The following is a 118,301-nucleotide window of genomic DNA, read 5'->3' on the forward strand; positions in this document are numbered from 1 at the left end:
ATTTATTAGGCACCTAGTATTAAACCATTCTTGCCTTGTTGAAGACAGTTATTCAGATCTACTTGGGGTTTTCAATGGAATGCTATACAGCAGCAAAAAAAAAAAAGAGGGAATTCCTATCTTTTGCGAGGGCCCGGATAGAACTAGAGACTATTATGCTAAGTGAAATAAGCCAGTCAATGAGAGACAAGTACCATATGATCTCACTTATAAGTGGAATCAATGAACAAAATAAACGAATGACCAAAATAGAATCAGCGGCACAGAAACATGGAACAGACTTACAGTTGTAAGAGAGGAGAGGGATGTGGGGATTGACTGAAGGGTGAAGGGATTAGTCAAAGAACATATATATGTGGGGACTGACTGTGGGAATGGGGAGCAAGCTGGGTGGAGGGGGACTACAGGAGAAAAATGAGGACAACTGTTATAGCATAAACAATAAAATATGACTCAGAAGCGGTCACTGAGCAGATCGGACTTGTCTTGTTCACGCATCTCGCTCTGTTTCCTCCGCAACCATATCTGAGATTGAGAAACTCAGTATATCGAAATCGAAGAAGACAGAAACGCAAGAGAGAAATCCACTGCTTTCCAAAGAAACAATTGAACAAGAGAAGCAAGCAGGTGAGTCCTAATGAGGCCCGCACCGCCAATACGCACTGTACATTCCACAAGCTTTGTTTTCTTACTTTACTACTTTCAGCTTTGTAATATGCAAAGGGGTTGGATCAGCTGAAATGACTGCTGCCGCTTTTTGCACCAGAGAACTACTGGCAATGAAGGCTGCACCTGCCTCCCCCGCCTGCCTGTCGGACTGACAGGGAAGGGAAAGAACTTGCCTGTTGGTGAAGGAAGAACCTACGTGGGGCGACAGCGAAATCTAGAGTAAAAATCAAGCTGTTTCAAGGTGCCCTGCAGGCTGTACAATGCGGTTTAATCGGAGTGCCATTATTTTTGTTAAAATGATTTTAATTTTCACACTGCACAATTTTTAATATGCAAGTAGTTTTAAAACCTCAAGAAAACATTTTTTAAAATATACTTGTGGTTTTAAGTGAATTTAATTCCCAACACATCCCTTCTTTACTCTTCTTTGAAGCCTTTTTTATGTGAAATATTTTATATATACATAAATGTTTAGTTTAATAAAGTATTATAAAATAAATATCCATGTAACCAGCATTAAATGTCAGGGAATAAAATCTCGAAAGCACTCTCCCTCAAAACTCGAATGCTGCCTGCCAGAGCTGACCATTATCCTAACTTTATGATACTCACTACTTAGCTTTTTTTCACAGTTTTCTCCACTAACAATGCATCCATGAACATAACAGTTTAATTTTGCCTGTTTAAAATTTTTATACACAAAATCATACAATGTGTATTTTGGATTTTTTTTTTAACTCATTATGTATTTTTAAGATGCCTCTGTGTCATGTCATGTGACCACACTTCACTCATCTACACCATGTGGAGTAGGCCAGTGAATGGAACACCACGACGGAATGAACCACCCTATCGTTATTTCCAGTTTGGGTGAACATAAGCACCCACTTTTTTAGGGTAAATATCTAAAAGTGAAATCACTGAATTGTAGGATTCACATATCCTAGCTACTGTAAAACCGTTTTTCCAAAGTGGTTGTACCACTCCACACTTCCACATGCCGCTGAGGGTCCTTGCTTCGTCCCGCCCTCCCCAACTCTGGCCGCCCGGGTACTCTGTGCCCACCTGGTGAGTATGGAGTCATATCCACTGTGGTTTTAATGTGTCCTCTTCTGGTTGTTAATGGATTAAGCACCTTTTTAATCAATAACAAATATTTATTGGCCATTTAAGTTTGGTTTCATTTTTATTTATTTTTACTGAATTTATTGAGGTGACATTGGTTAATAAAATTACATAGGTTTCAAGTGTGCATTTCTATATTTCAGCACCTGTACAGTGCATTGCGTGTTCACAGCCCAAGTCAAGTCTCCTTCCATCACCGTTCATCTCCCGTTTCCTCTCTGCTACCTCCCCCTCCCCCTTTCATGTGGATTTCTTTTGTGAAAATCCTGTTCAAGTCCTTTGCCCTTTCTTTCACTGCATTCATTTCCTTGATTTGGAGTTCTTCACCTATTCTTGGCAATATATGTTGCAAATACCTTCTCCCACTCGATGGCCTGCCCTTCCTTGCTTTCCAACTTTGGGAAGTCGGGGCGGCCCGACGGCCACCTCACCGGAGGGCTCTGCGGGCCCGGGGACTGGCCTGCCGCCCCCATCACCACTGTGCCCACCTTGTCCGCTAGGGCAGGAGGTGTCACCTCCCGGCTGCCCACGGCGGGGCCAGGCCGGCGTCGCGGGGGCCTCGGTCTCCAGGGCAGCGCTGGGCGACGCGGGCCGGCAGGACGGGGCGGCGCCCGGCGGGAGAGGGCGGGGCGGCGGCGGCCGGGGAGCCGCGGGGCCGTGCGGCGAGGAGCGCCGGGCAGGTAACGGGCGGTTGCAGCCGGAAGGGGTGGGCGGTGCGTCCCGGGGGAGGGGGACGGGATCGCGACCCGGGAGAATTCAGCCGAGCCGCCCGGACAGCACACGGAGCAGGGCAGGAGGCGCTCACCGTGGCCGCAGCCGGAACGAGGGCCCAGGGCCTGGGGGGCGGCGGCGGCCGCGGGCCGGCATCGGAACCGGCTTCGGTGCCCGGCTCCCGGAGCGCCCTGTCCTCGGCTAAGACCGGCCCAGGGCACCCGCCGACCCAGCACGTACGGGGTCCCAAACCGCCCTCGCTGCCCCGTGCTGGCCGCCAGGGAGGCGGTAAAAGGGGACAACAAGTCCAGACGCGCCTGCGGGGACTTCTGGCCTGTTCCGACACAGGGCAACTTTTTCTCTCGCGCTCCTCTCGGTGAGCGCAAGCGGGGCTCCTTCTCACCCACGGCACGAAAGTCGTGCCTCGCGGTGCCAGTGGACCCGGCCCACGGTGTCCCTGTGGGTCTGTTCGCTGAGGTCGGTTTGCTGCTCTGGGTCAGAAATGTCGCGGGCTGCTGCTGGGCCGCTAGGGAGCCGCTCGCACTCAGCCGCGCTGCGGCGCCACCTGCCCTGGGCGCCGCCCGGCCGGCCCTGCGGCGTTCGGCTTTGCTCTCCTCTCGCCCTCACAAGCTTCCTTGGTCTGTGGACAAAAGAAGTGTTTCTTTTACGGACCTTTTTTCTAGATTAACTCCCGAGACACACTATCTCATTTAAGAAAAGAAGTCGGAGACGGAGTAACTTCATGAAGGAGCATTTCTGAATTGAAATACAGTGACTGTTGTAAGCTTTTTCTTTAAGACCCCAAGTGCAGTGACTTGAAGTCTTGCACTAAAACTAATGTTTTAAACGTTCAGTGACTTGATGGATTTGCCGGTCTGTAAAAATATCCTAAAAGCAACAGTTCATCAGCTTGCCAATATTTAATACAGTAGAATGGAATACGTGCACTTTTAAAATGAGACAACACCGCAAACCAGTCTGTACACTCAGACAATAATATTTCAATATGAATGTTACCTTTTGTCTGTTTTGTTTGTGAGGTGCTTTCCTCCAAGGAATTGGTGATGTCCCTTGGGGACGTTAGCAACAAAATCAACATAAGGGATGCTAGGAATAGGAATAAGGTCATGTTGTTTACTTAAAATTAGGATCTAGCAAAAAACACAAAAGCAAATCCTTTAAAGAAAATTTTACATAATCTCTGATGTTGAAGGTTTCTGTTATCTGACCTACAGGAAAAGAAATGGCATGAGGGCAGTGTGCTAGAAGACAGAGCAAGGAGAAATGCTAGGTAGAGACGAGAGGGAGCACAAGCCAGGAACATCATCTCCTTTCAATCTGCTGTGAACACAGAACACCCTTTCCATAAACCGCCTCATGGGTCCTCACTACAGCCTTTGAGATGGGGAGAGCCCACTTGGAATGATGCTCTTAAGTGGGTTAGAAGAGATCCCAGCTGTTAACTCAGGCCAATCTCCCAACACTCCCCAGGACAGCATTTCTTTCAGGTAGGCGGATATCCGGCCTCTGCTATTAATTGCTCAGCAGTATTCACAAGGTGGCCAGATCTTTTGTTGAACAGTTTATATATATATACTGCATTGAGATTGATCTCCCTGTAGCAACCCCCTAAATTACACATTGCAATCTAGTAGCAACTTGAATATCAAGAAGTCTCCCACATGATGAAGCCAGCCAATCTAGGTCTAGGAACCAAACAGCCTCCCTCTTTACAGCTCTGACTGGAAACCACACCCTTGCTCTCTCTACCTTCCTTTGCTTTCCACAAGGGAGACCATGAACCTGATTTACTCTATCCACAAATACAACTGAACCATGTGGCATATTTGTACCGTGCCCTGGGTATTTGAAATAAAGCCGTCAAGGTCCTGTCCATAATTACCACTTGGCTTGTCTAGGCTTGTCACAGGCCCCTGGAAGCTGGAAAAAGAATGTGCTTCAGCCATTTGATTCCCTCAGTGAAGCTGCCCTTGATTGCTCAGGCTGGTTAGAAGCTCTTCGGCTCGTGTTCCTCTAGAGAGGAAACACAATAATATTTCCAATAGACCTTCCTCACACACACGAAAAGGTACACACACAGCCTGCAGATAATCTAACAAAGTTTCTGTCCTCATTTAAATTTCTGACTAACATAAATATATATATATATACTTTTTAGGTAATGCTTCTGTGAGCCACAACTTTAAATATTCAGCCAACTGCTCCTATCAACAAAAGTATCCCTGTTAATTTTTGTATTTTTTCAAGATGAGTCACAGTAAATTAATTCCCAAGCTCTCTATTCAATCTCCTGTCTATCATGCCAATTTAGAAGTTCAGTCCACCAAGTTATCATTTAAGAAAGAAGACTTACATCTGATTTCAAAAGACTCCCTGGAAGCTGATTCAGAAAGCCTCAGTCAAGAGATGTATTCTCAATCTGAACTTGAAGACAGAATCCAGGACAATATGGACACGGACAGCTTAGAGGAGGAGAGCCATCCACAGGACAGCCTGAGTGAGGTAGAAGAGGAAGCAAGCCGAAAAGCAGCTCAGGTGGCCAGCAAGGACAGTCTCCATACCCAGGACAGTGGCACAAAAACCAGGTAAGGAACTGGCTTGTGTAAGATTACAGTGGTTTCTGAAATGTTAAATAATTACTGTCACCGTCCCAGGTGAGGGTAAGACCAGCCCCCCCCCCCCCCCCCCCCCGCCAATAATGAGCCTGTAACATGTGTGAGATAGGTCTCCACGCATCTAATGGCAACTTGGAGCTGGGCTTTTGGCCGCATTCACCGTTTTTATTAAAAAATATGCAAAAGACAAGGAGGTACTTGCTTTTCTTATGCTCCTTATACCCTGGCCATAGTCCAATTGCCTCCATTGCAGGGGCCTCACCTTGGAGAATCCAGGAAGGCTGGTATAGGAAAGGGCCACAACCTGGAGTCAGGTGGTCTTGATTCACTCCAGGCACTGCTGTTCAGTGTATGATTTAGAGTAAGTCACTTAACTCTTTTGCATCTCACTTTTTCTCACCTGTTAAATAAACCAGCCTTTCTTCCGGGACTGCTATAAATGTCAGTAAAGTACATTCTGAGGTTATGCACCTCCCCCAGGGCTTATATAATCATTTAAAGATTCAACTGCTAACAATCAGGGTTTTTTTAATCCTCACCTGAGGACATTTTTTCATTGCTGAGACAGAGAGACAGAGAGACAGACAGAGACAGAGATAGAGACAGAAAAGAAAGAAAGAAACATCAATTGGTTGCCTCCTATATGCGCCCAGATCAGGAATTGAACCCACAACCTGTCTATGTGTGCTGAGCAGGAATTGAACTGCGATCTTTTCAGTCTACAGGACGATGCTCCAACCAACTGAGCCACCGAGCCAGGGCTCTAATAATCAGTACTAATGAGGCATTAACTTTATGCTATGAACTACCAAAAACTAGAAGAAAAAAAAGTGCAATATTATTCATAGTTTTAATGAAAATGTAAATATGATAGAATATAGAAGTTAAGAGCTATTGATTAAAAAGAGGTTTTAGTGTGGTGGTGAAGTACATAGAGTCTGAAATAGACCATGAGGTTCAGATTTTCCCACTTACTATCTGCATGACCTTGGCCAAATCCACTTAATCTCTCTGTGCCTCAGTTTCCTCATCAGTAACAATGGGATAATAATGGTTGCCTTACATAGTAATTATGATACTAAAATAAATTAATATATATAAAATATATAAAGTACTGAGAACAGGGACTATGTTATATATGTGTTAGATTTATTTATTTTTAATTAGGGGCAAAATATATTAAGGAAAGTTTATTGGAAATCCTAGAACTTGGGCAGGTAGGGTTTTGGAAACAAGGTAAACTTGGGGGGGGGACAGAATTAGAGTGATGTGTGTGGCATAGTAAGGAACTCCACTTGATGGCAGAGTTTCTGTTCTCAGTATAGGGAAGGTGCACTGAGTAGGGGCCTGATTATAGAGGCCATGCTGGAACAAAACCAGCTCATACTCTGATAGGGCACTGAACACAGAGTTCAAATGACTCGGCCAGGAATATGGTCACAGCGAGGGCTCTTTTGGAGGACAGATTTGAGCCTGGTCCTGAGTCTTTTTTTCCCCCCTTTCTTCCTTCCATCCTTCTTTCTTTCACTGGGAATATTGAGTTGAATCAAGCTCATAGGGGAATCTCAAAGTACAGTACAAGGTATAAATGCTGTCAATAAGGTGCAGCACCAGTGCTGAGGACTACAGGGGCTCAGGAAGGCCTCAGGCAGCCAGCCACACCTGACGACTGGGGGATCTGCCAGGAGGAGGGAGTGCAGGTTCCTGGGGAGGGCAGGAGGTAAAACAATGTTTTTGTTGTTGTTTTTGTTTGTTTTCTTAATTATATTTTATTGATTATGCTATTGCAGTTATCCCAATTTTTCCCCCTTCACCCTACTCCACCCTGCACCCCCCCGCACTCCCTCAGGCAATCCCTACACCATTGTTGATGTCCATGGGTCATACGTATAAGTTCTCTGTCTACTCCATTTCCTATACTGTACTTTACATCCCCATGGCTATTCTGTAACTACCCTTTTGTACTGCATAATCCCCTCTTCACCCATTCCTCCACACTCCCCTCCCATCTGATAGATATGTATTTATTGCCATTTTATTGTCCATAATTTTGATCTTCTGTTTCTTAAATAAGTCCCTTTAACATTTCATGTAATGATTTGGTGATGATGAGCTCCTTTAGTTTCCTCTTGTCTGGGAAGCTCTTTATCTGCCCTTCAGTGCCAAATGATAGCTTTGCTGGGTAGAGCAATCTTAGCTGTAAGTCCCTTCTTTTCATGACTTTGAATATTTCTTGTCAATCCATTCTAGCCTGCAAAGTTTCTTTTGAGAAATCAGCTGATAGTCTTATGGGAACTCCTCTGTAGGTAACTAACTGCTTTTCTCTTGCTGCTTTTAAGATTCTCTCTTTATCTTTAACCTTTGGCATTTTAATTATGATGTGTCTTAGAGTGGACCTCTTTGCATCCATCTTGTTTGAGACTCTGTGCTTCCTGGATTTGCATGTCTATTTCCTTCACCAAATTAGGGAAGTTTTCTTTCATTATTTTTCAAACAGATTTCCAATTTCTTGCTCTTTCTCTTCTCCTTGTAGCACCTCTTGAAGTTGTCCCAAAGACTGCTTACACTATCCACTTTTTTTTGGATTCTTTTTTCTTCTTCTTGTTCTGATGGCTTGTTTTTTTCCTTCCCTATGTTCCGAATCATTGATTTGGTTCTCGGTTTCATTCACTCTCCTGTTGTTTCCCTGTAAATTGTTCTTCATTTCAATTAGTGTATCCTTTGTTTCTGACTGGATCTTTTTTATGCTATTGAGGTCCTCACTAAGTTCCTTGAGCATCCTTATAACCAGTGTTTTGAACTCTATATCTGATAGATTGCTTATCTCCCCTTTATTTAGTTCTTTTTCTGAAGTGTTGCTCTGTTCTTTCATTTGGACCATATTTCTTTGTCTCCTCATTTTGTCAGCCTTCCTGTGTTTGTTTCTATGTATTAAGCAGAGCTGCTATGACTCCCTGTTCTGGTAGTGTGGTCTAATGTAGTAGGTGTCCTCTAGGGTCCAGTGGTACAGCCTCCTCCATCACCGAAGGTGGGTACTCAGGGCGCGCCTTTTGATTGCTGTTGGCAGGTCAATGGGAGGGATTTACCCAGGCCAGTCAGCTTCAAGGATTGGCTGTGACCACTGATCACCAACCCCCACCCTCTATGGACGATCAGTTGTGCAGGGCAAGGTGGCTGTTGCTGTCTACTGGGTGTGTTGGCCCTAGGATTTCCCAAGTGGTGCAGGCCAATATAAGCCCCGACTTGTGATTTGCGGGGGGTCACCCTGCCTGAGCTATAAAGCAATCTGAGATGGCTGCTACTTGTGCTGGTCTTGGATATTCCCAGGCAATGCCAAACTGTGAATCTACTCTGGCTGCTGCTAGTGCCAGTCCTGTGGCCACTTAGTAAGAGGTACAGGGGCTGAGGGCTGACTGGGCCGGCTCTTTCTTGTTTGAGAGGATTTAGGAAGTTGTGAAATATTAGCCAAGACCAGCCAATCATATAGAACAGTCTCTGTTAACAACATGAGTGGGCCTGTATTTTGGGTGGGACAGAGTCTCAGGGGATCTCCAGAGTGGGGCAAACAGTGTTAGCCAAATTGATGGAGTCTCAGATATGGCACCTGCCTGTTGCCTGTATGGGTGGAGAGTTTGAAAAAGGGACAATGGCCTCTGCCGTCCTTCCTGTCTGGAACTAACCTGTACCCCTGCTCTCATCTTGATGCCAGAGACTTCAATTCCTCCCTGTGTGCCATTGGTGCCTTTCAAGCTGCTAACTCAGTGCTGGAGCTCAGAGGGAGTGAGTCTCTGTGTGGGTTCTATTAGGGGAACTTCTTGGGACTCCAGAAGTTTCTTCTTCCAGCTCAGTTCCTGCTGGTTTTTGCAGCCAGAAGTTACGGCGACTTATCTTCCTGGCACTGGAACCCTGGGCTGGGGGCCTGGTGTGGGATTGGGACTCCTCCCCCTGAGATATCTTTCCAGAATTTTTATCCACCACATGTGGATGTGGAACCAGCCTTTTTCGCGTCTGCACCCCTCCTACCAGTCTGGATGGGTATGGTTTCTTTAATTCCATAGTTGTCAGACTTTAATTCAACTCAATTTCTGACAGTTCTGAGTAATGGTTGTTCTATAATTTAGTTGTAATTTTATGTGGTTGTGTGAGGAGGTGAGCCATGTGTACCTATGCTGCCATCTTGGCCAGAAGTCCCCAGCAATGTTTAAGGAACATTTCTGCAAGCTGGCACATTTTGAATTAGAAGATAAACACACAAGGGACAAAGAGACTGCCAATGGTCAAGTCCCAACAACAACAATAACTGTTAATAGTAATTATATATCTTTTTTAAGCCCATCTGTAATTTCACTTAATTCTTCATTGTCATCCTGCAAGAAAGTGCAGTTACATATCCCCATTTTACATATAAGGAAAATGGAGCTGACAGAAGTGAAGTTACTAGCCTAATGTCAGTGCTGTGAGGGGATATTTGTTGTTTTGTTATTAATGTTGTTTTCCTTTTTAATTTTGACAGGATTCTAATCTACAGAACAGTACAGAGAGAAATGCATATAACCCTATTACCGTACTTGTTTCAGATGTATATATTTTGAAGACAAAATGTTACAGATAAAGTTTTCTTGTTCCCTGTCTCAAATCCATTGCTCTGTTTTCCTCCTCAGAGATGACTAATACATAATCCTTCTTAGCAGTCTTTTATTCATTTTGTCATGGGTAATTTATAATTAGTGCAGGTTTTGTATATAAAAATGGAAGAACTGACAGAACTCGGTGACAGGTTAGGAATGATGACTGAAGGAGAAGGGGAGAAGCCAGAGATGACTTTAAAGTTCTAATAACAATAGTGGGCATTTATGGCATGCTCATCATGGGTCCATCCCTGGGCTAAACACTTTACATGTGTTACCTCATTTAATCTATTGCAGTTCCAGTAGATGGAGACTATAATGATCTCATTTTAAAGGCTGTAGATGAGGCTTGAAAAGCCATTTATTACATCTAGTGAGTGGTGGAGCAAGACACTCAGGCAGCCTGACTCTGCTTTAAACCATGTTTTTCTTACAGCTCTAACCTAAGGGAGTCAGTCTCCTGGTGATAAACAGTAGCAGTTTTGTTTACAGAAATGGGGGCATCAGAAAGGAAAGCTCTTTGGCAATGCATAGGTATTTTTTTTTAAGTATATTTTATTGATTATGTTGTTAAAATAGTTCCAATTTTTCCCCTTTGCTCCCCTCTGCCCAGTACCCCTCTTCCCCCAGCAATCCCACCCCACTTAGTTCATGTCCATAGGTCATGCATGTAAGTTCCTTGACTTCACCCTTTCCTATATTATTTTTTAAATTAATCAATTAATTTTTTATAACAATAAAAAATAACAATCCCCTCCTCTCAGACTTTAGACCCTTTATAATCTTATAAAGGACAATGGGTGAAGGTCTCGTGCTCCTCTAGCTGCTTCAAGCTAGACACAGTCATCATCCTACCTACCCTTGAGTCCAGAAATGCCTAATAAGAGTGGGTGTGTGGAGGGGAGAGTGGCCTTCACACATGGGGAAGGATCTTGTTGATTCCTGGTCAGTTTGCTGTCCCCGGACAACAGCGTGCTTGGTTTAACAGGCTGGCATCCTTGTTGTATTCTGGGGGCAACAGATTTGGCAACAGGGTTAAAAGGCATCATTCAATCCATAACCACTAGATGACAAAAGGCAGGGATTAATTTTTCAATGTCCCACATTAGGATAAGAAATAGCTTCTTTGGCACGTCACAGCTGTCCAAAGCCCTTTTGCCCACTATACTTAGTTGAGGCTGAGGGGAATATTTTAGGTTTCCCCCCTCTCGGACCTCTGGCCCTTTCTGTCTAAGCCATTAGAATAGAAGAGAGAAACCAGTTTTAAAGTGAAGCCCACAGACCACCCTATGCTTCACCAACCCATCCACTTAGTTCAGCCAAAACTTTGGGTCTCAGGAGGCAGCAATGCAGACAGGATTAAGTGAGGCCTATACATACAGATTTCAGTCAGGAAATGAGATCATAGGCTTATGCCCTATGAAAACAGAACACACATGTTAATTTATGCAACATAAACCACAAACCAGTCTCTAAATCTGCAAGACTGTCTTATTGGGAAGACATCCAGTTGCAAGGCATTTGACTCTCTTCTTGCCTATAAATTAAGCATCTTTGATGATATCACAGACCTAGTTTACCTCTCAAATGAAAACAAACTTTAAATGAGGATAAACTTTAAAAACAGTTAGCTGCACTACTTTATAATCTACCACTGAGCATTGTGATTTTCCTTGGATCCCGATTTTTCTCCTTAAGATTACCCTCCTTGTCATTGAAGGGACCACATTATGTCCAGTTTTAATTTATCCTGTTCGTTTGCATAAACACAACAAGAGCAGCAAATGATCACATATGATCTTTACATCTCTTTCACTGGAACTTACACAAGGAACCTTTAGGGTGACCTTCAGTTTGCCCTTCAGGGCACAGGAGCTGAGCCACATACCTGACATTCAGCCTTGCCTGTAAACACCTGTCTTTTCCAAGTCCTTCAGGTTTTCCATTGTGCCTTAAGGTCCCTTCTAGCCATCTTTCAGGAAAGCAATCTTCATTCCTTCCCTGGAAAGATTGCTGTGGACTGCACAACCCACCAAGGTACCAGGCCTTTTTTTCCCGTGGGCTTTTATTACCTTTGAAAATTAATCCCAGAGCTTTTTGGTAACAACCAGAGCCCAACCATATGTCCTTTAGGCATGACATTCCAATCAAAGTCATGGTCAGCAAAACTTCTATTAACAACTGGTTTTATTAGTTTTATGCAAAGAATCTTATGTCATTACTTACTTCTTCAGAATGCCAAATTCTGGAGGAATCAGGCAGGGAGAAAAATATACAGTGTGAAGGGAAATCCTGTCCTTCTAATATTCACTAAAATTGCATTTTTATACTTTACATTTTCTTTTGTTCACTTTCCTACATGTGAGGTGTTTTTTTAGGGGGTGTTTGCTGGCTCCTTTATTAATTTATTTTGTTTTCATTTTTTTCCCCCACTAAAAATTTTTGTTTGTTTTTCTGTTACAGTTGTCCCACTTTTTTCCCTATTGCTTCAGTGCACCCTGCCTACCTCGTGCCCACAGTCAGTCCCCACCCAGTTGTCCATGTCCATGGGTCATTTATACTTGTTCTTTGACTAGACCCCTCCCCTTCTTACCCCCTTCTCTCCCTCCCACCTCCCCCCTTGTTACTGTTAGTCTACTCCTTGTTTACATGCTTCTGGTTCTATTTTTCTTATTTGTTTGTGTTGTTCATTAGTCTCCTGTATTAGGTGATATCATATGGTATTTGTCTTTCATTGCCTGGCTTATTTCACTAAGCATAATTCTCTCTAGTTCCATCCATGTTCTTGTAAATTGTAGAAGTTCCTTCTTTCTTTCTGCTACATAGCATTCCATTGTGTAAATGTACCACATTTTTTTTATCCACTCATCTACAGATGGGCACTTAGGCTGTTTCCAGCACTTGGCTATTGTAAATAGTGCTGCTATGAACATAGGGGTGCATAGGTTCTTTTGAATTTGTGTTTCAGGATTCTTCAGATATAATCCTAGCAATGGAATAGCTGGTTCAAAAGGCAGTTCCATTTTTAATTTTTTGAGGAAATTCCATGCTGTTTTCCATAGTGGCTGCACCACTCTGCATTCCCACCAACAGTGCATGAGGGTTCCCTTTTCTCCACATCCTCACCAGCACTTGTTTGTTGATTTGTTGATGATGGCCATTCTGACTGGTGTAAAGTGGTATCTCGTTGTGGTGTTTATTTGCATCTCTCTGATGGCTACTGATGTTGAGCATTCTTTCATATGTCTATGGACCCTCTGTGTATCCTCCTTGGAGGAGTGTTTGTTCAGGTCCTTTGCCCATTTTTTAATTGGGTTCTCTGTCTTGGTGTTGAGTCGTATAAGTTCTTTATATATTTTGGAGATCAATCCCTTGTCTGAGCTATTATTGGCAAACATATTTTCCCATATGGTTGGTTCCCTTTTCATCTTGCTGATGTTTTCTTTTGCTGAGCAGAAACTCTTTAGTTTGATGTAGTCCCATTTGTTTACTCTTTCCTTTATTTCCCTTGCCTTAGGAGATATATCAGTGAAAATATTGCTACGTGGGATATCTGAAATTTTCCTGCCTATGTTTTCTTCTAGGATTTTTATGGTGTCATGGCTTACATTTAAGTCTTTGATCCATCTTGAGTGTATTCTGGTGTATGGTGTGAGCTGGTGGTCTAGTTTCTTTTTTTTGCATTGTCCCTGTCCAGTTCCCCAGCACCATTTGTTGAAGAGGCTCTTTTCACTCCATTTTGTGTTCCTTCCCCCTTTGTCAAATATTAGGTGACCATATAGGCCTGGGTTTATTTCTGGGCTCTCTACTCTGTTCCATTGATCTATATGTCTGTTCTTATGCCAGTACCAGACTGTTTTGATTACCGTGGCCTTGTAGTATAGTTTGGTATCAGATAGTGTGATTCCTCCTACTGTGTTCTTCTTTCTCAAGATTGCTGTGGCTATTCGGGGTCTTTTTTGGTTCCATATAAATTTTTGAAGTATTCTGGGTCTGCGAAATATGTCATTGGTATTTTAATAGGGATTGCATTGAATCTATAAATTGCTTTGGGTAGTATGGACATTTTAATGATGTTGATTCTTCCCATCCATGAACATGGTATGTGCTTCCATTTATTTGTATCTTCCTTAATTTCTTTCTTCAGTGTTATGTAGTTTTCTGAGTATAGGTCTTGTACCTACTTGGTTAAGTTTAGTCCTAGATACTTTATTTTTCTTGTTGCTATAGTAAATGGGATTTTTTTTCTAGTTTCTATCTCTGATATTTTATTGTTGATGTACAGAAATGCCTTCGATTTCTGAATATTGATTTTGTACCCTGCTATTTTGCCAAATTCACTTATTAGGTCTAGTTCTTTCATGGAGTCTATAGGGTTTTCTGTGTACACTATCATGTAGTCTGCAAATAATGACAGTTTTACTTCTCTTTTCAGAGAAGGAAAACTCTGACTCCAAAAAACCTCCGCTGCCTTGCGGCATACCTCTTCAGGGGAAAGGCTAGGGGAGTAAACCCCGACAGAAAATCCGGAGCCGGAGTCCCTAAGGCGGTTTGACGTTGTAGTCAACACCAGCAACTCCTGCGGCGCACCTGAAGCCAAGCTGTATTGACTCCGTCTTTCCCTTGGACCCTTCAGCTGCGAAGAGAGGGGGGGGTCTGCTGCATGGGCAACAGCAGACCCTCCATATCACCCTGCCCAGGCTCTGTAGCTTCAGCTTCACTGGAGAGGACACTCCAGCGTCATCGCAAGATGTCGATTCAACACGGGAGGAGACAGATACCGTGTCACTCCCGAGTTGGACTGCACAGCCATTCTTGGCGGTGCAGATAGACTCTTAAGAAGCTACACCATCGTCTCTCGAGACGGACGGCTGCCGACGACTTCCTCTTTTCCAATTTGGATGCCTTTTATTTCTCTCTCTTGTCTGATTGCTGTGGCTAGAACTTCCAAGACTATGTTGAATAGGCGTGGGGAGAGTGGACATCCTTGTCTTTTTCCTGACCTCAGGGGGAAAGCTTTCAGTTTTTGCCTATTGAGTATGATGTTGGCTTCAGGTTTTTCCCTTTATTATGTTGAGGTATGCTCCCTCTATTCCCACTTTGCTGAGTGTTTTCATCATAAATGGATGTTGTACTTTATCAAATGCTTTTTCAGCATCTATCGATATGATCATGTGGGTTTTGTCTTTCATTTTGTTTATGTGGTATATTACGTTTATTGATTTGCAAATATTAAGTCATCCTTGCATCCCTGGGATGAATCACACTTGATCGTGATGTATGATCTTTCTAATGTGTTGTTGGATCCTGTTTGCCAATATTTTGTTGAGAATTTTAGCATATATGTTCATCAGTGATATTGACTTGTAGTTTTCTTTCATTGTGTCTTGACCTGGTTTTGGAATTAGAGTAATATTGGCTTCATAGAAGGAGTTTGGGAGTCTTCCCTCTTCTTGGATTTTTTTGGAATAGTCTGAGGAGGATAGGAGTTAGTGTTTTGTAAAATTCACCTGTGAAGCCATCCGATCCAGGGCTTTTGTGTGCTGGGAGTTTTTTTTCATCACTGCTTCAATTTCACTAGTTGTTATTGGTTTATTCAGGCTTTCTGCTTCTTCTTGATTCAGTTTTGGAAGATTATATATTTCCAGAGATTTGTCCATTTCACCAGGTTGTCAAATTTCTTGGCAGATAGTTGTTTTAGTAATTTCTTAAAATCCTTTGTATTTAATTCATTTACATTTAAGGTTATTATCGATAGGTACTTATTCATTGTCATTTTCACCCTTTGTACTTGTGATCCTCTCTGTCTCTCTCTGTTTCTTCATCTTCTTAAAGAAGACTTTAGCATCTCTTGCAATGCTGGTTTGGTGGAGATGTATTCTTTTAGCCTTGTTTTGTCTGGGAAACTCCTATTTCACCTTCCATTTTGAATGAGAGCCTCGATGGATAGAGTATTCTTGGTTGTAGGCCTTTGTTTTTCATTGCTTGGAATATTTTTTGCCATTCCCTTCTGGCTTGTAGTGTTTCTGTTTAGAAATCTGATGATAGCCTTATTGGAGCTCCCTTGTATGTTATTAGCTGTTTCTCTCTTGCTGCTTTTAGGATTCTCTCTTTGTCTTTCAGTGTTGCCATTTTAATTATGATGTGTCTTAAAGTGGGCCTGTTGGGGTTCCTGGACTTGTGTGATTTTTTCTCTCATCAAGTTAGGGAAATTTTCTGTCATTACTTCTTCAAACAGGTTTTCTATCCCTTGCTTCTCTTCTTCTCCTTCTGGAATTTCTATGATACGGATATTATTACATTTCATGTTGTCCTGCAGCTGTCTTAGAACCTCTTCATTCTTGTTCAGTCTTTTTTCATTTTGTTGCACTGTCTGGGAATTGTTTTCTACATTGTCCTCGAGCTCGCTGATCTGATCTTCTGCTTCCTCTAGTCTGCGTTTAATTCCTTCTACTGTGTTCTTCAATTCAGAAATTGTATTCTTTATTTCCTCCTGGCTCTTATTGATAACTTCTATGTCTTTTTTCATGCTGGTGTAATTCTCAGTAATTTCCTTGTAGCTTCCCTGGAGTTCTTTGTAGCTTCCCTGGAGTTCTTCGTAGTTTTCTCTGAGCTCGCTGAGCTCATTGAGCTTCTCTATAATCCATGTTTTGAATTCCATGTTGTATAGTTTGCTTTCCTCTATTTCATTTAGCCCTCTTTCTGGGGATTCCTCCTTCTTTTCAATGGGGGGTTGTTTCCCCGTCTCCCCATTTTTGTGACTCTTCTTGTTTGTTGCTGCTTCTTAGATTGATCTGCACTTCCTGGATCTGCCCCTGGTGGTGTCAGATTGTGTACCAGTCTGGGCCTAGGCAGCCTGTTGGAGACAACCAGAGATCTACTGCCTTTGTCTGTCGCCTTTAGTTGTTAATCTGTTCAATCTGTGTGTCTCTGATCAGCCATCAGGCTTAAGCACCGAGGGTGGGGCAGATTAGTTCCTGCAGGGCCGGGCTTTTGCTTCCCCTCAGGCTGATGCCACTTGGAGGGGAATGGTCTGCCTGCAGTACTGGGGTGAGTCAGCACTGGGACCCAGTCGGCTGCTCCCTCAGTTCTCTCCTCAAAGCTACCGCCCCAAATTCTCCCCAAAGCGTCCCTAGTCCTCTCTGTCTTCTCTCTGCTTGATCTCAGGGTAAGTGGGTGCCAAAATATTTTTGTACGTGATCCACTTAAGAGCTCCTTTTCTCCAGCTGTTTTTCTCAGGTCGGCAAAAAACCCTGTGGCTTTTCACAGCTGGATGCTATTTTACTTTCTGCTCTGTTGCTTTGGGCTGGGAAGCCCAGCTGGGGGTTTAGACCCTGCCCTTCTCAGAGGGAACCCCCGGCTGCTGAGCTGTTTCTTAGTCCCTTCAGCTGCCACCTGTGGGAGCCTAGCCAGCACTTCCGCGTCTCCACACTCCCTACCGGTCACATCGTGATGAAGCAGCCTTTTCTGTCTCTCCGTGGTTAAAAGACTTCTCTCCAGCTAGTGTTCAGTTGGTTATTCCTGATGATTTCTCCACAATTAAGTTGTAAGTCCAGACTGTTCCTGGGAGGAGGTTAGTGAAGCTTCCACTTACTCCTCTGCCATCTTGGATCCTCTCCGTAGATGTTCTTGTCTGTACTTTTAAGATGAAAAAACCAAGGCAAGGATTTATTAAGTGACCTCATTTCCCCAGTGTTGAGTTTTTCCTTTGAGTCGATGTTCAGGGACCCAACTTTAACCTTGCTCTTCACCCAAAGACAATGTAAATGCCATTAAACATATTTAAAAATAAAGAATAATCCTTACAAAAATAAAAATTATGGTTAGGGCCTTGGCCTTCTGCTTCAGAGATCCTTAAATAATGTTATTATTTTTTGATAAATAATAAATGTTTAATGATAGATTATAATCCTCAGGGTTAGAACAGGTTATACATTGATCATTAGGAGGACAGTTCTCCACTACAAGGGACACAGAACTGAAGCATTCAGCTAAATAATGCCTCAGAAAAAATAGCCATGTGCGTGTTTAGTTATCGGCCCCTTTCTCTGCCTCACTTAGGTCTTGAGAGCTTGCCTGGGTGTGCTGTTGCTTGGATTGATCTCAGACTCTCAATATAAAATTCAAGTATGCTTTCATTTCTGTAAGGGAGATGGCATTCTGGGAACTGTAGTTCAAAAAGCTAGTTAATGTTTTGCCCTAAAGCCAAGGAAAATCTCCTTCTTCTTGGTTCTATAAACAACATTTTTAAAAGCTGCCTGACAAATCCCTTGAGCCTTGCTCTTGTGTTCTGATGTCACTAGAACCTCCTCCAAGCAATTACTCCTTGTATCTCACCAAAGCCAAGCCACAGTTCAACGTACATGATAACCCCTCAACGTTATTCCAGAACTAGCCTTACGACCCTCAGTGCTCATGGAGAAAGAGATCAGTGTCACTCCTTAGAGCATTAGAAATGACCTCTTCAGTCCCAGGGCCTTCTGAAACCTTCTCTGTTTTTAAAAAATCGGAGAGCAGCCCTGGCTGGTGTGGCTTAGTGGATCGAGTGCCGGATTGTGAACTGAAGGGTCACTGGTTTGGTTCCCAGCCAGGGCACATGCCTGTGTTGCAGGCCAGGCCCTTGGTTGAGGGTGTGCAAGAAGCAGCCGATTGATATTTCTCTCTCACATCGATGTTTCTCTCCCTCTATTTCTCCCTCCCTTCTCCCCTCTCTGAAAATAAACAAATAATCTTTTTAACTTTTATTTTTAATTAAAAAATCAAAGAGCAGCAGTACAGTACTTAGTATATGTGTTTATATGTGTATGTAGTCTTGTTTACAGGAATACTCAAGTAAAATTAGCTCCCGTTTGTACAACTATTTGCTTTATATATATTATGTCATTTACCTTACAGGAGCCTCTTAGATAGGCATCATTATCCCCACTTTGCAGGTAAGGAACTGATGCTTTGGCAGCTGAGTACGTGTCGTTATTAAGAGGGAGAGCCTGAGCCTCTAGTTATAAGTATCTAGATAGGTGATCAAGGCTAATCTGATCAAAGATTCAATTTTACTATTTAACAATTTTACTATCTAACAAATATTAGCAATATAAACTATTTTAATATGGTCTAAGCTGAGGCCAGAGTACAGACGCATGTAAAATTATAAATGTTATTAAAGTCTCCCTGATATGTGAAGGATTCTGTGTCCTCAGAACAAATGAACGTTCATTGTATCTTACTTCAGGCAGCAGGGTCGTCATAGCTGACACTCCTCACACCTCTCCTGGGAGACAGAACTGTCTCCATTCACCCAGGGCTGCAGGTGTCTTCCTCGTAGCACCTGGGAACCATGGCCTTTGCCAGGGATACCATATTCTGTCTTATAAACTGCCTTGTGCCAGAAATTACAGGCGGGAGATAGGCACCATGAGGAATTATAAATTAAATGGAATAGCCAGAATTGTATGAAAGTAAGAAAGGGACTCAGTAATAATAACCTGCATTTTTTTTATTGTTTTGTGGCAGTATATAATTTTCCCACACAAATGCTTCCATATGTATTGTTTCAGATTAAAAATACAAGAATCAGCTGAAGTATTGAGTGATGGTTTCTCGGACTTAAATAGCAGTACTGGGTAACCAAAATGAATAGTGGGTAGAGACCAAAACTCAGCATTCTCCTTACCCCTCAAATTTCTCAGACTGCTTTGTACAACACATGGAAATATTTAAGCTGAGGATACACTACTTTCTCTCACAGGTGTAGAGATTTTTTATTTTTTACTGGTGGGAAGTATAAAAACAATACTTAAGGCTAGGTCTGATATTCTAGGATTATTAAGAACATCTGAGAGTTTCACAAGTCAACTTTCATTTCTTTTGGTTTCTAGCAATATTCGTCCATGTTGATTTCTTTTGTCTTTAGGATAGATTGCTATCGAATACATTACCCTACATAGCTTGTTTAAGGGGTTTCACACAGTAATGGAGAGATAGCTGCTAGCATTGTAGTCATTTCAGATCACACAGGAATAGTGTATCAGAGACGTGACTTATTGTGAGAGGTATTAGTCATTTCTGTTTTGTGTCCATTTGTTCCCGTTCTGCATTCCTCAGAGCAGGTGTGGAGCCAGCGTAACAGATGAGCAGTCAGGGGGTGGGGGTGATTAGAGAGTATGCCAGGGCAGGAATTGTTCTATTAAGGGCAGAGTCCTACCAGAAATGCTACAGCCTTGGGGACTTCTCGGGTTTATTGCCTTCGGAGAATGACTGGTTCCTTTCTTGCTTCTTTCAAAACAGGGGTACATCACTACATTAAAATAAGTAAATAACTAGTGAGTTTGAAACCTTACAAAGTGTAATTTAAATTTATATCTCCTGCAAGCATGAGTTCATCAGGAGGACTGAGAAGATAGTTACCAAGTTCTGAAAGGGCAGTTTAATTCACGACCTTTACTGTTTCCATTTACTTCCACTCTGTGACAAGTTTGAAAATAGAGAAAGCTTTGATAACTATAATTTGTACTGTATTGAATTTAAAAGAAATGCTTTCCCCAACGCCTACTGTAGATTGCCAAGTTTCACATGATAGGCCCGATCCAATTACTAAAACAGTGGGGCTTCAGAGCCATTGGGCTCTTGAAGTTCAGCCTGTTCCCCTAACTGTACAGAAGAGGAACCTGGTGTCCAGTGTAGCAGTTCACCAGCTTAGTCGGTGGCAAAATCTGGCCTAGAACCCATGTGTCAAGACTGTCCATTGCTTTTCCCATGAAATCGCAGCTACCTGGAAACTCCAGTGCTGTTGACATCTGGCATTTCAAATACAAGAAATTCTATCTAAAGACGCAGAAATTTTATAAGTCTGGGTCCCTGACTCTTTGCCTTTGTTTCTAGAAAATGAAAAGGACAACAAAGCCGCCCTGCTCTGGCACGAGCATTGTAAACCCTCACTGAATGCAGGGACGTGCGTTTTTAGATACTGTGTCACACAGCATTTCCTTTGTGAGGACACAGTGTTTGTTGCACAAAAGATAAACTTAATAGCGTTGAGGTACTAGAATTTTACATTGCAATCACTAATATGCCCTCTTTAGACCATTTATTTTCACTTAACACACAGGTTGTCCTTGAAGCAAGACTGTTACTAACAAGTCTATTAATTTGGGACAAATATCTGGTTATTTTGCAGCCTTAAATTTGTTGTCAAAGAAAAGAAGGGATTTTAGTTGGAATTATCCAAATGATGTAATTGCTGTAAATACAATTCACTAGATAACAACCCAGCCCCTCCAGTCTAGTGTGTTTCTGTAGACAGTCTTGGGTCTTCAGTTCATTAAACCATCTTTTTTTCTATTGAAATGTTCAATTGTTTTTGGCAGAATAAATGCCTGCCAATGAAATTTTCTGGTTTGTAAATGTCTCTCCCAGAGCATTCCAGTGTAATTGAGGAACCATTTTATTTCATAATTGCAGAAGTGATTTTTTAATCATTTGGGTTTTTTTTCATCTGATTTACTTAAAAGCTGTTGATAAAAGATTAAGAAGAGCATAGAATTCAGAAATCCTTGGAAACAGCTGTCAATTTTATAGTTCTTAAAGAGACATTAAAAACTTTACACTTAAATAAAGATTGCATTTGCTGTTCATATGCATGAAAGATTTAATGGCATATAAATTGGCAATAATTGTTCTATTTAAAAGGATTACATTAAACCTAAATCGATAATAACATGTGCAGTTTCAATTTAACCAGCTACTTTAAATAAAGTAGCAAACAAATAACTGCTAAATGATTAATAGCAATGCTTTTATTCACCTTCTCAACAGGCAAAATGGCCAGTTATTGAAAATTTTATTATGTGCGCAAAGGATGTTAATTGTACTGGAAACAAGCTCTAATTTTAGTAATTTTTTTGACTGAATACTAGACTGAATATGAGGCTTTTCATTAAATGGAGATTTTATTTTGTTTTGTTTGAAGTTGTCACAGTCATTAATCAGATATGGTCCATTAAAGCCGGCAAGTATCATGGCATATGCATGAGACCCTGCCCTTCCTCCCTGCATCCATTTCTAACCTGGGCATCTGAAGAGGAGACCTGGCATCTGCTGTCTGAACGCTAACAAAAGAGTGTCGGACTCACTGTCGGTGTAATGTTTCTATCAAATGCAGAGGAAAAGAGGTGTATGTTTTGTGCGAAGATGATCACTGATGAAGGAGCACTTCACACTCGTTTTGTCCCAGTGTGTTGACCTGGACCGCAAAACACAATTGAGACTCTCAGCACCCAAGCTCAGTACAATGGGGTTCTTCAATATAGTATTCTATTTCCACCATTAGATTTGTTTCTATAAAGTGTTACAGCTTTCCATACTCATGATTTGGCAAAACATAACCTCCCATTTGTTCCAACAATATGATTTCCATCTAGGAAGGGAAGAGGGGATATTTTAAGATAGTATTACAGGTGTAAATGGTGAAGTGTAATTAATGCTCCTTTAAGAGCCACATTTTCAGATCCTATCTTGTATATATTATTAGAGTGTCTCTTCAAACTATTAGTTCAAAAACTCTTTTCTTAGCCAAAGCCGTTCATTTTGTCTGATTTGTTTCAAAACCCTCTGTAATTTCTAGGTTTCACTTTAAATGTCAGTCTTGCTTCTGTGGCCATTTAAGAATGAAAATTTGCTGGTATGGCTCAGTTGGTTTGGAGCATTGCCCCATAGACTGAAAGGTCATGGGTTCAGTATCCGGTCAGGGCACATACCCAGACTGTGGTTTTGAACCCTGATCAGGGCACCCATGGGAGGGAACAAATTGCTGTTTCTCTCTCACATCAATGATTTTTTTCTTTTTCCCTCTTTCCCCCTTCTTCTCTCACTGGGAAAAAAAAAATGTCCTTGGGTGAGGATTAAAAAAACGGAAATTTGTTGAGGCTAGAAATTGCAGCTGTTTCTGAAGGCCTAACGTAATTGGCTTCTCCCAGTTTTATCTTCCTCATCATTTTTCAGCAGTTCTTAAAATATTTCATCATGTAGAGACACTGTCATTTCTTTTTTTCTTTTTAATATTATTCCTTTGTTTATTTATTTTTAGAGAGAGGGGAAAGGAGAAAGAGAGGGAGAGAAACATCACTGTGTGGTTGCCTCTCACTTGCGCCCCGAACTGGGGACCTGGAGACACTGTCATTTTTTAATCTCATTTCCTAAATCATAGTTTTGACAGATTTGTCCATGACATTTAAGTCGTGTTAAACATTGGATTTTAAAAGATCTGTTAATTTTTTCAGGCCTCTAAGGTGCCACTTAGTACATCACAAGACAACCTTATACCCTGGAAATAACTTAAGCTCTGGGGAGGAAGAACCCCTGGAGATCCATCAGCAGGAACCACAATACATAGAAATGTTACCTCATGGCAACTGAAGGAAACACACAGAGCAAGCCACGACCAGTGAGAGCTCACTGAAATGTGCTCATAGCCCGCCCTTACTGGGTCCTTACTCTGTGTTGAGGACAGAGTCCTAAGCTTTTATGTATTTACAAATTTGCTTAATCCTCTCACCCACACTATGAGGTGAGGTACTATTATAAAACATACCGTTTTATTGATAAGGAAGCTGAGGCACAGAGAAGTTAACTAACTAGCCCATGCTCACACAGTAACTGGTAGCACCAGGAACTGAGTGCAGGCAGGCAGATCCCAGGACCCTTATCCTTAGACACTCTGCTGTACCATTTCTCAGAACCAAAATACTCCATATGGTTACTTGGAGAAGTGAAGCACCACAGAACTTCCATGTGACTGAGGAAAAATCTACAACCATGACTGTAGACCCTATGCCATTATTAGCTGTGCTGATTAGATATGATGGCCAATCTGAGTGCCAGATTTTTTATGATATTACTGCACAGATGGAAGTCAGCAATCCATTTCCTTCAGTCATTGGAAATCAACTTTTTTTTTTTAGTAGTAGACATTCCTTAGTTATTGAATCTTACGTAAGTTTATTAAAGGATCATAGAACAATAGAGTTGGAAAGGATTTTGCAATATATTCTAGCAACTGAATCTGGAAATAAGTTAACATCTTCAGTGATAAACGAAGCTATGTCCTCCTATTTTAAATACCCATAATATTCTACAACTCTACCTATCCAATTTGTTACTTGATTATTACAGTTGCTATAAAAAGCCTGTTTTCCTCACTAGCAGGTAAGACCCATCAGCCTGCTTCTGTTTTGCTCACCACTCTGTCTTCAGTGCCTGGTACCTGCGGAGCTGCTCACTATATATTTGTTGACTGACCAACTGACTAATCGGCTCACTAACATACATGAGGCAGGCCCTGTGACAGTGCATGCTTCACTGCCACTTTTGGGGATAGCTGCATGATAAAGGGCCACCCAATGGACAGGAGCCAGGTCCTGGGACAGACTGCCAGGTCTATATCCTGGTGCCTCCACTTGTTCGCTCTATGACCTTGTTAAAATTACGTGACTCTCCAAGCCTCAGTTTATTCATCTACTAAATGGGCATAATAATAGTACCTCCTGCCCTGGCTGGTGTGGCTCAGTGGACTGAGCGCCAGCCTGCAAACCAAAGGATCACCGGTTCAATTCCCAGTCAGGGCACATGCCTGGGTTACAGGCCAGGTCCCCAGTTGGGGGCGCATGAGAAGCAACCACACACTGATGTTTCTCTCCCTCTCTTTCTCCTTTCCTTACCTTCTCTCTAAAAATAAATAAATAAAATCTTTAAAAAATACCTCCTCATAGGATTGTTCTAGAAAAACACTAGAGATCTGCCCTAAGTATTCCCTAGATAAGCACCTACATCCTACTCCATGACTAAGTAGCAGAACAGTGATCCCCATGATACATGTCACTTTGAAAGGTTGCCAGCCCCTGCTTTAAACAGTGCAAAGGACTACCTGTCCTAAGAGTTTCCAACCTCCCCCCAAAAAAACCCTTATCACCTCTGTAGATAATTCCTTTCAAAAAACTCATCATTTTCGCTATCCAAAAGTATTCGTGTTACTATGTCTTTGCTCTCTAATTAAATTGTTTTTGCTAATAAAATTCAAACTATTAAAAATTTTGTTAAGCCAAGCTCCTTCACAGCGTTTACAAAGCCCTTCAGTATATTACCTCTCCTTAATTCTGAGCTCTGCCTCTCAGCCTTTTCTCCTCCCACCCTCTGTTTTATCCATACAGACTTTGTTCTTGAAAAGGACAGTGTTTTCTTCCCCTCCGTTCTTTTTTCCATTTTGTTCACTTCCTGCCCTTCTTAGCCTTAGGCCTCAACTTACCCTGACCTTGCAAGATGGAATGGATGTCCCTCCTGAGTTCTGACTGCCTGGCTTGTTCCTTATCTGCATGCCCCTTGGGGCTGTGAGGCCGAGGCTGTACTCCTCCAGCTTGTAGGCACTCAGTAAATACCTGTCCAATGTATGTGTGAGCACATGGATGAGGAAAGTAAAATTCTGTCGAGTCAAGCAAGTTCACTCTTTCAACGTACCATGGATGTGGTGAAGTGGCACCTTTCTTCAATAAAAAAGGCCTTATATCTTTGCTTGCTTGAAGCTATAATTGAGGCAGTCCCTACCTTTTTTTCCCACCTAAACAACCACGCTGAAACCTTGCATGTAACCAAGTGCAAGATAAGCCCTAAAATCAGTCACTAATTTGGTCCAATGCAAGAAGCTTTTCTTCATGTTTATATTCTAACTTACTACTATTGGTTTTTTAAAAATAAATATATAATTCTACATTTGTGTTGACTAGAGTTTTTAGAGACTCGGTTATTTACTTAAGAAACATTTACTGACTGTTCTGTCTACAGCAGAGTACTAGGTGAGGGAAGGAAGAGTAACCCTCAGCCCCTGATGCCCACAGGTGAGGAGAAAGGGTCCCCACAGTGAAAAGTGAAATAAGCACAAAGGCAGAACACTAATTCAGCTATTATGTCCCATTTTGGTCCTTAGGCAATCCTGAGAAATAAATAGAATAAATATAATTTGTCCCCATTTACAGCTGAGAGAGACTGGCTCAGAGGTGACACGATGTGCTGGCTGATGCTCAGGCAGTTAGTGACAGACCCAGAACTTAAGCCCAGGTCTGTCCAGTCCCAAGTTGTTCTGCAAACATTCAAGGCCAGGCAGGTTCAATCGGGATTTGGGCAAGCAGAAGAAAATAGGTGGAACAGTGGGGATATCTGACATGCCGTTACTCGGGGTACTGGGACAATGGCGTTTGCGCTTGCTCGCCCCTACCAGCAGGGTCCCACCCTCCCTATCCACTATGCATAGACAAAGCTGGCTGCTTGCCGAAATATGACATCCTTGGTTACATAACGGCAAGTGATCTGCGCATGCGAGTCTCTAACTGATCTCTAAGCTACTCGTGCCCAGACATCCGGGTGCGGGAGCCTGACTGACTCTCTTTTCCCTACACAAGTCTGGTATGCCCTGCTGGACCACTCCATGCCCCTAACACACACCCGGTGACCCTCAGGACAGGCAACAGGCAGGGCCAAACAGTACGGTGAGTTCACGTGATGGCACATCAAGCAGGGGAAGCCTTATGGAAGCCCCAGAGACTGCTGGCGTTGTGGTGCATAGGGCGTGGTGATCCACGTAATCTGATGTCCAGTTTCCTGATAGCTGAGGACCGTCTTTATCCAAGCATTTTGCTGGAGGAGGATATCATTTCTCTCCCCTGATGGCAAAGGAAGAACTGCCTATTCCAAAAAGTTTTCCATTTCAATATGTGAACTAAAAAATTCACAATGACAATTTAGCAAAAAATGGGAAGTTTTGGCTTTTTCTCCAGTTTGTGCTTTACATCAAATCAAAGAAATCTAGGTTCACGTTAAGAAGAGTAAATTAGCATCAGGTGCACCATTGGTTTGTTTACCCAGCATAAAAGTATGGGCTCTGTAAACGGGAATATCAAATAACATAAAAAACCTAGCTGATTTACATTTCCTTTTTGAGTAGAGGATTGCATCTGCTGAAGTCAAGGGAGGAAAATCTCTCCCATTTTGCTTTTGAAGATCAAAGGGGCCCATTAAATATGCTATATTACCAGCATTTTTTTTTTTTTTTTTTTTTTTTTTTTTTTTGGTTAACATTAGAAGGTGCTTTACAAATTGAGACTACCATGGGGAAAAGAGAGGATGTTACTTGGGGTCAAGTTCATTTCCCTCAGCTGGGACCATTGGTTTAGCCTTTTATTCAAGCAGGGCTGTCCTACAGCTCAAAGTACACGCTGGCCTGCCAACTGAACTCTTTGTGCAGAGACCTGAGCCACTTTCTGATTCTAAATCTCAGGTATTGTTCTGTAGTACATTTGATAAAACCGAGAAACACAAAATGAACTGAAAAGTAAAATCACTGAAAAGGAGGATGAGCCTGTGTAGGAATTCAGTTGGGATAAATCTTGCTTTCCCCCTGAGGGGGAGTAGACTGAGACAAATGTCCAGGTGATGGTCGCATTTTCCTTCTCAGATAAATAGCCACATGTGTATATGACCAATAAAGTGTGAAGTGAATCTTATCTTCACCAGCTGAAATATTTACAGTGTGCATAAGTAATACCGTTCCTAGAACCACAGTCATTGACAGTTTATCGTTAGACACATTTGTTTTTCAGTTTTCTGGCATTCAGAAATTAACTGTCCCCTGTTTCTAGTCCCTATTTTAATAAACTCAAGTAATTAAGACCTTTTAATTCTATGGGTAGTCTGCAGGCCTAATTTGAAAATGCCTAAGATATGTCTTTAACATGTCAATAGTAAAAGGAAAATTTATAGAAACAAGATTGATATTGATTTCTAATAAAAATGACCAACTAAATAGAGTAAGTTTATCTTAAGTACTTGACATTTTTTTTCTGCTCTGGGCAGCCAACAGCCAAAAAAAGACAACTACTCAGATCTCCGCTATGACCCAGACTGGAAGAAGAAGAGAGAAGAAGGGCAGTTGTTGAGTGTGGAAGCTTCGCCAGAGTCTCTGGACAGTTCCACAGAAAGTCTGACTTTGGGTCCACTCTACCCTTCCAGGGAGACTTCAGTAGAACTCTCAGGGGGGAAGGGCAAACAGAAAAAGAGCCGACAGAGCCAAGCCTCCTTACTTGGTAGTGAATTTTTGAGCCCAAGCTATGAGGGTGGTGCACGTCCCAGCAAGTCATTATCAGAGTTGAGCAACACTGATCTGGCAGAGAAGTCCAGCAGCCTCTCTCAGTATCTGAAGAGTTCAAGTTCACATAATGAGGTTTTCTTGTCAAGACCACGTGGCCCTCGGCAAAGGAAGTCCAAACAATATTTTGTGGAAAAAAACAAGCTGACTTTGGGATTACCTGCCCCTAAAATGGACTCTTACCTTCAGCTTCACAATAGAAAAAAAGAGGAAACTCACATAGAACAGGTATGTAGCAGCTACTTAAAAATGTTACTAGAGCACCCTCCCTCCTGGGAGCACACCTGTGTTTTTCCCATTCCTCCCCACTGCGTGTTACCTTTACCTTCTCTCTCCTAAGCTCCAAGTGCCCCTTCTTTGGACTCTGTAGTTTGTTTCCTGATCCCATTTCCTCTACCACTTACTTCTGCCTTTGTGACTTTCTAAATAAACTTTCTCTTGTAGTTTGAGTCTTGGCTCTGAATTCTTTCCAGGCCAGAACTCAAATTATAAAGAAAGAAAGAAAAAAAAAAAAAAGTCACCTGAAGCACCAAACTGGAACTTGTCTTTGTTTGAAATGGCTGGATATCGCTTCTTTAAGATAGTGATGACATTTTTAACACCTGGCTAAGTAAACCAAATGCCTTAGACCTTGCCCCTCTTTGAAGAATGAAGGGAATTTTTCTGTAAATTCCTAAGAGCAAAATAAAAGTCATAAATAGTTTATAGTTCTGTAATTGCTATAATTCAATTATTATCTCTAAAATGTTTTCGTTCAAGGAATTACATAATTTTTTTAAACCACACACTCCAGTAGATAAAATACAGGACTGAAGGTTTGATTCCCTGTGTCCGTTGCCTTTTTAGCACTGGTTTTCAACCTTATTAATTGCCCCATACACATTGGAAATGAAAGGACACTTTCAATAACAACGACTCACATACAGAAGTGATTCTCAATCAGATTCTGTATACTTATTGGCTGGCAGTGGGAGGAGGAGGGCAGATACAACATGTTTGTTTGTTTTTTAAAATTCCAACTATTCTATTAGCTTCCCAACTCCCACTGATAATCGCTACACCATCCTTTATTGTCCTATCCTGATTAAACCTTAGTCTCTCCATCTATAAAATTAGAATAATAAATGTCCTCCCTTTCTCATCTAACCATTTTGAAGGTAAATTCTCTCCCAGATGATGGATTCAAAACCTATCGAAGCCAGTAAACTTAGTTCTATTTCATGGGTGCACATATAGATCATATCAACCCGCTGCCTAATGAATATATCTGTGGACACAAGAAGAGAGTGTGGTTGAATCAGAGTACCCACCACCCTTATTGGGGAAACAGCTTGAGATTCATCATCTACTATTGTGGGGTCAATAATAGAAAGAGACGTCATAACATTAAATGGGGTTTCCCCTGGACCTATTCCAAATCTAAATTGGCTGGAGCCTATTTTAACCTGTATTTTCTGATGGAACAAGAGAGATGGGGTGAACATTTGTGATTATTTTCTTGACTTAGAAACTCCTTTTAGAAGGAGCATCTTTCCACTTGCTGATGGCATTCTGCCCAATTCATGACCTGCTTAATAAAGCCAATTAGATATTCAAATTAAAAAAAGAAAAAGAAACTTCTTTTATAGTCTTAAAGAATTATGTCACATTCTTGCTTTTCTAACTAATAATAAAACAAAGGAGTGGGTTTCATATATTTAGCTGAATTATCAAAATAAATATTTAGCTGATTACAAGCAGAGTTTTCAACATTTTGACCCAGTTTTAGATGTTTAATGTACTTTTTTGTTCCATAAAACTGATATGAAATTTTGAATTTTGATTGCTTGTGTAAAATTATAAATAAATTCATAATAAATACGTTTTCATTATTTTAAAATTCATTGTCAAAAGAAGCCAATATAAAAGGAGAGGCAAATAGGCTAAAATAGTTATATTTCTAATAATAAAAGAAAATATTTAATATAAACTTTTATTGCTGATTTCTTGATTGTTAATTTTCAATAGTTATAATTTAATTTACTAAGTCTTATTGGGTTAAGTTGATTGTCAGTGATTCCATAACATAATTTTCATTATGCCAAGGAGGAGACTTTAAAGCATTTCAGGCTTCAATCTTTAAGCTCATGAATATTCTTTGACCATTGACCCTATCCATTGCTTTCTCCAGGTTCAAAGATCTAAGGGCTGATTGCTAATTGTATTCAAAATTGTTTCATAACCATTTCTAACATACATTTTCTTCTTTTTCTATTCTTTTGAAAAGGATAAACATTAGTTGGGCCTAACAATGATATAATGATATGTGTAACTTTTTAAACTACATTATAGCCAGTAGCATGGAATATATTACTTTTAAATAATGATTTATTTAAGAAATATGTAGCCTTACGTGCCCATGAAGATTATATATCCTCCTATGGGCAGGAACTATGATTTGAACTTATTTTTAATCTGCATAGGAACTAGCCTCACATGCTGCAAGGACTCAGTAAATATATGGGAATTGAAAAATACATCTCTTCCATTATATCCCAACCTTATTCTTTTTAGTATGACTTGATGTTTACGTGGGGAAAAAGTTATTCCTAGAGCAGTGGTTTGAAATCCTGGCTGGATATTGGAATCTCCTGAGACACTAAATGTTTAAAAAAGTGATTCTCAGCTTCACCCAGACCAATTTACATCTCTGAATGAGAACTTGAGCATCAGGATTTTTTAAAGACCCTCAGGTGTCTCTGGTGAGAAGAAGCTTTGTTCAAAACAGAGCAGAGGTCTTACCCTTGACTTCACGTTGGAATCACCTGGAAAAGTTTTAAAATGCTGACTCCTTGGTGTGAAGTCCTGAAATTCTCATTTATCTTATTTGGGGTGCCCCATAAGCATGGAGAGTTTTCAGAGCTGGCCAACAATGATCACTGGGCCGGACAGTGGTTCTTAATCATTAGCATGCATAAGCATCTGAGGGCTTGGTAAGCCAGATTGCTGGACTGAACCCAAGGACTTCTGCTTCAGCAGATGTAGGGTTGGGCCCAAGAACCCGAATTTCCTTCATGGTTGCAGATGATGCTCCTTCTGCTATCTGGTCCACACTTTGAGAACTATTGATCTTTTGCTTCTCAAGCTTTAAGGTGCTTATGAACTACCTTGGGATCTTGTGAAAATATTGACTTTGATCCAGTAGGTCTGGGGTGAGACAAGAGCGTGCGTTTCTAACAAGCCCCAGGCGATGCCCTGCTAGTCCACGGAACACACTTTGAATAGCAAGGGCTAGAGTGTAAAAAACGTAAAGCATTTACCAGAAATCTAAAGCCAAAGTGGGGTAATTCAGTACCCACAAAGCATTGGTGATTTGTGTAGTTGTTAGGAGTATTCCTTTGATTGGGGGCTAGGAGGTTTGAAGTTAGGGTGGCAGGTTTGGAGTCTATTGTTTTAGATTAAGCAGCATCCTTCTGGAAGTTTTTCATATTTGAACATCTGTTTTCTCCTTCTAATTTCTTTGAAAGAGATGACAAATGTCTTACAGTTAGGAACATCAAGAGGGTTAATAACATCTATTGTTAAATGAATGAATAAATAAATCTCAATTACCATTACACACAACCAAGAAGACTCAGCTTTTTAATGTTTTGTTTTCTTTTGTTTTGTTTTTTTGCAGGCAGCCATGCCCCTTCCTAAATACCTTAAGACCTTTAAGTAGTGTATTGTATTTAGAAAGATTTGAAAGTGACTGTAAGAAGTTTACAACATCCCAATAAAACTGTCAATTGTTTTCTGAAAACAAAACTTGAAAAGCTGATTATGAAGTTCATATGAAAAAATGGCATGAAGAATAAAGACAGCTCTGGATATTAAAAGTTATGAGACAATATAGCCCTACTAATAGTATAATATATTGTAAAGCCTCAATAATTAAATATTGCGGTAATATTTAATGCATATACTGATAGAAAAATGGAAGAGCAGAATATAAAGTCTAGAAATAGAACCAAATTACATATATGAACATGTAAGATCTACAATTAAGAGTTGATGAAGGCAATAACCCAAATCAGTGAGGAAATCAAGGGTTGTTCAATGAAACAACTGGATAAGGCACCTACGGAAAAATAAAGTTGGGTCCGTACCTCATATCATACGACAAGATAAATTCTAAATGGGTCAAATATGTAATTTTAAAAATTAAACCATAAAAATTATTAAAAACAGGAGAATTATCCCATAGTTGAAATTATTTAAAATCTATAGACAATTTATAACTTTGACTACATAAATATCAAAAACTGCTACAGGAAGAAAGCATTTGAAAGTCAAAATAAAAAGAACAAACCAGGGAAAATATTTCTAATTTATACCACAGGCAGTACACTAATATCTTAAATACCTAAAGAGCTCCTATAAATCCATAAGAAAAAGACCAGTGCTCCAATATAAAAACAAAATAAAAGGTAATTCATAGAAAAGTTAATACATATGTCTATTAAGTATATAAAAGATATTCAACCTCAGTTATTTTAAGAGAAATGAAAATTAATACCACATTGGGATTCTATTTTTTACCTACAATTAAATCAACAAAATTTCCCAAGTTTGATGAACCTATAGGCAAAAAAGTACAATCAAGCTGGTGAGAATAAATTAGTATACCAGTATGGGGGAAATTTTGTTAATATCTATTTAACATATAAATACATACACTCCTTGAGAAAAGAAAGTGTAATGGCTAAGAGTACAAGCTTTGGAGACAGGTGGGTTGTCACTAATACTGCTAGCTGCGTGACCTTGGGCAGGCTGTTACAGTTCTCGGTGCTTCAGTTTCGTCATCTTCTTATTTCGTATGTTTTATTGATTATTCTGTTACAGTTGTCCCAATTTCTTTTCCCTTTGCTCCCCTCCACCCAGCACGCCCCTCCCTCCAGCATCCCACCCCCCTTAGTTCATGTCCATGGGTTGTGCACATAAGTTCTTTGACTTTATTGGTTACTTATGTTCCTTTCCTGTACTATTCTTAATATCCCCCTCTCTATTCTTCACCCTCCTACTATGCTTCTTAATCCCTGCACCATTTCCCTCCATCTCCCCCTCCCCCTCTCAGCCGCCACCCCTCCACATGCTCCCCCTACCTATGATTCTGTTCCCACTCTGGTTGTCTGCTTAGTTTGTTTTTGTTTATATTTTTTAGATTCTGTTGGTAGTTGCGATTTGTTGTCATTTTAATGTTCATAGTTTTTTATCTTCTTTTTCTTAAATAAGTCCCTTTGACATTTCATGTAATAAGGGCTTGGTGATGATGAACTCCTTTAGCTTCACCTTGTCTGGGAAACACTTTATCTGTCCTCCCATTCTAAATGATAGCTTTGCTGGATAGAGTAATCTTGGTTGTATGTCCTTGCCTCTCATCACTTTGAATATTTCCTGCCAATCCCTTCTTGTCTGCAAAGTTTCTTGTGAGAAATCAGCTGATAGTCTTACAGGTACCCTTTTAGGTAACTCTCTGCTTTTCTCTTGCTGTTTTTAAGATTCTCTCTTTATCCTTAACCTTTAGCATTTTAATAATGATGTATCTTGGTGTGGTTCTCTTTGGGTCTAGTTTGGGACTCTCTGTGTTCCTGAACCTGTATGTCTATTTCCTTCACCAAATTTGGAAAGTTTTCCTTCATTATTTTTTCACATAATTTTTCAATTTTTTGCTCTTCCTCTTCTCCTTCTGCTACTCCTATGATTCAGATATTGGCATTTTTGAAGTTATCCCAGAAATTCCTAAGCCTCTCCTCATTTTTTTCAATATTTATGTCCTCATTCTGTACTGGTTGACTGTTTATTTCTTCCTTGTTACCATTTGTTGATTTGAACTGTGGTTTCCTTTCCTTCACCACTAGTTTCATGTGGATTTTCCTTCATTTCACTTAGTATAGCCTTCATTTCTTCCCTGCCATGCCTAATTTTTTCTGTCAAGTCTGTGAGCATCATTATCACCAGTGCTTTGAACTGTATGTCTATTAAGTTGGCTATCTGCTCATCGCTCAGTTCTCCCACCAGAACCTTGATCTGCCCCACTATTGGGCCATACCTCTCTGTCTCCTCATCCTGACAGCTTTCTGTGTTTGCCTCTGTGCCTTAGATAGAGCTTTCACACCTGTTACATTGTAAGGGGCTGAGCCTTAGGTATTTGTCAGTGCTGGTGAGCTGTTTCACCACGTTGTGGCACTGTATGTGGGAGAGGGGTCTGAGATGGGACAGTGCCGCTTGCCCCCAACTCACCCCTTTTCCGGGCACTTCTCCCCCTTCCCATACTAAACAAGCTGCCTCTGTCAAGAGACCAGCAATTTCTTCTTCTGTTCCAATCCCCCACTGGTTTTCACAGTCAGAAGCACTGTGGCTCTATTTTTCCTGGCACTGGAATGGTGAGCTGCGCAATCTCGTCTGGGGCTGGGATCAGTCTAGTTCAGGGCTGGGATTGCTTCCCAGGTTTAAAATGCTTGGCCGCACTTTTCACCGTGGCTACAGTCCCTGTGCTGCTGCCATCAGTGCTGCCACCAGCTACCACTGCTGCTAGCCACACTGCCAGCTGCCATTGCCAAGTGCCACTCCCACAACCACTGCCACATCACCACACCTCGTTTTCTCTGTCCCAGCTCCACCCCTTCTAACTGTCTGGCTGAATATTTCTTCTTTATTTCTTTGTTTGTTGAACTTCCACAGAGTTAGATTTTTGGGATCTTCTGGATTTTTTTAGTTTTGAATTGGTTGTAAATTCTTTCTTAGTTGTGAGGAAGACACAACATGTCCACCTACGCCTCCGTCTTTGCCCTGAATCCAGTTTTCTCATCTTTAAAATGGAGATAATAATAACTCCCTCCTCATATGATTATTAAGAAAGTTGAATAAATGGGTTAATATGTGTAGAATGTATAGATCAATGCTTATAGCAAGCACTAAATAAAGGTTAGCTATTATTATTTTTGTTCAACCCAATACATTCCATGCCTAGGAATTTATCTTCGGTGTATGTGTGCAGTTTTGAAATAAGTCCTGTATAAGATCACTTATTTCATCCTTTTTTATAATAACAAAAGATTGGAAATCACCCAAATGTCTATCATTTGGGGAGTACTTAAGTAAATTATAGTATATCCAAACAACAGAGTACAACTGTGGCTGCTTAAAAAATGAGGATGCCCTGGCCAAGTGGCTCGGTTGAAACATTGTCCCATACCCAAAGGGTTGCGGGTTCAATTCTGGTCAGGAAGCATAACAGGGTTGAGGGTTTGATCCCTATCAGGGCGCATTTGGGAGGTAACCAGTCAATGTTTCCCTCCCCTTTTCCCTCTCCCTCTCAATCTCGCTCTCCCTTCCTCTCTGCCTAAAAGAATCAGTGAACATATCCTGAAGGTGAGGATTTTAAAAAATGAGGATGATCTTTATGAACTGTTACGGACAATTTACCAGGATTTATTATTAAGAGAGAAAAGTATAAAATAGTGTATACAGTGTAAAAACGTGGGGAAGAATAAATATATCTATATATCGGATTTACTTGGCATACATAAAAAACATTGGAAGGATACACAGATGGTTAATTGTACAGGGTGGAGAGGAACAGACAGGAGTGCAACTGTGCATCTGATAGTTTTGAGAGCTCTTAGTTTAGAAGCATGCCTATGTGTTTACAGTACACAGCATTTTGTAGGACCTCTTATAACTTCACACCCCCTGATTGCTCAGTCACCAAAATTGCATTTTTTAAAAAAATTTTTAATGTATTTTATTGATTATATTTTTACAATAATTCTAGTTTTCTCCCCTTTACTCCCCTCCCCCCAGCATCTCCCTCCCCCAGCAATACCCCCCCAAGTCCACACTCCTGGTTCGTGAAAAATAACTATCCCTCCCTCTCAGATATTAAGACCCTTTGTAATCTTGTAAAGGACAATGGGCGAAGGTCTCAAGCTCCTCTAGCTGCTTCAAGCTGGACACGGTCGTCATCCTACCTACCCTTGGGTCCAGAAAACCCTAATAATAGTGGGGGTGTGGAGGGGAGGGTGGCCTTCCCACATGGGGAAGGATCGTGCAGACTCCAGGTCGGTTGGCTGTCTCCGGACAACGGCGTGCTTGGTTTAACAGGCTGGTGTCCTTGTTGTGTTCTGGGGGCAACAGATTTGGTGAAAAGGGTTAAAAGGCATCATTCAATCCATAACTACTAGGTGACAAAAGGCAGGGATTAATTTTTCAGTATCCCACATTAGGGAAAAGAAGGGCTTCTTTGGAGGAAGGTGTGCTAGGCACCTCTCACCTGTCCAAAACCCTTTTGCCCATTATACTTAGTTTGGGCTGAGGGAAATAGTTTAGGTTTCCCCCCTCTCAGACCTCTGGGCCCTTTCTGTCCAAGCCATTAGGATAGAAGAGAGAAACCAGTTTTAAAGTGAAGCCCACAGACCACCCCATTCTTCACCAACCCAGCCATTTAGATCAGCCAAACTGTTGAGTCTCAGGAGGCAGCAATGCAGAGAGGATTAAGTGAGGCTTATGCATACAGACAATCACTCAGGTAATGTGGTCATAGGCTTATGCCCTTTGAAAACAGAAAACACATGTTAATTTATGTAACATAACCCACAAACAAGTCTCTAAATCTGTCAGATTGTCTTATTGGGAAGACATCCAGTTGCAAGGCACTTGACATTCTACTTGCCTGCAATTTGAATATCTTTGATGATATCACAGACATGGTTTAATTTTCAAGTGAAACCATTTTTTAAATGAGAAGAAACTTTTAAGACTGTTAGTTGCCCTCATTTTTAGTCTACTACTGATCATTGTGATTTTCCTTGCATAATGATTTTTCTCCCTAAGATTATCCTCCTTGTCTTTAAAGGGACTACATTAAGTCCATTTTTAATTTATCCTGTTCATTTGCATAAACATAACAAGAGCAGCAAATGATCACTTATGATCTTTAGTTCTGCTTTGCTGGAACTTACGCAAGGAACATTTAGGGTGACCCTCAGTCTGCTCTTCATGGCACAGAAGTTGAGCCACATACCTGGCATTTATCCTTGCCTGTACACACTTGTCCTTTCCAAGTCTTTCTGGTTTTTCATTGTGCCTTATGGTCCCTTCCAGCCATCTTTCAGGAAAACAACCTTCGTTCCTTCCCTGGAAAGATTGCTGTGGACCACACAACCAACCATGGTAACAGGCCTTTTATCTCGCGGGCTTTTATTACCTTTGAAAGTCATTCCCAGTTCCTCAGGGCTTTTTGGTAACAACCTGAGCCCAAGTATGTCTCCTTTAGGCTTGACATTCCAGTCAAAGACTTGGTCAACAAGACCTCTAATAACAACTGGTCATATTAGTTCTATGCAAAGAAACTTATGTCATTACTTACTTGTTTAGAATGCCAAACTCTGGAGGGATCAAATAGGGAGAAAAATATACAACGTGAAGGAAAATCTTTGTCCTAATATTCACTGAACTGGCATTTCCATTCTTCATATTTTCATTTTCCCCCCACTAAAAAAAAATTTTTTTTGTTTGTTTTTCTATTACAGTTGTCTCACTTTTTCCCCCTCTTGCTTCCCTGCTCCCTGCCCCTACCTTCCCTCGCATTCAGTCCCCGGTCAGTTGCCCATGTCCGTGGGTCGTTTATACATGTTTTTTGACTTGACCCTTCCCCTTCTTACCCTCTTCTGTCCCTCCCACCTCCCCCCCTGCTACTGTTAGTCTACTTCTTGTTTACATAACTCTGGTTCAACTTTGCTCATTTGTTTGTGTTGTTCATTAGTTTCCTGTAATAGGTGACAGCATAAGGTATTTTTCTTTCGTTGCCTGGCTTATTTCGCTAAGCATAATTCTCTCTAGTTCCATCCATGTTGTTGCAAATGGTAGAAGTTCCTTCTTTCTTTCTGCTACATAGAACTCCATTGTATAAATGTACCACAGTTTTTTGATCCACTCATCTACAGATGGACATTTAGGTTGTTTCCAGCACTTGGCTATTGTGAATAGTGCTGCTATGAACATTGGAGTGCACAGGTCCTTTTGAATTGGTGTTTCAGGATTTTTCGGATATAATTCTAGCAATGGAATTGCTGGTTCAAAAGGCAGTTCCATTTTTAGTTTTTTGAGGAAATTCCAAACTGTTTTCCATAGTGGCTGCACCAGTCTGCATTCCCACCAGCAATGCACCAGGGTTCCCGTTTCTCCACATCCTCTCCAGCACAAGTTGTTTGTTGATTTGTTGATGATGGCCATTCTGACAGGTGTAAGGTGGTATCTCATTGTGGTTTTTATTTGCATCTCTCTGATGGCTAGTGATGTTGAGCATACTTTCATATGTCTATGGGCCCTCTGTATGTCTTCTTTGGAGAAGTGTTTGTTCAGGTCCTTTGCCCATTTTTTAATTGGGTTGTCTGTCTTGGTGTTGAGTCATATGAGTTCTTTATATATTTTGGAGATCAATCCCTTGTCTGAGATATCATTGGCGAATATATTTTCCCATATGGTTGGTTTCCTTTGCATCTTGCTGATGTTTTCTTTAGCTGAGCAGAAACTCTTTAGTTTGATGTAGTCCCATTTGTTTATTCTTTCCTTTATTTCCCTTGCCTTAGGAGATATATCAGTGAAAATGTTGCTACGTGGGATATCTGAAATTTTCCTGCCTATTTTTTCCTCTAGGACTTTTATGGTATCACGGCTTACATTTAAGTCTTTGATCCATTTTGAGTTTATTCTGGTGTATGGTGTAAGTTGGTGGTCTAGTTTTATTTTTTTGCATGTCCCTGTCCAGTTCTCCCAACACCATTTGTTGAAGAGGCTCTTTTCACTCCATTTGATGTTCTTTCCCCCTTTGTCAAATATTAGTTGACCATATGAACCTGGGTTTATTTCTGGGCTCTCTATTCTGTCCCATTGATCTATATGTCTGTTTTTATGCCAGTACCAGACTGTTTTGATTACTGTGGCCTTGTAGTATAGTTTGATATCAGGTATTGTGATTCCTCCTACTGTGTTCTTCCTCAAAATTGCTGTGGCTATTCGGGGTCTTTTTTGGTTCCATATAAATTTTTGAAGTATTTGTTCTAGGTCTGTGAAATATGTTGCTGGTATTTTAATAGGGATTGCATTGAATCTATAAATTGCTTCGGGTAGTATGGACATTTTAATGATGTTGATTCTTCCCATCCATGAGCATGGTATATACTTCCATTTATTTGTATCTTTTTAAATTTCTTCAGTGTTATGTAGTTTTCTGAGTACAGGTCTTTTACCTCCTTGGTTAAGTTTATTCATAGGTATTTTATTTTTCTTGTTGCTATGGTAAATTGAATTTTTCTTTCAGTTTCTATCTCTGATATTTTATTGTTGGTGTACAGAAATGCCTTTGATTTCTTAATATTGACTTTGTATCCTGCTATTTTGCCGAATTCATTTATTAGGTTGAGTAGTTTTTTTGTGGAGTCTATAGGGTTTTCTATGTACACTATCATGTCATCTGCAAATAATGACAGTTTTACTTCCTCTTTTCCAAGTTGGATGCCTTTTATTTCTCTTTCTTGTCTGATTGCTGTGGCTAGAACTTCCAAGACTATGTTGAATAGGAGTGGAGAGAGCGGACATCCTTGTCTTGTTCCTGATCTCAGGGGGAATGCTCTCAGTTTTTGCCCATTGAGTATGATGTTGGCTTCAGGTTTCTTATATATGGCCTTTATTATGTTGAGGTATGCTCCCTCTATTCCCATTTTGCTGAGAGTTTTTATCATAAATGGGTGTTGTACTTTATCAAATGCTTTTTCTGCATCTATTGATATGATCATGTGGTTTTTGTCTTTCATTTTGTTTATGTGGTGTATTACATTTATTGATTTGCGAATATTAAACCATCCTTGCATCCCTGGGATGAATCCTACTTGATTGTGGTGTATGATCTTTCTAATGTGTGGCTGGATCCAGTTTGCCAATATTTTGTTGAGGATTTTAGCATCTATGTTCATCAGCGATATTGGCCTGTAGTTTTCTTTCTTCCTTGTGTCTTGACCTGGTTTTGGAATTAGGGTTATACTGGCTTCATAGAACGAGTTTGGGAGTCTTCCCTCTTCTTGTATCTTTTGGAATAGTCTGAGGAGGATAGGAGTTAGTTTTTTCCTAAATGTTTTGTAGAATTCACTTGTGAAGCCATCCGGTCCAGGGCTTTTGTGTGCTGGGAGTTTTTTGATTACTGCTTCAATTTCACTAGCTGTTATTGGTCTATTCAGACTTTCTGCTTCTTCTTGATTCAGTTTGGGAAGACTATAGGTTTCCAGGAATTTGTCCATTTCCTCTAGGTTGTCAAATTTCTTGCCATACAGTTGTTCGTAATAATTTCTTATAATCCTTTGTATTTCTGTTGTATCAGTTGTGATTTCTCCTCTTTCGTTTCTGATTTTATTTATTTGGGTCCTCTCTCTTTTTTCTTGATGAGCCTGGTTAAAAGCTTGTCAATTTTGTTTATCTTTTCAAAGAACCAGCTCCTACTTTTGTTGATCTTTTGAATTGTTAGTTTAGACTCTATGTCATTTAATTGTGCTCTGATCTTGATGATTTCCTTCCTTCTACTTGATCTGGGCTTTGCTTGTTGTTCTTCCTCTAGTTCTTGTAGCTGTAGGGTTAAATTTTTTATTAGAGATTCTTCTGGCTTTTTTAGGTAGGCCTGTATTGCTATGAACTTTCCTCTTAGGACTGCTTTCGCTGTATCCCATAGGTTTTGGGTTGTTGTGTGTTCATTATCATTAGTTTCCAGAAACTTTTTGATTTCTTCCTTGATGTCATTGTTAACCCATTCATTATTTAATACCATGTTATTCATTCTCCATGAGTTTGAATGTTTTTGAGTTTTTTCCTGGAGGTTGATTTCCAATTTTAAGCCATTGTGATCTGAGAAGATGCTTGATATAATTTCAATTTTCTTGAATTTGTTAAGGCTTGTTTTGTGTCCTACCATGTGGTCTATCTTTGAAAATGTTCCATGTGCACTTGAGAAGTATGTATATTTTGCTTCTTTGGGGTGAAAACTTCTATATATATCGACTAAGTCCATTTGATCTAGAGTGTTGTTCAGTGCCTCAATATCTTTGGTGTTTCTTTGCTTCGAAGATCTGTCCAGTGTTGACAATGGGGTGTTAAAGTCCCCTACTATGAGTGTGTTGCTGTCTATATCTTTCTTGGAGTCTTTCAAAATTTTCCTTATATATTTGGGTGCTCCTAAGTTGGGTGCATATATATTTATAAGGGTTATATCTTCTTGATGGATTTTTCCCTTAAGTATTATGAAATGCCCTTCTTTGTCTCTTTTTATGGACTTTGCTGTGAAATCTGTTTTGTCTGATATAAGTATTGCTACCCCGACTTTTTTTTCATGTCCATTTGCTTGAAATACTTTTTTCCATCCCTTTACTTTCAGTCTGTGTAGACCTTTTGTTCTAAGGTGGGTCTCTTGTAGACAGCATATATGTGGGTCATTCTTTCTAATCCATTCAGCTACCCTATGTCTTTTAATTGGAGCATTTAATCCATTTACATTTAAGGTTATTACCGATAAGTACTTATTCATTGTCATTTTTCCCCTTTGTACTCGTGTTCTTCTCTGTCTCTCTCTGTTTCTTTATCTTCTTAAAGCAGACCCTTTAGCATCTCTTGCATTGCTGGTTTGGTGGAGATGTATTCTTTTAGCCTTCTTTTGTCTTGGAAGCTCCTTATTTCACCCTCCATTTTGAATGAGAGCTTTGCTGGGTATAGTATTCTAGGTTGTAGGCCTTTGTTTTTCATTGCTTGGAATATTTTTTGCCATTCCCTTCTGGCTTGTAGTGTTTCTGCTGAGAAATCTGATGATAGCCTTATTGGAGCTCCCTTGTATGTTATTAGTTGTTTCTCTCTTGCTGCTTTTAGGATTCTCTCTTTGTCTTTGAATGTTGCCATTTTAATTATGATGTGTCTTGAGGTGGGCCTGTTGGGGTTTATCTTCATTGGGACTCTCTGTGCTTCCTGGATTTGCGTGACTCTTTCTCTCCTCATGTGAGGGAAGTTTTCTGTCATTAGTTTTTCAAAGAGGTTTTCTATCCCTTGCTCTTCTTCTTCTCCTTCTGGAATTCCTATGATACGGATATTATTACATTTCATGTTGTCCTGCAGCTGTCTTAGAACCTCTTCAGTCTCGTTCAGTCTTTTTTCATTTTGTTGCATTGTCTGGGTGTTTTTGTGTACGTTGTCCTCCAGCTTGCTGATCCGATCTTCTGCTTCCTCTAGCCTGCTTTTAATTCCTTCTACTGTGTTCTTCAATTCAGAGATCGTATTCTTCATTTCCTCCTGGCTCTTATTGATAGCTTCTATGTCCTTTTTCATGCTCGTGTAATTCTCTGTGAGTTCCTTGTAGTTTTTCTGGAGTTCCTTGTAGTTTCCGCTGAGCTCATTCAGCTTCTCCATAATCCATGTTTTGAATTCTGTATCTGATATTTTGCTCCCCTCTATTTCATTTAGCACTCTCTCTGGGGAGTCTACCTTTCCTTTTGATGGGGGATTGTTTCTCCATCTCCCCATTTTTGTGATTCCTATTGTTTGTTGGTGCTTTCTTAGAATGATCTGCTCTTCCTGGATCTGCCTCTGGTAGTGTCAGTTCATGTACCAGACTGGCCCTAGGCAGCCTATTGGAGACTTCCAGTGATCTACTGCCTTTGTCTGTCTTCTTTAGTTGTTAATCTACTCAATCTGTGATTAGCCATCAGGCTTAAGGACCGTGGGTGTGGCAGCTTAATTCCTGTAGGCAGGGCTTTTATTTCCCCTTAGTCTGACGCCACTTGGAGGGGAATGGTCTGTCTGCTGTACCTGGGCTGAGTCAGCACTGGCTGGGCCTGGGAGGAGGTTAGTGTAGCTTCCACTTACTCCTCCGCCCTCTTGGATCTCCGTCTGTGTTGTCCTTGATGTTATTTCTTTAATCTGTCGGGTTGTATTTCAGCTACTCTTTGGTGGGTCTTTTTCTCTGGTTAGTTGATTGAGAGTCACTCTGCCCACCTTGTCTTGAGATCTTTTGTGGAGGTGCTGCTAAAACCTAATCACACAACCCAGGCAAGAAACCCACACCCTCCAATATCTCCCCCAACTACAGTCTCGCTATAGGCTGCAAATGAGCCCGTATTAATATACTTGTGGAGATATTGGGACTCTTATTTCATAGGAGAAACAGATAAGAGTTGTTTTAAATGAAGGAAGGGTAATTTTTGAGCTGGAAGTTGATAGAGTAATAATATTAGCAATTGGGATCAAGGTTATGTAAGACAGCAATTAACATTTACACTGTATGTTTGAAAAGGAGGAGAGGGTTACAGTATGGAGTGAGAAAGTGGAAGTGTATAGTATTAGGATTATATAATCTGTATATGCTATATGATTAGCGTGGGAGGAAGGATAGACACAACAGACATCCAGGCAGACAGACAGCCAGAAATTGAAAGAGAGGGCTGAGGAGGTTAGAAGGTAGGAAACAGATTGAGAAAGAATTTTTCAAGAATAAAAATACAGAGTAGAAAATAGCAAGGCAGGAAGGGAGAGAGGAAAGAGAGAGAGAAAGTAGAGAAGAGAAGGGTAGGAGAGAGAACGCAAGAAGAAGGGGAGGAAGAAGAGGGGGGACTGGATTAAAATTCTTTTAAATTATATATTATAAAAAATGATTAGGAGATTAAAACATGATATAAAATTGCAAGATAGAGATAAAGAGAGAATATATAAAGAGAGGAATATGAGATAGGAAAGCAAGAGGATGTGGGAGGAAAAGAGCTCAGAGGAGGGAAGGAAATCAGGAGGAAGAGGAGATACTGGAGAGGGAAAGATTGAAATTGAAGAGTTGACAAAAGATAGAATGAAGGAGAGAAATACAAGAGAGAGAGAAAGAAGTGAGGGGATGGGGTGGGAAGAGAGAAGGGGTAAGAATGGGAGGGTGAAGGGAGAGGGGGATAGATTAGAATTATAATTTGAATATTAACAGATTAGAATATAAAGTGGAATAGGGAGAGAAAGAAAGAGAGAGAGAATATTTATAGGGAGAGAAGGAAAATAAGGGCAAGAGATGAAAGAAAAACGAATGTAGACTGAAGGGGGACAAAATAAAGAAAGAAATTTAATAAAATTGAAGGTGCTTAGTGCAGAGAAAGGAGAGAGAGAGAAAGAGAGATAACTTAAAATTATAAAATTAACTGAGAATAGGATGCAGGGGAGAATGCTAAGGGGAGAGAAGGGAGGGAAGAGGAGGGGAGAAAAGGAGAGAGAATAAGAAAGGACGGGGGGGCAGTTAGAGAAATAAAAGAATGAGAGGATTTTAACTCATTTCAACTTTTAGGCACAGTCTCTGGGTATTTTTGGTTTGTTTGTTTTTTTGTTTTTCCTTGCTTCCTTCCTGAGTCTGCTCCTATTCAAAATTCCATGAGTTTCAAATATTTTCTGGTTGGTTGGCTGGCTGTAGGAGGGTTCTGCTTGATTCTGGGGTTCCTAGTCTTTTTTTCGTGGGCCCAGCGCCACTCTGCTGTGAGCTGCGTTCAGTTGTCCCCTCCTGAGGCGTCCTCAGCCCTCCTCAGGCTTGTCCAGCTACTTCTTCCCCCGTTGGTCCAGCCTGTGCCTGCCAGCAATCCCCGCCCTGCCTCCAGTCCTGTCTCTATTCCCAGGCTACAGCTTCTGCTCGCTTCCCTGTCTATATGCCTGCGCACCCCACCTCTCTCCCTGTCTCAGACCGTCCCTTTGTTCCGCAGGACTCTGGCACAGTCGGTCAAAGCGCCGGGCCCAGTGGCCCTTTCCTGCCCAGGGCCTCTCCCCTAGTCTGGAGCTCTGCAGCGGCTTTCCTGCGTGGGCTCTTCTCCTTGCCCCAAAACTGTCTCTATCCCGAGCTACCGCTTCCGCTGGCTTCCCTGTCTATCGGCCTGCGCGCTCTATCTCCCTCCCCGCCCCAGCACCGTCCCTTTGTTCTGCAGGATTCTAGTGTGGTCGGTCAGCGCAGTGCTCTCCTACCCCGGGGCTCTCCCCCAGCCTGGAGCTCCGAAGCAGCCCTTCCCTGTGGGCCCCTCTCCCCGCCCTAAAACCGTCTCCACTCCAGAATCACCGCCTCCGCTCTCTTCCCTACTTACACGCCCTGCGCGTCCTATTTCTCTTCTTGCATTTTTTTTTTTAATTTTTAAAATTCACAATCTTTTGGCCATTTTTCATAGATCTGTCAATTGTACACTAAAATGTACTGGAAAAGTCACCTTTGAATATACTGTAAGATTTTAGTCACATGATGCATGAAGCCAGGAACTGAATAAAAATGGACACACACTAGAGGGCACCTAAGTATCACATTTGGAAAAAACTTTGCTGGTGAATGCTCAGTGCTTACTTTGATTCATGATCTGTTCAGTAGTTAGGAGGATTTGTCTGAAATTCATTAGAATTTGAGTCAACTTATGATTTATCATTAAAGGAAATCATGTCTTGAAAAATGAGCTACCTTTCTCTTCTATCTTGATTTGAATGTTCCTTTGAAGACTGGTGACGATGAAATTTAGTACTAGCTCTGAAAAGAGCGTTAAGTGCTTTATGCATGTTATTCTTCTCCTTCCCTGTAATTTCTTGGAGAGAAATTACAGATGCTTTACATATGGGATATAGAAAGGTTATTTAACTACCTAGAGTCTTCAAGACAATATAAAGCCATGTAGAGAATCCACTTCCCATTCTCAGGATCAACACACCTTTGTGGCTGTTGCTGAGCCAGCGGGTCGGTCAGCCAACAAACGTTTCTTGAGCAACAACCTTGTGCAGGTGTACAAAGCCCCTGTCTGGAAGGAGCTAACCTTCTTGTCACGTGACAAGGCCAAAAGTGTAACATGTAGCAAAATAATTTCAGATACCTCAGAGGAGGCTGAATAACTTTATTTCATAAAGGAATGGGGGGTTGTAGCTGGGAAAGGGCTCTCGAGGCGATACCATTTGAGCTGATGCGTGAGTGGACCAGAGAAGAGAAGACTGTGAGGGCAGGCTCTGGGGGACAGCTTTGGCTCACGCCAGCTTCCGTGGCAGCCTTCTCTCAGAGAGGGTGACATAATGTAACAGGAGAAAAATGAAACCCAAGCAAAACCCCGTTTTGGGAGTCAGCCATGGATTAAATCCTGGCTTTTCGGCATACTAGGAGGTAGCACTTTCTAGATACAGCAGTCCCTCTCTATATCGCGGTTCACTTATCGTGGCCTCACTGTATCGTGGGATTTTTAAAAATATTATATTGAATTATTTATCGTGGATTTTTCGCTATATCGCAGGATTTTGCGGTACTGTAGACATATGTTGTTAAAGTTACATAGGTTTAAGGGCGTAGAATATGTTTAAGAACATAGTAGTGTTTATAAAAGTGTGGCAAAGGTTAATAAGGGAGTGGAAAAGGTTAATAAGGGACTGGGAATGGTTTATTAATGTGTGGGAAGGATTTATAAAGCCTTAAAATATATATAAATACTAAAATAAATGTAAGGTTCCTACTTCGTGGATTTTCACCTTTCGCGGGGGGTTTAGAACATAATACCCACAATAAGTGAAGGAATACTGTACTTCAACAAGTGACTCTTTAAACCTTATCTGCTTCATCTTTTATATGGGGTCGATTTCTGCCTTGGAGGCCAGTCGAAGATTTATACGAAGCCACTAGTGCACGGTGGACACTCAGTAAAGGGAAGCTGTTATTGCCACTGGGCAAGGAAAGGCACCCACTCAGGGAATAGGCCCTTCTAACCAGATTTTTGTTCAGGCTATGGTGCCTCAAAGTGAAAGGGATATGACTTCAGGTAGAAAAAGAACAGAGCGTAGCCAAAAGGATAGCACCCAAATGGTCTGGTGGCCCATTTCATTCTATGGTGTGACTTCCAAAACACCGTCCATGGAGGTCATACACCTAGTCACACCTCACGCTTGCCACGCCGTCTCTCAGAGTGGTACACGAGGCCCTCCATGGCCGTGACCTTCCTGCTGCTTCAGCCTCACCCTGTGTCGCATCCCACCCCATGCACCCCCTGGGCCTCTTCATGCTGATGGACTGACCACCCTTCCCTGTCTTGTTTGCTTGGGAAAACCTTACCCTCCTTGACGTTCAGCTTGAAGGCTTCTCTGCCTCTATGGAAACTCTCTAAATGTCCTCCCTCCCACTACCCGCCTCATCTCTGAACAGCTACCACGTTGCACTGTTTTGTTCGTGTGTCTGTCTGTCTTCATGTGGCTCTGAGCTCCGTAAGAGCATGCGCTGACATCTCTGAATTCCCAGAGCTTGGCGTACAGTCAGCACTGTCTATTTTTGACACAGGGATGCAATTTTCATTTTGGGGGGTAGTGGCTCAGAATTTTATTATTTTAAAAGTGAAAAATAAGAAAAACTAACTGGAGTTTGTGCTGTTGACTTAAATACTGGAATTTGTCTCCAAAAGACCTGATTTGAGCCCTGTTATTATTGAAGCAATTTATTACCTTTAGTAAATCACACAATTTTGCTGGGCTTATTTTTCTCCATCAGAGTGAGGTCACAGATGTTTGCCCTCTAACACAGACCCAGGATTACTGGGATGACCATACAAGATACTATATGTGAAAACTTGGTATAATCATATAGCTGTATGTAAAGGTCACATTTATTACTGAACATTCAGTTTAAATTTAGTTTCCTATTGGATAAGATCGATATCAAGTGATAAATTGCTCTTCTTTTCTATAGTTTTGAATATAGTGAAACTTTTAGTTGTCTATAAAATTAAGCTTTACCTTTATTTAGATTATGATTTTCTAATTATATTGGTTAGAAACATAGAATTCCTTTTTATAGAATTCTCCCAGTTGGCTGGTGTTTTTGAGTCCCACCTCTCCTATTATACTTGTAAAAATTGTTCTACAGGGTGAGTACTCTGTGTACGTTTATTGAGTCTTAGTTTTTTTTTTAAATTTTGCCCTGTGCAACTACCACAAGAGCACTTACTTATGACAGCATAATTTAAATTGAACTTTATGGAATTTTCAATACAAGGCATCTTTCTTCTATGCACTGTTCAGCTCCTAGTTGCCCAACTACTGATTCGCATGATCTATAAAGTGATACTTCATTAATTTGACATTACTGATGAGGGAGCTGTGAAAAGAAGACTTTGCACATAAGTAAAGCTTGCCCTTTTGAAAATTAGAACACCAACATAATTAATCATTTCTAAGGATAGTTTTCAAACATGTGTCCGTGTGCCTGATAAATCTGCATCATTTTGCCCAGGTTATATTGCACTGTTGTGTAATAAGGCCAGGAGCAAGGGCGGTGGGCATCAATCACTCTTGGCCTCCTTATTCAACACGCTCGAGTGCTATCAGTCTGGCATCACTTTTGCTGATGTTAGTGAATCTGCCCTTCAGCAGCTTCTGGCCAAGTGGGAAGCAGACATGTAAACGGTCAGTACCAAGGGATAATGGCTACACTGGAGACGTGTAGGGTCCCGGGTGAGCCCACAGGAAAGAGTGCCTGTGCCTGTCAGGGGAAGTCAGAGAGGCCTTTGCAGGAAGGGTTTCACTGAACTGATTCTTTAAAAGAAGCAGAGGAAGCAGGTGCAGGTGGACAGCAAAAGTATTGCAAGCACAGGGGACATAACAATGGTATAAAGCATGGATGGGTGCTGTTTAAATTAATCACAGAAGCCTGCTGGTATATAGGAACCTCCGTGGCACTAGTTAGGAACTGGTAGCCCATTAATCAAACAAAGTATTTAAAGCAGAATGAGAAGCAATAACTATATAATTCACAGCATAAAATACACCTGTTATTTGCCATTTTTTTCCCTGAGGAGCCAAGGCCTTTCCCTGTAGGTGCATAGTCTACTGATTGGAGTCTTGCGTTGTCTTCCTCACATCTGATTTCTGCTACTGATTTCTTGAAAGGAAAGTAAAAAAAAGCCTTTAGAAACAATCTAAGAACATAATCTTGACCGATTTTGTGAATGTTTCTGCTAATCCTTTACAGTTTTTTCCTCAACATGTTACTTTGCCATTTGCTTTTATGTGGTCATTCTAAATTAGTTAACTTTGATTTTATGAAAATAATTCTATCTGCACTCAGATTTCACCATAGGATCTAATCTTTAAATAAATTCCATAACTTTAATGCTTTCAATAGGAACAAACAGGTTTGGGAACAAATATAAAAGACTCTTGGTAAACATACAAATTAACTAGTGAAAACAGAAGTATGAAGGCATATTTATGAGCAGCTGACCTGCCATGAGCATTCAGCTGTGGGCATTATTTAGGACATCTTAAAGGGAGACTGGAAAGTATTGCTTAATCCAGTAAATTACTGAAGAAGAAGGTGGCACAGTATTGTGCTGTGTGTGACTAGAAGGGAGGCTGGGTATTTAAGCTAGAGAAATTGTCAGGTGCCTTTCACATAGGCCCTTATGTATGTCATTTTAAAGCAGGGACTCTCAGAATGTGGTCCCCAAACCAGTAGTAGCAGCACGTGGGAACTCATTAAAATTGCAGAGTCTTGGCCCCATTCAGATCTCCTGAATCATAAACTCTAAAGTGAGGCTTTTTAATCTGTGTTTTATAAATTAAAAGAGTTTCCCTTAGGATCAGCAATAGGACAAGGATGTCCACTTCTATCACTCTTATTCAACTAGTATTGGAAGTCCTAGCCGTAGCAATCAGACAAGAAGAAGAAATAAAAGGCTTCCAGATTGGAGAGGAAGGGGTAAAACTATCATTATTTGCAGATGACATGATACCAAATAAAGAGAACCCTAAAGATTCCACCAAAAAATACTAGAACTGAAATTGGTACATTTTTATACACCAATAATAAACTATCAGTAAGGGAAACAAGAAGACAATCTCATCTACACCTACATAAAAAAATACCTAGGAATAAATTTAACCAAGGATATAAAAGCCTTACTCAGGAAATTATAAGACACTGAAGAAAGAAATTGAAGAAGGTACAAGTAAATGGAGCATATACTGTGCTCATGGATAGGAAGAATTAACATACTTAAAATGCCCATACTACCCAAAGCAATCTATAGATTCAATACAATTTCTATCAAAATAGCAATGGCATACTTCACAGAACTAGAACAAAACTCCAGATACTTACATGGAACCTTAAAAGACTGAATAGCCCCAGCAATCTTGAGAAAGAAGAACAAAGTTGAAGGTATCATGCTACCTGATATCAAACCATACTACAGGGCTATAGTAATTAAAACAGCATGGTACTGGCCTAAAAACAGACATAGATCAATGTAACAAAATAGAGAACCCACAAATAAACCCACACCTAAATGGTCTATTGATATTTGACAAAGGAGGCAAGAACATACAATAAGGTAAAGACAATCTATGCAATAAATAGTGTTGGGAAAATTGGACAGATACATGCAAAAAAATAAAACTAGACCACCTTATTATACCATATACAAGAATAAACTCAAAATTATTAAAGACTTAAATGTAAGACTCAAAACCATAAAAGTCCTAGAAGAAAATATAGACAGTAAAATCTGACACCTTTTAGTAGTATTGTTTCTGATATATCACTTCAGGCAAGGAAACGAAAGAAAAAATAAGCAAATGTAACTACATCAAACTAAAAAGTTTTTGCATAGCAAAGGAAAAAATAAGACGAAAGGACAACCTGCTGATTGGGAGAACATATTTGCCAATAATATATTCAATAAGGGGTTACTATCCAAAATTTATAAAAACCTTATACAACTCAACATCAAGGAACAATCCAATTTAAAAAATGGGCAAAATACCTGAATAGACACTTCTTCAAAAAGGACATACAGATGTCTTATTAGACGTATGAAAAGATGCTCAAAGACACTAATCATCAGAGAAATGCCAATTAAAACCACCATGAGATATCACCTCCCACCTGTCAGAATGGTTGTCAACAATAAATCAACCAACAAGTGTTGGCATGGATGTGGAGAAAAGGGAATCCTCATTTGCTGGTGGGAATGCAGGTTGGTGCAGCCACTGTGGAAAACAGTATGGAGGTTCCTCAAAAAGTTAAAATGGAACTGTCCATGACCCAATGATCCCAATTCTGGGTTTACATCCAAAGAAACCCAAGACACTAATTTGAAAAGATATATGCATCACTATGTTCATTGCAGCATTATTTACAATAGCCAAGATATGGAAGTAGCCCAAGTGCCCATCAATAGATAAGTGGATAAAGAAGATGTGGTGCATATGTACAATGGAACATGACTCAGGCATAAAAAAAAAAAATTAAACTATACATTATCATTTTCAACAGCATGGATTGACTCAGAGGGGAAATAAGTCAGAGAAAGACAAATGCCATACGATTTCCCTTATATATGAGATCCAAAGAACAAAATAAATGATCCAACAAAATTGAAACAGACCCATAGATACAGAGAACAGACTAATGGTTCCCACATGGGAAGGGGGCCTGAGGGATGAGTGAAAAAGGAGAAGGGATTAAGAAGCACAAATTGGCAGTCACAGAACAGTCACGAGGATGTAATGTCCAGAGCAGGGAATAGAGTAAATAGTCGTCGTCGTCGTCGTCGGCAGCCGTCCGTCTCGAGAGACGATGGTGTAGCTTCTTAAGAGTCTATCTGCACCGCCGAGAATGGCTGTGCAGTCCAACTCGGGAGTGACACGGTATATGTCTCCTCCCGTGTTGAATCGACATCTTGCGATGACGCTGGAGTGTCCTCTCCAGTGAAGCTGAAGCTACAGAGCCTGGGCAGGGTGATATGGAGGATCTGCTGTTGCCCATGCAGCAGACCCCCCCTCTCTTCGCAGCTGAAGGATCCAAGGGAAAGACGGAGTTGATACAGCTTGGCTTCAGGTGCGCCGCAGGAGTTGCCGGTGTTGACTACAACGTCAAACCGCCTTAGGGACTCCGGCTCCGGATTTTCTGTCGGGGTTTACTCCCTTAGCCTTTCCCCTGAAGAGGTATGCCTCAAGGCAGCGGAGGTTTTTTGGAATCAGAGTTTTCCTTCTCTGATGTGCCCTGACTGGAAGATCGAACCAGCGACACTTAGCTCGCAGGCCGACGCTCAATCCACTGAGCCAAACCAGCCAGGGTTAATAGAGTAAATAACATTGCACTAAATATATACAGTGCTAGGTGGGTACTGGAAATATCAGGGGAACACTTTGTAAAATATATGGTTGTCCAACCACTATGCTGTACATCTGAAACTAACACAAAATAATACTGAATGTAATAAAAAAAATGTTTCAACAAGTCCTCCAGTAATTTTGATATGTTCTCAAGCTTTAGAACCACAAGATGCCTGAGGTAGGCCTTTTCTCTACAAGATATGGAATCACACTGAAGGGTTTTAGTAATGAAGCAGTTTGAATACTGTGACCATCCAGAGGCCACACTCAGATAGTCTTCATTGCTAAGCCGCCTTCATAAAGGTTACACAAGACATTCCTAAAAATCTTTCACATTTTTGAAAGTGATTAATTTCTTCACCATTTGCATATATTTATTAGGAGTTTATTACATGTCAGGCATTGTTCTAGCATATATTGTTAGGATAAATCATTGAACAAAAGAGACAAAAACCCCAGGCTAGCCTATTAGGAGTGGCCAATAGATAAAATATTAATATGTATATTAGTATGTGATGTAAGTGCTAAGGAAAGAAATGAAGCAGAGCAGAGGGATAAGGAGTGTTGGGCCAAGGGAAATACCGATTTTAAATAGGTCACAAAGGCGGTGAGAGAGCACTCCATGCCAATAGTTGAGGAAGGAATGCTGTGTAAAAGGGAACAGCAGATATGCAGCACTGAAGGGCCAGGAGCCCAGTGACCAAGGGAAGGAAATGGAAGATGAGGTCCTAGTTTCCACCTTATTTGTTGACAGTTGGCTTCCTGGCTTTAATATCAACCACAAATCTAGCCAGAGAAACAAGTGGGGACCCCAAAAGACCCAGAACTTATTTATAAAGAATTGTGTATTTATTCTTACATGTTTAAACTTCAGTTACCTTCAAAGTACTCCCCATTTGATGCAATACACCTATCGAGACATTTTCCCACTGCTCAAAACAGTCTCTGAACTCATCAATTTTGATGCCTTTTAGTTCTTTTGCTGTTTTTTGTTTCACTCCTTTCACATGGGCAAATGTTTCCCTTTGAGGACTTTTTTAACTAGGGAAACAAAAAAGTCGCTTGAGGTGAGATTCGGTGAATATGGAGGGTGGGGCATGGGGAATCATGCCGCTTTTGGTCAAAAACTGCTGAACACTGAGTGGTGTGGGCAGGGCAGGTGCCCTTGTAAATCATGCATCATGAAATGGGCAAACACATTGAAAGAGTCTTCAAAAAAAATTCACCGAAGCTGAACACAGCCTCTCACAACAACACCAGCTGGTGCACTGATACAGATGGGTTCCTAGAACACTCACCTAGCAGGGGAAGCCTACAAGGGGTGCACCCTCCAGAAGATAATTCCAGGTTCTTTTGGGTCCCTCTTCATGTATGTATTCTGATGTGAATGGAGAGTTCGATGAGCAATACACACTGATGTTTTTTCACTCGATGATATTCATCAAGCACATATGTGCCAGGCAGTGTAGGGCCGCATGTAGCTTATTTGAGGAGCAGGCCTGGAGCTGCACAGCACGCAGTCCTGCACAGAACCCATTCTGTTGCTGCTTCTGGGACTTACAGCCCAGAAGGAAAACAAACATAACTACCAGGCTGATACTTGGTGCCAAAGGGGAAGTACGAAGTACTAAGGATACATGCTCAGGTGCATCTATTTTAACCTCTGGGGTGTCCCGGAAGGCTTCCTGGAGGAAATTAAATTTCGACCAGACCTGGAACAGTAAACGGGATTGGTCAGTGTAAATGCAGTGAGAAGGCATCTTCACAAAGAATGGGCAGTGCGCAGACACAGAGATAAGAGATAACAGTGCATGTGGCCAGCCAGCAGCACCAAAATGAAGTGAAGAGGGGGTCCAGGCTGAAGAGCAGAGGATGCAGGCTCTTATAAACTTGGGGTGGGGGCTTATACATTTTTCAAGATTGCGGCAGTGGGAAGCACTGAGCTGTTTTTAAGTAGGTGACTGGCATGATTAGTGTTAGGGTTGTAAAACTGGAGTCTCTTATATGGAAAACGAATGTAAAAATAATATATCCAAAGGTTTCACTGTCATCTAATTTTTATTGAGCACATATCTACTAAATGCATTATGAAGTGTTCTATAGGAATGGAGAAAGCGGACAAGAGCAGAGCCAAGTGATTTCATGTGCTTTGTCTACATAGCTGAGTAATTCAAATGGCTGTGCTCAGTGCCCACCTGGGAGCCTTGCAGTGCTACACTGCTTGTCCTGTGCCTCAGCCTCCCCTGCTGGCTGTTCACAAACAGGTGGTAGCAGTGCTGATGCCAAGGGCACAAACCAGCGCAGCAAAGTGTATTAGAAACAGGACAGGGAATTAGTACTGCAGCTCCCTCGTTAGCCAAGTTAACACAGAAATGCACCCCGAGTCCAGGGATTGTGACTTGAGGAATCAGACTAAATAACAGATATGTTGGAATCATGGTAAGCAAAGACCACATTTTGAAAATCAGAATCTGGCCTGTTTTTATTTGGAAATGTGATAGTTGCTAGCACCATCAAGGAATGCGAATAATAAGGAACCTAGTAAACTAATACGAGGCTCCTCAAAGATCTGAACATAATGTCAGCGATTAAGAAAAACAAACAAACAAACAAAAATATAAAGGAAAAGGGACCGAAACCTGCAACGATGGCAGACCTTAACGGCAATATGCTACTGAAACACGTTTCAGTGTGTGTCTCTGCGGATACACGAATCCGCGTGTCGCGCTTGGTAAAGCACCACCTTTTCTGTGTGGCGCTGACTCCCTAAGAACCCGATGAGCTCCTTTGAGGGAGCAGCAGCAGCCCAACCTAGCTCAGCTGCGCTCGGTCTGCGTTGCCTTCCTACCTACAAACCCTCACTTCAAAGCAAGGAACATAATGTACAATTTTTTAATGGCTCTAGACCCAGGCACTCAGGCTCCCTGCTCTGTGCCTTCCCTCGGTGTAAACACCTAATCAAGATTGCCTGCGCTTCCACAATAGCAGCCAAATGCAATTCGAGAACCACAAGCCTTTGAAGTCCTCCCAGCAAAGGCCGGTTTTCTAGTCTGGGATAATGACAGGCCATGATTGCTGTCTTTGTTGTATCTTTTCAGCAGAGAAGCAATTATAGGCCCCAATTTAACAGAATAGACATTACACAGCTTATGATGCTCAAAATGCAATTTCATTTGATCATTTTCTCAATTTGATTGGTATTAATAGAATGGTCCACACACACACACACACGAAATAGCTGGCAGAGGTTGTGTCCCGTTCCACTTTCAAAGAGATAATGTAGAAGTATGCTTTATTTGCCCAGCGACTCTCTCTGGGGTGATTCAGACACTGAGTTCCAGCAAAACAGCCTGGGATGGAAATATCCTACATCCAACGTTCTCTGGGGAAGGAAACATAAGACAATGTACTTTTAACTTGTAAATGTTTTACCAAAGCTATATAATAGATCCCATCATTGTCAATCAACATCACCAGTGAAAAACTGAACTAACTAGACCAAGTTCCCTAGGCAACAGCCGGGGAATAAAACTGCCCCGTGGCAGGTCTAAGAATAAGCCCAACTTTTCTCCTAGGTTCCTGGTAACGGCTCATCCCAGAAAGCACATATTTGAGGTTTGAATAAGGATTATTTCCTTGTCTCCTTAGAGAGCCTATTTAGATTTGCTCACACTCTTAGCCTTCATTTCTCCTCAAGGACAGAGTTGATTTTTCTTTTAAGTGAGCTGTTTAATGGCAATGAAAGATTGAAACCTTGGTGATAACGATGACAAAGTTGTAAAGCCTAATACTATATTTTTTAACGGGAGAAGAAAATTTTATATATATATATATAATTTTTTAGAGGGGGGAGGAAGGGAGGGAGAAAGAGAGGGAGAGATACATCAATCAGTTGCCTCTCGCATTCACCCTGACCGAGACTGAACCTGCAACCCAGGCACGTGCCCTGACTGGGAATCGAACTGGCAACCTTTTGCTTTGTGGGACGGCATCCAGTCCACGCCAATCAGGGCACCTGTTACTTTTTATACTCATCTAATGTTTCTTGAACCAGTACTATGAGAGGGACCAAGAGATGGAAACATGAGAAATGGTTTCTAACCTTGAGCAGCAGCATTTATAGTTCTAAACTCTCCATTTCAGCATGAATTTAACTATTTCATGGTATTGTGACGTTTCCCACTTGGAGAGTAGGTAACCATTCAAAACCTGTTGCTTACATCCATTTGTAATTAGAAAAACTCCATCATCAAATAGTACTGGTAGTAGCAGTGAAAACTCAAGCATGAAGAAGTTTTATTTTTATTTTTTCCCCATTTTCAGATTAACCTTTAAGTATCTAAACTTCCACGCCACCTATTTGCCACACACACACATACACACCCAGTGATTGTGACAAGCAGACATTCAAGTAGAGAAGGTTTCATTCAAAATAAAAGAAACAAACGGTTTTCTTTGTTGTGCCAGAGAAGTTACATTGAATGGCAAGGAATGAGGTAATCTTCCTTGTCAACTGCTTACTTATTACTTAATATTTAATAAATATCTTTCTCCTTTTCATATTGAATACTAGACTGCATAGCATGAAGTGAAAGGGAGCAGTAGAGAACTTGAACACAAACATGCAGAGTCTCAATTCCATGCTTTACCAGGGGAAATTTAACAAAACAAGTATTAAGAGCTGGATCTCAATTTTGCAGTCAATCACACTAGAAGGAGCCCCAGCCAAGGGACCCATCCCAGGATGAAGGGCACAGAAATCTCGAGACTCTTCCTCCAAATCAGAGCGGGCTTAGGAAAGACACTGTGGTCAGCTTCTCATAGCCGCAGGCTGTTTTCTGAAAGAGAGATTGACTTATTCCATGTGCTTCCAGAGGGCAGAGGGATAGAAACGAAAGGAAGACATTTCTGCTCTTGTAAGGAAGAGCTTTTATAGCATTTAGGTTGCTCAGTGATGGAACTGTATGTTCATCATCCATGAAACAGAGAGGAAGAAATTTGACGTTTCACTCCACAGGATGCTTGAGAGGACCAGGTCTCCCACAGAAAGGGAGTCCTCGCACGCCCCCTCATTCCTTTTTCCTCCTTTGTTCACAGAAGCCCCTGAGCCCCACACTAATGCTGACACACAGGCAACTTCTGCCAGGAGAGGGGCCTGCGTTTGGGCAGCGAGTGGATGAACAAATACCAGGCGTGGCATGGACGTACCACAGGCTGGACTAGGTTACCTCCGGAACCCCTTCCAGTACTGAGATTGTATAACTTGAGCTTTACTTTCTGAAATGCTACCTGATGGCTGGAATTCTGCATAGGACAGAGACACTCTAATTTTTTTATTTACAGCAAGCTAATGGATACTGGTAGTGAAAGACCTAATCCCATGAATACTTTGGAGACCTAAATTTGATGTAGCTGCTTCTATTAGTGGTTCCCAAACTGGGGGGAGGGTGGGGATTAAAGTATGTTGATATTTGGGGCCACCCCTAGAGCTTCTAATTTAATTGGCCTGGGATGGGACAGCATTGATATTTTTGAAAAGCTTCCTAGATTATTCTAATATCTTACTAAAGTTGAAGACCACTGATCTACATCATTCAAATTCACTAAGTGCCAAACGAAAAATTCTGCAGGTCAAAGGTGATATTCCTAATAAGCGACTTAGTTTAGCAAAACTGTTCAATGTACAGGCTCTAGAGCACATACACTGCCTGGCTCCACTACTTACTAGCTGTTGATTCCTCTCTGTCCCTCAGTTTACTCATTTTCAAAAGGGGATGATAACAGTACATACCCGATAAGGTTGTGTGAGGATTAACTGATCCATGCTAAGTGCCTGGGACAGCTCCTGGCACTGTGAGCATTCGCTGTACATTATATACCATTGTTATTTCTATTGCTGTTGTTATTATCTTGCAGAGTAGTGTTATCTCATTATACCATTTTGTTTGGCATGCTCAAATATCAGTTGCAGCATCTGGCCCACATACCTGTTGTAAAATTGGGTCCCCTGAGTATGTAGAGCATTTACGGTAATTAGTAGTGTGACCTCAAAGCACCAATTCTAAGATCATGCCTGAAAGAGAAAACATTGTTTATTCCCATTTTCTTTGGGAACAATCTAGGTCCCTGAGGCCTCACATGAACCCTTGAAATGAATGGAAACCGAAACCCAGGCCTTTCTAGAGACTGGAGCCCCGTGGCTCTACGGCTTACCCGAATCCAGTAAACCTGCTGTTGTTCACCCTTTCAGATGCCCTCCCCAGGCAGAGGAACTGGCCAGATGTCTGCTCAACTCACCCACGAGAGGGGAAATGTGGCCTTCGAGCCCGAAAACAACTGGCACCAAAGAGCCCAGCAGCTAAAGGTTACTTGTGGGATTGAACTTTAAAGGTGTTTCAAGGGTTACTGCAGAATATAAGCAATGTTTGTGGCTCACTTCTTATCACTTAAGGATTTATTCCTATGCCTGAGAATAGTTACCCCTCCCATGGGCAAGACTGGATTCTGCCCAGATTGGCCATGGCTTGCTCAGCCAGCCAACCCGGCCCATTTTTCCAAAGGTTCTAATTCCTAGAGGAAAGTCATCATCTCACTCTGAACATTCAGAGTTATAACCCCTTTGAGAAGAAAGGCATGGAGAAAATGCAGTGGGGAAAATCGCAGTTCCAAAAAATTGTCCAATTCTGTGTGTCCCTAAACTGTTCCCTTTGGGAATTGGCAGTTCTGTCCAGCCCCTAGAGCAGGACCATGACCCCAGACATGAGCCTGGAGCCTCCCTGAAGCCTCCTTTGCATAATGGGAACGCCTACTCACCAATCATTGAGCACAGTGGCATCCTTTTTTGGCCATGAGTTTACTACTTTGAAATCATATTGTGTTTTGGGGAAGAATTTTGTGAAAATGTCCCCACTGACTTTTTCTGGAAGAATCAGGCAAAGCAGCAGCAGCTGACTTCTTGAGCCAGTGTCTGGGGTTGTGTGGAGCAGTCACTTGCAGACCAGGGGTTATGCCTGCTTACGAAGGAACAGTCCCTGTAAAATCACCCAGGCTTTTAACTGGCAGCATCAAACTATGTACAGTGGTGGAAGTAATAATAGACACAATAAAGCTCATTCCAGTTTCAGAGGAGCTGGAAGAGAGGGACTGCCCAAGTCCTCTCTCCTCCCCAGTGGCCTCTAGACCATTCTCATTTTTATTTGTAATGTAATTTGTGTTTGTAAATTACGGTTGACATCCAATATTATATCAGTTTCAAGTGTACAACATAGTCATTAGAAATTTGTATAACTTATGAAGTGATCACCCCAATAAGTCTAGTACCCATCTGACACCATACATAGTCATTACAATATTATTGACTACATTCCCCATGCTGTGCTTTACATCCCCATGACTGTTCTGTAACTACCAATCTGTACTTCTTAATCCCTCACCTTTTTCACTCATCCCCCCAACCCCCCTCCCACTTGGCAACCATCCGAATGTTCTCTATGACTTTATTTCTGTTTTTCTTGTTCATTTATTTTGTTTTTTAGATTCCAAATATAAATGAAATCATGATATTTGTCTTTGACTTATTTAACTTGGCATGATACTGTAGGTCCATTCATGCTATTGCAGATGACAAGACTTCATTCTTTTTATTGCTGAGTAATATTCCATTATGTAAACGAGTATATCTGAAAAATACTGAAACAGTTGATTTGAAAGAGTATATGCACCCCTGTGTTCACTGCAGCACTATTTACAATCACCAAGATATGGAAGCAGCCCAATTGCCCATCAGTGGATGAGTGCATAAAAAAACTGTAATACGTTTACACAATGGAAAAAAGAAGGAAATCTTATGTTTTGCAACAGCATGGATGAACCTGCAGAGCATTATGCTAAGTGAAATAAGCCAGTCAGAGAATGACATATGATTTCACTTAGATGTGGAATCTAATGAACAAAATGAAGTAATAAAATAGCAACAGACTCATGGGTACAGAGAACAGACCGACAGCTGTCAGAGGGGAGGGCAGTTGGGGGCTGGGTGAAAATGTTAAAGGGATTAAGCAAATAAACAAAAAAGCACAACTCATAGACAACAGTGTGGTGATCACCAGAGGGAAAGGGGGTTGGGGAGGTAGAAGTGGGGAAAGCGGGACAAACGACATAGGGTGGTGATCACAAAATGCAACATGCAGATGATGTATATAGAACCATACGCCTGAGAGCTATGTAATTTTATTAACCAATGTCACCCCAATAAATTCAATTAAAAAGTAAAAAACAAAGATAACAGTGAGGAATGTTGAGGTCACCTCACCCTGGCACCAGCTTGTTTATCTCTGGAGGTCTGGAGAAGAGATCGTTCTCAGATTTTAAACATGCTATTCTAGATTCACAAAAACCATGGACAGGGCTTGCTTAAGGTAACGATGAATCTTATCACGTCGGCCTAGGACACGATTTCTCATTATAACCAGCTCAGTTAGGAATTCTTATGATCAGAACATTCCACATGGTTACCTGCAGCTGTGCTTGTCAGGCCTGCCAGGTGGCCACCTTTTCATTTACAGTTTACCCCTTTGGTCAAAAGTCAGTTTGAGTGATGCCTTAATGACCAATCATTTGGTTGGATCATGTAGTCCCATGGTGCTAGAAAGGCTCATTCCTAGGAAGTCTTAATCTCCATGTTCTCTTGTTGAAATATGGACAGTTGGGAATAGGGAAAAACTATAACTATGGGATGTGAATTAAGGGCTAATTTTCCCAAAAGGGGAAAGGGCAAGCAAATGGGAGGCAGTCGGTCCTATGGGCCTTCATTATGACAGATGTTCTGGATCATTTCTAACCTGTGCGCTCATGACATTAGTTTTATCGTTTAGTTTATCCTTTGTCCTTCTGCAGCTAATGTAACATCTACATAACAAAAAGAGGAATAATAACAGTAGTTCAATAACGTATATTAAAAACAAAAATGTCACTGCTATTAGGTAAGGATAAACTTGAGGGAAGTAAATGTCTCAGCCAGCCAAAGACCCCTTTACATGTGTTGTCACGTTTTTTACCAAAATGATAATGTGTTTTCCACATTCATCTTTGCCATCTGTACTTTCTGAGAGGTTTGGTCCGATGGATGAAGACTTTTAGCTATTTCATGATCTAAAATTTCTAAATTCTCTCCTGGCCAATCAGTTTCCATAGGAATAACTTCATCAAGAGAATTGAGTTCAATTTCCCAGTACATTTGATTTTCAATGTTAATATTGTTATGTTTTATTCGCCTCAGCTGAAGTTATTTACCTATAATCTCTATATTATACTATATTCCTGTAGCATTTAATATAAATTTAGTGTAATTACAATAGAAGTTACTTAGAATAACAGAGGAATTTTCTAATTCTTCCCAACAAAAATGGCCCTTCCCCATGTACCATATATTGTTATTTGTTGGGATAGATGCAATAGGACAAGTTTGGGTGAATTCTGAATTTCACAGAGTTTGAGGGCATAACTGTTTATGTTCTTGATTTTTATAATCTGATAATAAGATAAGTTTCCATGTACTGTCATCTTTTTTAATATGGCGCACCTACTTCACACTGGAAAGTGTTATTAAGAATGTTTATTTTAGCTCTGGCTGGTGTGGCTCAGTGGATTTAGTGCTGGCCTGGGAACCAAAGGGTCACTGGTTCAATTCCCAGTCAGGGAACATGCTTGGGTTGCTGGCCAGGCCCTTGGTTGGGGGCATGCAAGAGACAACCACACATTGATGTTTCTCTCCCTCTCCTTCTCTCTCCCCTCCCCTCTCTCTAAAAAATAAATAAGTACAATCTTTAAAGAAAAAGGTCAAAACTATGAACAATAAAATGGCAATAAATACATGTCTATTTTTTTAAATAGTTTTTTAACAGCCAGTTGAATTGTTGAAAATTTTAATTTAGGATTTAGCCGAAAGCCTGATATAGTGTGATGTTACATTTTCCACCAAAAAAATTTCCAAAGCTGAGGGAGGCCCTAAGAATCTTACAGGTCTTTATACCCACTACACTTGGTCATTGTCTTATAGCCACTTCAGGTTCCATTTATGTTAACATGGATAAGAGACCTTATTGAGTAAGGTAAAGGCATTAATTAGTAAATCAAGTGCAACTGGCAAAAGGTCATAAGACTTATGAGCCTTGTTAGTCTATATCTTCTGGATCCAAAAGGATATGCAAGCAATTTATGTAGAGCAGAAAAAGAGTTCAAATCATTCCTAGTTAAAAGGACATAGTGCTTGATAGATCGTTTCTATTCTTTGTGCCACCATAATTTTAGTATGAGCAGCTGATTTCAAGCAGTGGGGAAGACAATAGACTTTGAATTTGAATGCTACAAAAAGGAACAGCAAACCTACTAATATCATAACACTCTTTAACAGAAATCAAAACAATGTCCTTAATCCTTAAGGTAGCCAGCTAAACAAGTCATGTGGTGGGTCACCTTTTCTTATTTTGTGTAGCCATTTAGCTTGTTCAGTGACCTTTTCTAATGAAGTCTTTGCTTCCCCTGTGGTGTTTATATATGTGGAATAGGTAGGATGAGCAATGGCACAAACTCCACCTTGTTTGGCCAGCACATAGTCAAGGGCTATGGGATTGTCAATGGCAACCCAAGCAAGAGAATTGAGAGACTTTTGTCATGCAGCAATAGCCTTAGCCATCTCTTTAGCAATTTTCTGATGGTGGCTGACAATTAATCATCCCCTTATTGATATATATGCTGGCTCTTGGGATTAGCATGCCAAGCATACTTTATCTAAAACTGCCATGGTAACCAACCAGCATTTCCCTTTAAGGCCTTATGATCTGTTTTTGCTTCTGTTGAAACAGCTCTTTGTTAAAATAATTTGTCCTATGGAAAGCTGGGGCATTCTATGAATAAATAAAGGAGTGATGAATTGCCCCTCCCCCCAAAACAGAGTCCTTCCATTTGCCAACTGTCTAAACATCAATGTGCCCATCCTTTAGTAGAGGGATCTTCTCCTATGCCATAAATAAAAGTAAACTTGGGTGAGGCACAGACCAACCCTCCACTTGAGTCTCTTTGTTTATGGATCATTCATATGTATTATTGAGAGAATCCCTTTCAATCAAGGGTAAAACCATTTATTATACATGTTTTCTAAAATCCATCAAGTTGATACTGGATGGAAGGAACAAGTTTACATAATTTGGTTCTATTTTTCTTTGCAATTTTGTCACATAGACATTTAGAGATCAAGTAAGACAGGAATCAGGGAGGGAGCAGAGTTAAATTCAGATTTGGTGGAGGTGACAGGGGATAGTGAAAAGCAAGGGATGGATGTCCCTGGTTCTTGAATAGTTTCTATCTGAAAGGTGAAGTTGGATGTGGGTTGGCATGGGAAGATAGTGATGTTGCGCATGGTATTAAAGTTGGTAACAAGTGCAACTAATGGTAAGTTTAGGAATTTAATGACATATCCAGCAATCGCATAGATTTCCTTCTTTAGCAGAACTTTGGGCATTAGAGAGAGTAATGAGAGAGAGAGCAAGGAAAAGGGAGCCAGTTGGGTTTGTTATTATCTTTGACAATGTCCCTGTAATATAAATCAAGATCAGTAAGGGATAAAGGCAAGAAATTCAAGTGAAGGGTCTCTGTAAAGGCTGGTGTGACACAGGCCAGGTCTAGTTTCTTGAGAACAGGTCTTCAGCTCAGTTGTTGGTGGCTTCTCATCTTCAAGGAGGTTTTGACATTCAACAGAGGTGGAAGTAAGTGTCACAGACAGCGTAGATGTCCGTAATATTCCACAGTCATGAACTACACAAAAGACATTGCAACTATCACTATAAATATTGGCTGGTTTTAGCAAAATAAGTAAGATTTAAAAGGACAAGAACCGTATGACTTCACTCATATGTGGGATATAAAACAGAAAGCAACAAATGAAGAAACAGACACTCAGACACAGACAACAATATAAAGGTTATCGGAGGGGAAAGGGAGTGAGGGAAGGATGAGAGGGTAAAAGGGGTTAAATATAAGGTGACAGAAAGAGACTAGACCTTGGGTGGTGAGCCTACAATGCAATATTCACATACGCCTGACAGAATTGTACACTTGAAACTTATATAATCTTACTGACAGTCATCACAATAATATAATTTTTTTTAAGGGCAGGCAGAAAAAATATATAGTGGCTATTTGGTCTTTGGCCAACTGACAAGCATTATTTCAGCTTTTGGAGCAGATCTTATTTCAGGTAAATGAGAACTTTCAGTTATGCCCACCAGGGAAGTTGTTGCATATCCAGCTTAGTCATGTCCCTGTTCATCTTTTAGTTAAGGTCCATCTCCAACAAATTAAGTCAGCCGTTATCAATAGGAGTTCCCTGTAAATCATTCCTCAAAGTGCAATTGTGGGTTTCTTCATTTTGTAAAGAGAGTAGTAAATTTGCTGGGTTAAGACTGTTACCCCAAGAAAAGTGATATTAGATGCAGAAAGCAATACTTCACAGGAAGCCAGTCAGCTGACAGGGAAGTTGTGAGTGTGGTAAGAGTTCAGTGAAGATTCAACATACAAGGAAAATAAGTGGTTAGAGGACAGCTCATAACGTGGCCTAGCCGAGATGGCCCGCTCTCAAGGAGGGAGCCCTTCTGCTTCTAATTGTTGCCTCTAATTCCTATAGGTCTGTAATGATCTTCATATTTCTGAGTCAAAATTCCCAAAGCATGTCCTTTATTTTTGTGTCTAGAAAAGAAGAAAGGAAGTTTATACTTAGTCTCTCCCAAAGTGGGAGCTTCAGATAATTCTTCTTTAGAGATTCTATATCTTGTTTCCGTTGGTGAGTCCGTTGGACTGGATCAGGCTGATCTGATTTTAATAATCCAGATGGAGATTGAGTTATTAATGAAAAATTTGAGACCCAATTGCAACAGTATCCAGTCAGATCTAGAAATCCCCTCAGCTGTTTCTTAGATTTTGGAAGAGGAGAGGCTAGTATTCCTATGAGTCTTTTAGGATTAATTAGTAGCTAATTAGAAGGTGGCCAAGGCATTTTACTTGGGTAAACAGAATTGAAGCTTGTCTTTTGAGACTGTGTGTCCCTTTACGGCTAGATGTTGTAATAAATAAGTCGTGTCCTTTTGGAAGTCTAATGATATCCTGGAGCATAAAAGTAAATCATCCCCATACTGGATCAGAGTGGGATCTCTGGGAAATCCAGCATCATTTAAGTCAACCTTTAGTTTATGAGAGAAATATGTGGGGCTCTGGACATCCCTGGGGCATTACAGTCTCAGTGAATTGTTAACTTTCCCATGTGAAGGCAAAAAGATATTGACTGTCTTTCTCTATAGAAATGCTGAAAAAGGCACTACATAAGTCTATTACTGAAAACTACTGGCAATCCACAGGAAAGGCAGATAATAGCATATATGGGTTTGGGGCCACAGGATGTCTAGGAATAACAATTTTGTTGTAGCTCTAAGATCTTCTACAAATTTTTATCCTTTTTCATTGGATTTATTTACTGGAAGGAGTATTACAGGGTCTTGCGCATGGAGTTACAGGCTCTCTATTTGAGTAATCTTTTATAAATCTTTTATAATGGGCTTAATTATGGCCAGGGCATTGGGTCTTAAAGGATATTGACAAATATTAGGTAGAAGCAAAGTATTATCAATAGTTACTTTGATAGGAGCAGCTAACTTAATCTTGCCAATATCCATACTAGAAAGATCCCAGAGCTCCATAAGGACATCTTGTAGTAAATGTTCAGCATTAAGATCAGTTTCCTCTTTTTGAGGCTTCTTTAAAACCATTATTTTCTCCATTGATTCAATGCCTTACTTCATTTACTTCTACATACATTTGCCTTTTTTTTTTTAACTGACTAGGAATTGAACCTGAAACCTTTCAGTGTATGAGATGATGCTCCAACCAACTAAACCACCTGGTCAGGGCTACATTTGCCCTTTTGAGAAAAGGATATTTGGGTGTCGTGAGTTGCAAGAAAGTCTTGTCCTACCAGGTGAATTGGGGCAGATTTGACTAGTAAAACTATGTGTTGCCTCCTACCATTCCCTAGCTGAAAGGCAACAAGTTCTGAATTAAAAATAGACATCGATTCATTAGATAGCCCCACGATTTGTATACAGGTTCACTCTGAGGGATAGAGCAATTTAACTGGGTAGGGTTGACAGCAGATAAAGAGCCCTGGTACGTTTAAGAGCCTTGCTAGGTTTCCCCTTTGTGATAATTTCATTTTCCCCTAAAGTATTGGCAGGAATAAGGGAAAACGCCCCGGTAATTTTTGGAGCAGCCCTGTGCTTGCTTCTGTTTCTTTTCTTTTTCTAAAACCCACTTCACTTTTATGCAGTCTTTCCACAGATGACCTGGCTTGTTGTAGTAAAAGCAGACTCTCCTGTCTCCTTGTTGGAAGTCTTTTGGGAAGGTTGGACCTGATTGCTTAATTGTTGGAGCTGTAAGCTGTAAATGTGTGACTTTTTTAGTAGCTTTATCCTTTTCCTTCTTTTGAATAGTTTTAGATAATTTATCAGCCAGAACTGCTAGCTTACTAGTATGCATCATAAACCAGTTTAATTTATGCTGTAGAATACGAATCACAAATTTTTCATCTAATCCTTCCAAAGAATGGCAACTTGAGAAATGGATAATTCTGATAATTATTAAAATTGTCTGGAGTCAGTTCTGAATGTTGTTTGAAAGGTTTCTTAAAGTGTGCAAAGAAATCAAGTATGGTTTCATCGGGCGCTTACTTACATTGCTGGGTTTTAGTCCAGTCTCTTTTGCGGGGAAAAAAAATCTCAGAAATGACTTGGTAAAACCAATGGGCTGATTCCCTGCATTTATCCTGCTCTGTTTCTCTTTGTCTTAAAAAATCTTCTACAAGTTCATTTCCAAAAGCCTTATTTAACTATTGTGTTGCTTTACTCTCAGAAAAGCTAGAAACGGTCTGAAAAAACCAATATCGTGTTTTTTAATAGTTAAATTCCTTAACAAGTCTGCTGGGGTCTTGGAGGGGATCAGGAACATCTTTAGTTAGATTGCTTAATTCTGTCCTAATCAAAGCAGTATAAATAATTGCTGGTTCTCCCCTTCCTGAGACTGGCCTTTCTCTAAAGGGAGCCGCCAGCATTTCTGGTCTTTCTAGTTTGTCCTGGTTCAGTTATTTTTTAGTTTCAGTTTTAGTCGGTGAAGGTGAAGGCAGCAGAGAAGGAAGGGAAGAGGCATGAGGAAGGGAAGTCAGTCCACACAGGACAGCTCAGAAAGTAGAGGACACAATGGACTGGTTGGAAAGGAGGGAGGAGTAGGCAGTTAGCAGTGAGTATCTTTGGAAGCCCTCTTTAATTCAGAGACAGTTTCTAAACTTTTTAAATGAACTTCCTGGAAGGAAGAGAGCTTATATGTCCCTCAACTTGAGGTTCCTAACTTTCAATCAAAGTAAGCTTCCTATTCATTTCCTTTTATTTTAGAGCTGGCTTTTTCCAGTTTGCATGCAGAAAAATCAATTTGAGTAGATCAGAAGTTTCCCATTTTAGCCATCTTAAGCTAAGGTCATTTTTAGTTAAATCTCTCCATTTATATAAATACTGAAAAATGAAAGCACTGTATGAATTGGACATGAGTCCTCCAGGAGTGCTAACATGGCTGCCCACTTGGGGCTTGTCAGCCTAGAGACACAATCCCCCATTTGAATTTAATTTCCTTTTGAAGTCTGTGGAATCTCAGTAAGCTCCCAGAAATATTATGTTGTGGGTTACAGTGCGCTGCTTGTGGGTTCACTTCCGAGGCTTTTACCTCCCGAGCCTCCAGCCCTCTTATGTGCCTTGGTGTCCCTCTCTGGCTATCTAATACAAGGATGAGGACTTGGAGCACCGGATGACCAGTCCTTACATGCCTGTCCCCAAACAAGTCAATTGTTTAATTACAATGTATAGGAATTCCCTATGGGACCACTTCATGCCTTCAGATCTCTCAGACACTCCCACAGTGATTCTTAGTTACTGAAGAATATTCAAAATTCGAGCTGGAAGGAGTAGGTGTCCCTTTTCTTTGGAGCTGAATAAGTTCAGTCTCTCATTTAACTGGCAAAGTTTTTTTTCTTTCTTTGTTTGTTTTTTTAGTCAGGCTCCCAGAAAGCAACCTCAATTTAAAGGCTGAAACATAAAAACAGACACCCCTTCCTCCTTTCCCGGGTTAATCTAAATTCAACCAACCCTTATCTTTTAGTGCCACCTCAAGGATTTGCTAGTAACATCTCAAATAAAGTCAGGACCTGTGACCAAAAGTCGGAAGGTCCAGGATTGATTCCAAGAGAGAACTCACCCAAGGTCACCCAATATGAAGCGAATGGCCAGTGGGGCACAATGGACCTCTGCTGGTACCAAACACCAGGTCTGGGTCCAATGGTGGTCCTGGGTGGTTTTCTTTGGAATCCTGGTTACATCACCAAGTAGATGTCAATGAAAGAAATTCCAAACCTAAAGAACAGTTTAGAGTTTATCAGAGTCTAGGCTGAGGTCTTGACCCAAAAGCAAAGTCTTAAGTTTCCAAGTATCTGATTAGTGATATCAATTCCACTGAGGAAGAAAAGGAGGGCTTTGGCGCTGGGCTGAAAGGGAGGGGTGCTGAGGAAGGGGGTGGTCCTGATGTTGGGTTTGGAGTTGGCTGGGTCTGATCTGGGCACAGAACATAGGAGGTGCATCTGAATTAGGAAGACATTTGCATCGTTAGAATTCACTGGTGCACTGAAGCTGTCGTAATTGCTGAAATGCCTCAGGACTTATAGGTAGTGGCTGAAGAGAGAATGGTCAAGAGCAGGGCCCTGTAGAGAATGGCAGAATTTCAAGAGTGAGCAGCGGGAGAGAGCGAGAGCAGGAGAGAAGACGATAAACCGAGGGCCAGAGAGGTAGAAAGCTGCTCAGGATAAACAATGTCATGAAACTGGAAACATGAAAATTTCAAGAAAGAAATATCAGTAAACAGGGTCAGACTCTGCAGTGAAGACAAGTAAAAAGGTACCATGAAAATGGAATGGTGGTATATGCAACTCATATGTGTAAGTTTCTAATGATTCAGAAAAGGAACTAAATAATAGCATAAACAATAATGGAAATTTGTCTACCTATCTATCAATATATGGAGAGACAGAAAAAATGCTAAAATGTGGCAAAATGTTCAATATCGGTGAATCTTCTATAAGAATCTTTGGAGACTTTCTGTGCTATTTTTGCAATTTTTCTATAAATTTTAAATAATTTTGTAAGTTTGAAAAAATAAGAAGTTAAAGAAAAAGGTACCCATAGGATTTAGCAACTGAGAAGGGATTGGTGGCCTGAGCAGAGCCATTTCCGTGGGGTGCTAGGAATCAGTGCTCTGCTCAGGGGCAGAGGTCAGAGAAGAGAAGGGGAAGCGAGGCCCAGCACAGCCTGCCCTTTCATGCCTGGTTATGGATTAAGAGAGGAGGCTTAACCAAAGAGTGGAGTCAAGTGAGGGATTCTTCCATTTTTGTAGCAGGAGAGTCTTATTAAACACATTTACATGCTAAATAAAATAAAATAAAATAAAATAAATTAACTAGAGACAGGGCAAGGAAAAGAAGAGATATGATGGAAACAAGGTCCCTGAGACAATTTAAGCCTATATAGTTTCATTTTTTTAAATACTGATCATTGGCCCTGTGTGGTGTGGCTCAGTGGGTTGAGAGCTGGTCTGTGAACTGAAAGATCACTGGTTTGATTACTGGTCAGGGCACATGCCTGGGTTGTGGACCAAGTCCCTAGTTGGGGGTGTGTGAGAGGCAACCGCTCTCTCTCAAAAATAAATTTAAAAAATAAAATACTGGTAATTGATGGTGATTATTGTCTTCTTTACAAGCCAAGGAATTCCTCTTCACGTGACCTTTCTGTGTAGACCTTGCTGTCCTGAACCACTTGTGCATCCCTGGGAATCTCCACTTCTGTGTGTGCCCAGAGCTGGGCGCAGTACTTAGCTAAGGGTCTGGCCCTCGCTGGCCAGTGCAAGGGAGCGCACACCCACCAGCAGAAGACCCTTCCCAGACAAGGAGTGTGTGTCAATAAAAGAAATAGAAAGTTGTCCAATTAAGTAAAGCTTCACAAGGATGAAATAGGATATTTTCTTTCTTGCCACTCTTAAATTACCGTTGACTTTCTAGGCAAGGAAAAAGGAATGATAGAGTGAAAGGTGTGAAGGATCTTTGACTAATCTTAAAATCCTTGTGGTCGTCGTCGGTCGTCGTCGGCAGCCGTCCGTCTCGAGAGACGATGGTGTAGCTTCTTAAGAGTCTATCTGCACCGCCGAGAATGGCTGTGCAGTCCGACTCGGGAGTGACACGGTATCTGTCTCCTCCCGTGTTGAATCGACATCTTGTGATGACGCTGGAGTGTCCTCTCCAGTGAAGCTGAAGCTACAGAGCCTGGGCAGGGTGATATGGAGGGTCTGCTGTTGCCCATGCAGCAGACCCCCCCTCTCTTCGCAGCTGAAGGGTCCAAGGGAAAGACGGAGTCAATACAGCTTGGCTTCAGGTGCGCCGCAGGAGTTGCCGGTGTTGACTACAACGTCAAACCGCCTTAGGGACTCCGGCTCCGGATTTTCTGTCGGGGTTTACTCCCTTAGCCTTTCCCCTGAAGAGGTATGCCGCAAGGCAGCGGAGGTTTTTTGGAGTCAGAGTTTTCCTTCTCTGATCCTTGTGGTCACATCCTAGGTAATCTTCCTACTTTTCCAAAGAGCTATTAATTTGGTTTTGCCTCTAATACTGCCAATAGAACCACGCTTCTTTTTTCATCTGAAAATAGAGTCCTTCCTTACTGATGCTGAAAATCAGAGCCACTTTGATAAGTGTGCTCTAAAAGTGTCTTCACATTATCAGGTGTAACTTATATCCCAACCTCATGTTTTTATTTCTTTAATTTTTTAATTTTGAATTACACTTGACATACAATATTGTATTAGTTTCAGGTGTACAACCTAGTGATTAGATATTTTTATAACTTATGACGTGATCACCAATAAATCTAGTATCCATCTGACACCATACCTAGTTTTTTATAATATTATTGACTATATTTCCTATGTTGTACTTTACATCCCTGTGACTATTCTGTAATTGCCAGTTTGTACTTCTCAGTCTCTTCGCCTTTTTCACCCACCCCCAACCTCCCTCTCATCTGACAACCATCAAAATGTTCTCTGTATCTGTGAGTCTGTTTCTGTTTTCTGTGTTCATTTATTTTGTTTTTTAGATTTCACATATAGGTGAAATCATATGTTATTTGTATTTCTCTGACATTTCATTCAGCACAATACCCTCTAGAGCCATCCATGTTGTTGCAGATGGTAAGATTTTGGTATTTTTTATGGCTGAGTCATATTCCATTGTATATGTGCACCACATCTCATTATCCATTCATTTACTGATGGACACGTAGGTTGCTTCCATATCTTGGCTATTGTAAATAATGCTGCAATGAATATATGGGTGCATATGTCTTTTATTTAGTGCTTTGGGTTTGTTTGTTTGTTTTTCTGATAAATACCCAGAAGTGGATTTGCTAGGACCTTCTTTGTCTCTTATTACAGCTTTTGTTTTAAAGTATATTTTGTCTGGTGCAAGTATTGCTACCACAGCTTTTTTAGTTCCTATTTCCATTAAATATTTTCTTCTATCCCTTGACTTTCAGTCTGTGTGTCTTCTGATCTGAAGTGGATCTCTTGTAGACAGTTTATTTAAGGGTCTTGTTTTGTTATCCATTCAGCCACTCTATGTCTTGTGATTGGAGCATTTAATTAATTTGCATTTAAAGTAAATGTTAATAGATATGTGTTTGTTGCAAATATAGTATTCGTATTTTTAATTTTTTCCTACTACTTAGAGAAAACCCTTTAACATTTCTTGCAATACTGGCTTGCTGGTGATAAACTCCTTTAGGTATTTTTTATCTAGAAAGTTCTTTACCTCTTTGATTCTAAATGATAGCTTTGCTTGGAGGAGTAATCTTGGTTTAAGTCCTTGCTTTTCATCACTTTGAATATTTTGTGCCAATCCCTTCTGACCCGCAAAGTTTCTGATGAAAAATCAGCTGACAGTCTTATGGGACCTCCCTTTTTTTTTTTTAAATATGCTTTATTGTTTATGCTATTAGAGTTGTCCCAATTTATTTTCCCTTTGTTCCCCTCCACCCAGTGACCCCCTCTCTCCAGCTGTGCCCCCCCTTAGTGCATGCCCATTGATTGTGCATATAGTTCCTCTCAACATCTTCCTGTCTACCCCACTCCCTCCTAGCATGCTTCTTAATTCCTGTACCATCTCCCTCCTTTTCCCCCTTCACCCTCCCAGCTCACCTCCCCCCAAAATGTTCCCCATACCTATAATTCTTTTCCCACTCTTGCTGCCTACTTAGTCTGCCTTAGTTTCAATTTCCTAGCTTCTGTTGTTGGTTGTTGTGATACAGCTTTCATTTTAATGTTCATAATTTCGATTCTCTTTCTCCTAAATAAGTCCCTTTAACATTTCATATAACAGTGGTTTGGATCTGATGAACTCCTTGAGTTTTACTTTGTCCTGGAAGCATTTTCTCTGCCCTTCTATTCTGAATGACAGCTTCGCTGGGTAGAGTAATCATGGTTGTAGGTTTTGCTTTTCATTACTTTGAATATTTCTTGCCAGTCCCTTCTGCCTGCAGAGTTTCTTTTGAGAAATCAGTTGGGACGTTCTAGGTCCATGGGGGCCCTTTAAACAAGCGGACTCTGCTGAGAGACTGGCAGTTTCTGCCTCCGTCCCAACCCCCGCTGGTTTGCACAGTCAGAAGCAATGAGGCTTGATTTTCCCCGGTGCTGAGACCCTGGGCTGCAAGGTCTGGTGAGGAGCTGGGAGCGCTCCCCAGGTGTCCCTCCTGACTTTTTAAAACGTGTAACTGTGCTTTCCACTGGGCTGCTGCTGTTGCTGCTGCTGCCACCACCACACCGTGTCCTCCCTGCCTCAGCTCCACCCCTTCTACCTGTCTGGACGAGTATTTCTTCTTTATATCCTTGTCTGTTGGGCTTCCATGCACTTTGTTTTTCTGGAACTTCTGGTTACTTCTAGTTTTGAGGTAGTTGTGTTTCTTCTTAGTTGTGGAGGGAGACGCAGCGTGTCTGTCTACATCTCCATCTTGGCCGGAAGTGGGAGCTCCCTTTTAGCTAACTGCTTTCCTCTTGCTGCTTTTAAGATTCTCTCTTTGTCTTTAATTTTTGGCATTTTAATTATGGTGTTTCCTAGTGTGTCCTCTTTGTGTTCACCTTGTTTGGAACTCTCTGCACTTCCTGGGTTTGTATGTCTATTTTATTCACCAGGTCAGGGAAATTTTCCATCATTATTATTTCAAATATATTTTTAATTCCTTGCTCTTTCTCTAATTCTGGCACTTCTATGATGTGAATGTTCATATGCTCCAAATTGTCACAGAGGCTCCATACCATACATTATCGTCATTTTTTAAATTCTCTTTTTGTTCTGTTCTGATTATTTTCTGCTTCCTTATCTTCCAAATCATTGATATGATCCTCTGCTTCATTTACTCTACTGTTGATGCCCTGTAATGTATTGTTCATTTCAGTTATTGTAATCTTTATTTCTGACTGGTTATCTTTTATGTTTTCTATCTCCTTTTTTATGTTGCCTATCTCTCTGTTGGAGGTTTCAGTAAGTTCCTCTACCCTTCCCATAAGTTCATTGAGCATCCTTATAACCAGTGTTTTGAATTCTGCATCTAGTAAATTGTTTTTCTCTGTTTTGTTTATTTATTTTTCTGGAGTTCTGTTATGTTATTTCATTTGGGACATGTCTTTTGTCTCCTCGTTTTGGCTGCCTCCTGTATTTGTTTCTAGAGCTGCTATATCTCCCAGTCTTGATAGAATGGCCTAATGTAGTATGTGTCCTGTGTAGCCCAGTGGCACAATCTCCCCAGTCACCCAAACTAGACACTCCAGGTGTGGGCTATGTGTACCCTCCTGTTGTAGTAGAGCCTTGATTGCTATTGGCACATCAGTGGGAGGGATTTACCCCCATGCCTATTAGTTTCAAGGACCCTCAGAACTACAGTGGAGGATCTGCTGTGCACGGAGCAGCCTACACAGCCTACTCACTTCAGTGGAGTGCTAGTGCCCACTGACTCCGTCCCTTGAGTGTGTCACTTGTGAAGGCCAGTTCCTGCTAGTGCTGAACCCAGGACCACTTAGCAAAATGTATGGAACATGCTGAAGCCAGATCCTGTTTGTTTGGGGTTTGTGAACATTTGAGAGCTTTTAGGAAAGTCTGCACATGAGCCAAGACAGGTCATTTGTATGGAAAAGCCACTTGAAACAGCTTGGGTGGGCACACAAATTGGGTGGGATGGGATCTCAGGGAATCCCCAGGGTAGGGAAAACAATGTGAGCCAGGTAGAGGGAGACTCAGATATGGCACCTGCCTGCTGGCTGTGTGGGAAGAGGGCTCAGCAAAGGAACAAGGGCCTCTGCTAGCACTTTGTCTTGGAGAAAGCTGCTCCTTCAGCTCTTGCCTTGATACCAAACAACCCAGTTCCTCCCTGTATGTTTCTGGTGCCTTTTGAGCCACTGCCCCAGTGCTGGAGCTCTGAGTGAGTCTAAGTTCCATGTGTAGACCCTTGAAGAGGAATGTCTGAGACTCCAGCAGCCTTCTGTCTCTCTCAGCAACAATCCCCACTGGTTTTTGTAACCAGAAGTTATGGGGATTTCTCTTCCTGGTATTGGAACCCTGGACTGGGGGACCTGGTATAGGGTTGGGACCACATCCTCCTCAGTGGGGACCTCCACATCCAGTATATCCTTGCTGATTTTTAATCATCACACGTGGGTGTGGGACTAGCCCATATCATGCCTCTGCCCCTCCTACCAGTCTCCATGTGGCTTTTTCTTTATATCCTCTGTTATAGGACTTTTGTTCAGCTAGATTTCAGGTGGTTCTGAATGATGGTTGTTCTGTAGGTCAGTTGTAATTTTGATGTGGTCGTGGGAGGATGCATGTATCGTGTTTACCTACTCTACCATCTTGACTGAAACTTCACTGTTAATAAACACAACAGAAGCTTCTCTGTGTCAGAACTCATCTTGGAGACCAGACACAACACTCGAAACTACAGGGCTGACCAGGGTAACTGCCAGGGAGGTAGAAGGTTGCATGTGTGCTTCCCTGAAGAGCAAGAATGGGTTCTGTTTGAAAGGATGAACTTCTTGGTTGAGATCAGAGCATATATTCTCCCTCAGTAAACAGCGATGCTATAGAAGAGAGAGCCGCTGAGTACTGCCTTCCTCAGTGTTGGGGCAAACTGCCCCCGCCCCGATGGCGCAGTGCGAATGAACATTAATAACTAAGTATGGGTCTTACTAAGAAATTATTATCCTAGCATTAGGCATCAGGATTCCCTGATGCTAATGGTCCAGTGAGAGGATCCCGCTCTGTGTGTGGCAGGAAAACCCACTGTCATTAAGCAGTTATTCTGAGTGCATGAGAGTATGGACTGGTTGTGCGTGCTGGTAACAAAAGAACCCCAGTGAGAGCTCAATGAAACAGAGGATTTCAGTGCTGATGGAGATTAACTAGCCCGAGAATGGCTTTGTGTATCAACGTCAGGGAGCTCAGGTCTTGCCACCTAAGGAGTGATACCTGATGCCTCCATTGTAGGGTGATATACCTTCAATGAACCATGGATCTCAAGTGGCTGCTGGGGAGGTCAGAGAAATCACAGTGAGGCCATAAATGTCTTCCTCTCTGGGGACTGACATGCCACCTCTGGGCACTTACATTTGTATAAATAGTGAATTTAGCACTTGAGACTATTGAAGTTTCACAAAATGATGAGTTCTTGGCCTTGTTGACCAAGCCCCCTGTGAAGAATACTATTATAACCTGAATTGTCAGAAGTAGAGGTAGAACTTGACTAAAGCCAAGTGGTGACCTGAGACTTCAGGTCTGGTGCCCTAGGAAAAAATGTCCTAATAGACTTTTCTTTTTCTTTTTTTGTGGGAATGAGGAGATAGAAACAAAACAAGTATAGTTGGACGGCAGCCGAGAAAGAGTTTCTGGCCACGTATTTTTCTAGCAATTAAAAGACTGAACAAATATTAAAAAGAATGACCTTCCCAGCACCAATAAATATTTATAGATCATAGCAAAGGGGGCCTTTTTTACCATTCATAAACAGTCATGACAGTCATGGAAAGAGCCACCGTGTTTCAAGAACACGCCTATAAATTGTTAAGTACAATTTCCTTCTGCACCCACTACAAGGCAGGGTGCTCTTGGGCTCCTTACAGAGCCCTCTGGCCCATGGTTCCCCCATGCAGCTCAATATACTGTAGGGGAGGAAGAACTGGTGTTTTGGGGGTTTTTTTGTTGTTTTTTTTTTAATTTTTAGTTGATTTGAGAGAGAGATTGATTTGTTGTCCCAGTTATTGATGCATTCCTTGGTTGATTCTTGTATGTACCCTGACCAGGGATAGAACCCACAACATTGGCATATTAGAGCAACACTAATCAGCTGAGCTACCCAGCCAGGGCCAAGACCTATCATAATTGAAATACAGAAAAGGAACTCTTCTTTTTTGTAGCACCGCTTGTAAAAATTTAAGTTTAGAGGAGCTAATCAGAATTTGGCCAATCCTCCAGAAAGCTCAAATTCTAGGAAGAATATACTCTAAATTTCAAATTTGTACTTAGAAATCTGAAGTAAGAAGTAATATGGTTTATTACTGTTTTAAATAGTCTCAACCTTATCATTATAATGAGACTTCATTCAAAATAGAATACCACTTAATATTATACAGGAATCAATTAGTCTCATCAATTATATCAGAGAAGTGAAATAAAAGTTGAACTCCTTGCCATACTTTGATCATTCTTCATTATAAGCTAAAACGAACCATTTAAACAAGAACATGATTTATTTACCTGGAGCTTTTTTCTCAATGATCTGGGCAATCTGCGTATTTTGATTGCCATTGCATGAATACGGGCCACAGAGACTTTACATATGTGAGTTCAGAAAGGAAGAAATGTGTTGCAGTTACGTAACACGCTGATGCGTATGGCCATCTTACTGTTTTAAGTAAGCCTTTTATCATTCTTTCCAAAGGCCTCTTAACTCAGCTAGTTTTTCACAAAATAATGAGTGCTTTATTCTTGGAAACTATTTCTAAATGGCTCAGCACAATATGGTTACATAGTGTATCTATTATGTCAAGAGTACATTTTGTTGTGACAAGACTATGAAAAGCGTAAAAGACTTGTGAAATCAAAATGTTTCCCCCAGATGTTTTCCTAAGTGAGGTGATAGTAAGGAACCTAAGCAAAGCAACCCTTGTGCTTTCACCGAAGTCCTATCCCAATGCACAATCTTTTACAATCCTCTGAATAAAACCTAATTTGTTTTCTCTGGTGAAGAGGTTATTTCTAGCTTCTGAACTATATAAGTACAAAGATCTGGTAAAGAAACTATTTCATACTAAACTTGTACTTGGTTGGTAAAGAAAATCATTGATGTTCTTTCTGGTTAATATTTTTTAAATATTCATATTAGTTAAAATACATTTGTATCACAGCTCTTTAGAGGTACAGCTTCTCCCACTGCCCACACCCCCTACTTGGTAACACTTAATTTTATAACAGTTTAAGTCAAAGACTTGTCCTTGGTATAAAGCCCATTGTAAACATTCTATTTCTTTCTAGAAAATTCACGATCTAAAATTTCCAGGAGTCACCCAGCTATATTATCCTGTCATTGCCTGATGTAGGAAAAAATCCTCTGTGGTCTTTATTTCTTTTCAATTCCATGCTCACCTTCCTAGAAGTCTCAACTTCCAGTTTGAAAAACACTAATTTAACTTCTGGGAAGAGTGTCAAACTTTTAACTTTGCATTAACCAAAAAATATCTTTTTGGAATTACCCCAGGAGCACTGGTCTCAATGTGAAAGTGCAAGTTCAAGTACTGCACCAAGAGGTCAGTCTTCTGAAACAACCAATGGGCAGCAACCTTCCAGAAGACCAGCCGTGCACCAGCGTCGAAAACAGCCCAAGCACAATCGCAGCCTGAAGTCTCTGGCAACTGAAGAGCTTGTTGTCAGTCAAGGAGACCAGAAAAACACTCTCAGACAACAGAGAAGTCAAAATAAGCCTACTGATGCTTCAGCAGAGCATGAAATAACTGTGATCACGAATGCCCCTAACTATGATGCACACCACCCAAGCGCACTTGGGAGCCAGGAGCCCAAAGTAACCTCCAATAAATCTGCTCCAGCACAGCAGGCTTCTGACAAGATATTATATAAACACTCTCCTGGATATCACTCAGTAATGAATTTCAGTGAAGAAAGAGGACACAAAGACCAAGGAGAGAAAAGATTTTTATATCAGCAACTGCACATCAACACTCTTTCCAATATGGACTTGAACTACCTTCATGAACTTACTGAGAGACAACTGCCTCTGAGTCACAATGGCTCCCAGTCTGTTTCTAACATAAATGTTAACAGACCAACTGAAAATAAGAAGCAACCCAAGCAAATGTATACAGAGGCAAAATATAAGAACTTGGAAATACTATGGTAAGAATTCTTTTTTCTCAAGTGGCTGTCTAGAGGAGAAATGGGAGACTGAGGGAGACAGGCGGGCAAGGGAGAACAGGAAGTGGTTTGGAGGGCTGGGGGTCCTGGGATTTCAGGTGAGGGGAAAAATTTACCTAACAATGTTCTTGGCTCCGATTTCTACTTTTATGTATTTCTTTTCTTTTTCCCTGTCTCCTCTACTTTTCCCATTCTAGTTAAGCCAGAGGTTGAGGGTGGGGAGGGAAGTAGAGAAGGACAAGAGACTCAGTCAAATAAAGATCACTATATTTTGAGGGTTACAGTACTGTTTGGAGAAAACAAATTATATAATGGCCTATCCTAAGAAAATAGTCTAAAATACAGAAAAATATATATGTACGAAAATATCATTTACAGAAATGACCACAATAATCCAACAATAAGGAAATACCTAGTTAAGTTGTGATATTTAACATCCATGTAACCATTAAAAGTTATGATTATGAGGAAATGCTTCTATAAAAAGAAAATAGTAAGGTACAAAATTACACCTAAGGCAATTGTCTATATTAAACTGTGCACAGAAGAACAAAAATGCACCAAAATGTTAACAGTTGTTATCTCTGGCAAGAACAGTTGGGGTTATTCTCAATTTCTTCTTTGTACTTTCTGAATTGTTCAAGTTCCTTATAGTGTAGATATATTACTTCTACAATCAGAAATAAAGAAGTTATTTTAAAAATCACTTCAGAGGACATTTCTTGATGTCGTTCAATCAAATGTGTTTATTACACACCTGATATATGTTGGATTTGGTGCTGAAATGCTACAGAAGATACAAAAGCAGTATGATACATGGGTGCCTTCAAGCATCTTACTTTTTTTTAAACTTCTTTTTTTATTGTTCTATTACAGTTGTCCCAATTTTCCCCCATTGCTCTCGACTGCCCCACCCCACCTTTTTGTTAATTTCTTTTTTTATTGTTCAAGGATCTTACTTTCAAAGTAGGGAGACAGTCTTACACATGAATTGATCAGAAGACATTTAAAAGTGCTATTGGAGGTAGGGGGTACGCCTTCAATGACTCAGAGTTAGCTTCCTAGAAGACATAGTGCCTTGTCTTTTCCCCTGAATTTAGAGGGAGTGCTTCTAACATTTTTACCATTAAAAATAATATCTAATTTTTGGTAGATATGGAGGGGAGATGGGTAGGAAATTCCCTCCTATTCCTATTTCTTTTGTTAAGAACTTTTATCATAAATGGATGTTTAATTTCATCAAATCTTTTCTGCATCAATTAAAAATTTTTATCCTTTAATACTTTAATGAAGTTAAATATATTAACATTCTCTAATGTTGCACTGTCCTTTTATTCCTAGGATTAACCTAACTTGTCATACTGTATTCTTTATAAATTACTAACTTGATTTGTTAGCACTCTGTTTAGGATTTAACATTCACATGCATGAAATGAGATTGGCCTAAAATTTTTCTATCTGCCACTGGCCCCATATATATGGGTTATCAAGATTATACCAGCCTTATAAAATGAGTTGGGGAATATTCCCCCATGTTACATCCTCTGGGATACTTTGTTTTGTTGTTGTTTGTGGACAGATTCCAACTTTAAGATACTTGCATTTATTATGATACTCATATATTTGATTTATTTCTACTATCTAAACTTGTCCTTCCTAATCACTTTGTTTATGCATCTTCTTTTTATATCTTCTATTGAATGGATAGAATATTCTTTGTTACTTTTTCCCTGTACTGATTTGGAAATACATATTCTCTTTCTATTATTTTTTTCTTTAAACTTACATACTTAACTAGTCTGGTGCTAAATTAATATATCCATTCTTCTCCAGAATATACTCAAAATCATTGTATTGTTATTACCCTATCACTCTTCCTTCCCTACATATTATCTTTGTCAAGTATATTATCCAGAACCTTATATTTCCAAAATTTTTTATTGTTATATAGAGTCAGTGATGTTTTATTCTTTATCTTTTATTGAGTTTATTGAGGTGATGTTGGTTAGTAAAATGACACAGGTTTCAGGTGTACAATTCTATTACGTCACCTGTATATTGTATATTATGTTCACCACCCCAGGTCATCTGTTCCCCCTTTAACCCTCTTCTACCCCTCCCCGCCCCGCTTTCCCTCTGGAAATCACTGTTGTTGTCTGTGTCTATGAGTTTTTTTGTTTGTTTGTTTTTGTTTTTTGCTTAATTCCTTCACCTTTTTCACCCAGACCCCCAATCTACCCTCCCCTCTGACAGCTCTCAACCTGTTCTTTGTATCTCTGAGTCTGTTTCTATTTTTGTTTGTTAGTTTTTCTTCATAAAGTTCAACATACAAGTGAAATCATGTGGTATTTGTCTTTCTATGACTGGCTTATTTCACTTAGCATAATTCTCTCCAGGCTCATCCATGCTGTTGCAAAACGTAAGATTTCCTTCTTTCTTACAGCCAAGTACTACTCCAGTGTGTAAATGCACCACAGCTTTTTTTATCCACTCATTGACTGATGGACACCCGGGATGCTTCCAAATCTTAACAATTGTAAATAACACTGCAATGAACATAGTGATGCATATATCTTTTCAAATTAGTGTTTTGGGTTTCTTTGGATGTAAACCCAGAAGTGGGATCATTGGGTCATGGACAGTTCCATTTTAACTTTTTGAGGAACCTCCATACTGTTTTCCACAGTGGCTGCACCAACCTGCATTCCCACCAGCAAATGAGGATTCCCTTTTCTCCACATCCATGCCAACACTTGTTTGTTGATTTATTGTTGACAACCATTCTGACAGGTGGGAGGTGATATCTCATGGTGGTTTCAATTTGAACTTCTCTGATGAGTAGTGATATTGAGCATCTTTTCATATGTCTATTGGCCATCTGTATGTCCTCTTTGAAGAAGTGTCTATTCAAGTCCTTTGCCCATTTTTGGTGTTGAGTTGTATAAGTTCTTTATAAATTTTGGATGTTTACCCCTTATTAGCTGTGTAATTGATGAATATGTTCTCCCATGCAGTGGGTTGTCTTTTTATTTTGTGGATGGTTTCCTTCACTGTGCAAAAGGTTTTTTGTTTGATGTAGTCCAATTTGTTCATTTTTTCTTTTGCTTCCCTTGTTTGAGGAGATATATCAGAAAAAATATTGCTACAAGAAGCATCTGATATTTTACTACCTATGTTTCCTCCTACAGCTTTTATGGTTTTGAATCTACTAAGTAAACCTTTAATACATTTTGAGTTTATTTTTGTGCATGGTGTAAGAAGGTGATCTAGTTTTATTCTTTTCCACGTATCAGTCCAATTTTTCCAAAATCATTTATTGAATAGACTATCTCTACCCCATTTTATGTTTTTGCCTCTTTTGTCAAATGTTAATTGACCATAAAGGCATGGCTTTATTTCTGAGATCTCTATTCTGTTTCATTGATCTGTATGTCTGTTTTTAATGCCAGTACCATGTTGTTTTGATTACTTTGATGGCCTTGTAGTATATTTTAATATCAGATAGCATAATACCTTCAACTTTTTTTTTTCAAGATTGCTGTGGATATTTGGGGTTTTGTGTGGTTCCATATAAATTTTTGGAACATTTGTTCTAGTTCTGTGACAGACATCATTGGTGTCTTGATGGGAATTGAATTGCATCTATAGATTGCTTTGGGTATTACGGACATTTTAATGATACTAATTCTTCCTATCCGTGAACATGGTATATACTTCCACTTATTTGTATCTTCTTCAATGTCTTATAATTTTTCAAGCACAGGTCTTTTAAATCCTTGGTTAAATTTATTCCTAAGTATTTTTAAATGCAATTTTAAATGGGATTGTCTTCTTAACTTCTTTTTCTGATAGTTCATTATTGGTGCATAAAAATGCAACTGATTTCTGGATATTTATTTTGCATCCTACTACTTAACTAAATCCACTTATCCATTCTAGTAGCTTTTTGGTAAAATCTTTAGGGTTCTCTATATACAATACTATAGCTTCTGCAAATAATGATAGTTATTTGGATGCCTTTTATTTCTTCCGGTTGTCTGATTGCTGTGGTTAGGACTTTCAGTACTATGTTGAATAATAGTGATGGAAGTGAACATCCCTGTCTTGTTCCTGATTTTAATGGAAACACTTATAATTTTTTCCCAGTGAGTATGATGTTGGCTGTGGGTTTGTCATATATGGCTTTTATTACATTCATTTCCACTTTGTTGAGAGGGGTTATCCTAAATGGGCATTAGGTTTTATCAAATGTTTTCCTGCATCTGTTGATACAATCATGTGACCTTTATCCTTCATTTTGTTTATGTGGTGAATCACATTTATTGATTTGTGGATATTGTACCAAACTTGCATCTCGATCATGGTGTGTGATCTTTTTAATGTATTTTAATGTATTGTTGGATCCAATTTGCTAATATTTTGTTGAGGATTTTGGCATCTATGCTTATCAGGGATATTGGCCTATAATTTTCTTTCCTTGTAGTGTCTTTATTCTGATTTTGGAATTAGGATAATGCTGGCCTTGTAAAATGAGCTTGGAAGTCTTCCCTCCTCTTGAATTGTTTGGAATAGTTTGAGAAGAATAGATGTTAGTTCTTCTTTGAATGTTTGATAAAATGCACCCATGAAACCATCTAGTCCAAGACTTTTGTTTGTTTGGGAATTTTTTTATTAATGCTTCAATTTCACTAGCTATAATTTGTCCAGATTTTCTGCTTCATCCTGATTCAGTTTTGGAAGATTTTATGTTTTTAGTAATTTATCCAGTTTGTCCAGATTGTACAATTTATTGGTATATAGTTGTTTATAATATTTTCTAACAATTCTTTGTATTTCTTTTGTGTCAGTTGTTACTTCTCTTTCACTTCTGATTTTACTTATTTGGGTCCTATTTTTATTCTTGATGAGTCTGGTTAAAGGTTTGTCAATCTTGCCTATCTTTTCAAAGAACCAGCTCTTGATTTCATTGGTCTTTTGTATTTTTTTTAGAGTCTATTTTGTTTATTTATGATCTGATTTTTATTATTTCCTTCTACTCACTTTGGGCTTTGTTTTTGCTCTTTTTGTAGTTCCTTTAAGTGTAAATTTAGGTTGTTTATTTGAGGTTTTTATTGTCTCTTGAGATAGGCCTATAATGCTATGAATTTCCTTCTTAGGACTGCTTTTGCTGTGTCCCATAGATTTGGGGTTGTTATGTTCTCATTTTCATTTGTTTAAAGGAATCTTTTGATTTTTTTTCTTGATCTCATTATTAACCCATTCATTGTTTAGTAACATGTTATTTAGCCCATGTCTTTGTGTGTTATTCAGTTTTCTTGTGATTTATTTCTAGTTTCATGCCATTGATCAGAGAGGATGCTTGATATTATTTCAATCTTCTTAAATTTATTAAGACTTGTTTTGTGTCCTAATATGTGGTCTATCCTAGAAAATGTTCCACATGCACTTGGAAAGAATGTATATTCTGCTGCTTTGGGATGAAGTGCTCTGAAGATATCGATTAAATCCGTGTGATCTAGTGTGTCATTTAAGGCCACCATATCCTTGTTGATTTTCTGCCTGGAAGATCTATCCATTGATATCAAGAGGGTGTTAAAATCCTCTCCTCTGAATGAAATTAGTACAGTTGGATGGCAGAAGAAAATAAAATTTTGGTCACTTATTTTCTAGCAATTACAAGACTGAACAAATGTTAAGGAGAATGACCTTATCAGCATCAATAAATATTTATAGATCATAGCAAAGAGGGCCTTTTTTTGCCCTTCATAAGCAGGAATAATAATAGTCATGGAAAGAGCCACTGTGCCTCAAGAACACCCCTATAAGTTGTAAAGTATGGCTTCCCCCTGCACCCACTACAAGGCAGGGTGCTCTTGGGATCCTTGCAGAGTCCTTTTGCCCACGGTTCCTCCATGCAGCTCAGTTCACTGCGGGGGAGGAAGAACCTGTCTTTCTGTTAGTAATGCAGCTCTTCGAGGGTCACAGTCTTCCTCCAGGCATTTCAGTTCTGATTCTCGGCTCCACATGGGGCCATGATCTCACATATCCAGTGCCAGGGTTAAATGTCAAAACTCAAGCTCTCAGGTCCAAAACTTTCACCAAGAAAGCCATTGCTTCAGCTTATGTAAAATCTGCTTTAGTTTTAAGGTGGATTTTTATTTTGTTTGTTTGTTTGTTTTGGTCTTTGAGGAGTCCCTGCTTCTTTTACAAATTAAACTATACAGCAGTCCCTCTCTATATCGCAGTTCACTTATCGTGACCTCACTGTATCATGGGATTTTTAAAAATATTATATTTAATTATTTATCGCGGATTTTTTTGCTATATTGCAGGATTTTGCTGTACTGTATACGTATGTTGTTAAAGTTACGTAGGTTTAAGAGTGTAGAATATGTTTAAGAACATAAGTAGTGTTTATAAAAGTGTGGAAAAGGTTAATAAGGGAGTGGGAATGGTTTATAAGCGTGTGGGAAGGGTTTATAAAGCCTTAATATATATATAAATACTAAAATAAATGTAAGGTTCCTACTTCATGGATTTTCACCTATCGCGGGGTGGGGGCGTCTGGAATGTAATACCCGTGATAGGTGAGGGAATACTGTATATTGAAAATGATGTTTGTTTAATTTAATCCAACATTTTTAGGTATTTTGGAGCGGGGAGGTTTTTTGCTTTTAAAAATTGTGGCTTTTTCTATTTTAAATGCATTAAATGAAAGTTCTAAATAGGACCTAGAATATCCTAAAGGAAAAATAGAAGCATTTTAAGATAAAAAATTAGTGTATTTATGAAAAGGTTAAGCTAATGGTCACTAATTTGATTTATAGAGTAAGTAATACATGAAAATAATGGCTTATAAAGACTTTTGTGTTATGTATGTATCCAGGTTTTACTAACAGATTTGTGCTTTTTTTTTTTCCATTAAGGAAGTTCCATTCTTCCTCAGACAGCCAACCTGCCAGCGCGTCTCCAGACTCACGGCTTGCCCAGGTCATGGGGCAGCATGAGCAAGCCTTACTGCAGCTGACCGAGGTGCAGCCCCGTGAAGGGGCCTTGGCCAGTGTCACTCTTCCACCCATATTATCAAGAATAGAAAGTGAATCCCGACTCAACTCAGAGAAAAGCCAAAGAAACCAAATGAAAATTAGTCGTAGCAATTCTGAAGGCTATCTGTTTCAACTGGAAAAGGGGAAAAAGCATAGAAAAAGCAGTATTAAGGTAATAAAAGCCTTTTACCAAATAACCTTTTAGTTTTGATACTACAGACGGACCTTGATTTTCACTCCCATTATTATAGCCCTAGAGTTGGGATGGTCACTGCTGAGCTGCTGCTGCAACAGCGTGGCCCGCGTCCTGAGGAAATCCTTTACCTGAGCCCTTGCTACTGCCTGCGATTTCCCTCCTCTTCTCCTGGAAGTTGTTGCTACCAGGGGTGCCGTTCCCACCTCCTTTGTGCTTCATCGCAGGGAAGGGTGTACATTCGCAGAGAGGAATAGTCCCCCTTTGGCACAAGCTTAAACATCACACCCTCAGAAACGCTCCCCACACCTGCTTCACCCCCAGTCTAGGCTGAGTCTGCAGGTACCATCTCAGAGCCAACACGAAGAGGGGAATGAAAGCCACTGCTGCCATGAACTTTTCTCCCACCCCGAGCACTCTCCCGGGCCTAACCTCACCTCAGCTCCTGCAGGAAACAATGCAGGACAGCTGAGGACTGGACTTCCTTCTGAAATGCTTGCCAGTCTTCACTGAGTTCTTTCTTCATAGTAGGAGTCACCATGACTAGCACCTCTGTGCACTTAAAACTTTCCAGTTGGGTCTATCATGTTAAACAAGGGAAATTAAGGGGAAATATTTCCAGGGAGAAATGAAGGGGCACTCCAGCATTACAGGCAATAGAATCCCCTCCAGAAAGATCACTCACTTCTAGTGTCACGTAGTCAGGAAAAGGCTGGAACAGGCTTCCCGTTTTACAGGGCAACAGGGAAAGACCTGGCTGGAAGCAGCAGGCCCTGAGTGAGCTGGGTCCCTGAGGGAGGTGGGGGGGGGGGGTGCTTCCTGTCCCTGAGGGCAGAAGCAGGCGGGGCTGCGCAGGGAGAAGGTGCGCTGCGTGCCTCAGCCAAGGCGACGTGGGCCCTGAAGTTGGGATGGCCCTCGAAGGCGAGGGACCCAGGCTTTGCTGACCGCACATGGGACAGCCATCCGCTATGGAATACGCCTGGGGAAGGGTCATAAATAGGCACAGCAGCCGAGAGCGGTGCTTAGGGAGAGACTCAACTGTGAGCCATAGCAGACAACATAGCAATGGAGGCGTGGGGGCCTCGGTCCAGAGGAGTGTCCACTACACGCAATTTTAGGAAATCATCCCCACTTGAACTTGACATGTGTTTGTTGAATTCCAGCCTAGGGACTGTGCTGGGATGTAAAGAGAATGAGCCAAGAGTATCCCCAGCAGAAGTTTACAGGTGACGTGGAACTGGGGAGACACAGAAGTGAATGGCTTCAGTATAATGTTGTAATTCTTTTTAAAAAGGGAGGGGAGGGAGGCATGGGGAACACAGGGGAGAACAAAGAAGGATGTGTCCCTCCCTGGGGGTCGAACAGAGTTTCAGGAGATAACTGTGAGCTGAGTCTTAGAGGATGATGGACAGGTAACAAAAGCAGAAAGACTGAGAGAGCAGGGCCAGCAGAGGGGCCGGCATGGCGTGTCCTGGGAACAGGCGTACCCCGGAGACATCACGGGTCCAGGTTCAGACCCCTGCAGCACAGCAAGTGTCACAATGCAGTCAGTCCCATGGATGGTTTGGTTTCCAAGTGCATGTGAAAGTTATGTTTATACTACACTGTAGTCTATTAAGTGTACAATGGCATTGTGTTGAACAAGACAGTGTACATACCTTAATTTAAAACACTTTATTGCTAAAACATTCTAACCATGAAGAAAAAAGAAAAAAGAAAATGGAGGCTTTAACTTCAATACTTAGTGAGCAGGGTTCAGTGGATGTGAGGGACACAGCCTTGCCCAGCTCTCATCTCTATGACTTGGGCAAGTCATTCATTCACCCAGGCCCCTCTTTCCTCATATGCGTAATCAGAATTGTTCTTCCTTTTTGTAGATTTGGTATGATAATTATATTAAATAATGTATTAAAACCTTAGCAAAGGACAGACATCAACTAAATGTTAGTTTCCCTTCCTCCTTCTCTTAATAATTTGAATTCATGGTTTACTGAGAAGAGGTAGAGGAATGTACCCTAGTGACACTGTGTATCCTGAAATCTAAGAGCGTGGGAGGGTAGGCAAGAGGAAGAAAGAAAGCTTCCAGTCACTGCTTCCCACACCCTCTTTCCAACATGGAAAATCCCATCTTCCTGCCTCCTTTCAGAAATGTTACAATCTCCATATGCATCCATTTTCTCCATCCAACACCTTCCACCCACTTCGGACAAGTACACAGAAGCAGTCTTTGTCCTTTAAGCTATCCCAAGAAGCTGAAATGATTTAGAACTGAGCTATTTGTATAGGACAGCAGGTAGCCCGGGCAGCAGACAGAAGGAATCATTATCCAGGTCATGCCCATTTGCTAGTCAGCAAATCTTGCGGTTTCCAAGGGAATCAACTTGAATCCCATTAAAAATTTGAGGATTTGTCAAGATAATAGGTCCAAGCACCATTCCTCTTCTCCTTGCAGTTCTGTTGTGACTGATTTAAAAATACTAAGCATTGTCTGTGCCATTAAATCCAGGCATCAGGCAGTAAGAGCTTAACACAATGCAAGAGATGACAGTCCAAAAATATCTATCGCAACCCACCGCAGAACAACTGCTCACGGAGTTGCCTGTCGGCTGACCACAAGGCGCTGAGCTGCAGTGATTAACGCTTGCGTTTGTGGTCACAGACAGTCTGGGTGTTGCTGCTCGGCTGCTTCTAAGAAGAGGTTTATTCGGATTAAGCTTAGCAACCGTGGAGCACATTTCCTGCGCGCTGTTCTGCGGTATTGGAGGCACTGTTTGTCCCGTTCTGGGGTCACTTTCTCACATCCGCTCCTCTGAGGATGTGTGGAAGAAAGCCCCCACAGCAGGTACCACAGGTCAGAGCTGAGATAGTCTTCACGGGCAGCCCATGTCACTTCCAGCTCACTTTGCCCCAAGTTTACAATATGCATCACTCTTCTGGCTTGTGAAGAAGTGTCATTAGTTACTTGCAAAAATTGTCCCTCAGAAAAGTCTTATGCCTGCTGAGGAGATCAGTGGTGAACACCAGCTCCAAGGGCAGGTCTGGTCTTGGTGGCCGTCACCTAGAGCCAGAGTTGGCCGGTGCCAGTCTGCGTGTGTCTTATGCGAGGACTAGCGGAAGGCCATTGGGTGTGTTGAGAGCGTACCTACCTCCCCTCCACCCCTGTGTTTGGAGACCTAACAGGACTATTATTGTTGATTTTTTTTCTTTTTATTTCCATCATGCTATTGTGACCTTTTAGTCTTGTAACAGCCAAGAAGTAAATCAAAGTAAATTCTAGGGATTATTTTATTATGAAAGCCTTTTGAAGACATGGAAAGTAGATTAGTGGTTGCCTAGGGCTGGATTTGTAGCAGAGAAGGGGAGTGACTGCTAATGGGTAAGGGGTTTGTTTTTAGGGTAATGAAAATGTCCTAAAATGGCATTGTGAAAATGTTTGCACAACTCTGTGAAAATAATAGGTAACCACTGAATTGTACAACTTCAAATGGGTGAATTTTGCAGTATGTAAAATATCTCAGTGAAGCTGTTAGAAGGACTTTTGATGGAAAGAGATCAAACAAACTGCAGCACTGTGAGCCGATCAAGATTACGTGAACCAGAGTTAAGTAAATCCAGGATTTTTCACTGCCAGTCACCCAGAACAAACTCTGTTAGGAGCCGTCGCTCTCCCTTAAGACACGTCTCTTGGCTAGAAGCAGCTTATCCTGTAAAGGGGTGAATGTCATTTGGAGAAAGTTCTTTAGGGCCACACTCTTTCCTTCCTGTCAATATGCGATGCTAGAGCTTCGGCTCTGTTCTGTGACAGCCAAGACGTGTTTATTCAAGGTGATAGTAAGAACTGGGACTGGAGAAGGGCAAGCAATTATTTGTGCTTCACAATGTATCTTTTGTGACTCGGTGCAATGATTCAAGTTAAGCTGCTTCAGACTGAGGATGTGATTTTGGAACACTGATCATTTCTTTCTCATCAGTTTTGAACAAATTGGATATATGACTTGGATACGAGTAGGGTTCTCTTCTCCTTTTTTGTTATTGGTTTACTTTGGCAAATAGCAACTTAGTGATTGCAAAACAATGGTACAGAGGCATATATCAAAAAAAGAACAAATTTGCAATTGCAAAATATAAAATCTCAGTTCATTTACCTATTAAAAATTAGCAAAGGTTTTAAAATATGATGGCACCCAGTATAATCGAGGTTTAGACAAAAAGAGCATTCCCTTTTTTACTTTTTTGGGGGGGGGGTTTGAATAACATGATTTTTTAAAATTTTATTTATTTTTTCTTTTTAACCTTTTAGGTGTACAGTCTGGTGGTTAGACAATTCCTGTGACTATTCTGTAACTACAGATTTGTATTTCTTAATATCTTCACCTCTTTCACCAAACCCCTAACCTCCTCTCCTCTGGAAACCACCAGTCCAGTCTCTGTATCTATGAGTCTGTTTCAATTTTTTGTTTCCTTATTTTGTTCAAAAAGAGCAATATTTTTAATGGAAGTGTTCATTATATAACCTTAAATATGTTTATTATTTTGTGTCCATAATCTCACTTAATTTATCTCAAAGAACCAATGCTCATCCCTAGTACATCTTAAATGTTCAAAATCTAGAGAAATCACTAAATAATTAAACTATAACTACACAATGAAATGTTATGCATAAAAGTCACATTTCAATCAGTGATGCTGAGCATCCTTTCATATGTCTGTCTTCTACGGAAAAATGCCTTTTCATGTCCTGTGCCCATTTACCAATCAGATTGTTTCTTTTTCTGTTATTGAGTTGGATGAGTTTCTTATATAAGTTGGATATCAATCCCTTATTAGATATATCATTTGTGAATATTTCTTCCATTCAGTAGGTTGCCTTTTTGCTTTATTGAAGATTTCCTTCACTGTACAGAAGCTTTTTAGTTTGATGTAATCCTATTTGTTTTTGCTTTTGTTTCCCTTGCCCAAGGGGACATATCCAAAGAGATATTAATCAGACTGATATCAAATAGTTTACTTCTTATGTTTCCTTCTGAGAGTTTTATGGTTTCAGGTTTTACATTTAAGCCTTTAACACATTTTGAGTTTATTTTTGTATATGGCTTAATAGAGCAGTCCAATTTCATTTTTTAAAGACACTGTCATAGCTCCAATGTATATTCTTACTTCCTTTGTCATACATTAATTGATGGTTTATTTCTGGTTCTCTATTCTATTCTATTGATCTATGTGTCTGTTTTTGTGCAAGTACCATACTATTTTGATTATTATAGCTTTGTAGTATAGTTTGAGATTGGGGAGTATGATACATCCCATTCCTCCCACCCCCCAATATTGCTTTGGCTATTTAGGGTCTTTTGTGGTTCCTTATATCCATGTTATATTCCTCCATTTATTTGTGTCCTCTTCACTTTTTTCCTCAATGTCTTACAGTTTTCAAAATATAGGTTTTTCACCTCCTTGGTTATGTTTATTCTAGGTATTTTATTCTTTGGTTTTTTCCTTGTAAAATAGTTTTTAAAGTATATTTTATTGATTATGTTGTTACAGTAGTTTCAATATTTTTCCCCTTTGCTCCCCTCTGCCCAGTATCCCCATTTCCTCCAGCAATCCCACCCCCCTTAGTTCATGTCCATGGGTCGTGCATATAAGTTCTTTGGCTTCACCCTTTCCTATATTATTCTTAACTTACCCCTGTCTATTTTGTACCAACCGATTATGCTTCTTAGTCCCTGCACCATATCCCCATTTCTCCCTCCTCCCCACTCCCAGCTGATAACCCTCCAAATGATCCCCATACCTATGATTCTGTTCCTATTCTGGTTTGCTTAGTTGAATTTTGTTTTTATTTTTTAGATTCAGTTGTTGATAGTTGTGAGTTTGTTGTCATTTTAGTGTTCATAGTCTTGATCTTCTTTTTCTTAACTAAGTCCCTTTGACATTTCATATAATAATGGCTTGGTGGTGATGAGCTCCTTTAGCTTCACCTTGTCTGGGAAGCACTTCATCTGCCCTTCCATTCTAAATGATAGTTTTGCTGGATAGAGAAATCCTGGTTGCAGGTTGCCTTTCATCACATTGAATACTGTTTGCTAGTCCCTTCCTGCTTGCAAAGTGTCCTCTGAGTAATCAGCTGATAGTCCTGTAGGCACCCCCTGTAGGCAACTCTCTGCCTCTCTCTTGCTGCCCCCAGGACTCTCTCTTTATCTTTCACCTTTGGCATCTCAATCATGATGTGTCCTGGTGTGGTCCCCTCTGGATTCAGCTCTCCCGGGACCCTCCATGCTTCCTGGACCTGTATGTCCATCTTCTTCACAAATTTTGGGACGTTTTCCTCATTTTTTAAAATTCTTGCTTCCTCATTCTGCACTGGTCGACTGTTTTTTTCTTCCTTATGTTCCAAATCATTGATTTGAACCCTGGTTTCCTTCCCTTCACCATTGGTTTTGTGTGGATTTTCCTTCATTTCACTTAGCATAGCCTTTACTTCTTCTCTTACGTGTTTGCCGTACTCAAGCATATCTGTCTAGCCTGTGAGCATCTTTATCACTAGTGTTTCAAATTCTGCATCTGTTAGGTTGTCTATTTCCTCATCTGTTAGGTTGGCTATCTCCTTGTCGCTTAGTTCTGTTTCCCTTTTGGGCCATATTTCTATGTCGCCTCAATCTAACAGGCTCCTGTGTTTGTTTGCCTCTGCGTGCCAGGTAGAGCTGTCGCTCCTGTTATGTTGTATGGGGCGGAGTCTTAGTGATTCGTCACTATAGGGTGACCTGTTTCACCACGTTGTGGTGCTGTATGTGGGGGAGGGGCCCAAGAGGGAACAATGCCGCCAGCCCAGCACTCACCCCTTTTCCAGGCACCTCTTCCACTATTGCACCGGACTGGCGCCCCTCTAGCTGCTGCCCTGGCCATCATTACCAGAGTGGGTGGGTCTGGAGACATTCTAGGACTGTGGGGGCCCTTTAAACAAGCGGACTCTGCTGAGACCAGCAGTTTCTGCCTTTACCCCAACCCCCACTGGTCTGCACAGTCAGAAACAATGAGGCTTGATTTTACCTGGTGCCGGGACCATGAGCTACAAGATCCCGTGAGGAGCTGGGAATGCTCCCCAGGTGTCCTGCCTGACTTTTTTAAATGTGTGACTGCACTTTCCGCCAGCCTGCCTGCTGCTGCCATCACACTGCATCCTCTCCGCCCCGGTTCTGCTTCTCCTACCTGTCTGGATGAGTATTTCTTCTTTATATCTTTGTTTGCTGGACTTCCGTGTTGTTTGATTTTTCTGGAACTTCTGATTGTTTCTAGTTTTGATGTAGTTGTATTCCTTCTTAGTTGTGGAGGGAGATGCAACGTGTCTGTCTACACCTCCATCTTGTCCGGAAGTCCCGTAAAATAGATCGGTATTTTATTCTTTTTGCTGCAATTGTGAATGATATTGGTTTTTTTATTTCTTTTTCTGATTGTTCATTATTAGAGTATAGGAACATGACAGATTTCTATATACTAATTTTCTAGTCTTCTCCTTTACTGAATTCTTTTATTAACTTTCTTAATTTTTTGGTGGACTCTTTAGGGTGTTCTATATCTAGTATCATGTCATCTGCAAATGGTGACATATGAAAATATGCTCAACATTGTACTTCCAGTTAAGATGGAGACATAGGTAGACATGCTCTGACTCTTTGAACAACCACAAAACGAATAAAAGAATTACAACTAAATCTCAAAACAAATAACACCCAAAACTGTCTGAAAATCAAACTGTATGGAAATCCAACAACCAAGCGTTTAAAGAAGCCACAATCATCCAGATGGATAGGAGGGGCGGAGACACAGAGACAGGGCAGAGAGGCAAGGAGATGCAATGTGGTGCAGAGAGGCAAGAGTGGAGGCAGCAAAATGGGCAGTCCCATATTCATGTGTAGTAGATAAAAATCAGGAGGGATACCTTGGGAGTGAGCAATCCCATTCCCAGGCCAGATAGCACAGCCCAAGGTCCCAGCACCAGAAGATAAATCCCTATAACTTCTGGTGGTAAAAAACAGTGGGGATTGGGGCAGCAGAAAAAACTGCCAGATTTTCAGGAAACTTTGCTTAAAGGGCCCACACCGTCTTAAAACATAACACAAACCCACTCACTAAGGCAACAGGTGGAAGGGCACCAGTCACATACAGGGAGTGGGTAAAGTGACTGGTAATGGGACAAGAGTCAGGCAAACCCCCAGAAACCAGGTAGCACCACAGTCCCCTCTGACCCCTCACCTTACAAAAAGCCAGAAAGTGGTGAAGCCAGTTCCTCCACCTTGGTAATTATCTAATGCTCCACCCCACACAAATTACAGGTGTCATTTATAGGGGGTCAAAGCAGTTCTACATAGTGCACAGAAAAAAACACAGGGAAGCTGTCAAATTGAAGAGACAAAGAAATATGGCCCAAATGAAAGAACAGAACAAAACCCCAGAAAAAGAACTAAACAAAATGGAGATAGCCAACCTATCAGATGCAGAGTTCAAAACACTGGTGATCAAGATGCTCAAAGAACTCACTGAGTATGGCAACAATATAAAGGTATAAAGGAAGAAATGAATTATATTAAGTGAAATTAAAAAAAAAAATCTAAAGGGAACCAACAGTGAAGAGAAGGAAGCCAGAATCCAAATCAACTACTTGAAACATAAGGAATAAATAAACATTCAACAGAACAAAGAAACAAGAATTCAAAAAAAAGAGAATAGTATAAGGAAACTCTGGGACATCTGGGACATCTCCAAATGTGCCAACAAACAAATAATAGGGATGCCAGAAGGAGAAGAGGAAGAGGAAGGAATTGAAAACTTATTTGAAAAAATAGTAAAAGAAAACTTCCCTAAATTGGTGAAGGAAATAGACATACAAGTCCAGGAAGTACAGATAGTCCCAAACAAGGTGGGCCCAAAGAGGACCAAATGAAGACATATCATAATCAAAATGCCAAAGGTTAAAGATAAACAGAGAATCTTAAAAGCAGTAAGAAAAAAAAACAGAGAGTTAACTACCAAGGAGTTCCCATAAGACTATCAGATGATTTCTCAAAAGAAACTTTGTAGACAAGAAGGGACTGGCAAGAAGTATTCAAAGTGATGAAAAGCAAAAATCTACAACCAAAATTATTCTATCCAGCAAAGCTATCATTTAGAATGAAAGGGCAGATAAACTACTTCCCAGACAAGATAAAGCTAAAGAGGTTCATCGCCACCAAGCCATTATTACAGGAAATGTTAAAGGCACTTATTTAAGAAAAAGAAGAAGATCAAAACTATGAACATTAAAAAGGCAACAAATTCACAACTATCAACAATTGAATCTAAAAAACAAAGACAAACCAAGCACAACCAGAACAGGAACAGAATCATAGATATGGAGATCACTTGGAGGGTTATCAGCTGGGAGGGGGAAGGGAGAAAATGGGGGAAGTGGTGCAGGGATTAAGAAGCATAATTGGTGATACAAAATAGACAGGGGGATGTTAAGAATAATATAGGAAATCGAGAAGCCAAAGAAATTATATGCACAACCCATGCACATGAACTAAGGGTGGGGGATTGCTGGAGGCATGGCAGTGTTGGGTGGAGGGGGGAAAAGGGGGAAAATTAGGGGAACTGTAATAACATAATCAACAAAATTATACTTAAAATAAGATGCTCAGCATCACTAATTATCAGGGAAATGTATATCAAAACCATAATGATATACTACCACATATCAGTTCAAATGGCTGTTATTAAAAAGTCAACAATGTTTCTCTCCCCCTCTTTCTCCTTTCCCCTCTCTCTAAAAACAAATAAATAAAATAAAATTTTTTTAAAAAGTCAACAAATAACGTGTTGACAAGGATGTGGCAAAAAGGAAACTCTTATGCCCTGTTGGTGGGAATACAAATTAGTGCAGCTCCTTTAAGGCTTTATAAACCCTTCCCACACACTTATAAACGGTCCCAGTCCCTTATTAACCTTTCCTACTCCCTTATTAACCTTTTCCACACTGTTATAAACACTACTTATGTTCTTAAACATATTCTACACTCTTAAACCTACGTAACTTTAACAACATACATATACAGTACTGCAAAATCCTGCAATATAGCGAAAAACCTGTGATAAATAAATATAATATTTTTAAAAATCCCGCGATACAGTGAGGCCACGATAAGTGAACCACGATATACAGAGGGACTACTGTATACAATGGAATATCATGCAGCAATAAAAAAGAGTGAAATGTTTCTATTTGCAAGAACATGGATGGATCTAAAGGATATTATTCTAAGTGAAACAAGTCAAGGAAAGACAAATACACTATGGTTCTACTTATATGTGGAATCTTTTAAAAAAAAGAAGGAAAGAAAGAAAGGAAAAGAAAGACTTATAGGAACAAAGACCAAAGGAATGATGACCAGAAGAAGGGGCTGGGGAATGGGTGAAAATGTGAAGGGAGATATAGTCAGAATATTGTGATGAATTCACATGGTGACAGATGATTACTAGAATTAGTGGGGCAATCCATTGTAAGATATAAAAATGTCCAATCACTGAAACTAATATAACCAACATAAGATTTTATACCAACTATTTAACTTTTTAATTTTTTTGTAGACATTTTCAAAAAATATTTAGTGATAAGAAAATATAGTGTGATGCTAAACTTCTTAGTGAAAAAAAAATTAATTGTAGCGTAGGGACAATTTTATAAGAGTTAACAAATAGATCCAAAGGGCAGAAGCAACTGTAGTGGTTTGCTGGGGCTGATTCTTCTTAAAGGGGATCTATGGTTTTGAAATGCCTTTGATAAACAGTATTTCTTCCAGATACTGTATTGTTATTAATTGCTAATGATTTCAGTCCAAAGACTTCTTTAGGAAAAGGTTTTCTCTCACCTTTTAGAATTAGATGCACTGAAAGAGTTTTGACTCTAACTGTTGAACATTCTAACTGAGCAAATTCTAGTTACAGAACTTGTAATCCTTGCAGTGTAAAAGGGCTGCCTATATGATGCATGATTTTGGCCCTTTGAAGCTCAGAGACATACCATAGAAAACTTCTAGTACCTGAGGAATTTTACCTTCAGCTACAAGTCACAGAATTACCATTTACAGCAACTTCAAGCATATGGGTTCTTTTTCTTACAATTAATCTACCAGTAAGTAGGTGCTAACATGATGGTTCTACATCTCAAAACATCAGAACCAGTATTTGTGTGATTCTTTTTTTCTTCCCTGCCTACCAGATCGCCTGTGAAGCTGCAACAACAGGAATCACTTTCACATTCCAGTCAAGATCAAGGGAAGGGGGGGGGGCAGGGTTGCTGCACCAGGCCAAATAAAAGCTTCCTAAGATGCATCCTCTACCTAACCCAGGAAACTTGCACTCACTCCTCATGGGCCAGAGCTCAGTGCTGGGGGCCTGGGGAAAAAGTGGTTGGCTCTGAGCCTCCACAGTGGAAAATGACAATGGAGATGCTAATTGGTATGACCTCTGCGTGGTCAGTCAGCAGGCCACTGATAGTACAATATGTGGATGTAAGTTCATTGTTAAGGTTTGGGAGTTAAGCCACAGTAACTGTATCCAATATGATAAAAAAAAATTTTAGGTCTCTGGACTGTCTGCCAAATTCTATCTAAGGAAAATGCTTATTAGATATATTGTATATCAAAGGACTTAACAATTAATAGAAGCTTTCAAAATTTACCTCGTCTTTAGCCTACAGATTATGACAAGCAGAGTTAGCACAGCACTGCTACCTCTTCAGTGTGGCTGGTCTGCCTCCATTCTACCACTCAGATCACCCACCTAGGCGTGCACTACAATAGATACTGTCATCCAGACCATCTCTTTGGTATCATCCTTCCTACCCTTTCCACGGAAGGAAACCAAATAAACCACAGACTCGAAGGAAAAAGGGTTTGGTTTCCCCACAAGGGCATGTGCTACAAGAGGCAAGTCAGTTTTAATGTTAAAAGCAGCAGTCTGAAAAATGTCTTAATCCATCCTATTAGAGTTTTTCCTGCCTGTTCTTGTGCTCAAGGGTCATAATTAATTAATTAAGTTGTCTCATGTTACTTTGTCCCTTTAATGACAAAAATAATAAGAGTTATATAAAATTATTTGGACATTTTAAAATATCCAAATCACACTAAATCAAATGATTTTCTCAGCAGGTGATGCCTAGGGTCTTAACCCTGAAATGTTTACTTTCTTTAGATTATTATAACATCGGTAAACAGGGTACTCTTATTTTGAAGTACTGTGCTTACCTGGTTCATTCAGATTGCGTCTTCCAGGGATGTCGTTTGGTTTGGCAGACCATACAAGACTAGATATACTGGTAACAGCAGCAGTAAAGTGGTAATCCACATATTACAGTGAAATGTTAACAACAAAATAACACTTGGCTCACTTGAAATTTTTTATTCAAAATGTCCAGAATTTTAAATTTTTTAATTGCAGAAGCATAAAAGTCAGAACATGTTAGGTAACAGCTACAAAATACCAAAGAAACTATTATCAGTAACTACCAGTAAAACAGAAGAACTGTCAGGAAATGCACCCATTCTCCATTTCCCTTCTTCCCTTCCTTACGCGGTAGCTGTGACAGCTGTGGAAGGCATACAAGTCCTTAAAAGAAACTGTCTCTGTGAATGTATTTTTAGAGTTCAAGGCGGAAAGGTTACCAGAAACGAGATGTGAAGCTTGGAGGCCTTGGACCTGACCTTGAGTCCATCAGAGATAAAGTGAGTGTGATGTGCATGCAGTGTTTTCAGGCCTGGATTTGTCCATCTGTCCTTTAGCAAAAATGTGTAAGATATCCTCCAGAACCAAGTTCTAATTCAGATGTGTCTGAATGGAGACACTTCTGAAATATCACTGGTAATGGAGACCCAGGCATTTTTCTTACTGAAAAGTAAAATTACTTAGTCAATGTTGTTTTACGTGTCCACCTTTTAGTGTTGAAGGCCTGCACAGAAAAATGGGGTTTGCGCACATGAAAAGAGATGTGTAGGTTATATGCTTGTAGGTCTTTCCCAGTAGAGTTATCGTGGTAATTTTGAACAGTAGCTACAGAGAAGACACTCAGGCTAAGAATTTCCCGACCCATGAAAAGTGCATCCACTTTATTCTCTTTCCTCGAGTGAAAGCAGATCTCCATTTAATGTGTTTTAACTGCAGTTGCACTCAAGGCATAAAAAGAGAGTCTAGTTCAAAGTTAGAAGCAAAAATGAAAATAAATTGGGTAAACGCAACAAAGAAGAGGCTGGATGTGATTTAGCCACTGTTAAGGGAATGCTGGGTGGGCTGCTGCGGAGATGTCCCCCTCTGAGAGACGCTGCTCCTAAGAGAAGCATCACTTAACCATTTCTTCGCTGTCCCCGTGCCTGTGGCAGCCCATTTCCCTGTGCTGCTGAGAAAGTGCCTCCCTCACTGAAGGCAGTGCCACTTTAAATAGAGAGCAGAGAGATCCCGCAGGACCAGCGAGTCCCTGTCACTGTGTTTCTCTGAACAGATGCAGAAATTAATACAGCAAAAGGAATATGCAAAACAAGTTCAGGAGTACAACATGAAGACACTATCCGTTCTGTCAAAACCACACACAACAAAAACCGAAAATAAAGCCGCCATCTCTCGGCAGAAGGTAAGAAATTCTCACCAATGCATTTACCTTTTCAATTAGAATTGAAAAGAAACCTTTGTTACCTCACAACATAATAAATTCCTCCATGGTTTGTGAACACAGGATGTTTTAGCTACCATTCGTCACTTACAGAAATGGATGTAAAAATGATATACACGCCTATGATGCTGTGAGGTTAGCCTTTTACTTTTCCTGAAGTTTATTATTACCTTTATTCATCTGCATGTTTTCTTCGAAGTGGGGTAGTCCCAGGTTGTCACACGTAAAAATCGAAGAGTAAGGAGATTTGTTAGTGACTTGAGATCGGTAGTAGCTTCTGTCAATTCCATTTTCTACCACGGAGTAAGTTTTAAGGAAGTTAATGCTTTCATGCTGTTTATGGGGCCTACATCAAAGAAAAGCCCTTCATTGTTTCTCTCAAGTTCAGTCTCCCATGTTTTTCCCAAGGGGTTGTAATAGAAAGCTTCCTCTGTCCAAGAAAAATGATGTCATAAAATACAGAATTCTCCCTCTTAGTCAGAGTCATCTAACTATAAGTCGTGATGTGAATGAAATATGTTCTGTGGAGACATGGAGCCTTACAGAGAAAGTCCCTGCCTCAGTCCCAATAAGGACAAGTGACCCTTTGGGGCCTTTAGGAATTTGTACTTCGTGTTCTCATTCACAGACCATCATATGTTTTTGTTTGTTTGTTTGTTTGTTTTTTAGAGATAGGGGAAGGGAGGGAGAAAGAGAGGGAGAGAAACATCTATCAGTTGCCTCTCGCATGCACCCTGACAGGGACTGAACCTGCAACCAATGCATGGGCCCTGACTGGGAATCGAACCAGCAATCTTTTGGTTCACAGGCTGATGCTCAAACCCCTGAGCCACACTAGCCAAGGCCAGATCATCATATTTTTTACTTATTACCTTTCTTCCTCAGAGCACGAAGACCTCAATTCACTTGAGTTTCCATGGTGCCACTTTTTCTTTATTCCTACAATCCATTACTTTTTTTAATGAAGAGATTCAAGGCAACAAGTCTATTACTAGAAATTCATATGGAAATCACCTACAGATAACTGAGAAGTATAGAGTTTTTCTGTTTTTAGGGTATTTTTTTCCATTTAGGACCTAAACATACTATCCACTCCTGTTTTAGCCATCAAGAAGCTCTTATTGAAATGTAAAACTGATATAAAGGCAGATTTAGAAATCTTATTTAGTCATCTTATTTTTATTATAATGCCTTTCAGAACTGACATCACCCAGAAAAAAAAGAATACTGCCTTTTTCTGTATCCAGGTTTATATAGGTATACTAAAAGAAAGAAAAAGAATAATTTTAACCTCTAATAAATACTTGTTAGATTTCTAAGAGCCTAGGAACAAGAATAGTTAGTATAATAATGGAGGTGCAATTTTATGTCAACTACAGTGACATCTTTGGCCTAAAGTGGTAACAAGTCCTCTTTGGATAGAGATGTCTGTTAATATTGCCTTATGATAAGTTTGGATTTAATAAGATCAAACACTGAATAAGGTTCTGTTTTATAAGGAAAACATTGAAAGGTATAACTATATGTACCATTTTCAAATCTTTTTCACAGCTAATTCTTATGTGGCTAATTTATTTTGTTTAAACTGTGAGTTATACCACATTATTTGCATTTTCCATTTGATCTCCATTTCCATTCATACCTTAGTACATTATTGTAGCAACAGTCTTCACCTATATTATCAATAAACATTTCCTAAGACTAGATTAAATTTAAAGAACCCAGGGCTCACTTCATATTTCAAATAAAATTTTTTTTTATGCCTTCAGGCTTTGGAATACGCTAAGACCATCCCCAAACCCAAACCTTCAAATCTGACTGATCAAATGTCAAAGGATAAGAAAAATCCAACCTCTGCTGGGAAGGAAGACACTCTGCCGGAAATCTCACTACTGGAAATACTACAGAGCAGACACGAAAGGGAAAAACAAGCTGTGGCTGCTTTCAAAGTCCTTCACATTGTCTAGACACATATGCAGGGGACCAAAACACCCTGAGAATGGACGTGCAGCAAAGAAATTCCAACCAGTCTCTCCACATTGAGGGTGATGAGCTATTATTGAAGTCAAACTACAGGCCCTGTTTGCTTTACATGGGATTTAAAATATGGAGCCCTATTACATTATGGTGCCATATTATACTTTCTAGGAAGAAAATTTTTGATTATTTGTTTTTGAATCAGTTAGAATTTGGGGCTGGGCAAGAACTAGGGAATAAAGCCTTTTGGTCTTATACTGGATCTTTTGATTTCTTAGATAATCTCTACTCTTCCTTAGAATAATGGAAATTATCCAGAAATAAGTTTATCAACTTATGTTTCTCTCTTTTACATTACTAATAATAGAAGAGTATAAACACTTCAGTTTTTGCTAAGATAAACTCAAATTGGACCAGTATACTTTGAGATACCATTTCCAAAATATTTCTAAAGTCTATTTTTAACAAAGGTTTTATATATAAGATCAGAAGAAATGAAGATACATCTAGAGCTGCCTACTCAAGTAGAACAAATCCTAACGTTGTTCCAACAGAGCATCAAGATGTTAATTACAAATCCTCCACGTTCAGAAACACCCATCTCAGGCAACTCTGAGAGCCATACTTGGTCAAAGCTACTTACTCCAGACTTCCGGTCAAGATGGCAGCATAGGTAAACACAGTACTCGCATCTTCCCATGACCACATCAAAATTACAACTAAACTACAAAACAACTATCATTCAGAACCACTTGAAATTTGGCTGAATGTAAGTCCAAAAACTAGGATTTAAAGAAGAAGCCATATTGAGACTGATAGGAGGGGTGGAGACACAGAACCGGCTGGTCCCACACCCACGTGTGGTAGATAAAAATTGGAAAGATATCTTGGCTGTGGAGGTCCCCCTGAGGAGCCAGGGATCCCAGCCCCACATGAGACCCCCCCCAGCCCAGGCCTACAGTGCCAGGAAGAGAGTCCCCATAACTTATAGCCATAAAAACCAGCAGGGATTGGGCCTGAGTGAGGTGGAGGGCTTCTGAAGTAGGCCCAAATGTTCCTCTTAAAGGGCTTGTGCACAGACTTACACAGACTCACTCCCTCTGAGCTCCAGCACTGCGGAAGGAGCTCAAAAGGCACCAGGGACACACAGGGAGGAGCTGATTTTCTGTCATCAGGGTGAAAACTGGGGGGACAGCTTTTTCTCAGACAGAAGTGTGGGCAGCCAGGTACCACACCTCAATCTCTATCAATCTGGCTCACACTGTTTGCCCCACAGTGGTGATTCCCTGAAACTCCTGCCACACCCAGCTTTCCAGCCCACCAAGCTGTTTCCAGTGGCTTTTTCATACAACTGGCCTCTTTTGCCTCATGCTTCAGACTTTCCTTTAAAAACATATCTCAAACTTTCAGCCAAAATAGAGGCATAGGTGGACACGCTACATCTCTCTCCACAATTAAGAAGGAATACAACTACTTGGAAACTGGAGACAACCAGAAGTTCCAGAAAACAGAGTTGCATGGAAGTCCAACAAACAAAGATATAAAGAAGAAATACTCATCCAAACAGGTGGGAGGAGCAGAGCTTGGGTGGGGAGGACACAGTGTGGTGGCAGCGGCAGTAACAGTGGCTGTGGCTTGCTGGTGGAAACCGCAGTCAAACATTTAAAACAAGAAAGGTAGGACACCTGGGGAGCATTCCCAGTGAAAGACCAGGCCGCACAGCTCACATTTCCGGCACCATGGAAAATAAAGCCTTATTGCTTCTGACTGAAAATCAGTGGGGATTGAGGTGGAGGAAGAAACTACCAGTCTCTCAGCAGAATCCACTTGTTTATAGGCCCCCAGGGTCCTAGGACATCCACAAACCCACCCACTCTGGGAACCACAAATAGGGCAACAGATAGAGAGGAGCCAGTCCCATACAGGAAGTGGGAGTAGTGCCTGGAAAAGGGGCAAGTACTGTGCAAGTGGCATTGTTTCCTCTCAGACCCCCCCCCCAATACAGCGCCACAACATGATGAAATGCATTGCCCTGTACTGATGAATACCTAAGGCTCTGCCCCTTACAATGTAACAGGTGCAACAGCTCTACCTAAGACACATAGACAAACACAGGAACCTGTCAAGATGAGGAGACAGAGAAGTATGCCCCAAAAGAAGGAGCAGATCAAGGTTCCAGTGGGAGAACTAAGCAACAAGGAGATAGCCAACCTAACAAATGTAGATCAAAACACTAGTAATGAAGAAGCTCATAGATTTAACAGATATGCTTGAGAACAGCAAATGCAGAAGGCTATGTTATGTGAAATGAAGGAAAGTCTACACAAAACCAATGGTAAAGGGAAGAAAACTGGGATTCAAATCAGTGGTTTGGAACGTAAGGAAGAAATAATCAGTCAACCAGTACAAAATGAAAAAAATAAGAATTGAAAAAAATGAGAAGCTTAGGAACCTCTGGGACAACTTTAAATGTGTCAACATCTGAATCATAGGGGTACCAGAAGGAGAAGAGGAAGAGCAAGAAATTGAAAGCATATGTGAAAAAATAATGGAGGAAAACTTCCCAAATTTGGCGAAGGAAATAGACATACAAGTCCAAGAAGCAGAGAGTCCCAAAGAGGACCACACCAAGACACATCATAATTAAAATGCCAAAAGTTCAAGAGAAAGAAAGAATCTTAAAAGCAGCAAGAGAAAAGAATTACCTACAAAGGGGTTCCTATAAGACTATCAACTGATTTCTCAAAAGAAATTTTGCAGGCAAGAAGGGACTGGCAAGCAGTATTCAATGTAATGAGAAGCAAGGACCTACAACCAAGATTACTCTATCTAGCAAAGCTATCATTTGGAATGCAAGGACAGATAAAGTGCTTTCCAGACAAGGTGAAGCTAAAGGAGTTCATCATCACCAAGCCCTTATTATATGAAATGTTAAAAAGATTTATTTAAGAAAAAGAAGATCAAAACTATTAACAGTAAAATGACAACAAACTCACACTATCAACAGCCTGCAGGCCAGGTCCCCAGCTGGGGGCATGCGAGAGGCACTGGTTCTCGCCCTCTCTTTCTCCCTCCCTTCCCCTCTTTCTAAAAATAAAAATACAAAAGTTGAAAAGTGAACAGATATCTCTGAAAGAGAAATGTTTTTAAAAAGTTACTCCAATTATGTAAATTTGCTGATCATATTGCCATCACAAATATCTTAAAATATTATCAAATGTGTACTTTTTCACAAGGAAATAACATTAGGTAAGATAAAATCATTCCATAGTTTACTACTGAATGTTAGGATTACTAAGTATTTTTACTTTTTAAAATATTCTGAAATTGAATGAACATTATAAAATTCCGAGATCTTGGAATAATTCTAGATTATTTCTTTTTCTTTTTTACTTGCTTATATTAGATGGGCGTTACTTTCTTAGATGGCCATATCCATAAATAGATTATCTTAACTATGATTTAAGGCAGATCTATTTATCTACAGAGGTGGCATAAAAACTAGCTTTGGAGATTTACTCCTATGTTGTATGCATTTTACATAAGCCATGTGTGGTATAAAAGCTGCCTGTACTTAACTTTCTCTTAAAACTGGAAGCAATTAGAATTAAGTCTGGAAAGAAAATGAGTATCTGAAGATAAATAATAAACTGACAAACCATGTTTCTGTGGTATTTGGAAAAATCATATCAAACACAAGGAGTTAGTTTATAAAAATCACAGCTGAAATGACTCCTAAAATATATTTGCAAAAGAAGAGGGACCATCAGCATATGCAGTGAAGACTTTTCTAAGAAACATGACATGAAATAATTTTTCATGGCCTTAAATTTTAAACTTACTCTGGAAGATAAAATAATTCTCAGAGACACTTCCCTATTTCCATATTAAAGGAATAGGGTAAATTTTTAAATATTTCATTTGCCATAGAGTATCTTAAAATAATTTAGAGCTTGGAACAGATTTCTCTTATTCACCCACCAGTTTTTCAGAAGAAGAAATGGAGATCACGAAAGGATACAGGACTCAGAAGTCCACAGTCCTACTGACAGTAATGGAAGAGCAGCCAGGTCTAAACTCCAGAGTTTCAACACCAACGACAGCACCGTTAGATTATTTCTTTATGGGAAACAGTTCTTGTTTTACTGTGTAGGCAAAGAGCATGTAGTCGACATGAATTTCAGTTTTAGATTTGAATTTCCATAATGAAGTTTCATATTCAGAAATATGCATTGCTATGTTCCTTATCATATTTTTAACATGTACAACCTGGCAACTTCATTATCATACTGACAAAGTTGTAAGAGACATGTATAAAGCAACCCAGAGGTTGAGCAATAAAAAAGATGCTATTTCCTTTTTCTCCAGAACATATAAAAACCATCCCATAACCACTTCTCTGTTAGCCTAAGCATTGTTAAATCCTTTAGGCATTTTCACACATACTATCAAGAACCCACACTCAGTTGAAGCAAGTTAGAAAATTCAGTTGACTGTCAAACATTTCACAAGATCTTGACTCCCAAGGCAAGTCTTCATCATCCATCCTGTAAGATGATAGAACACCAAAATTCTTTGTATGCAAATGTTTAGAGTGACAGATGGCATCTAAAATGACTTGGGCTAAAGAAATACGCATATTTGTTGAACATTTGGGGTTGAAATAAAAAATGAATCAAAATAGGCCTTTATCTGGCCTCAAGTGACCTCACCACGATGAGATCCAGCAGACTGTCACTAAGCTACCATGACACCTAGGGAAGAGATGCTGCAAAAACTGTGAATGATGAACAATGTTTTGCTGCTCCTTTCAAGTGAATTGTACTAATGACAATATTTACCTTTTATAGACTCATGTGGATCAGTGATCATTTTTATACTGTTTGTTTCAGATATTTAAGAACTAAAAAGATCCACCTATTAGAAAACAAGGGACTCTAAGCGTGAGTGCTGTAATGATGGAGGGCCGTGTTTTACCAGATGTTATACGTGCCACTGAAAGACACAGTGCCTGATCTGCCTAATTGCAATGAACGGGAGTAAATAAGGGATCGTTAAACACATCTTATCTATTATGGCCTCTTTTTTATGGTGTTGTTTCATCTTGAGGTTCCAACAAGAGCATCCTCTTTGAGCTTTTTTATAAGTAGCTGAATTTAATAACAGCTGTCTTCATGATACTGTTTTGTATAGAAAGGAGTCTCTTGGGAGTTATCTAGAAACCAACTCAAGAAAAGACAATGTTGAGGAACAAATAAAGGGTAAGCCTAGCTCAGGCCCCAATGTCTAATGCTTCCAATTGGGGCCTTATTATTGGTTAATGAATCATTGTCAAAACATCACAGCAAGCATCAGCTTCCACAGTCCAGTCTGCAGTGAGAAAATAACTCTTCATCCCAATAATTATTATCTGGGTGTTGTTTGAAAACACACCCAGTAATTATAATAACACTAGACCTAATTGAGAACATTGAGTTGATAGCAAATGGTGTACAACAGCAGACTAGATAAATTCAAGAGGGATTCTTTTTAATTACTTATTGAAAAGAGCAGAAAATGAATTAAATTAGGATGATAGTCTGCAGGTATCAGGGCAAGTTCAGCTAATTCTCTCCAAGATGTGCTTCAAAACATATATTACCATTATATTAGAAGTAGCATTTGAAAATATAAAGTTCTTAAGGAAAAATCCAAGTTGCTCTCCTAAATATACCTTTTTTAAAGCTCTCCTTTGCCTATTAGAGTAAGAATCTTGACTGCTACATATTTCATCCAACTCTCAAGTATTCATAGGATTACAGACTTCTCCCTAATGCTAAGGGTGTCCTATTCCTAATGGGAAAGAAGAGAGACAAAAAAGATACATGAATACTGTCTTTTCCTCTTCAGTTGTTTTCACAGTACAGAAAAGATATGAAACAGTAGCACATATAGTAAAAATGTCAGTGGTTGCTAGGGCTTCAGTGGGAGGGAGGGTGCGATGAATAGATGGAGCAGAGGAGATATTTAGAACAGGGAAACTAGTCTACATCATTGGATGTACACCATCATATACATTACATTTCTCAAAACCTATAGAAGGTGCCACACACAAAAATGAACCCTAACATGAACTGTAGAATTTAACAGTAGTTAATAATGATGTTTATCAATTATTACAGATGTACCACATCAATGCAAGATAATGAAATGGGAAACCGGTAGGTGGTAAGGGATCACATGGAAACTGTATGTACTGCCCATTTAATTTTTCTGTAAACCAAAATCTGCTCAAAAATAAATAAATAAAACAATAGCATAAAGTGAAATTCTTTAAATATTATAGGTTTTGTTTATCCATAGTGTCTCATTCCCCCTCTATCCCTGGTTATAAGTTGTCTATATTGTCAGACAAAACTTGTATGCTATAAAAAAGGTAAAGAAGAAATATATATCCTAGTGAAATTTATATTTAGATACTTATTCCCCTTTTGTAAATATACTGAAATAGGGTCTCAGAGTAGCTAAAAATCTGATACTCAGATGTCCCCTCACCCCGTTGCCTGCAGACTTAGCACAGTATTTGCCTCTCCTCTCCCTATAACTTCATTAAGCAAAATCACACAGCTTCCTCACAAAGGTATTAAGAAAACAAAACTTCCTAAGCAAACATTCGGTCAATGAAAAGCAAAAGGTTTTAGATGGCAGATTTTTCACTCATTTTAAAATGTTATTCCCTTGTCTTAAAGATTCCCATTCTTCATGTTTGGTTACCTAATTTTGACTTAGTAAAACAACTGGAAAGTTGAGGCTTCCCCAAAATGTTACGAAAATATCACATTGCAAGATGCAAGATGAACAGACTTTTCAGCTTTCTCTACCTCTCAGTATAGGGGCTCTTTGGGTATCATCAAGAGAGGAAACAAGAATTTGGCGGGCAGGGTTTATCTCCCTTGCTGCCTCTCCATTGCCCTTTCATTTCCCTTTGCAATGTAAGTAATTAATTTTCAATAAGCTTCATAATTAGTCTTCTGCTATTAAATAGTCTAACAGATTGGGAGGATTACAATGATATGAGCATTTCAGGCAAATATATTTAGTGAAGCCTTGGACATATCTGATAAGATTTCATAAATATCCTTCACTGAGCTGGCAACTCACAGAGCCCAGCTGATACGGGGGCTGTGGAGCGGGCTTACCAGGGGCCCTCCCTCACTAGGGTCCCAAGGTTTTGCAAGAGATATTTAACTAGTAGATAACGTCATGGTGCAAATTTGACAGTGAAGTAAACAACTGTCAGAAATTTAAAATCCCAAAAGTGTACAGGAGAAGGAAGTAGAGAACAGAATGAATATCCAGTGAAGAAAAGCAATGTAGGTCTCTACACTAAATAATCTGGCACACCAATGCACCATTTTCTCCCATATGGCAGATTTGTCTTCCAAATTAACCCTTGCACTTCTTTTTTGCCATCCAGACAACTACCAAAGTCACTACCATGAAGCTGGGTTGGCCTTGCCCCTCATATCTACAACCTACCACCTGGCAGTGATGTCTTTTACCGTTTCCTCTGCTCCCATACAATGGGAGCATTTGAAGCAGTGCTGATGAAGTCCCTAAATTTGTTGTCTACTTAAAATTGATAATCTCCTATCATACAAACCTCAAGGACCTATTTTTAATGAAACCTTTAGATGAATATCAAAGAACAATTTAGTCATGTCTAATATTTTAATTAGATTATATTCTCAATTTAACCCATTAAACCTCCTTTGATGATCCCTGTCTTTAGTGTTTAGCCTCAGATGCATGAGGTAATGAATACTGGACCTTTTGATTTAATGAGATTTTTGGCTCTTTTAGCCTGCTCCTCTTTGTATACCTTTTATTTTGCTGGCTATAGAATTCCGTTAATTGAAGGAGCCTCTTACCATCGCACATTAAGGAGTATAAATTAGCATTCCCATTCTGATTGGAAAATGCAAGCAGACAGTATTTCTTTGATCTGAGGATTGAGCTGAAGAAGACAGCCGCCCTCTGAAAATGAGCTGATGGCCTTGTTATCAGGGCAAAATGCAGATGTGTCCATGTGCCACAAAACACTTAATGTCCTAATTGATCACCTTCTAATTTTCCCTGTCCTGTAGGCATCATTCTTTTTAGGAACAGTGTATGTGAGTGGATGTTTGTGTTTGTGTTCTGGTAGTTCTGGGTGTTCTTTCTGTTTCTTACTCAGAGAATTAGGGACCTGGGCTTCAAATTAATTTGAACCAAGGAAAATGGTGTAACACAAATGCCCTCACTTTGAAATGTTTAATGATATATCTTATAAAATTATTCAGGACTTTCCACAAAGATTCTTAATGATTAACTCTAACTGCCACCGGTCTCAAACTGATAGATCCCAAGTCACTTGTACTGCATCCGTGACTATCAGGTAGGAGAGGCTACGCTATGCTTTGGCAATGCGGTCAGCCTTTTTTATCTGTTCTAATGATGATGCGGTTCTCCTCCACCTCAACAAATCCAGTTGCATAAAAGAAACACTGAGGTAAAAGATCAACACCCCCTCACTCACACAGAGAAAAATAACACGACCTTTAAACTATGAGTTTTCTGGATAAATACAGTAGACTGAACACACACACGTGCACATGTATTTCACTTTCTTGGCAAGCCCCCACTAAAATCACAGTAAAGTGTGTTTTTAAGGCACACACATATGAAAACTGAAAGAACAGGATGAGGGACGATAGTAACAAACTTTTGAAAACTGGAAAGCAGATAAATGAGTTGTAAAAAAAATGGCAGGCTCCAAAAATACTAACTTCTAACCTAGCAAAGAGGCCAGCCAAGAATCAATCTTACACTAAAGAAGACCCCCAATGCCTCAGGAATTGATGGTGTCAATTACCTCTAGAAGTGGGGGTGATGGGAGGTGAGGAGGACTAAGTGAAGGACAGCTGCCCCTCCACCACCCCAGGGAAGGGTTGCTCTACCCTCTGCAAGGGCAGAGCATGTGTCTGGAGTGAGGCATGGCTGACTCCGTTAGGAGACACAGCACAGAAAACAGAGCCAGGAGTGTACATGCGTGTTCTAAGTACAGAGACCTCGGTTCCTCTTCTGCCACTTGACCCCAAATGTTGGGTCTTCATCTCACAAACAGGAATTTGGGAAAGCTTCTCTGGGGAATCTGTCCAGGCTAAAAGAAAAGACCTAAAACTCCTCACTTCAGATGTTCTCCAACTAAAGAATTTAACCATGTTATCCTACAGTGAAGCTGACAGTAGGTCCTCTATGTATACATAACTCCCTATGAGCCTTTTCATTTTTTTATACTGAAATATAAGCAGACAACCATAGATTTCCAAACATCTGAAGATGTTGGAGAGAACACGATTACAAAGAAGGAGGAGTGTGGGAGACCATTTTGTGTGGCATAGGAAACTAATCCTGCATAAGCCAGGACCAAAGCACAGGCCCATCAGTCTTAAAGAAAGCTGGTAGCCATGATTCAGCGGCCACACTGATGTCCCGCACTTCGGGGGCAGGAATGGGAATGCAATGTACCCTCTGAAGCTTGTGAAGCCTGCTCTGCTTTGTGCATGTCCAGATCTATAGCAACAAAATGTTTAAGTCCAGGAGTGTAGTCCAAACGTTTGCAATGTACTCTGGCCCCGAAAGTCTGAACCGCTTACCGCTGTATGTTCATTTATATTCCTCTTCCCAATGATAGTTGGGAGGGCGGCTGCCTCCTCGAGTCCTGCATTTCTGCGTGTAGCCTACTCAATAAAATCTCTGCTGAGAAGGACGACAGTGACCCCACCCTAGGGGCACTCTCCCTTCTCTTTCCTCAGGCGTTTCAGCTCTGGGTAAGTTATTTCATACATGCCGAGGGAAACCTCCACACAGGAGGATAAAGAAATTAAAAGAGATCTTGGGAATTAGAAATACGGTAGCAGAAAATTTAAAAACCCAAAGCTTAGAAGACATCATTGAGGGTTTCTCCCAAAAAGCAAAGCAAAAGGGCAAAAAGATGATAAATTTAAAGAATAAATTCAGGAGGTAAAATCCAAATAATGGGAGTTCCATAAAGAAACAAAGAAAAATAAAAATCATCAAAGAATTCATCTGAGAAATTTTCCCATAACTGAAACAGATGGATTTTCAGATTGAAAGGGCCTATTGTGTATCCAGAACAGGGAGTGAAAAACAGGCCTCTAACCAAGGCACATAATTGTAAAATTTTAGTATACTACCTACAAATAGAGTATCCTACAAGCCTAAAAAAATAAATAAATAAAACAAGACAAAGAATCAAGAATCAAATGGCTTTAGACCTCACAACAGCAATTGGAAGCTAAAAATCAATTGAATGGTGTCTTCAAATTAATTCAAAAATGATTTTCCACTTATAATTCTGTACTTAGCCAAATATTAAAGTGTGAGACTAGGACAAAGAAATTTTAGACAAGGATGATCTCAAAACATTTGCCTTTCACACAGCAATCAGGAAACTAGAGACATTCTTCACCAAAATGAGAGATTAAACCAAGAAAGAGAAAGATAAAAGAAACAATAAAATGAAAGGACTCTGGCCCTGTCTGGTGTGGCTCCGTGGATTGAGTGCCAGCCTGCAAACCGAAAGGTCACCAGTTCGATTCCCAGTCAGGACACATGCCTGGGTTGTGGGCCAGGTCCCCAGTTGGGGCGTGGGAGAGGCAACTGATTGATATATCTCTCACACATTGATGTCTCTCTCCCTCTCTTTCTCTCTTCTCTTCCCCTGTCTCTAAAAGTAAATGAATAAATAAAAATTAAAGAAAAAATAAAATGAAAAGTCTCCCTGGGATGAAGGAAAGGGAGATGCATTTCTAAGAGAATCTACTGAGAGAGATTTATTCAGGAAAATGAAATGTTAAGAATAGATGAATATATTGAGGGGGGAGCAAATAGATAAATGGTGAAGAGCTTGGAGTTAAATTAGCCATAGGTACATTAAAATTAAGAATAAAAGAAGACAAGTATCAGCTCCAAGAAAAACAGAAAGTCTTGCAAAACAAGCAAAGGAATCATAATCCAGCACCTGGTTTGGCTGAGAGCGCCTCTACATAAGCAAAATTGCAACATTGAGAAAAGAGATGGAGCGGCGCACATGTGTGGTAGGAGCAGCAAAGGAAGAGAGTTGAATCTTTATTTTTTATAACATGAAGTCTAGATAGTTCCTAAAATAAAAATACAAAAAAGCCACAACTCAGTGAAATAGCTTGGAAACATAAAGTAGATACCAAAATAACCAGACACCACTGAAACCAGTCGCTTGTGTGAAAAGAATAGGGAAGGGGGCAAGGGACTGCTCCCTTTTTAAATACCCCTTATAGAACTATGTGACTCTTTAAACAACATGCATAAATAAATGACAAAACTCAAATATTTTAAAATTAAAAATAGAGAGCTGAGGAACTGAAAGAGAAAAATAGATGAAAAAAGATCAAAGCAAGCACAAAGTATTAGGTTTTTGCTCTTAGCTTGTAAATTACTCCCATTTGAAACTCAGGACATGGGGTCACCCTCTGTCCCTTTTTCCCATTGCTTTATACAGTTTATTTCCCATTCACCCCAAGTTAAGCACCGAGGGAAAACAAAGAGTATTTGGCTGTTCTTTAACCTCTGGCTAGAATATTGGTAAGTGTACTTAATTATTCCATTGTGTGTAGCCATGGAGGCTAGGCAGAGAATGGATGCTCCAAATATTCAGATAGTGGTCGTCGGCGGCGGCAGCCGTCCGTCTCGAGAGACGATGGTGTAACTTCTTAAGAGTCTATCTGCACCGCCGAGAATGGCTGTGCAGTCCAGTCCGACTTGGGAGTGACACGGTATCTGTCTCCTCCCGTGTTGAATCGACATCTTGTGATGAAGCTACAGAGCCTGGGCAGGGTGATATGGAGGGTCTGCTGTTGCCCATGCAGATAGTCCCCTTGGGTTATATTAGTCAATATTTTTAAACAACTCTTTTGCTTATTCTTATTGTGGAGGTATAATCATACAGTGTATCTTCTTTAAACTAAATTTTTTCTTAAAAGCTTAAAATGGAAGCTTAAACCCTAGATTTTTCTGGTAGATTCTATAATGGAAACATAAGTAGTTCTTTATCTTTTAAGAAGGTTCCTACGGATTTGAATTCTAACTTCCCTCCCTACATAGCATTATGTCTGTCAGGGATGACAGAAACCCTGTGGCAGGATGTGGGTGGGTTAGGCCCTAGGGAGCAGAAGAGCATTTTGAAGGAAGCTTACTCAGTGAAACTTTCTGACTCCTATGTCATCCAGGACCCACCTGCCTTCTCTTAGCCCACACAGTAGGACAATGACAAAAGAGAAAATAAGATCAAGTTATTAAAAAAAACTCTTTGGAAAGAAACATAATAACCCTTTTGTAGAATGGTGATGGAGCATAGGACTGATACCTTTGAGTTAGCCATATTGTAACAATAATCCTGTGAAGTATGGTGTCAAGGACCAAACTGATATGTTTTGATCTATATTGCAGTTCATTATCTTCCTCTAGCACTTTTCATCTGAGATGTCACAAAAGATTCTTTTAAATCTCTTATTTCACATCCCTCTCCATTCTTTATTGACTTACAAGGCACTCACCTCATTTTTCAGATACCAAGTAAGAGAAGTAATATACCATGGTACCTTGTCGTTAATTCATTCTGGAACTCATGATGAGTGCTGAAAATGACAAGTACCCAGTGATGAAGCATTTTCTCTTATGGGACAGCATCGTGACTCATACAATTTCCAAGGGTGAGAAGTCCCACACAAGTACCGAATGCTGAAACATTTTTTTTCTCATCAAAATGCAACAAAGTACAGGATTTGGTGAGTTCTGAAGCCAAGTACCAAGGTATAACTGCAATCATTAGCAGAAGTAAGATTAGAATTTAAGTCTCTAAGCCCGTGGTGATGATGCCAAATCTGATTGTGGCTATACAATATTATAAAGAGAGTAATAAAAGGCTCACAAAATTATTATAAATAAAATCATGGAGGAAAGGTTATTTGGTGTGCACATTGGGAATTCTAAGAGAGAAGAAATAAGTTAAAACCAGAAAATACAATGAAGAGAATCTGACTGGAGAGAAAACAGGGGAATTGTTTCAGTTTTTCATATCACTCCTAAATATTTATTGGAGGTCATTTCTCTGACCTCGACATGTATTAATTCTGTAACTCACCAAATTAATAGGCTGTGTGACATTGGGCAAGTCAATCTCTCTGACTCTCAGTTGCCTCATCTGTAATTAAAGGAGATTAGGCCAAAATTTTTAGAGAAGAAAAATGTGGAGTCTGGAGTAGTTTAGAGAGGTCATCTAGCTCATCCTATTAAATATACAAATTTCTTCTAAAACAGCCCAGCAAGTGGTTATTCAACCTTAGCTTGAATGAAAACATAGCTTAGGGACTCAGCACCTCCTAGGAAAGCCAATTTAAGTTTCAGAATGTTCTGAATCATAAGTTTTTCCATAAATTGATCTAAGATTTTACTAGATAATTTCCAGCTAATTTTTTATTGTTGACACTATTACAGATGTTCATTTCCCCCCCTTACCACATTTTACATCCAAAATTGCTACACAAAATCCTCTCCCCACATAATACAATGACAATAACCCCACATATCATGAATTAATTGTAAAGCATGATAATTAAAATGGGCTTTTAGTCTTAATTCTGTCACTGTCTACTTGACACTGGCAAGGTATTCAGAGATCTGAATCTTAATTTCTTCACTTATAAAATAAAAGGCTTAGAGTTTGTCAAATGTCTCTTCTAACACAGCTCCTTCCTGACTATATCTTTGTTCTGAACTCAGTGGATCCTAACTTTGTTTTTTACTTTCTAGAATAAAGTTTTTGAGACTTCTTTAATGAAGTTTTTTCTTTTTCTTTTTCTTGTGTCTCTTAACTCTTCTAATTTCTCTGGATATATTTATTTAACTTAGAGTACATGACCTGAAATTTTATTCTTAGTGAGTTGACACTTACAGTTCCTCTACAATAAAAAGATGATAGGATACTAGGACCTTAAAAGTTAAAAGGAACCACACAGGATATCCTGCCCAATCTCCCCCTAATGAAGAAATTCACAACAGAGCATCCCTAATGTTTTGCCTTCAAACTTCTGTTCAAACTTTCCTAGTGAAAGGAGCTTAGAGCTTTGTGGACTTAGTCTGGTCTATTGATAGAAAACACAGTGCCTGGCCTATAAAAGGCATTTAAATGTTCAAAAATCTGCTTCCCTGGAACCCCCCATGGGTTCCTGTTCTTCTCTCTTAGCATGGCAAAACAGATATACCCCGTGATACCCAACAGCTATGCAACCATTTGAATACTACTCCCATAGCTAATCTTCCCACCCATCCTTCTCAAAGCTTTGCTTCTCCAAGCTAAAAAGCTCACACATCTTTATTTGGTGCTTTCCACACTTTTTACTATCCAGGGTCCTGTACATGGATGAATTTTAGCTTGTTAATGTTCTCTTTAAAATGTGAGTCCAAGAATATAATAAATATAATATAAAGTATTTTAATTAACTCATTATTTTTGCACATATATTGATCCCAATTCAAAAAGACCAGGGAGTCATTGCTTCAACTAATATGTTTATTGCATGATTCTCTTAGCACCAGAAAGCATTCTGTTTGCTCTTTGCCTTCATATTTCTTTATCTCTAATTATCAAATACACCCACATGAGCCAGTTCTCTCTCTTTTGAAGTGGTGTCTTGGATTCCAATTAGTCATTTATTGGTCCACTATCAGCTTAATACTGGGATGAATGGTGTGGTGGTCATTTCTTATATTCTATGTCATGTGAGTAGAAATATTATCAAGAGCCCCTCTCTGAGAATCTATGAAATGAAGTCCATCAAAAACAACATTAAGAACAAATATGAAACAAATTATTTACCACAGTTGAGATTATACATAGAATGACTTTCCCATATTGGCTATTTTTAGATGATTTTGCCCCTTCAGAATCGGACCTATGTATTTCTTTAATATATCAAAATGAGCATAGTTTGTCAGATTTTCACCACCAAGTGAAACTGAGTTGAGGCAAATGACTGGGTAATTCAGACAAAACACCTTTTTAGCCTGTGGAGGCTTTGATCAGTATTGAAGGCCAAAAATAAAAAGTGCGATCAGGTTACATTAAACTGAGACTGAACTGTGTCTATCCTCTACTGTCATCACTAACCCCCAGCATATAGGGGTGAAAAAAGAAGGAAGGAAGGAAGGAAGGAAGGAAGGAAGGAAGGAAGGAAGGAAGGAAGGAAGGAAAGAAGGAAGGAAGGAAGGAAAGAAGGACGGGAGGGAAGGAGAGAGGGAGGAAAGGAGGAAGGAAGAAAGGGAGGAAGGAAGGGAAGGAGGAAAGGAAAGGAAAGGAAAGGAGAATTAAGAGAACTTTGCTATTGAATTGCTTGCCAACAATCTCAGGGAACACTGCCTGATGAGCAAACAGTGCTGCAGGTCACAGCTTTTCCCTTCCCACCTCATCTTGCCAGGAACAGCCACAAAGGAAGGACCAGGATGAGGGAGAATGAGCATCTATGTTTAACGCTCCTAAATCAAGGACACAGACAGCCATCCCCTGAGCTCCAGCATTCATTCTGCCTCCAACCAGGTTGAGCTGTACCTATGCCAACAAAGCTTCCTACCTACCTTTCTTCCTTTTCAAAAGGTCATGAAATGTACCTAATATGCTCCTTTTAGACCCAAAATAAGCCCTGGCATCGTTTTGTGGAGACAGAAGAAAGGGATAAATTTCTGATTTGGGGGGTATGTGTTAGTCATGTAATTTAATTTTTTAATTTCCCCCAAAGCATAGTATTTCTACTCACTTTTAAAATTCTCCCCAACTTCCTTTTAGTGGCTGTTCTTTCTGGGATTGGAAGAATTTGATTTTTTTTCCCACTTGTGTTATAGTATCTACTCTCCCTTCTAGATCACCAGGAAAAATCTTATTCACAAATCACTTTTTCCCTAAAACCAAGTTTTTTGTCTTATTATAAAGTATTTGTCAAAATTTCCTGCCTTAAAACAGTACTGTTATTATCTCAACAAAAAGAGAAAGGAGAAATCTGAGCCTAAATTTGCTTTTAATAACACATCTACACAACCTAAGTAAATGACAGTTATTTTTATAAAGTGACAGAGGCAAAATGTCAACCAATGCTTCATTGCTAGAAAAAAAAAGTTCTGGGCAGAGAAATGAACAAGGAGTCAGAATATATATATATATATATATAGTCCTGCTTTGGTTGTTAGCTAGTCCTGATTTCATGGGTAAATCCTACAATCTTACCAAGCTTCAATTTCCTTAACTATAAAAGGAAAAATAATTCTTGTTGTCTGTAACTCACAATATTGTTGATTGATAAAGAGCACTCTGGAAAATCCAAACAGCTACACAATACTTGTTTTTAAAGTAATAGCTTTGCCTCGTAAATGATACAGAATAGATAAAGGTCTCAGTCTGACATTTATCTTTGCTTAAAATAATGTTTTCCTGAACAAATGTACTGTAAAAAAAGAAAAAGTCTACTCCTACATGTGTGAA

General features: G+C 40.1%; 1 protein-coding gene across 2 annotated transcripts; it reads left to right on the plus strand.

Moving 5' to 3' along the window:
* Window positions 1–2,427: 2,427 nt before the first annotated feature.
* Window positions 2,428–101,921, plus strand: JHY (junctional cadherin complex regulator). Of its 2 annotated transcripts, none has more exons than XM_090291018.1 (8): window positions 2,428–2,474; window positions 4,685–5,111; window positions 27,662–28,181; window positions 78,113–78,765; window positions 85,710–86,001; window positions 98,697–98,777; window positions 99,548–99,676; window positions 101,485–101,921. In XM_090291018.1, the coding sequence occupies exons 2-8, from the start codon at window positions 4,774–4,776 to the stop codon at window positions 101,680–101,682; spliced, it is 2,211 nt and encodes a 736-aa protein (XP_090147144.1). In that variant the 5' UTR covers window positions 2,428–2,474; window positions 4,685–4,773; the 3' UTR covers window positions 101,683–101,921. The 2 variants fall into 2 exon arrangements, with proteins under 2 accessions (XP_090147144.1, XP_090147145.1); XM_090291019.1 differs by lacking the exon at window positions 2,428–2,474 and adding an exon at window positions 3,746–4,013.
* Window positions 101,922–118,301: the final 16,380 nt, after the last annotated feature.

The sequence above is a fragment of the Furipterus horrens genome, unplaced genomic scaffold (assembly GCF_987537825.1).
Source record: "Furipterus horrens unplaced genomic scaffold, mFurHor1.1.pri manual_scaffold_11, whole genome shotgun sequence".
Classification (NCBI taxonomy): domain Eukaryota; kingdom Metazoa; phylum Chordata; class Mammalia; order Chiroptera; family Furipteridae; genus Furipterus; species Furipterus horrens.

Excerpts from the sequence above, each read along its gene's own strand:
- JHY (XM_090291018.1), top strand. The coding sequence starts at position 4,774 with ATGAGTCACAGTAAATTAATTCCCAAGCTCTCTATTCAATCTCCTGTC. Across the intron at positions 78,766-85,709 it reads AAGAACTTGGAAATACTATG|GAAGTTCCATTCTTCCTCAG; the intron begins GTAAGAATTCTT and ends TTTTCCATTAAG. Across the intron at positions 98,778-99,547 it reads TTGAGTCCATCAGAGATAAA|ATGCAGAAATTAATACAGCA; the intron begins GTGAGTGTGATG and ends TTCTCTGAACAG.